This window comes from Pithys albifrons, chromosome 1 (assembly GCF_047495875.1).
Source record: "Pithys albifrons albifrons isolate INPA30051 chromosome 1, PitAlb_v1, whole genome shotgun sequence".
Classification (NCBI taxonomy): Eukaryota; Metazoa; Chordata; class Aves; order Passeriformes; family Thamnophilidae; genus Pithys; species Pithys albifrons.
Window position 1 is genome coordinate 76,428,623 of NC_092458.1, and position 135,937 is coordinate 76,564,559.

Sequence of the window (135,937 nt, forward strand, 5' to 3'; positions counted from 1 at the left end):
AATTATCAGTGATCTGTCTCAGAAACATATTTTTAATTTTACTTTTCCTTTTTAAAAAGCTACTAGCAACTGTTGATTGCAGATGGGAGCATTTATATCCATTATATCCATTTATATCCATAAAGCCTTTCTTTTCCATACTGCTGCAGCCTGGCTGGCTCCTCTTCAGCATTTGTTGGTTTGGAGTGGGTTTGTTACTTAATTTCATCCATGTTTTTTTCCATGATAGTTACTTCTTGCCAAGAATATCAAATCTGAGATCTGGAGCAAGTGTGTTGCAAGAAAATGGAGAGATGCCACAAGGCGCCTTGGTACGTGGGAATGCAAGGAGGGACTTGACAGAAGACCTGGAAGACATTTGGACTGCACTCAACTGGAGGCAGACACAGTGCAGAACTAGCAGACGCAGCAAGTTAAAGAAAAAAATAATAAAATGGTGAAATTAAGTGAAGGAAACAGATAAGGAGATTGGAAGGAGTGTGATCGATGAGCAGGAAAGATGAGCAGGGTAACAGACAGAAAGAAGTTCTTCGCACTCCTACAACATGGCTTAGCCAAAGTGATAACTCACTAAGTGAGACCAGATGGGCTCATTTGTTTGCTCTCGACAGCTCAGCAGCACTTGTTTCAGTTGCCCCAAAGGATGAGTTTCAGAGTCTCAGCACAGATTGTTGCTCTTTTGACAACCAGTTCAGGGACCTGTCAACAGGTTTTCCAAAGCACTGAGTGTCTGCAAGAAAATGCTGAGCAATGTCTGAGATTGCGGTCAGTTAAGAGGCATCTGAAAGGGATCTGGAAGCTTTTGAAGCCCTAATTTCTGTTCCAAAATGCTCAAAATCTGACACTCTGAAACATGAATCCTATGACTGGCATGGCTCTGGTTTTATCCTGACATTACACTGCTGGCTGTGGTGGAGTTATTCTTGGTCCTTGCTGCTGTAAATGGAGACCAAGATCAAGATGTTTCAAAATACTTGGAATTCCTTTTTTTTTAGTGAAATGTGTTTTCTAAGTAGAAATACAATAAACCAAAGAATTTTTTTTTTAATATCATGGACATCCTAAGAGTCAGCTACATCTTGTTTAGCCAAGTGCAGGAAATCCAGTGGGATGAGCTGTCCCCCTCACCTGCAGGGACAGTGAATAACTGAGTGTCTGAGAGTACCAGCTGCAAATCATGTGGCAAGCTGGGCTTAGGAGAGATGGATTGGTGCCGAATAGCACCATTATGGCCTAACCCAGCCGCTGCTCTTCCTAAGAAAAGAGATTTGTGAGCAAGTTGAAAACTCTCTGCAAGTTTTATTTGCTGATGCAGCAGAAACAGAGGAGGCATGGGGATAGCAGAGTGGGGGCGTGAAGGATGCAATGGGACCAGCACTGGATCTTCAGCTGAGCCAACCTCTGCCAGCAGCAAAGTGAGTCCAGGGCTTGGTTTGGTTTTTGTTTTGTTTTGTCTTGTTTTAGTTCAGCACTGAGTAGGACAGAATACAACTGTTTTTTTTAAAGTAACATCAAGGGGAATCAGAAAGTATGAAGATGCTCCCAAGCTTTCTCTTCTGGGAACTGGGAAACCGTTGATATCTACAGGCGTTGCCTGTTGTGCAAAACAACATGAATTGGCATTGGACACTAAGGCTAGAGAGAGCTTTGCTGTAACAACTAATGCCCATAAACCCAGCACTGCAGATGCAGCAGGAATGGCTGCTCCAGCTTATACCTTTCATCTCTCATATCCTTAGCCTCCAGTGTTTCCATGCTGGTATTATCATAGACACAGTTGTAGGGGAAAATGAGGAGGAAACGAGACACTCTTACAATTTGAGGTTATGTACTTGTCCATGGAGTCATTGCCAAGCAGAGTGCTGGTTCAGTGGGGGAAGGCATATAGGATGGGACTTGGAGCAATGGTTGCCTTCTTGCATTGCAATTTGGTTGCTGCTATTCCATGGTGCCATGTAAACAACACCCCCATCATTGGTTGCTTGTTCCTTGATGGAGTTTCTGCTTTTCATGGTCCTCTCCAACATTTTAGTTGTCTTTTAAGGCTGTTTTCAGGTTTACTAGGGTGGACGAGACTTTTGCATTTGCCAAGATTATGTTGAAATCTAACCCAGTCCTCTAAAACATTTGTAAGCAGCCCCTCACTCATCCTGGCGACTGCAATGTGGAATTTTACAAGTGTGCTCTACTTTTTATCATGAGGAAGCTCACAGATGGAGCCCAAGACATGAACTTCACCAGGACCTCTGTAGCTCCCCAGGAGCGTGACTGCATCACTGACACACATGAGGGAACATCAGAGGGAACAGTGCAGCTGCATTACCATATAAGCTTATGCCTTGGAGGTAGGAGTATCCATACAATGTAGGTCTCGTCCTAGGAGAGTCTCTGGGAATTGTTGGGTCACTCATTGATTTTGGTAGGGCAACACCACTGGCTTCACACCTCCTTGCAGGTTTACATTAATGCAGCATTCAAATGCAGTTCCAAGAGCTAGCTTTTCCCAAAAGGTAAAGGGATGATAAACTGAAATCCTCTCCTCCCATCTCTGACAAAGGGTTGAGACTACCTGTAAAACTTCTTGATTGCCCTCAAAAGCAAGGACTACATGATGGCTGTGTTGTGAAGGAGTTATGGTGTCTCCATATGGTAGAGCCGAAAGGGGAGCTTGGGGCCCTGGTGGGTGGTGATGGGTGTGTTCTTCACCTGAGGAGCAAGTGAGGGTGCCAATGGCAACTGGGTTACCTAGTGTCAGTAAGCCTACTAAATGCTTAGCAGGCTGTCTTGGTTTGAGGGGAAAAAACCCAAAATGTTTACCCACAAGCGGGGGAGGGGGCCTTCTCCACAACAATCACGCCACTCTTTATCAAATTTAAGAAAAAGGAATTTTAATATAAGAAGGATAACTGTTCTTAACTGCTATATATAAACAGACTAGTGCAAACCGCTTCCCCAACACCACAAGAGGAAAAAAAAAACAACAACAAAACCCAGCAGGTTTTCCTCTGGGAGGAAAGTTATACTTAAGCAGTGTCAATGTCACAGCCCGGCTGGCTGCGGAGTGAGTTTCCAGTCCCTCTCCAGCGAGACAGACGAGTGGTGAGCTTTCAGATGAACTCTGTCTCTTGTCCCAGATGAAGGAAAAAGAAAGCTGAAAGTGGGGAACCACCACGTGTCCTGCAAAAGCATCTGCACACCTCTCTCTCCCGAATCACTGCCCCAGCCGGGGCGGGCAGGCTGTGACAGTGCAGGCGGTGGTGAGACTGGAAAAGAGGCCGGGATCCCAGATGCAGGCACCAGGAGAAACAGCCGCGGTGAGGAGAAAAAACCCAGCTTCTCAGCCAGAAGCCCTAGCAGTAGCCAGCAGAGCAGCTTCCCTCCTCGGCAGCCACGCTCCAGCTTTCCGCTGAGCTAAGAATGGAATAATGTCCCCAAAAACAAAAGAGACAAACCTGCCCCCACCCAAGTGATCAACAGTTAACTACTTCTTTTTGTTAACTGCTGGCATGGGCAGTTAGTGGCAGGGGAGAGAATTTACATAATAATCCCAAACTACAACACAGGCACTGTAGGGCTGTTTGTTGATAGAGTCAGGTCAAAAATTTGGACCTCATGATAAGTGTATTGGAGAGCTCTGGACAGGGAGTCACTGTGGGCTGGAGTGGCTCTGCAGTCATTGTGGGTTGGTTTCTCTCTCTCTCCCTGCCTACCAGTACAGTGATACTGCAGAGAGATGGAAAGCACTCACAGCTCTGGAAAACCTCTTTGCACGTGTTCTGGGAGGCAGGAAAAAGGGCAGCAATGGTCATTTGGGTGCAGAATGAGAGCTTCAAATACTGCATCTCTGAGGAAGGTGGAGAGCTCCCCTCAGACATGCCACCTATGCTGTCCTCTGCTTTTGAGGAGTTTCATTTGGGGGAGCTAAGAAGCTCTCACAGGGATGGAGAGCTGAAGGCAACACCCAAAAAGGGGGATGTTAAAGGAGAAGTGCAGCTGTGCTCCTCATCCCAGAGACCTTTACTTCATTAAGACCTTTGAGTCATCACCTCAGCATCCAGAGAGACTGACCTAGACACTTCCCACAACACCCTGTACCATGGGGGACAAACACCAGTCCCTGGAGGACCTACGCTGAACCCTTGCAGCATGGGTAGCGTGATGGTGGGGAAACCCAGCCCACTGCAACCAGGTCTGTAGACTTTGCCTCCCCACCCATTGGCAGAACTCATTCTGTGACATTTTAACAAGTTCAAAGCTTCAGTATTTGAATTCCCCCAATTCCATGTGTTTGCTCTTCATTATGCCAACACTTTGTTTCTTTTCAAAGCATTTTCACCCAGGGCTACTGGCTGGGTGGCCATCAGCCAAAAGCTGGTCCTCACAAGGCTCCCAGGGGGCAGCTGGGAGAGAGAAAGCCCTTGTGAAAACACAGGTCACCCCCTTCTCAATGCCAGGCTCGTGAAAACACCTCAACATCCTCAACATTTTTTTCCTTTCTTTCAAGCATTCAGATCCCAAAGCCAAGCCTGTTAATTCTACCCCAGGTTGATGTAGAGATCACAGTGAAGACAAAACAACCTCACTTGTCTGTCAGGGCTATCTCTTGCAACAGCCGCTTTGTTGTCCCGGACCAGGGAGCTCTTCCACTTTGCAGGCTGAGACACTGCACGACGGGTCAAGGCAAGGCAGAGATCCCAAGAGAAAGAAATGAAAACAATCTCCTTTAATATAAACTACATGTTTCCTTGTCCATGCTCAATTTACACTCTGCATTTCTGACTCCTCTCTGGCAACCAGTGTTTATTTGGCAAAAGAGAGCTCTCATTATCAACGAAGGGCAACATCAGATTCTTCTGTGCCTTGTTTAAACTGTGTTTTTGCTCATGTTTTCCTTTTAAAGTGATTGAACAAATTACTCAAAAGCAGCAGCACCCTGTCCCCTTTCCACGTGCTTCCAACTATTTTAAAAGTTTGAGGAAAAATAAAACATTGAGTCAAGTAAAACATTTCAACTTACTGATTCAGAAGAGTCAAAGGAAACCCATCTCCAGAAGATGACAAGAAGCCAACTTTCAGCTTCTGCTGAAACTACTGGCTGGTATTTAATAAAAAAAAATTTCATGGTAACAGACTAATATTTTAATAATATTTAGAATAATCTCTGTTTACTCAGAAGTCATGTCTTATTTGAAGGTCACTTCTATTAATTTTGCATCTTTTTCAGGAATAGAACCCTCTTTCTTTGGAAAACCAAAAGAAAAGTGCAAAAGCTGTTATTTATACGTCTGACCCATTCTAGTAAGGCTGGCTGAGGGCTGGAGAGGCTGCAAGCAGGGCAATCACTGCCCCATTGCATTAACCCTTGCTCAGTGCTAAACCTTCCTTTTACCTCCACAGACCTAAGAAATGTTCTTTTTCCAACTCATTTCCTCTCCCTGCTTCCCTTTGATCACACTCTGGAACCAAGCATTCCACCCCATACCAGCTAATTAAAGGGAAGATTTACTGTATTGACTCTTGGAAATGATGAGCCATTTTGAAGCTAAAGGGGCTCCTGGCAACTCTGGCATTTCAATCAAGTATCACCATATCTGCCAGAGGTAGCCGTCTGCCCCCTCAGACCCTGTCCCACACCTCTCTGCCTGTAGGAGATGGCCCCATCTCAGCTCTTCCCCTCTGCTGGGATGCTCGGGCTCAGTATCCCCCATTGGGAAGCCACAGTCTTCCTCCCATACGGCCGTGGCCATACTCCATCTTGGGTTTCAACTCTAAGGACCTTGGTTCAGTCTTTTCAGACTTCAGGAGCTTGCACAACTCCTATTTTCGACCCTGCATTTCCAGAATCTCCTTGTTCATTCAGAGCACTGAAAAATGTTTAGTGAAAGTTCATCACCAGTATCATGTCAGCCAGCGAGCAAGAAAGCCCTCTCATGTTTACAAAGTGCTTAAATAATGGCTTGCCACCATTAACCAAAAGCTCTACAGCGATGCTCCTCCTCCATCTTCCTTCTCCTGCTCCCCTAGTGCCCTCTGTGTGGGCTGGGGTCTTGGCTTCTTTCAAAGCTCCAAACCCCCTTGGACTCCCACATCTCCCACCGCCAGTTGTTTGCACAGGTCCCATTGCAGTCCTGCTGCAGTCCCCACCTCCTCCACTTGTTGGATCATCTTAACAGCTCAGTCAGATGCTGATTTGGGGAGATGTGTCTTGAGCATGTATCTCCCAGGTCTTGTTCAGGATCTACTTCCCACCATATTTCCTGGCCAAGATGGTATGGCTGGACTAGTGCTATGGGATGGATGGATCCTTCCATTCCGCCTTAATAGGGATTCATTCCCAGGGACTGTTCTAGGCTAAGATGTGTGTCTGGGACACCGGGTAACAACTGTGTGACCCAGCAGGAGAGGGGCAGCTGCTGTGCATGCCCCTGCTCCCAGGCTTGCTCTCTCCCATACAGCCATATCCCCTCCACTCAGCTCTCGGCCCAGCTCTCCTCTACAGCATTCCTGGGGCTCACAGGCATTATCATGAGTTTGATGGGTGAGGTTTTTTTTTTATTTCATCACGGTTCCATCATAAAGTCAGGGTTGTGCCTTAGCTGGCTGGGTTGGGGTTTTCCTAGCACAAAGACAAGGAATTTGGGTGTTCAGGTGCCTACACGGGTGTTTGAGAGTGTATTGGGTTTGTGTGGCAAGGTTTTGTAGTGTGGAGGCTGCAAGGGTGGCTTTTGTGAGAAGCTGCTAGAACCTTCCACCACATCTGACAGAACCAATGCCAGCTGGCTCCCAGACAGACTTGCGGGCCAAGGCTGAGCCCATCAGCAAAGGTGTTTGCAACTCTGGGATATTGTATTCAAGAAGGAAAAAAATGTATTGCACAGAGGCAATTGCAGCCAGAGAAGAGAAGAGGGAGAATATGTGAGAGAAACAGCCCTGTAGACACCATGGTCAGTGGAGAAGGAGGAGGAGGAGGTGCTCCAGGTGCCAGAGCAGAGATTCCCCTGCAGAGCTGGCAGGATCTCACTGCTCCACAGAGGACCAACAGGCAAATAATTTTATGCAGTGGGCAACTGGAGGTCCAGAGTCTGAGTTTACAGTCTAGACCACCTTTTTTTTCAGGTGTAACATCCATGTAACATCCCAGGTGGGGCTGTTTCAGCGTTTGCACCCAGCTGGTGGCTGGGTAAATGCCTGCTCCTTTGGTGCAGAGGTACCTCCTGCTCCTGGTGTGGAGCTCTCAGTGGGACAGGATTCTTCAGGCTATGCTGGGCATGTGGTAGTGGGGTACACCAAAGGGTGATGTGGCTGAGAGTAACAAGGAGGGTCCAAACCCTGAGACCTCTCCAGGGCCTTCCAGCTCCTCTGCATGGATTTTTTTTTATTACTTTCTGGATGAAGAATGAAATATTTGTGATTTATGCACAGTCTCAGATACAAGCTGAAGAGCTGATCTCCACTGGTGCTTTGGGCAGTCTCAAGGACAACAAATGGGCTTGTTTCCAGCGTTATTGGCTGCTCCAAAGTGTATAGGTATAGTAGCAGAAACCAGGACCAATTTTGCACCTGCAGGGATTTCAGGATTGGGCTTTGACCACCTCACTCCCTGGAAGTGGCAGGAATTTGCCTCTTTAGGGTGCTGCAGGGCAAAGTGCCTTTGCTGTGGGGAAGTACTTGGTGATCCTTGAGTGGATTTCTGCTGTGAAAATATTAGATATCACGACACATTTCAATCCCTTTTTAGTTCTGCTGTTCCAGACAGCATATTGGATTTCCATGTTGCCCATAGCAACGTCCTCTGGTTGAAAATAAGCAACCTGTGACAAACGGATCAGTTTGCTGGTGGAGATGTAAGAATGGTTGATATTATTACCATTGTTATTATTACTGCTATTACTATTATCACTATCACTATTATTTATAGCTTTTGGGGCCTTGCAGCAACAGTTTTCAGTTAGGAATGCAGAGGTGAGCATTTCAAAACAACATCACCCAGGAGGCACCTCCACGGGCATCAGGGTGCAGTGGCCTGGGGCAAAGAGACCGAGGCCACAGCAGGTCTGATTCTCTCCTCTTGATTAAACAACTGCTTTTCTTGGCATGGAGCTAGTGGGAAGAGGCTTGCAGCATCAATAGGGAGTCTTTTTTCCCTGAAAAATTACATTTGTGTCTGTGTGCCCAGGGCAGATGAATAGTGCAGCATGTCACCCTTCTCATATTAAGTGATATGCTGCTGGCCTCCAGGGATGGTGCTACTTGGGAAGGTTCCTTCTCACCAGCTCACAGCCATTGCTGCATGACACAAGTCTGAGATTTTTGGCAGAACATATCTTTGGATGGGCTGAGCTGAGCAGAAGTGTCTCAAGGCTTTAGATGCCTTGGTTTCTGGTGACGTTGTTTGAGTTATTTTACTGTACTTTCACTTTTCACTGCTGTTTTGTGTTTCAGGGAGCTTGTGAAAGCCTGTGGCTCAGTGTTGCAGGTGTGTGGTGGTGGGAGAGGTATCTTCTTGTGAGCTCTGCGTCCAGGCTATGGTGAGCTGACAAATAACTATTAATAACTTGTTTTGGAAGAAGTTGTTTTTGAGGAACAGTGCCTAGGATTTGGAGGGTGGACTTTGACCTCATAAGCTTTCACTTCTGATTATTTTTCTGTTGATCTTTAAGCAATTTACTTTGCACTTCGAGGCTGAGATTACTCATGATTAAAAGAAGGCTGAGGCTCATACATGGCTGTCTCTCTCATCTCCCAAATGTTCAGCAGGCTCAGGTTTCCCGAGGTAGGTTAAGAAGTCATTACATCAATCTGCAGCTTTCTTGGGATTTCCTGGGTAGTGGCAAATTTTGCCCAAATTCCCCCAGAGCCTTCTGGAAGGAGTCTGGGAAAGCACCCTAGTGATCAGGGCATCATCTCCTGTTCCACTGCCCTGGTGCCTGTGCATCCACAGAGGGTGGAAACAAGCATCCCAAGGTGTGGTTGTTCAAGGTACTTTCATTTCAAAGTAGTAAGGAAAAAACAATTCCATTTAAACAGCCTTTTGGTGTTTTCCATCTGTTTAAGGCTGGTTTCCATTGATTCAGTTCCCCACCTTCAATCCAAGGTGCTTGGTTATTTACTGACAGGTCCCCTCAGAGCCTGGCAACATCCTGGCAGGATGGTTCCAGGAGGGAGAAAAGGTATTTACAGCTGGAAACACTGGGAGAAAATGTGTTCCCATTGTGTTTTCTCTAAGATCAGCAAATCTCAGAGGTTCCACTGGACTCTTCTTACTAGAAAAGAGGTGAAGATATGCTTAAATGAAATCCCAGTGGCTGCAGCAGGGGATGCTCCTGACGGATCTCTGTTGGAAAGCAGTGGCAGGCAAGCAGCTCCTGTCACCAGGAGTTCCTGAGCTGCTCAGAGCACCACACAGCCCAAGCATGGTGCATCCCCCAGAGCCATTGCAACAGCTTGGGCAGCTCAGCCACGCAAGAAGCTCAGCAGAAACCTTGGGGTCCAGTACAACGCAAGGGGGTAGCTGGGGGAATACTTCAAGCCCTTCTGATCTAATTTTTCACTTAGTTCAGCATCTCTGGGCTTTGGTTGCTGCTATGTAAGATATACATGACAAAATAAACTGGGGGACACACAGATGCTCTACTGAAGGGGACAGATCTATCCCTGAAGGAGGTTACTTCCAATTCTTCTGGAGTGGGCTGGGTTGGGAAATGGGATGCCAAAGGAAAGAACCACAGCTGCCAGGCCCCCATCCCAAGGGCAGTCTGGTAGTTAAGCATTTCTCCAATCTTCCCCAGTTCTACCCTGGCAGAGGGCAAGAGCATCTATCTGGTCTCTGCCCTGCAAGTTGGAAATGCCAAGCTGCCAGTTTCTCCTCTCTTTTAGGATGCTCTGCATCAATTCACTCACCCTGGGACGTGTCCAGATTTAGACTCATTTTCTCTCAAACATGGGTGGGTCATGTTCCCCTGTCTTCACGGCTGTCTTCTGAAAAAGCAGGTGGCTGCTCTTAAATGCCTGATACTCTTGTGAGGGTACTTGGATTTTCCAGGACACCACTGTGTCGATGGTTCAGCATCATCATCTCCCTTCAGCATTTGAAATGAAGGTATAGCAATGAATGAATGAATGAATGAATGAATGAATGAATGTATGTGTATATGTGTGTATATATATATGCCTATCTGCTAGGGCACATTGCCACTGTCCATGAATTCAGGCTTTTTGTCCTGTTAAACTTCATCCCATTTCTATTTCTGAGCAGTCCAGAGGTTTGCTCAGGTCTTCCAAAGTGACACATAAATCAGTTGGGGTTCTTTTGTCTGTTTGTTTGTTCGGGGGTTTTTTTTGGTGAAAACTATTAAATGCTTATGTTACCACAAGTCCATCAGCATATTATTTTTTGTGCCACTGGAACTGCTGGAAATACTAAATGGTCAAGACTGATCTTTGAGGATCACCAGGAGTTCTCTCTGCAGCCTGAGTGAACTCTTATTGAGACAGAGTACTTAGTCCCTTTGCTACCCATTTCAGTTTCTTCCCACCAGGTACTGTCTTATCCATTTTAAGTAACAATTTCACATGGGACACTAGAAAAGTGCTGAAGTCCAGAAAGATAAGACTGAATGCCTTGTTTTTGCCTAGAAAAATCGGTTTTTCAGGAAAGTTTGAAAGCAAGAATTCCATTTGGCAGGCCTGCTGCAGACAGGCAGAGCTGCAATTTTCCAGGGCATCTTTCTTGTCTTCCTTAAATTACTATTTTCCAGCACAGCTTCTAAACCACCATAGATTAATTTCAAATACTTGCTGCTGGACTTGCAATTTCAGGACCATTTCTTCTCTGGCTCTGGGGTGGAGCTGGTCCAGTTCCTCCAAACTGTGTGCACTGGGCTCTTTCAGCTTTCCTTTCTTCTTTAGATGTGGTTGTTTCCATATTCTGATGTCTATCCATCTTCAGTTTGGCCTGAGATTCAGCATCCTCATTCTTCCCAAGGCCTGACACAAAACAGCCACCTCATTTGAGGGACATAGTATTCAGTAGGGATGTCGTATCTTTAGCCTCTGCCACACCCTGGGCATGCAGAAGCCACATTTCATTCTTCTTTCTTTATAACTCAGGAACTTTTTGCTACTTGTAATTTCCTCTGCAAGATTTAACGCAGCTTGACTTTGACAACTCTCATGTTATCCCTGCGCTACCTGACCTTTAACATAAACCTCTCTCAACTGGTTAATCCCTTTTCCCATCCATTATAGGCTGGTGGTTATTCCTAATTGGCTGGGGCTAGGTTGGGAGGGTTGGGGTTTGGTTTGGTTTAGTTTTTTGTTGTTGTTGTTTTGTGTTTGATTTTGTTTGATTTTGTTTGTTTCTTTGGTTTTGTGGTAATTCATCCCCTGAGAGGTTTCTTCTCTTGCCTGGGATTGCATTCCAGGTTGTTGTAGGTTAGTTAATTTCCTAATTAATTCCTTTAATTTTTCAAAATTCCCTTTGTGAAGAAGTTAGCAGCAAGCTGAGAACTTATTTTTAACTTAAATTGAAATACCATGGCAGCATTCAATCCAAGATATTTTCTATGACAAATTCCTTTATAATGTCTTTAGTTCTTATCAAAGCCAGGCAAAAACTCCTTCCATCCTGTTGGATTAATCACACTTCAGCAAAGAACCCAGACTGTTGTAACCAGGACATTTCATCATTACTAGCAGTGTGATGGGAGGTTAAGGCCTTCATTAAAGACAGCAGTCCCATGCTTGACAGTCTCAAATCTATGACAACAGCAGAGAAATTCCTCTACACACCCACATCTGACCCTAATGACCATAGAATCAAAGAATAGTTTGGGTTGGTGAGGGTCTTTAAAGATCATAGAATCATTAGGTGGGAAAAGAGCTTTAAGATCATCAAGTCCAACAGTCAACCCCCCCCACCACCATATTCACCACTACATGACCTCAAGTATCATATCCACATGTTTTTTGAACACTTCTGGAGTGGTGACTCCACCACTTCCCTAGGAAGCCTGTTAGATTGTTTTCCAACCCTTTCTGTGAAGAAATTTTCCCTAATATCCAATCTAAACCTCCACTGGTGCGACTTCAAGGCAGTCAGCAATAGGACAAGGGGGCACGGGCTTAAGGTCTGCCAGGGTAAATTTAAGTTGGATATCAGAAAAAAATTCTTTCCAGAGAGAGTAATCAGGCATTGGAATGGGCTGCCCAGAGAGGTGGTGGATTCACCATCCCTGGAGATTTTTAAACTGAGATTGGACGTGGTACTGAGTGCCATGATCTGGTAAATGGACTGGAGTTGGACCAAGGGTTGGACTTGATGATCTCAGAGGTCTTTTCCAACCCAATCGATTCCATGATTCTGTGATTTCCTCTCATCCTGTCACTTGTTACCTGGGAGAAGAGACCGACCTCTACCTGGATACAAGTCTCTTTCGGGTAGTTGTAGGGAGTGATAAGGTTGGCTTTCTGGAGATAAGATCAGGTCCATACATCATCTCTTTCTCACACTTTTAAACCTACAGGAACCTGCTTCCACAGCAGTGGGGCTGATTCCCCTGTCCCTTTGCCCAAACACATGCTTCTCTTTACAGCTGCTAAGGGGCACACCACTAACTTGAGGCCCAAACAAGTATCAATATGACTGAAAACAATTTCCTTCACAAGTCTGGAAGGAAAGGTTTAGAAAAGACTGGAGGGGTCCCACAGAGATGTTTCACCATCACAAGTGGGCAAGGCTGCAGTGCTCATCCCAGGAATGTCCCATGCTGCCCAACAAACAATGTACAGTCTTACATTTTCCTTCCAGTTCTCCCTCTTTTTATGATGGTCTACTAAGCGAAAGCTTTGACAGATACAGCATCCAACAGGATAGTCTGAGCAAATGCCTTTGGTGATGTGTGGAGACTCCACAGTGCTTCCCTGATGGTCCCCCCCAGGGGACATATGGAGCCAGTGGGGTGAGGAGGAGATTGCCAAAGAGACTCCCAACAGCTGCAGTGCCCTTCCATGCCAGCTCTGCTGGGATCAGGAAGGACTATCAATGGGTCATGATTTTTGCACATGAGGATAACATAGCACTGCTGAGAGGCTCTGGGACCCCAGAGCATGTTCCACCAACAAATGCCCAATGCAGTGCAACTCTACAGCTGCTTCTGAGGAAGGCCTCAAAACAGTGTTCCCCTCTCCAGCAAGTTAGGGTAAGTTCCTGAGTTCAAAAAAGTTGCTTCTACTTACGACTTCAAGCGCATTTTTCACATGGGAAAAATTGTGCCACTGGTGAAAGATCCAAGAAGAAAGCCGACATGTGTTGGGTGAAGGCTGTCAAGTGCTGGGAAATGTTTGCTCTACAGAGGTGTATGAAATTACTCTCTAAAACCAAAATGAACTTGGTCTGTGATGGTTCTTTTTGGTCTGAAGAGTTTGACTGGATGATGATTCAAGGAGGACTTTCAAACCCGAGGGCTCTGTAATAAAATAAAGAGTTTTCAAGTGCAGCTCAGTTCCCACAAGCACACAATTCCATTTTCTCTGTGAAAACTCAAACCCATGTGTTTAGAATGGGCTTTTTACCTGGAAAGGCCTGTTTTGAACTGGTCTGGCCACTGTCAACAGACAATTTTCCCCTAGCACGAATGTGTAGTTCACCACAGAAACAAATTCTTCACACTCAAACTATTCTTTTGCCACTTGCATTGAACAAATTTCTTGTTCTTTTTTTGTTTTCTTGTTCCCTGTAATGAACCAATTTTTTTATTACAGGATCTTAGAATGGTTTGGGTTGCAACAGACCCTCAAAGGTCATCTAGTCCAACCCCTGTGCAATGAATGGAGAACATCTTCAACTAGGTCAGGTTCCTTCTGGTCTTAGTGTTATCCCTCTTGCTCTATCTTGTCCTCTACTATTGCTGTTGCTATAGTTACTATAACACAATTGGTATTAGGATCACCATTACAGGCTGGAGTCACCCTTCTGTGTGCTGGACCAGCACAAGATGTCCGTGACCCCCATTCCAGAGCCTTCCCAGTGTAAATGCCAGGGAAGATTAGGCAGGACAGGGCAGCAGGGTGAGTGGCTCCCACACTGTTCTGGCACACAGGCAGATACCTCACTGCCAGCTGGGCTTTGCCCAGGAACTGGGATGTGTACACTAGAGAATGGCTCTGGGGACCTGTTGGTGGTAGATGGCAACAGGGACTAGGAAGGCTGGTGGTGCAGCCTCAGCCAGGGTTGGGAGAGGCTTCAGGGCCCTGCAGGCAGAAGAGCCAGCACATGCAGATATCTGGGTAATATGATAAGGCACTCATGGCATCTGAAAATAAAGGCTCATCCATCTAAAAAAAGCTCTGACATGGGGACTAAGGCATTATTTAACACCTAAGTGAAAGGGCTCTGACTTGTGCACCAGATTTAGGCTTGGGGAACTTGTACAATGATTTCATTTTAAAAGCAGAGGTGCACCAAGCTGCTGTGCAGATAATAATCATAATAATCAACAAGCATCACTTACAGCTTAAGACAAGGATTTGGGGCCACCACACATAGCCCCACAGTGCAAGTTACTGTACAAATACCTAGATAAGGGCATCCCCTTCCTCCCAGCTGTTGAGTCTTAAAACTATACAGCAAAATGTGGAGAACCAGTGACTTTTGAGGACCAGATTGCCCTGGACTTTCCCAGCCTGTTTCTGGCAGGGTTAAGTTGGAAAAAGATATTGGAAGCAGAAGGGTGTGAGGGGGCCAGTAGGAAGGCAGAGTGGGATGTGTGCTGTGAGGATGCAAGCCACAGCTACAAGAGGGATGCTACAAGAAAGCCAAAGGTGAACTTTTTACAAGGATGTGTAGTGGTAGGACAAGGGGGAGTGGCTTTCAACTTAAAGAAGGCAGGTTTAGATCAGGTATAAGGAAGAAATTCTTTACTGTGAAAGTGTTGAGGCACTGGAACAGCTTGCACAGAGACATGGTGGATGCCTCATCCCTGGCAGTGTTCAAGGCCAGGTTGGGGGGGGGCCTTTGAGCAGCCTGGCCTGGTGGAAGGTGTCCATGACCATGGCAGGGAGATTGGAACTACAGGGAAACAGGGCATGGATAAGGATGCATTCCCACTTCATGCCCTGCTCACCCATGCTGCAGAGCTGGCAGGCTTACCACAGAATCAGGTTGGGGTTGGAAGACACCTTAAAAATCATGCAGTTCCAATACTGCTGCCCCTGGCATCATGCTCACCCCAGACATGGGTTTGTGCACGTGGTGCTTCAGTTCCCTAACTTGCTTCAGTCTCAAACCTGATTTGGGCCAAATCTGCACAACACAGGCTCCCTGCAGGTGTAGTGAGCATGACCCATACACAGACCCTTCTCCAGCCCCTGCGAGAGGTGGCTGGACCCACAGGCTGCCTCATCCCTGCATCCTGGTTCATCCAGCAGCAAGGAATGGAGGGGCTTCCCCATGACAGGGGTCTGAACCTGGATTTGGTACTTGGCCTGGCCATTTCTGGATGTGCTATGAATTCAGGTGGAATTCATGCAAGCAGCAATTTTTTTGTGCACCAAATTGCAGTGTGATTTTAAGAGCAAACCTACCAGAAAGGGTCATCTTAAAAATGCCCTGAATAACCTGCTGAGGAGCCCTTCATTTCCTCACTTTATAACATCTGTCTCCCTTCTGGAACTTCCTCCCAGCTACTTGGGCTGATCAAATCCCAAACCAGGGACTGGCAGAGGGATGTCAGCTGCCACCACAGTCCCTTGTCCTCATTCCAAGCCCAGCTGTCCTGTAGGAAGCTTTGCATGCCTGGACGGTCACTGGCTGCCCACCCTGCTTCTGCAGGGGCCCAAGGGCACTCCTGGGGCATGCAGGAACTGGGGGAGCTGTGAATGGTGAGTCAGAGGTCACCAAGCAGCCAGGAAAGCCACTGGTCAGGTGAGGGCATGACCTCCTGAGAGCTCCATTGCTGCCTCATCATGTGGTACCTGAGAAAACAGGACGCCATCCAGCACTGAGCTTTGCTGCAGGTCTTCAGCCCCTCAAAAGATGGGGGGCCAACATGGACTTGGGTCTCATCTCTTATTGCTGCCCTGCTTTGTGTCAAAGTGGAGGGCACTGGCACAGAACTAATGTCTGAGCTGGCTACAGCAGGGCCACGCAGGGTTACTCTGGAAAATATGCGCATTGATATTTTATTCATCTAAAGCTGAAGTGGTTGGTATGAAAGAAAATAGCTTGTGGTCTTCATACCTTGAGTCAATGAATTCCTGGGCCTTTTATAGCTCAGGAATGCTGGGCACTTGAGGTTGGTTTTACAAGGCTGTGAAACCATGGCATAAGGTCTGGACAAACATTAATCACAGTGGGACGATGACAGCTGCTCATGTTTTACCCATCTCTCAGGTGGTATTGCACTTTGCACATTGTGCCCTGTTTTCCCCATTTGCTTTGGTCAGCAGAGAGGGGCATTAGTACCTTCAGGCTTGTGGGGCCACTGCATCCACCAGTTTTAGTATTGACATTCAAAGGGGCGGTCCATGACCAGCACACTGGTGCAGTGCCAGCACCTGGCTCGGCACTGGCCTCAGGCACTTCCCTGCACTTTGCTTTCCCTCAAGGCTGCTGTTTGAACAACACTCTTGCACTCTGGGGAATAGGAGGAGTATTTCTCAAATTTTCATGATCTCTGTATAGTAAGAGCTACAGACCTTTAAGAAGAGGGGTTTGGGGTTCAAATGCAGTTGGCCTCTCAAGCCCCCATCATTGTAGGGCTGATGACAAGGAGGTTCAGCCCAGCACAGACCCCACCAGGTACCACTGATCTACTGCAGCTCTCTCATGCCCATGCTGTCCACTTTCTGTGTGAGCAGCTCCTATGCCACAGGGTAACCAAAAACCTAAGGGTGATCCAGGAACACAGTGGGGTGCTCAGACCCAGCCCAGTTTGTTGCGTTGCATCCAGACCCCAGACTGGGGATCCTGATGACCAGCAGACCCCTGGCAGAATCCCTCCTGCAGGAGATCTATGTCTGCTCTGTGCATATGTTTCACTGCAGTATACCCTAAGTCCTACTCCAGGAGGTATTTAGCTACGTGAGGAATCTTTCCCCAAGAATACACCGCACTGTTGTTTATACCTTTGCTCCTCTAAAACTTACAGAGGAGAAAGTTCGGAGCATGGTAATGAACCAGCACAGAAGAGACATTGCAGCTGCACAGTGCGCTGAATCCTGCAAAGATCTTGTCATTTTGGATGGGGCTTGATTTTTGAATACTTCTAAATGGCAATTTTGTTAAAATTTATTGGCTCTTCTGAGCTCTCTCCCTATACACACGGCAAGTAAAGAGATCCCTGTTCATTACTTACTTCTGGGATCATGGATTTTAATGTTTAAACAAACTGATTCTGGAAATTTACTTTTTGCATGTTTATGCCTGAGGTTAAAATGCAGTGTTACAGTGATATTCTCTCTATTTTTGGCTGGAGCATCTGTAGTGAAGGCACAATCCAAAAATGGAATAAGCCCCCTCTTTGCCATACCTGAATGCAGCTGGCCATGAGGCTTTTCCCACCCTTGTACTGATTTGGCCTCTGTTAGTTTCTTTTCTCCCATGACCTTGAAAAAAACAAGCTAAGCCCCAAATTCTACTGTCAAATCTCAACCATCACCAAATTTTTGTTCTTGGTAAAAAGCCAGGGCATGACAAATACTTTCAGCTGCCATGTCTTGAAGATGGAGGGATCAGATGGGTCAGGCTGACCTGTGCTTACGTGGGGAATATGAGGTGGTGGGATGTGGCTGAAGCAAAACCTCTGCTAAAGTTTCTGCAACCCCCCTGGATCTTTGCTGACAACATGTGAAAGGATTTGGGCAGAGAAGGCTGGGACAGGCAGAAAACTCATAGGAGAGAGATGCCCTTAGTGGCATTCATGCCTTTCATGCCTGCAGCTCCCTGGGACCTGATTCAGGAATTTTCTAATAGATACTTTCAAGAGCGTGTGAGAGCCTGTTGAGCAAACCTCCCTTACTCAACGCCAGACACTTGGGTAACTTTTCCACCCCTCCCCCCCATTTATTTCAGTTTCATAAACAAACATAGGAACAGTATTTCCACCAGGCTAGAGCACTTCTTTTGCCCACACAGCAACTTCAAATGGGATCTGATCTTTAGTCCTTACTGAAGACATTATAGTTACATAATTCAAGAATATCTAGATCTACAAGGTGCTTAGGTGACTCATGCATACTGACCCAACATCTGTCAAAAAAAGAAGCCCCAGACCCTCAAGAACAAACTGAAAAAATCAATGGGAGCTCTATGCTTAGGAGGAATGAAGGCATAAAGCATATTCCAATCTTCACCAAAATGCCTCGTTAAGCTTCCAGCCTCATTTCCATCAGGTGAAGATGATCTCAGTAAAATCCTGCTCTTATTGCTTGGCCAAGCTCCCAGTTTGATCGTCTTTGGAGACCCACTGATTTCATGCCCACATACACTCACTTGTGGCATCTGCTGTGGGGCCCTTCATAAACAACAGTAAAAAACACAGAAAACAAAGTAGATGCAACCTCAAAGTTCCTGAAGTATCCCCACTTAGTGTTAGCACTTTGTGTGCAAAGCTTAGAGAAGTGTTTCAAAAGTCCTTTCCTCTTTTGGGGTCTAAACATACTCACACTGGAAAAGTGAGAAAATAAACATGTTTATACATTTATTATATACAATAGTAAGGCACAAGTTCAAACAGCAAAGAATAAGAAATCTTTGGCTGACCAACAATATCAACATTTGCTGGGGGTGACACAAAACGTTCTCCACTTCCCCCCGTATGTACAAATAACCCTCCAGCTGTACAACACTGTACAACAAACTTCTCTATACAATCAACAACAATAAAAAATGACAGTATTTTACAACTAGTTACCAACGTCACCTGGAATGGCTACAGCACAGTTTCCCAAAAACACAAAACAGTTTAAAGAGCTGGGAAAACCAGCACAAACGGAGCTGCACCGCCCTGATGAGAGGGGCTGATGTATGGCAGTAGTACTCCACACAAGTCCTGCTGGTGCTCAGGCTGGGAGGAGACCCACTGGTCCTCCAGACATTCCCTCCAGTAAAACTAACATCTCGTGAGTTCAACACAATTGAGGAGAATGAACCTTTGGGTTTACTTGAGCTGTTGCCTACAACATGAGTTGCGTACACCATAGTATCTAACAGTTTTCTATATATGACCATGAATCTGAGGCAGCATCAACTGTAAACACAGCTTTGGAAACTGGAGGTATTGTGGACTCCACAAGCAGGAAGAATGCTGTACTCCAGCTGACTTGGAGAAGCCAAGCAGAACCACTACCAAACATAACTAAAAGCTGTATCACACATGCTGATCCAACAATGTTTCTGCTGGATGCCTCACTGTCTGACTGCACACGACTTACTGAACAGTTTTCATCAAAAGAAATAATACAGCTGGTAATAAATAGGGACTTACTTACAAGCCCCTGGGTATCCTTATTTCTTGGATAAAAAATGATGAAACGAAATATTCACCAACATTTTACTTGTATTCCCTTCCTTTGTCTTCCTCCTATCCCAGTCCTACCACAGACACTTGTGGAAGGGCCATGGAGGCGGGTCAGCAGTGATGTCACATGTGGGCCCAGCTTTTATGCAAACAATTACAACGTTTAAATTAATTTTAAGGAAAAAAATGAAATTATTTTACAAGGCATATATTAAGCTGCATAATATGTTCCAAGGGTTTCACAATGCAAAGCTGCTAACACTTAAAACACACAGTTTGCTTGCCTGCACAACCTACCTACCACTATTTTGTTTAACAAGTGCAAAAATCAGAAAGAGAGTGACAACAACATATGTCTAATTCTATGTACACGCAAAAATTAGTGCATAGCTTTAACATAGCAATTTTTTTCTTTAAAATGAATGGTATCAGCCAGGCAGTACTGACCACAAGGCTCTGACCCATGAAGGTTTTGAGTTCGCAAGGACTTCAGTTTTCAGCGAAAGCAGAGTTTAAAGAGCCTGGTGTTCTCATGCTCAAGGGCTCTGATTCAATACCTACAAGGAAGGGGTGACCTTGAGCCATCTCTGAGCACACAATTACTTCTAGCACCCATCACTTTTCCACTCTAGGCAGTCTCACATAAATCCCATCACCCTTTTTCCCCAAGCCAAGTTCTTAAAGTCATTACAGTGCACCACAAGGTTCAGGAACTGCAAAGCCAAGACAAAAATACCTCACAGAGGATAATTTCTCTAGAAGCATGTGCAATGCACAAAGCAAATGGTATGCCACAATTAACACAGATGGTGAGCTGGCTGCCTTACAGTCAGTCAGCACCTCTTAGTAAATTCAGAGACAAAGCTGAAAATGAGAAATATTCCATCATGGGTAAAATAATGTGAAAACAAACTGCAGCTCAGCACAGAAAACACATGATGCTCACATATTCCTTTGCAGTTAAACCTTTCCCAGCGTGATCCTACACCCCTTAATGCCCAATCCCACGTCAACTTGAACAGCAGGTTTGTATGCTCAAGCAAGGCAGGCATTGAAAATAAGGGAAAATCTTGTTCTCACCACAAGCACACTGATTCTTGCAATACTATGAACCAGTGCACATTAAGAGGCATCTTCTGATTTTACATGCAAAGCCAGCTTAACACCTCTGAAAACACACCCAATACAGTCCCCCTCTGAAGGAGCTCTGTTGTGCACAGGCCTTCAGGGAGCTGTTGGGATCCTCCCCCACATTTCCCTCTGAAACCTTCCTATGGTTACAAGAGATTGCTTCAACAGGGTCCCCCTCCCCCACTCTACATTTATCCTCCATGAGAATTCCAGCCAACAACTGCTCCTACCAAAAAAAGAAGTCTCAGCAAGCTCTGAGGTTGCAAGACATGAATATTTGCACTGTAAACCCAGCTCCAAGAGCAACACTTGTCCAGCCAGGAAAGAGGCACCTGACCTGCCTGCCCAGGAAAACCACACCACGCCACTTCACACAAATACTTACAAGAAGCCATCATGTACACCTAAAGACCAATTATTCACAAAAACTAAGCAGTGAAATTTTTGAGACTTTGAAACTTTTGAGAAATGCATTGATACTCAGGAAGATACAAGTTTTTCCTGGGTTACTTGGAAACTCCCTCTGGCCTCAAAAGAGACAGGATTTCACTCCCTGTTCTGGCAGCAGAGCAGCAGGAAAACAGAGCAGCAGTGTGCAACCAGTCTGTAACTTCACTACCTTCTCTTTATGCCAAAAATGCAGTTTCCTTTTTCCTCAACAATCCCCTTCTCACACCATCTTCCATTTTCAATGCCCCCTTCTGTTCGGAAAATCCCAGAGGTTCATTTCATTGCTCCTCTTCAGTGCTCTTGACTTCTCCGCCTGGTCCAAAGTCTACACTTATCACACTCAAGCTTCATTTTGCACACAAACTTTCTCTGTCTTCAAACTCGTAGGATTAGTTTTCAAGGCTGGCACACTGAGGACCATCTTGAACCTGGCTGTACACATATGAAACCCCAGGAGCACAGTCCTCTGCTCAGATGAGGACTTCCATCATGTCCGTGTCTGGAAACTCAGGCTTGTGGAGCAAGCTGCTCACTCTGCCTTTGCTGTCAGGCAGCTTCACGTGGCTGGAGTTCTCTGCAATGGAAAGAAGGGGAAGTTGGTCTTCAGCTCAAATTCAACAGCTGTGTATCAAGCCCTTTTTTGGGGAGTGAAGGTGGAGCATCACCTAACTGTTATGTCCTACATCTTGAAATCCAAATATGTTTAGGACACTGAGAACATGTAATGCTGAATTCCCTGCACAATGAGAACAGGTGTGTCAGTCTGCACAGACCCCAAGGGCAGGCACAAAGATGGTACTTAAGAGATACAGATCAAAGTACCTTGTAAGTAAAATCACAGAATGGTTTGGGTTCGAAGGGACCTTAAACACCATCTAGTTCAGTGACAGGCAGCCCTTTTAATGATACATGGCATTTTTTTAGAGGGAAAGCTGGCTTTTCAGAGATGAATGTGTAGGAAACAGGCTTTTTCAAAATAACATGCTTAAAATAAATGTCTACTTTGCTAGGGCTGTAAACTAGCAGTTTCCACCTTTCAAAAATAATTAAATTGTACTTCTTTATCCCCACTAAAAAACAGATCACCCCTTTCTCCATACTGTTCCCTCCCACTTTCCTTGAAAAACTAAGGAGAAAATGGTGCTTTCACTAACCATGGCTTCAGTTGAAAAAAAAAAAAGAGTCTGAGTATTTGAGCAGGTGTGGAGTGTTTTCAAGGTGTGAAACTCAGCAGTTTTATATCTGGCAGCATAAATGACTGCATTTGCTGCAAACCCTGCCTGCCACAGGTGAGTGGAGCTTTACATAAGCTGCCGAGCATGAAGCTCTGGAAAGCCAGACTGGGCAGCCTTGGAAAGTTCTCTCTCTACCATTTTATTTTCCCTGGAAAAACCTCCATTTCACCTTATAAATTGTGATAGCATCATGCATACACACATCTCCCTCCCCCATCAATACTGGGGTGTCTCTGGGGATCTGCTATCAACCCTGAAGGGGCTAACATTTTGCACTGACATAGGGATCTGGCAGAGCTCACCCAGTTTCTCGCTGGCCACTCGTGCCCCTGAGGGCCGTGGGGCTGGGCTGTGTGATGGGGTGGTGCCCAGCCGCCCACGGCCGGGGAAGGAGGCGGTGCCGGGCCAGAAGAGCTCGGAGGCTTTGTCCGTCTGGGTGCTGCTGTCTTTGCTGCCCGTCTTCGCGTGGGAGGCTGCCGGCACTGGGACGGGCATGCACGACAAAGAGGGCAGGGGGGGAGGCAGCGAGGGGCCTGGTGGGTGGTCGTGGTGCTCCTTCCCCAAGAGCAGCCCTGAAAACACACAGAGGTCAGTCACATGCTGGCTCAAATGCAAGGGCTGTCCCTCTGTCCTACACCACAGCTACAAAGTGCTGGTCTGTCTCCAGCCCCTCAGCTTGGCTTATTTTCCCCTTGATGCTACCTGTTGCTCTTTTGCTGACATCCATATGGTACTTCCCTACAAAACAGCTTTTCGAAAGCAGCTTCCCCTTCCTGCATTCCCTTCCGCACACTCATCCTGGTGGCACTTACTCCTGGCATATCCTTGCACACCTCCATGCGCTGATCCTACACAGCCCCAAACCACAGGCAGTGCTACACTCCTTTTTCCATTCAGATGCCACATCACATCATGCAGTCCTACCCACAGGTACGCTCACCCTCTTGATTAACTTTAACCAGGCTTTTTTTAGTAGCCCAAATTTGTTATTTACTCCCAAAAAGTTGTAAACATTATGTTCCTGTATCTGGGAGGATTTCTCTCAACTGTGGCTTTCTATAATCAGTGCAAAATGATTTAATGTGATTAAAAATATAATTAAGATACAACGCAAGGTTTAAAAATGACTGATTTTTGACTTAAGCACAAGGGAACACATTCTATCCACGGAAGGTTCTCTGTAAATGAGCTGCTGGGGCAATGTGTGCCAATGCACTTTTGCTAAGTTCAAGCAGAAGGATTAGGACGAAGTGACGGATGAGCCAAAACTTAAACAAAAGCTAAGCTCACCTATGCTCCCCTTCCAGAGCTTTTCTTCCTTCCTCTCCTCAGCTATCTGGTTGCTGGTGAGCGAGGTCTGGCGCGAATGCACCCCCGTAGAAGCAGCAATGGAGGGGACAGACCGAGCTGGTCGCAGGCTGGTACTGTCAGCTTTCCCAGCGTCCTTCCGTGACCGTTGCTGAAGGACCTTGATCATGGCATCCTTCTCAATTATTTTGGCATGCAGATTCTTTATTCTGCAAATATATGAATGCTCTGCTTACAGGAATGGAAAAAGCATTTATAAGAGCAAGTGTCCACACCCTGGGCCAGCAGGGAGGTCCCAAGGTACCTGCCCTGCTGCTCTGTCCCCTCTGGTTTTCAGCTACTTGGATAAGGCAGCTCTCAGCAGTCTCTCCAAGGATAACCATGCACTTCAAAACAGGGCTAGAAACTGGCCTTTGTAACTATTAAGCCAAACATTTTCTGCAAGGTTAACTGAACTCATCTATGCTGTGGCTTTATCAGCCCAGCAGGAGAAATGAGGGCAGTAGCCTGACTGGGATGCAGGTTGCTACCTTCACCACAGTTGTTGTCAGCTGGAGCAAAGACCTGCTGAACCAAGAGGAAAGGTTCCCTTTGCTTTCTCTTACAGCTGGGCTGGGCTCTTGCTTCTCCCTCACTGCTGCAGAAGCGATAAACAACAAGCAAAGCTTGCTACTTTGCTTATACAGACCCTAGAGACTCTCAAATCATGGGATTATCTGAGATTCTTCTCAGATAATTATTTTCTGGGAATAATTAACACCATACCCAAAGACTACAAAACTATATATATATATAAAAAAAAATTGTACACTATGACAGGGAGAGGAATATAGCTTGACTGTGCTGTTCAATATATAGTACAATGCGGATGCATTTTGTGAAGCTGTGAAAGCTAAAATGCCACACTGGAACATCTATATATACAAAGGTGATAGACAGAAACTTCATGTTGGCACTAGCTTTCATAATCAGATCTCTAATTTGCAATGAAAACACAAGATGCTAATCTCTCTTTAATTAAGTCAATGGCAGAACTCCAATACTTCCCTGGAACCAGGATTAGCTTGCATCTGTAAGTGGAAAACAGAAGTCAAAACCCAGGAAAAACAATAATTGATATTTTCCACAAGCAACAAATACACCTTTTTTATAAAAATGTCTGCAGACTTGTGTTTTTGTGGGGAAGCCAACACAGAAGAAAATACTTCAAATAGTGCTTCAGTAAAAACCTAGAGGAATACACACACTTTTTCAAGTGATTTTTACTCATCAAAAGGTCATTTTTTACTAGGAATGAAGTCTGGATTTAAAATACTGCCCAGGTCTAATGCTTGTTGAACAACATGGCCACATGTCCTCTTGTGTGCTGAAAATGGAGAAGTATCTGCAACACAGACCATTACTGTCGCTGACTGTGCCCAAAATAGTTTATTTTGTATATTATGCTGCTTGCAAAAGCATCTTTTTTAGTGGTGCTTATAGTGCTAACTTTTGAGGGATTGTTGTTAAATACCAGTGTGACAATCACACAACTTGAATGTGGAAAACTTAGTGTATCTAGAAAGAGCAATAAACAGGCAAGAAGCAAAGATCAAGGCAAAGGAATGCCCTCACATTGCTGATTATGTAGGATTGGGATTACAACTTCAGTTTTTGTGACCAGATGCTCCTGTTTCCAAGGGGGGATTTTCACAGATTAAACAAGCACTCAGCTTCCTTGCATGCCAGCCTACTTTTAATAGCGGCACAGCCTGTTTTGTAAAAATGTTGGGTTTGTCACAGATTTTTAACAGGAAGGTAGAAAGAAAGTTATCTAATGACAACAACCCTTTAACCCCTGTTTTATTGCTGAAAAGCAAAACTAAGTCTAAGTAAAGCTAAGCCCATCCTTTCCAGGAATGCAGGAAGGAGCAGAAAGGCATCCTGGTTTATCTGAACCCAGCCCTAACACCACAAGAAGCCGGTATGGCATGAGGTCCCCTTACGTGTACTCCATGTCCTGGCAGCGCCGGTTGGCTTGCACGATCTCCTCCTCCTCCTGCCAGCCCCGCACCTCCAGCGCTGTCTCACCATAGCTGCCATTGCGGGAGTGGCTCGGGGCTGAGGCATCCCTGGCAAAGAGGGTCACCACAGTGAGTCAGGCTCCTGAGACTGTGAGGGTGGCTTTTGTAAGTGATTGGCACTTGCAAAGAAAACCCCAAACCCACATTCAAAGAGCAAGCCAGCGACAGTTGCCTGCTAAGTGGATGGCTATCTGGCACTGGGTCATCCTGCTGCAGACTACTCTTGGCCTGGGTTTGGTCATTAATGCCATTATTTTAACAGAGAAGACACAGAGAGCATGCTGAAATAATGGGTGACCCACACAAGGCTAAGAACCATCCTGAAGGACAGGGTCAGACATCGGAGGGACTCACTTACCAGGTCCAAAGTCAACAAGACTACATCACCAAGAAGCAACAAAACTCTGTGCTTTGCAAGTTGAAAAAAAGCACAGGAATTGCTGCCTAGACCAGACTGTAAAAGGAAAGAACCATCCTGAGTCACGCACTCAAATGCATATCCAAGGGAAAATCCATTTAGAATTTTTCTGAGGATTTGGTTTCTAAGAAACTGGGGTGAGAAGTTAATTATCCCAGCCTCCTGATCACTGGAAAGTCTCACTGCATTTTGTGCTTTTGGGAACCATGCTTTGACACAGACAAACTGGAGACAGATAGTCCAGACAAATGCAAAGTGAATGGAAAAGCGTTTACACTAGAACATGTCAGGAATGGCTGAAGTAAGAAGAAACAACAGGGAATATCTGTCTTTCAATATTTAAAAGGCTGCTTGAACATCAACAGTGATCTGTTACTCATTGTGTACACTTGAGAAGGACAAGAATCAGTGGAGGTAATTCACAGTAAAGAAGTTTAGCTCAGCTATCAGGAAACCATTTTACTTTGAAGATTAATGAAGAGGTGATGCATAATTTAGCACCCTGAGGCTTTACTATTGAGGCTATTGCTTGAATCAGGTGCCTAGATCTGATAAACTTTTGGACCTGGTCAGAAAGATAAATCCTGTCTTAAACAACTATTGTATCTCATTGGCATGATAGGGTAGAGAGGTGGTAACCCTGGCGGTGTGGGTCAGCAGGGAAAGGCACGTAACATCCAGCCTTAAGAAAATACCCATTTTGTATTATTTCCCCACAGTTTCCATGGTGAAGAGTTGCCTGCTTGGAGCAAGGTCATCTTACCTCTCTGTTGCAGCTGTGGCTGCAGCATTCATGGCAAAGTGCCGGATTGTACTCTCCTCCAGGTACTTCTGCTCCCACTTGGTCATGTCAGCTTCCAGGGCCAGGATCCTCTCCTCCTTCTCTCGCACCAGCTCCATCAGGGCTGGGGCATTGTGCTCTGGGAGGCTGCTTGCCTGGTAGCTGCCCTGCCTCTGCCATTGGAAAGGACAACAGACATTCACCCTCTGCCAAGCATGGGAGCTGTTGACCCTTTTTTCCCCAATTCCCTGCAGCATGCAAAGACATCCCCGTGTCTTTTGACAGGGGCAGGTGGAAACCCCAGGCTAAACCCCTTAGCTCACAGGAGAACAGGCAAGTTGACCATATATGCAACTCCAGTACATACTTGCCTAGACCACACTGACAGAAGAGGGATTTGGCTGCTCCCTGGATGTGCAGGAGTTTAACGGAATACCCCAAGCCAAGGGAAAAGGTGGGAAAAAAAACTTGGAAAAAATCAGTGGGAAAAAGAAGCAAAAAAGCTTTAAAAGATATTTATCTTGCTGGGATTTCATCCCACGGCTGAGCAGTGCTCAGTGTGGACAGGCAGTTATTACCTATATATATAAGCTTAAAGAAAAGTGACATGCAATCCATTTAAAACAGCAGCTGGGAAAATACCCCAGACATGTATTTACACCTGTCTCTTCTGGCACATTAGTTCTCATGTGCCCTCAGGAGTTTCTTTCTGTGGGGTAGCAGCTGAATTTCTGACCAGAGGGGCAGAAGATCTTCACACACTTCAGGGTGGCTCCCATGGGATGCTGACAAGCAGCGATGGGTGGGTAACTCTTTGCATCTATGGTACAAGGAAAGTGCTTACCCAGGCAAGATTTATCCCACCCAGTTACAGCACTTAATTAAATCACCTAAGCAGCATGGGTAGCTGCCCGAGCTCCTCTCACTGCTGACAGAGAGTGGAGGCAGATGGAGATGAGTCCTTGGGCTCAGCAGAGGGATTTGAGAGCGTGCTGAGGAAAGAGGTGTGAAACTGTGAGAGAACTCAGTAGAAATAAATGAACTTTTAAATAAAAAATGCAAGAGATTTGTTACACCCCATGGCACACAGTACTGTGCTAGAGGGGAAATGGTGTCTCAGGAGCACTGGCTTCTCATCCATGCTACACCATGAATGTCCACAGGCGAAGCAGTACCATCACACCACAGTGAGGGCTGCAGCAACCATTTCCATTTTCCAAACTACATTTCCTCCTTCTAGACACTTATCTCCTCCTTACGGAAAACTAGAGATACCAGGGAAAGGCTGCAGCCTTTGCCTCTGGTGCAGTAACAATGTGTTTGGAAGCCTTCTAGAAATGCAATATGGAGTGGCTCTTGGGAGCAGTGACTGTGACTCTGCTCCTGCTAAAATACCATCAAATCTCTGGCAGGAAGGTAATATTTTGGAAGCATGGTCCTTGGTATCTCGGGTCATCACAGGTGTTTGTTGTCTTCTGAGTCAAAACCTCTGCCAGCCTGCAGTGCTAACTCAAAGGGATTGTTTTTTGGCCCCAACTCATGGATCAGCGATAATGAAGATTTGCCATTTGGACTCAGCTACCAGCAAGCCAGAGACAGATGAGATTCTGGCTCTCTGTCTCCTTGTGTGCTGCATCTCTTCTGCTGACCCCAGTAAAAATGAGAAAAAAAATCTCATTTTTTTCTCTGCAGTTGGAAAATGTCTCAGTAACTATAATTTTAATAACTCAGAGAAGACACTTCTGAAGCAAAAAGCTGGGATATTTTGATGCCACATGATTCATTGCAGCATTGTCGTTCATAAACAAAAAGTATAAATAACAATAGTAAAACATACCCCAATGTGTCCTCTCAAAACTGATAGATGAGACAAGAAATTAAGAGTATCTTTCATCTCAAAACTTACTAGGTGGAGTGGGTGCAGGTATTTGAGAACTATGTCAACCCAAAATCCAAATGCTAATTGTTAAAAAAAAATTAAAATTAAGCAATCTGTAAGTTACAGGGGAATTTTCTGCCAAAATGCACAGATGTAGCCTGAGCTTTCAAGACAAGGACTTCAGCAACAGTCCATCCCAGTTACTTTATATATCAACTTGTCCTTATATTCCAGCCATTCTTATTTCTAGTTTTATCTTCCCTTTAATTTTAATCTTATGTTTCTCAAGTGTCCTTTTATTTACACCAGCATTAGCATGTCATACCCCAGGTAATTCCTTTGTTAAACTGGAGGAAAGCTGGCTAAGGGGGAACAGAGAAGAGCCACTGGGGCAAGACTTGATCAACAAGACTTAACACACTTCTATGGAAGCAAGGAAGAGTTGAGATGAATGAGAAGGGACTCCAGAAATCAGCCTCAAGAGCGATACCATGGGAAAAGTTCTGGGGCACCTGGCCTGTCCTGGGGCTGCTGGAAAGAAGGGGATGCTCTCAGTACTGGCCATCTCATGATTCTGCAAACCACTGACACTGACCAGAGAGTTATCTCCCAATTGCATCCTGCTGGCAGGATCAGCCCTTCTGCTTTCTGGCAGCATAAGCTCCATGTAACAGATGCTTTAGTTTCCACTAATGCCTTATAAATAAGGAAAGGCTATAGTAGCAGATGCCTGCAATGACAGATATGAGTGAGCCCTTTAAGAATTACTAGAGCATCATGCTTTGCTTATGTTGCTGGTTCTTCCCCAAGCTGTAGTCTGATACATTTAGCACATCTGCTCACCCTCCTCTAGAGCCAATGCCCATGTATTTGGCACTTGGTATGGGCTGCAGCCCGAATATTCTCCCTGCAACCTCCTCATGCTTTTTTTTCCCTTTTCACAGATGACTGGACTTTGGAACTTAGGGATGTAGGATTTCTAACAAAGGAATGACTGTGCACAAGATAAAAGCATAACACTACCCCTCTAAGGACAGAGGGCTGCCAAAAACCAAGGGGACACACAGAGAAATGCAAATCTACACTTACAGCCCATTCTGGACTGGACTGATAAATACGTAATTTATTGTCTGAAGATGACACCATTTATCTCCAGATCTGTCAGGAGCTGAAGTTTCTGTGAACCACATACACCAAGCTTTGCACAGAACGAATATAGCCCAAGGTCCTCCTCCTACCAAATCCCACATCATCCCACCTTGCTTTTTCAATGAAAGATCAGCCAAAATCTGTGGGCTAAACCTCATGCCCACATATACCGCACCTCTTCTCCTTTTCTTCTATGTGGAGCTGATTTTGCACAATCTGTCACTGCTGGAGAGAAACCTGGAAGGATGTCTTCCCCTGGCAGGTTTAGGGGAACATGCAGGGGTAGAGCCCTGCCTGCCCTCAGGCCTGGCAGCCAGGACCTCCCAGCCCCGCACAGGCAGGGCTTGGCAGTGTCCAGCAGCCCCACAGTGGAGCTGCCCCATCCTCTGTTATCCTCAGGAATAAGAATCATAGAGTGGTTTGGGTTGGAAGGGACCCTCAAAGATCTTCTAAATCAAGTTCCTTCATCATGGGCAGAGAAAACTTCACAAGATCAAGTGTCTCAAAGCCCCATGCAACATGACCTTGAACACTTCCAATGATCCACAACCCCATCCAAAGGAACGGTTTGGGAGGAAAGCCCAACAGCCTGAACCCAAAAGTAAGGTGGCACCGGGCAGACTGCAAGTGACTGTCCCTCTTTAAAATCAACACCCACGGGCCCACACTGAGGTTCTGCACAGACCACCCCACTCTCACCTGCTGCATCCTCAGAGAGTCCAGCTCCCGCTCCAGACGTGTGCGCAGCCGCCGCTCCATCTGCTCCCTTTTCTCGCAGGCTGCCTGCAGCTGAGTCAGCGCCTGCTGCAGCTTTTCCACCTTCTCCACGTAGGCCTGCTTCCTGCGCAGCTGTGAGGTACAAGGGCTCAGCAGTGTTGCAGGGCACTGTACAGCCACCCTGGGCCACTGGGACCTCTGCACACTTGCAGGCACGCACTGGGCTCAGGCATGGCTTTGGCTGTTTGCTTCAGAGTTTCCCCAGGGGAAGGATGGTGTCTCTTTGATGGGCATGGAATGAGCACAGCAGCCATTGCTGGGGCAGCGCTACCTCTTTAGGAGGTACTGCTGCCCAGGTCTTCCACCCACGGGGGATCTGCTAACCATGAACCCATCTGGCCATTTCTGAGCAAGAGCCATCACATTGGTGCACACTCTTTGGGCAAACAGAGGACCCAGCTAAGAGAAATCTCTGTGGGTTTTATTGACTGGTGACACTTGGCACATTGCCTGTGCCCAAACAGAGGGGTTTTTTTCAGTCCTGTATATTCGTTCAACTCAGGTGGAACAAGCCAAGTGCCAGGAGCACTCCAGCTGCTCTACCCTGCTCACAGGCTTGTCCATGCTGATCTATAGATGTCCTGGCAGCTGAAACTGGGCCCTGGTTAAGATATATAATGCAATTACTGGAGGGGTAAACAAGACACAAGAATTTTCCAATACAGGGTTTTATAGCCAGAGACTACTCAAGAAGCATAACCCCAAAGGGGTATGAATTCCTTCTCTGCCACCCTAAATCCATCCATGTCACAGGTGAAGTGAAAAACAGGCTTGTTCATAGCAAAAGCAAAGCTTGGCCAAAACAAATCTCCCCAGCCAGAGCCAACAGCTGGCAGTATGACCTCTCTAGCTCTGCTGCAATCCAGGCTAATGCTTACAGCTCCATGGGCTTTCCATGAAAATTAATGAGATTATAATCCCCACTAGTCTCTGGCAGCAGCACGAAGGTGGCATTCCTGAGGAGCTCATAACTTGGCAAGACAGACACCACAGTGGCTTCCTGCTGAGTGTGCAATTTTGGCAGTAGGAAGGTGTTTCTGTCACCTCCTAGCCATACCACCAGGGATCAGAGAGGGTCAGGGAGCTCCCCAAGGGTCCCTCCTTGGCAGCAGGCCTCATCTGCTCTCCCATGTCCTGTCAGATGTTGCAAGGTCCATCTGTACCACAGCAGCAAAAATTTGGCTTTGGAGCAGCCCTCTAAGCCCCAGGGTTCACACACTCACACGTGAGTGCACCTCTGCCCATGTGGGTGAGGTGATGCTCATGTGCCCACTGCCTTCAAAAACAGTTTTATAGGAGATATGCTACACATTCATAAATTTATAGGGAGATTCTTGAGCCAATTCTTGACTTTTCTATCCTGTGTGTAGATTCATAAGCAAAAAAATCACCCTAGCATTAAAAAAATTAAGTATAAAACGTTGTAATTCAAATAAATGGGTTGTCAGTGAAGCGTGTATCTATAAGGTAGGGGGGACTACAATCAGAGATATGTGATTGTAAGCTCTAACCCCTCACAGACACACAGACTCCAATAAAAAAAACTGGATGGCACCTGGAGAGCTACCAGTCCATCTTCCTGCTGCAAGGTAGGATCAACTGTACCTAAAACATGGCACATCTGTATAATCTATTTACAAAGCCCCCCCAGGGGTAGGGACTTCACAGACTATCCCTGCAAACTATTTTACAGCTTTTTTCCCTTTACTGCCAGAAAACTTTTACCCTAATGCCTAATCTGGATTTCTCTTATGCAATTCAAGCAAATTACTTCTTGCTCTGTTTCCAAGCTATGATCTACCAGAGCAAGAAGCATTTAGTTAAACAATTCACTTATTCACAAGATCAGCAAACTTGCCTGAACAGGGCCCTTGTCCCAGGGATTAGAAAAATAAAGATGAAGAAGAGCTAAGCCTAAAAAGGGATGATCCAAGCCAATAAATCTGAGTAAAGATGAGTGGGTCTTGGAAAAATGCACACTAGAAATGTAACTCGTTTGAGCAATCAAATTCTACAGATACGAGATTTGAGTGAAAGACTCTTACAGAGATGGAGAACCCACTACCACCCTAAGTAGGTTGATTCACTGTTAATTACTCTAATTCTTTATTTCCAGCCTGATTTTCTCAGCTTCATCCCCCAAACACTGCATCTCATTATTTGCTCTTATGTCAAATAGCAATGTTTAATATGTCTGACAGCAATCCCTTCTTCACCCATCCCGAGATGGATGAAGGGAGAGCAATGGATATTGTCTACCCCAACTTCAGCAAGACCTTTAACACTGTCTCTCACAATATCCTCAGAGGTAAACTCAGAAAGTGTGGACTGGATGAGTGGGCAATGAGATAGATTGTGAACTGGCTGAAAGGCAGATCGCAGAGGGTCATAATCAGTGGCATATTATCTGTTTAGAGGCCTTTCACTAGTGGTGTACCCCAAGGTTCAATATTAGGCCAGTATTGTATAACTTGGACAAAGAGGCAGATGCCTCCTCAGCAAGTTCACTGATGGCACAAAGATGGGAGGAGTGGCTAGTACCCCAGAGAGATTTGCAGCCCTTCAGAGGGACCTTTGCAGATTGGAGAGATGGGCAGAGAAGAACCAACAGATTCAACAAAGGCAAATGCAGGAGCTCCCACCTGGGGAGGAATAACCCTCTGCACCAGTACAGGCTGGGGGCCAGCCTACGGGAAAGCAGCTCTGCAGAGAAGGACATGGGGATCCTAGTGGACAACAAGCTGCCCATGAGCCAGCAGTATGCCCAACAAAATCCTGGGATGCCCTGGGAAGAGCACTGCCAGCAGGCAGAGGGAGGTGACCCTGCCCCTCTACTCAGCCCTAGTGAGGCCACAACTGGAGTGTTGTGTCCAGTTCTGGGCTCCTCAGTACAAGAGAGACATGGAGCTCCTGGAGTGGGTCCAGTGGAGGGCTACAAAGATGGTTAAGAGACTGGAGCATCCCTTTTACAAGGATTGCCTGAGGGAGCTGGACCTGTTCAGCCTTCAGAAGAGATGACTGAAGGGGACCTCATCAATGCCTGTAAGTATCTGAAGGGAGGGTGTCAAAGGATGGAGCCAGGCTCTTTTTGGTGGTGCCAAGCAGTTGGACAAGAGGCAGTGGGCAGAAACTGCTGCACACGAAGTTCCCCTGAATATGTGGAAGAACTTCTTTACTCTCCGGGTCACTGTGCACTGGAACAGGTTGCCCAGAGACGTTGTGGAGTCTCCTCACTGGAGATATTCAAGACCCATCTGAAGGAAATCCTGTGCCATGTGCTCTGGGATGATTCTGCTTGAGGGAGGAGGTTGGACTAAATGACCCACTGTGGTCCCTTTTAACCTTACCCATGCTGTGATTCATGTTCAGGTACATGGACTGGAGCTCAGACACCTCTTCACTTTAATTGTTCACAGTAAAGAACAGTTTCTGCCCCCCAAATAAATTCTAGAGCTGTTTTCTGAACCCTCTCCGATTATTCAGTCTTCTATCCAAAGCATGGACCAGACACACAATTCCACCAGCCGTCTCCTAAATGACATGTGGTGGTAATACCACCTACGTATTTTTGAATTAAATCCTTCTACTAGCAGGCACTCAGGATAATGCAGATTTGCATAGTACACCCTCTTATCTTAATTCAACTTAGTAGCTACTGCTTATTTCTCAAGGCTTGATTTAAAAAGCTGTTAAACTTAATTACATTCTGCTGATAGAAAAAATCTGTGTGGATTTACAGAGCAGTGCATGAGCTAGAGCTCTGTTAACAATAACAGTCATTTTAATTTGAGTGATTTTGTGTTTCCTTCAATATACTCCCAATTATAGTAAAAATTCCTGGTTTAAGATGACTGCAACTACAGCGGCTCCACGTGTCAAATTAAGATCCAGAAATGTTGGAGGCTGTTGAAAAGGTGCTCTGATTTAGCCATGAAACAGGACAAAAACAAGGGAAAGGGAGTACAGGAGCTTGGACACATGCCAGCAGCCTTGGATTAACTGCACTTCACCTGAGCTGCCTGATGCTGACTTGAACAATTAAAACAATGGCAACTGGGCTAAAACTAATTTGGACTACCCCTAGAATGAAAAAAGCATTTAAAAACTACCAGGTCAACATGGGTTTGCCCGGGTTGAGGGCTCTGACAGATGAAGTCTGCCAAATACCATTGCATCACTTGCATATGTGTCACCTCTGAGATCTACCATGCCCCGGGCAGGAGGTTACCACCTCTGTAACACCTGCAGTGCCCCAGGCAGGAGGTTAGGTGCTCTCTAGAGAGGAACCTTTAATTTTCCTTAGCTCCACCAGTCCACAATCCAGGATTCAGCAGAGGTACATTTCTATTGGATGACTAGACTAAACCTTGGCTACCAACAAACTCTTAGAGGTAGAGCCTTCAGGCTGTAAACCTATTTACTACAATCCAGCAGGCACAAGGTAGCTTCTTGCACTACCTGCCTGGAAATCAGTATTTGTGCTTCTGCCTTCACTAGTGTGTACTCAGCAAGCCAATGTCACCTGCCAATACCAAATGACAGTCTGTGTGATGCCTGCATGATGCCAGGATTGTAGGAGCACGTGTTTCGATCCAGAAACACTCCTTTATTCAGCCACTTTGTAATGAAATGCAAATAGAAAACCTTGGGTTGCCTTTAAGACAAACTGTCAAGTGAATTATGTACAGATTAAAGGTATGCTGGCTCTTACAGCTGCTACAAGGGGACTGCCCCAAATACACCGGGACAGCAAGCAGACTTTAGTCTAACAAAGGAACAGTTAAACTCAATGTGATCCTCTTCTTGCTGCTGAATGTATCCACCAGAGGAAATGGAGTTTTTAAAACGTTTCTAAATAGGAAGACAGAATGGTCTAATGATCAGGTACAAAAGAGCAATGCCTTCCGCACTTACATATAGTACTATAAATCTTCCAGACTCTAATTAACCATTAGTTAGCCCAACAGGGGCTTTGTCTGCTGGATACTCTAATAGGAAACATTCAAATATCACAGAGCTCAATTCACCCTTCATCCTTCTAAGACAATGAACAGGACTTAAGTTACTTGCAGGTATTTCAGAAAAGTTTTCCCTGCTCCTCTCAAGACTTCTTGGGAGTTTTGCACTTCTTAGGTCTCAGGGTATGGCAGGTTCTCCTCAGTTCTCAAATAAAACCTGTAGCTCTCTGTATTTCTAAATCCTGGTCAGTCTGCATCCAGCCAGATCTTTAAAAATGTGAAGTTACCAAGGCCTGCACTGCTGTGTTGTGCACATCTCAAAAGCCTCCTGGTAGCCACTGGCGAGAAATGGGATGCACCAACATGACATGTCTGTATCACAGTCCCAGGCCAGTGAGTAGTCAGTTTTTAATGTGATTTTCCTGTTAAGCTGTACCAGTACCTCAGCCACCAGCTAGTTGAGTCTGGTCTTGCTCCTGGTTACATGTTGAAGGCTCTGCTCTGGAAACATCTATGGTTGTGGTCTCCTTTGCTTGCTTCTTTGTCTCAGCATTATATAACTAGACATGTTCTCAGTAAGAAGACCAGTACAAGGGAAACAGGAAGACCTACCACACTGTGGCTAGAAGAGAATCAGGACCTGGATAGAGAAAGGGCTAACTGTGAGCCACATATACCCTCAGAGCACAGAAATGTTGTCCGTGCCTCACCTCTTCTTCCAGTTTGATGACCTTGGCTTGTGCATTGTTTAGGGCCTGGTCAAGGATTTCGATGTGCCTCCGCTGGTCCTCATTGGCAGAACGCACAGCTGCCAGTTCCATCTCCAACTTTTCCTTCTCCTTCAAGTGCTCTTTGTCTGAAAGAAAGACAAGAACAAGAGCCGCTCCATGAGGACAGCTCACAGGCCCAAGGCCACACACCAGAGGTAGGCTGCCACCTCCTAGGAAAGCATAAACTATGTGAAGCAGCAGCGAGTGGGACCATTACAATACAGGGCTGAGACACAGTAGGCAAGGAGGTTCCACTGCCAGGGCTCAGCCCATCAGTGCCCAGCCTTACGTGAGCACCAGTAGCCGAAACAAGAGCAGCTGGGGCTGCATCTGCACTAGCACAGCTGGTGGACACAAGCACTGCCTAACAGCTTTCCATTCTGCTGAACTGCTAGCACATTCCCTACCAAAATTTTGGGTAATGAGCAAGAAAACTGAGACCCATGGATGTGGGCTGTGCTGTGCCTGGTCTTTTTTATTTGCAAGGATGGAGATCATGATACACACAAAATGCGAAGAAGCCAAATAATAAACACAAATCTGTGCTGGACAGCCTGAAGATGGAGAGAGGGGAAAGCATTAAGAAGGAGTAAGATAGAAGGCATCTGTATGGGCTTTCTCTGGGCATGCAGAGAAATGGAGGCTGTGGAAGATGTTTCAGTTCCATGGAGGCCCAAGGTAACTTTCCAGACCTGGATGACCTAAGGATCCAGACCAGTGCTCCCCTCCATTTAGGCACCTTAACACATCACAAGTAAGACTAAACCACGTAGATAACTTCTGTGCTGAAAAATAATTCCTTTTTTGGGTAAGATTTAAAACCACTTTAAAAACAACACAACTGGCTAAAATCAGTCAGCTTTGGTCATATCTTTTCCTTCAGCAACAAACTGCAGGCCCACCACTGACTTTGCTGGTAAGCTGCCTGGGGAAACGCTTGGCTCCATCTGCTTCTGCCCTGTCAGTGCTGAGAAACCATTTCAGGGAATGTGGGTGTCACAGGCCAATTGCTGGATCCCCAGTGTCAGAACACAAATAGTTAATGACTGGAGTGACCAAGGGATTGAGGTTTCATTCAGTGAAATCTGAGATTTCAAAATCTGGCCTTCGTTCTGAATGACAGCAAAAATAGAGAACTTGGAAATCCTCCAGGAAGGAAAATTTCCTTCAAGGATTAATTTGGCATCAATTAAATGTTGTTTTGACTTTTAAAACACAGCATTACAGAATTTATTATTTTTTAACTGAAGTGAAAAGTTTCTCCAAAAACACTGAAATGTGGAAAATCTGCCTCAAACATGCAGCGTATCCCACCCAAATGTGACCACTCAAGCTGGAAATCCCAGGCAGGGTCAGAAAATTTCCCATGGCCAAAGCTAGTCCCTTTCAGACCTGAATTACCTGCAGCAGGGCCACATTGTTCCTTAGGTGGGAAGAGAATAGATATAATTTCCCACACCATCAGTAGGTGTCTGTAGCACGGGGAGATGCATATGAGCTGAGCCATGTGGAACAAGGCAAAAGTGGATGAGGTGAGCCCAAACCCACCAGCTGTCTTCCCGTTTATCCTTAAAGGAGGCATTCAGCACCTCATAACAAGAAACCCTGGCAGCAACACTGGCATGCTGGTCCTTACAGAGCTCACAAGCAAAGCCCAGCGAGTGCTGCACACACTGCACCACTGACTGCCACCACAAGCTGCCTTGGTATGACCCAGCCTTAGGCTTCCCTTGTTGGCAAGAAACTTTTTATTGGACATGCAGATCTCTTCCTTCAATGCAAATACATTTACTTCAATCAGATTTACTAGAAAAACATTGATATCTATTGTACAGAAGTGTACCTGTGAGCAAATTACCAAGGAGCTAATGCCATTAGAGGGTGAAGAAGCTGGAAGATGAATGCTGTTTCAGCCCTGTGGCACTCCATCATCTCATGCTGGGACTACACGTGCTCTGCTCCACATCTGAAATCCATGCTTCACCTTACACATGGGGATAACACATAGCAAAACAGGACTTGGAATCTTCACTTTCAACTTCCGCTCAGGGAACTTGAAGCACTCAGCCCACCCTGCTGCATTATGCTTTCTATGACCCCAAGAGCACACAAATTATGCTGTTCACAAAATAATAACTACTAGAAAGTTGGCAAGAAAATTTCCTGAACAGCTCTCAACACTTCTCCAAGTCAGCTTCACCCTGCAAAATGCTCAAGGTACATATTATACTTTACTTGCATCAATTTTTAGTGAAGAAGGAACTTTGTTGAACATACCTTAAGTTCTCTTCAAGTGTCCTTGAAGTCTAAACACTGTTTTACTGCACTACCCTTGCATACACATTTTTAATTAAAGGACTCTTGTTAATAATTATTTCTGTGTTCTGGTGGATCACTGCCATATCCCAGTACAGAACAGTTCCCAAAAGGCTTCTCTGCAGCAGTTCACAGTTCTAATCTCCCAGCTTTCCACCCACTGCCTCTGCCTGTTGTACCGCCATACACTGCAGACATTATACCTATGCTCTGGGTAGGTAGAAGAAAGGAGATAAAGCAAGGAGCCTCCCTCAGTGCTTCTCAAACAGGCTTTCTGAGTTGTCAAGCTGGGTAGGTGCACTAAAAGTAGACAAGTCTTGATCCTGCTTTGTAGCAGAAACATTAGATAAAAAGATACACTCAATCTGTGTCATGTCTTCACTAAACTCAGATGTGACACCCAGCTTATCACACATTATATCTGGATATCAACTTATTTGACCAATTTAATGACCATCTCAATAGATGCCATGCTGCTTTTCTCTCTGCAGAGTGGCAACATGGACATACTTTAAAGACAGGCCTTATTCATACAAAATGACTGCTGCTGGCAGCAGAAAATATATCTAATTATGGCAGTCAGAGACTAATTTGGCTGCAGAAGACTTTGCTGCAAAAACAAGACTGGCTCCCATACCACCAACTCTTGTGGCACTTCCAATAATTTCTCTTATGTAGGTTTGCATTTCCCAGTGGTGGCTCTTCACTTAAGAGCTGCAAATTCCACAGATGCTTTCTGGTGATCATGTCTTTCCTCAGGTCGCCAGGTAGACATTGAGGTTTCCCTCCAGAGGAGCAGCAAAGCCACTGTCCATCTGTCCCTCTGCCCAATCCTCACTCAGCCCTCTGCAGCTGTGGTTTGATACTGAGTACGCTGAGCCAAGGGAGGCCTGGAGTGGCAATGCAGATTAATTTCTGATTATTTCCTGTCTGAATACCAAATGGCTCTTAGTTCGCCCAAAACCCTACTCTCAAAAACATCTGTTGTGGGCATTTTCTTTGGCTGGATACATTCAGTGGGAATATTTCTTCACCTTGGCTATTTGGGACAGAGTTATACGCACAGGTTCATAGCACATGAACTGAGCATTCCCACAAAGCATGAGGCTCTATTAACACACTGCCAAAAATGTCCAATAGGTGAAAAGCCACATAGATAGGCACAGACCTCGGTCTGTTTCAAACACCTGAAAAAATGGACCCTTGGAAGATCCCTGCTCCCACAGTCCAGAAATCCCAGAAAAACATACAACATTCTTAGCCTCCACCAAAACATTTTTCTCATGATGTGCTGTAGCATAAGCTTTCTTTCTGTCCTGTGTCCTTGAAACCACCCTCAATCTTCCTGCCTCTCCCTTCCCACAGCATATCTTAGCCTCCTCCTGCCTGTTTCTTCTCTTGCCTGTATGGGCACATATGCCTTCATCGGTTGCTGCTTCATGTCTTTCCTTCAAATAAACTTTTTCCCTGACAAAACATCCCATAATTACCACAAAACTAATATGGTGTGAGTTCTCTCCTACCCCGACATAACAGTAGCATTTGTCTTAGGCACAAATGCCTGGCACTTAATACTTTCAGGCATGTGACCTGGCTTTGCTTATTACTATTACAAAGAGTAAGATGTTTTTGTCACCTCTGGTCTCCATCTCAGAGCACACGACTGCTCTGCACTGTTGCACTGCTAAAAGAGAGCTCTGTGAGGAACTGAGAAATGATCCCGGCACATCCTGCCTTGCCAGACTTCTTTTCCAGGGAGTTTTTCCTACTACTAGAGTTTTACCACACAAAACTTTGTGTGCAGCATTACCAACCTCAAGAATTTTATTCTTCCTTCTTCAACTTATCATGAGAGTGGCTTAAAAATGGTAACTTTTAGAAACTTGCTGATGTTAGAGTCTTCTCATATAACTTTGTTGGGGATGTTAAGGGTCATATTTCCAAGCTGTTTCCCACAAACATAGGGACTAGAAATCTGCTTTTGCTTTTCTAATGAAAATTAAAATTGGCATTTATGAATCTGCCTTAGTAAGCTGCAACCCTTAGGAAAAAAAATAACAAATCAGTTTCACAACAATTTTTTTTTCTCTTTTTCTAAAAATAACTCTTTCAATCTCAGTAGACAAGTGTACATATGGCAGCTAAAACTCAATTTTCTGACTCTCAGTTTTCTGCCTGTGTATCCCATTAAAAGACATGAGGGTACAAACTGTGCTTGTAAAAACCCCCAGGTTGGCAATGAGGTGCAATCCAACCCTGGTCATGGTCGGCCCCTTGGGGAGACTCACAACCATCAGCATATAAATGCAGTCAGCAATAGAGGACTTCCAAGCAAAACCTTTTATGGACTCTCAGAGAGGTGTTTTAGACAGACACCCTGATATCAAGGTCATTGCTGTGCCTGTCCCAGCAGCCCAAAGAACATGACTGAAGAGGACCTGCTTTACACATGCCCATTTTTCTATTCTTGGAAGCACTTTGCATTGCATTACTAACATTTAGCTCTCTGGCCTAGCCAGGAGACACTCCAAGCATCCAGACCATCTTATGTGATAGGATCTGGAAAGCTATATTTGTTTAAGCTGTGATATGCGGTAATATGCAGAGTGCACAGCGCAAAGTTTCTCTGCTATTTATTTATCAGCAGAACCACAGAGCATGTTTGTGTGCTGCAAAATAACTCAAATTGAGTCCATCCTGGGGATTTAACTTCCCCTTGTAGCCAACAGTATATAGCAACACTACGCCAGGCTGTCTCTATATGAAGAGAGCAGATCCCAGTATCCAATTTCCACTATGTAGCTTATCCCATTTGAACTCTTCCTGAGGATGACAAGACTTACACAGCAACGCTATTTCCTTAACAGCAGTATCTACACACCCCTATGCCATCTGCTAACATGGCAAACCTAACATGCTATGGAAAGGATCACCAGAGTCTTTTCTGTTTTGTGCACACACACACCAAAATTAGCCGTGCTGGCATCACCACTGCTGGTGGGAGCCAGGAGAAGGCTCTCCAGCATTTGGAGCAGCTGGTGGATACTGCAGGGCTGCTGGTGAAGCATCTTGACTACTATCAAACACTGCACTGCTAATGGAGGTGCATGGTTCTCTATTGCAGTTGCAGCTCATCTTCCAAGGAAGCTCTTGATGTAACAAAAAATAAAACAGAAGGATACAGCAACATGACCTTCAACGGGACTTAAGCTTGCAGGGTACTGCACAGCTTTCAGGTGGTCAAGCCCTTCTGGAAGTGTGCTGAATATGCTTAAGATACAAAAGCAGTCACACACTGCTGCACGGTATCCCAACTGCTTGGGTTTTGGGTTGGATGATCACACACATATCAGTGCAATCTGCAGCACTGTGTCCAGTCATTACAGAGGCCTTTGTTGGGAATGGATGCTTTCTTAGCAGTAGAAGTAGTAAAATCTTTGTCTCTTCAGTCCTTTGTGAAAAGTATGGTTCAGCTCTGCTCTTTCTCCTGCTAGTCAAACCACAGCACTGACAACTAGTCAGCAGAGGTTGCTCTGGGCTTTTCCCAGCCAAGAGAAGAATCTGGCTTCTCTAAGCAGCATGTATCTCTAGAGATGATCCCTGCAAGCAACACTTCCCAAATTCAGATATATATTTACAAAAAATAAGCTGTGTTACCCTTAACTCCCACTACTTGGTACTAGTGCTCACTGAAAAACCTATCCTAAATAATCCAGTGTGCAGCTTAAGTAAGAGTATGTGATGAATTTGTTAAGCAAAACCAAGCCATAAGCACAATAACAATTAATATCTAAATATTTACCTCCACTCCACCATTTGTGTGTATATATACATACATACATACATACACACACAGACACACACACACACAGACACACACACACACAGACACACACACACACACAGACACACACACACACACAGACACACACACACACATGCACCTTCCAAACAGACAGGCACAGTACTCACTCTGAGTGGCATAAAGGCCCTCTGTTGCCTTATCCTCATGCCCATCGAAGTCTCTGCTGGCCAGCTGCCTATTGGCTGTCTCCAGTCGTTCTGCAAAAAACAGGAAATACTTTAAGTATAAATATATGTATATAAAATTGTAGGCCAACCAAGAAAATAAGATGCATGCCAGCAGAGCAGTATAAATAGACTCTCTGAAGGAGGACATTAAAATGGAGGCTGACACATACATAAAAGATGAGGCCTTTGACCTCTTCCATGAAGCTGTGTTGTTCAGATTTACAGAAACTGGGGGAAAAGCCTCTGCCATTCACAGCTGATGTGCCCAGGCAGTTCTTCTCTCACACTGTCCAAAATGCATGAGGCAACTGCAATCTGAATTACCCAGCTTTGGAAGGGGATAGGTGCTTTTCTGCAGTGAAGAGCTGCCCCTGATGCCCCCTGGGGGAAGGCAGCCCCCAGCCCAGTGACACCAATCCTTGGGAATGCCATAGGAAAAGAGTAGTTTTCTGCAGCCAGGGGCAGTTTCCTGGGAAGCTTGCAGTGAAGATCCTGCCTTCAGATACTTCCCTCCTCCAAAAAGACCATGTGACACACCTTGCACCATTGCAAAAAGTGTAAGTCAGCTTGAAGAAGGCATCTCACTGCATGAGCAGGTACCAAAGTACCCCCATCAGGAATCTGGATGGGCAATAGTTACCCAACATATGCTCCACTTCCTTTCTCAAAAGGGTACACCCTCGATTTTATGTCTTAAATACAAAAAAGAGATGGCCTTTGATACTCACTACTGGTCTGTGAAGGCATTGAACTTGAAGATTTATGGGGAGCACAGCACTCCTCTCCATTGCAATTTGCTCCTCACCTCATCAGATCTGGACAAGACACTGTGACTGGGGGCCTTGATGTCAAATCCATAGTTGCAAGTGCTGAACACAAAGGCACCATCAGGAGCTGACTCTTTGCCGGATTTTTTTGCAACATTTGTCTTATGCCAGTGGGCAGGGTGTTATTTCTCATGACATTTATCTAAATAGTGTGTGAAGCCACTCTTCTAAACCCTGCTGCCCTGGAGCTTGTAAGTGAAATACATGTCAACTAGAGGAAAAAAAAACACACAAGGAACTGTAACATACCACGGAGATCCCTGTTGAAGTCATGAAGTCTCCTAATTTCTCCTTCAAGTTTGTTTCTCATCGCTTTGTCCAGAGACTCCCTCTTAGTGGTGGTCTTGACCAAGCCCTCATAAGCTTCTGAAATCCTCTGAATCTCTATTTCAAACTGAAAGGAGAGAGAGCTCCTGTTAAAGCCCCACAGGAACAAGTCCTGTCCCAGTATTTGTCCAGCATGTTTCAATGAGATATGCGGGGTAAGGGCAATGCTCATACCAGGTGTCATGCCAGGCACCAACTCTACAATGACCCATCTCCCTGGCAGAGGATGGTGTGAAGTCCCAACAATGCTGGAGGCTCCTGCAGTGGGGACCCCTGCACATACCTTGTGGGGCAGCTCACCATGCCACAACACTCCACGACACCCCACTGGCAGCTCCAAAAAAAGCTTGAGGTGGGTTGGACTTGATGGAACTGCTTAGTTGCCTTTGCTCTGTGACCAAGGTGGCTGTTTTAGTGCCATCCAAGAGGAGAAACAAAGGAAATGGTGCATTGGTGTGGGCTGTATTCTCTCCTAGAAAGTGTTGTAGGAGGTAACATTTATTATTCTGCCAGGTCTCTGATCCAAAACTTACCTCTAAGCTCACATGCCACCAGAAGTATATTAAGCTCAGCTGGGACCTCATGTCAGTTTTAAACTATTGTGGTCTATACCTTTCCATCCTTGACTGAAGACTGGTCTATACAAGAAGAAACTCTCTGTAACAGACCAAACCAATTGTTTTGGTTTTTCAATCTTCTTAACTTCATCTTCTTTAAATCTGGCATACTGCAGGCAGTGTATGCACAAGAAGCCCTTAGCAGTGAACTTGCTTCTTAAGACCTAAGCCAAAAAGACTGACAGGAGAATAGTCCTGGGCAGAGTTTTGCTGGCCAGCTCAATCCATCCAACTCATTTTTAATAAGATCATATTAAGTGATATAGCTTTGGTAAAATCTTTGTTGAGGGAATGATCAACACTGATGTGGGAATCTGCTCCTGCATGCCTGACCCTTGTGTTTGTGAAGAAAAGCTTAATAATGTGCATAGGCTGGAAAACCACAAGATATATGTAGCCTCCCACATGCCTTTCTAAATCTGGTGCTTTTTTGGCCTCTGGAATCATGGGTAGGACAGATTTGTGATTTTAGAAGCCAGGGTGCAAGCTCACCTCCACTTGCTGTGGAGTTAGGTCTCTTTCATTAAGCTTTAGGTGTGATTTGCCAGGGACACTGCAGCTGTCACTCCACTGTCTGCATAGGAACCTGCAGCCAGGCCCCAGCAGCCTGGACCTGCACTTTCCATGATGCTGGGGCCACTCTGTCTTGACACAGCCCATGGTCAGGCAGCACCTCCAAACCACACACCAAGGAAATTCTGGCAGAGCTATGACAGTGAAACCTGGCTATCTTCCCCAAATTCTGCTTTTAGCTCAATTACAAGCACAAAAGCTGAAACAAGTGGGGAGGTTCACATTGGACATGAGGAAGTATTTCTTTGCTGAGATGGCAGACAAACCCTGGAACAGGCTGACTAGAGAGGCAGTCGATGATCCAAGCCTGAAAGTTTACAAGGCATTTGAACAATGCCTTTAACAACATGCTTTAACTTGGTTTGCCCTGACTCGGCCAGGCAGTTGGACTAGATGACCACGGTAGGTTCCTTCCAACTGAAATAGCCTATTCTAGTCTATCACTATGACCTTCAGTCAGAAATCTATCTCATGTTCATTTTCCAGAATCAAAGCACTTTCCTGAATCATTAACTACCTGATGCCAACCAGAGCCCATACTCAGTTGGGTGCCCTGACACCTACCAGTTCCCATGCCTCCCCTCTCCAAGGTGAGCCACTACATGCAGGGAAAGATGCCTGCTCCGGAGACCTCCTACCACAGCAAAACAGATTTGCCAGCACAGCAGTGGGTTTTCACAGCCCAGCATTCTGGCCAGTGCTGCTGGTTACCACAAGGGCTCTGCTGGTCCTCTATATGCTGTTATTTCCTAAAAGTCATCACCATGTAAGTCTCCTGCAGCCCTGGAGGCAAAAGCTTTTTATGCAAAGAACCTCCATCAGCACTGAACAAAATTAAAGGAGAGCAGAACAACAGCCATGAATTGTGTTGGCATTTCTCAACAGCTCTGGGATTTCCTTCTCCTTCTTTTATGAAGGAGAAAAACAGTTCAGCCTCTTCTCTGCCTGGTAGCTCCTGGAGCCAACCCACTCAAACAACCCACACATATGGCACAGGAAGAGCCAGCCCAGCCTGACAATTAAACCTCAGCAGACAAAACCGCTCAGAAAGGGAAAAAATAATGCTTTGGTTTGGGAAAAAAAAATCTCAAAATTAAATGTGCACAATTCTTCTTCCAACTCTTTTTAGGTAAGAAAACCAGGCAACTCGTCAAACAGCCAAGGATTCATCACCACCTTGTACCTCTCTGCAAAAAGTCTATTCACACACAACTGAGAATATGACAACCCTCAGGGCTGATCTGCTCGTACAAATGTCCAGGGAGCCCTACAAGTCAAACCGATTTTCTCTCATTTTTTCTCCTGTTCTGTAATGAATAAAACTGATGAGACAGTGGTCTTACCTAGAATAAAACTATTATGCACAGGCAAATAAGAACTCCTCCTGACACTTCCAATTCCAACAAGAGGAAAGGCTTTTCACATCCAAAGTATGAAATTTAACTCAATCACATTTTCAGAGGTGATATTCAGATGAAACTGTGGGAACAGCAGAGAGCCTGCCCTGTCCTTGTGTTCAAACACAGAAAAAAAGCAGCATGGGAGGGATACCATGGATTTGTTTCCTGAAGAAAGAATGCACTTGAGCACGTGTTTCACTTTAATACTCCACTTACATTCCCCCAGAGTCAATGGGACTCAAGTCCCTGCTCGGTTGACTGAAGTGAGACTTCAGCCTGTGGTCGAATACCTTTCTGCTGGTGTCTGATGCAATCGACTTGCAGGGCATCCAAAATACAGAGAGAGCCATTCCAAGAGTGAAAAAGAAAATTGTAGTATTTATAGGGAATTGCACTCAAATACCTTTTACTGAACAACGCAGCTTTTGAAAAATTAATAGCTGGTATATTTCTTTTTGCCTGCAAAGGCCACAGGGAAGTCAGCACTAAAGTCTTTGCAAATGTGTTCACAAATAGTTAATCTTGCTGCAAAAGTTTTTCAACTAAGTTTAGGAAATTCTGTGAATAAACTCAACTCATCTTGTCGCAGAGGAGAAGGCAGAAAAGACAGCAGCTACAAAACAAATAGTTTTTTTTCTACCTGTTTGACCAGACTTACAGATTTTTCCCCAGCCTGAAACTGGGACATGGTCTCTCAGAGGTGCCTCTTCTCCTGTGAAAGGTGTCTACAAGAACACCTTGATCTGCACAGCATAGAAAAAACCCGAGCTCCTATTTAGACTCCTAAATTCAGAGAGAAAAGACCTGCAGTCTGAGCTAATTTTTGTATAAGCAGTGAGAATACAGAAATAAAACAGCAGTGTAGGATCCTAATTAAGTTATTTGGTCTGAGCCCTTGGGACCCAAGGTCAGCAGGTCTGGGGAGCATCTCTGCTTCGCCTTCAGTCAGTCTGTTCTAAGCAACGTCAACTTTGTTTTATTTGACGCTTCATCTTCTCACCCCAGGCAGTGCTCAAGACATTGCCCTTCTCCACTGAGAAAACCTGCATGCCTACAGAAAAGAGGGTGCAGGATCTCTAGAAAAAGGGTTTTGAGCAAAATCTTTACCAAATGGCTCTTTCAGGTAAGGGGGCAGTGCTTTTAAAATTAGTATTTTCACAGATGGATGTCTAACTTCAGTTCTTAGAGACCCACAGAACGGTCAGTGAAAGCCTCTAACACAACCAAGTTAATGCATTTCCAAATAATGGGCAACCTTATTGACGGCTGTTACACTTCCAAAGAGGATGGACTACCACATGAGCTTATTGTGGTGGACAAGACTGCTTGGGAGAGATGTGGACATGGTCTTCAAATGGCTCTCTCCTGCAGCTCTAACATCTGTGCAGATGCTGTGGAATACAATGGTAAGAGGAACAGACTCTGCCCATGCAAGACATCCAGGGAAACTCCAGTGAGACCAGAATGGAAGAATGAAAGGGGAAAATACTCAGCTGACAGATATCTGATGGGCTGCTATGTTTTGCCCTAAAGTCAGGCGAGCCCATAATACACAGGATTATACTTTTGGGAGACCACAACGGAGAGGCAATGGTTAGAGATGGCCACTGATGCATCACCATTGCAGTGACACAATACGAAGAACAGCTTGGGGGACCTAAAGATATCAAGATGGTTGTCTTGCCCAGGCCCCATCCCCACCTCTCCACATACCTTCTGCAGCTTGTCTGCCTTCTCATAGTACCCCTCCAGCTCCTGACGCAGCACGTGGTTCTCCTCGGAGAGCATCTCTACCATCTGCTGTGCCCGCTCCACGATGGCAAAGGCGTCGGGCGTCAGCTGCTGGCCCGGCAGCGTCGGTGTCTGGGCAGCAGCAGGGGCCGGCAGCGGGGGCAAGGAGCCTGGGAGCAGAGGGCCGGCGGTGGCCTGTGAGGACATGGGGCTGTGCTGCTGGGCTGGTGGCGGCGGAAAGGGCGGCTGGCATTGTCGGCTGCTGGAAAACACACAGGGGAGGCGTAAGAGCAGCACGCTCTCAAAACACGCACAGGAGCTTTCACCTAATGACTGCACAGTTTATTAATAGTGTTATAACTGTATTGTCATGATTATGGTCCTCAGTCACTCCTAAATACCAACAATTGCAGCAGGGACTGGGTAAATTGTCTCCTCGCCTGCCCTTGGCAGTGATGTACACATCTGGTATGAACGTATAAAGGAAGCACTGACTTGAAAATGGCGTTTTTGCCTAGGTGCACAGCTAATACTTAACAGCAGCCAGCCTCTCCCTGCCTCCCCTTACCACAAACGCCACCACTGAGAAGCATAAGCCAGCAGCCTTGAAGGAAACACAAGGGATGCATTACTCACCCTTCAAACACTGCTCCTGCCCGGAGCAAGACCAGCTGATCCGCTGAGTTGGGAGGCAAAAGGAAGTGATGTGAGCAAAGCAGCATCCCTGAGTGGCTTTAGCAAGCGACAAAGGGAAGGGCTGCTGGGGAGCTGCTAGAGGCACAGCCCCAGTCAATCACGGTGAGCTACAAAAGCCATCTTCCAGTGGGAGACCTCATTGTGACACTGCCCGACTAAGAGCATGTATCACCCACCAGGCTCATATCAGGGAAGAATAAGAAGTGAGCTGGTGGTGGATCTGCTTGCGAATGAGGCTTGCTAGTGGAGGGGGGCCTCTTTAATCCAAGTGAGTCACAATTTGCAATTGCTGGAGGATAACCCAGGAGGATAGCTTAGTAGTGAGGGTAACCCTGCAGCTGGTGGCCAGGTGGCATACGAGCACCACCCTTCTGTCCTGCATTTCAGCCCTGTGAGCTCAAAAAGGGAGATGACTACTTTTTCAAAAGAAAATTTAGGCAGGGCACAGCTAAAAGCTTGTCTGCACAGACCCATCTCCATCCCTCCATCCACTCCACAGGCAGCCTCAGAGCCTCTGTCATGGTAAGCAGCCCCAAGTGGCCTCACTGCACACAGGCTGAGCCACTCCTCAGCCCAGATACCAAAGCTGTGAAATTTCTACACTGCACTTGTTTAAGAGACTCAATCCAGACCATGTGGGACCAGTGTGCAAGCCCAGTTTGGCTAGAAAATAAGCTGGCTGCTGGACCCCACGTGAAGTCTGCAATCAAGCCACTTCTGGAACTTGTATTTTAGCTCAACCACAAGCTACTAGGCTTGTTGTAGATATTGCTGCCTTTATTTCAGTAACCTACTCAAGGCACAAGACACACTGAATAGATGTATTTACCCCACTTGGCTTCAAAGACCCAGACAATTTTGTGCTATATTAATACACAGTAATTACAGTTTCCATTGTCTTCAGCACCTACACAGCTCTTCAAAACATGGTTTTCAAAAGCTCTGTGTTGACCTAGTTTTACTGACAATAACCCACCACTACCTTCAACTGCAGCACAACAAGCTGAAAAGTGAAGGCAATTTTGAAATCCTGCCCTAAGAGTGAACAGTGCTGCCCTAACAAACTCATCCCCACAGAGCCACACAATGGCACAGAAAGCCAGCAACACAGTCTTATCTTCTGTCCAAACTAGAGTGAAAGCACACAGGGTTCTGCAGACTCCCAGACATACAGAGCCACATGCTCGCAACACAGCTGTGCCCAGTGCATCACCTGCAGCACTGAAAGGTATTGAAATGGAGTAAAAACCAAACATGCACACTGCTAACCTGCCCCGAAGCACAGACCAGTGTCCTTGCAAAGAAGATCCCAGCCAAGCTTCGTGCAGCCAGCACTGAGGAAGCCTGTGCTGAGCTCATTCTGGCCTTGAAATGGCTTTCACCTGCACAGCATAGACATCCCCTAAGGCTGTGTCTCTCCTGGTAAATTAAACATCCATGGAGGCAGCTCAGGAGAAGGGGCCATTCCCCTTGGGCTATTCCCAGGGCCAGAAAGTCTTGCTCTCAGCCCCAGGCATGTCAGTCCTCTGGCAGAGGTGGAGGTTAATAACTAAGGAGATAAATGTCCACTAAAAGTGGATAAAACTTTCCAAAAGACAGGAAGTCAGAGAGGTGTTGTATGACACTTCACAACAAAGCACACAGTAATTCACAGGATCACAAAATGGTTTGGGTTGGAGGAGATCTTTAAAAACTGTCTAGTCCAATGTCCTGCTATGGGATGGGACATCTTCCACTAGACCAGGTTGTTCTAAGCCCCATCCAAGTGGGCATTGGACACTTCCCATGATAGGGCAACCACAACTTCTCTGGGCAACCTGTTCCAGTGCCTCATCACCCTCAGCATAAAAATCTCTTCCTTATATCTAACCTAAATCTACTCTCTCAGTTTTAAAACATTGTCCTTTGTCCTGTCACTAGAGGCCTTGGTAGAAAGACCCTCTCTAGCTTTCTTATAAGCCCCCATTAATTTTGGAAGGCTGCAGTGAGATCTTCCTGGACCCTTCTCTCCTCCAGGCTGAATAACCCCAACTCTCAGTCTTTCTTCACAGGAGACATGCTCCAGCCCTCTCATCATCTTGTGACCTCATCTAGACCTGCTCCAACAGGTCCATGTCTTGCACTGGGGACTCCAGACCTGGACACAGCACTCCAGATGTGCTCCCATGAGAGTAGAGTAGAGGGGGAGAGTCACCTCCCTCCACTTGCTGGTCATGCCAGGATACAACTCACTTTCTGAGCTGCAAGTACACATTGCTGGTTCCTGTCTGATTTTTAATCCCCAAGTCCCCTGCAGGGCTGCTCTTCCCTTCATTCCCAGGTCTGCTGATGCTGGGAGTTGCCCCATCTTGCACCTGGCCTTGTTGAACTTCATGAGGTTTCCACAGGCCCAGCACTGAAGCCTCTCCAGGTTCCTCTGGATGGCATCTCTTCCCTCTAGCAATTCAAGTGGCTGCAGAAAGCCTCCCCCTTCAAGGCTTTTGTCCCAAGGTAGCCCCAGAACTCTCAAACACCAGCACTGGATTAACATACTGCTTCCTGTTCACCTGCCTTTGGAGTTTACTGCTTCTCCAGCCTCATCACTTCTGCTTGCTGCTGAGACCTTGCAGCAGGATGCCCTGGGGGTCACACAGACCTGGAAGGTCTGTTTTACCTTCCTTAGACTGAAATCAGGTCTCCTGGCAGTGCCTGGTGACCTAAGGCCATGAGAGCCAGTAAGCCCAGGGAGCCTTGTGTCAAGCTGCTCTGCAAATCACCACGACAGCCCACCATGGACATAGGTCTTCCACCAGCCCCAGTACCCCTTTCCTTATGTTGCTTCAGTGTGTGAAACACAGCAAGGGACCTCACACCTGTTGTGGGGCTTGAATTGTTTTTTGCTCAAAATTCTAATAAATAACATCAGAAGTAAAGGATGTCACTCACAATGTAAAAGATGCTTCACAAGTGAATGTGAACACAGCCAAGCACGCGGCACCTCCTCAAGGCTGATGACAGCCAATCTGAGCCCAAATGTTTTACCACAGCAATTAATTCAGCTAAGCATGAGGTTTTTTGTCTTTACCAAAAAAAAAAAAAAGGACATGATTGATTGATTTTACGAAAGTAAAAGCTTGGCTGCCTGGACAGTTACACAAGATTTTCTCACATCTTTATGGGAATACTGTAGAGCAACAGAATTAAATTGAACTCTGAATCTAAACCAGTGGAGATACTGATTTTTCTTTTTTATTATGAAGCAGAGTATCTTTTGTTCATCAATACACCCTTTAGAGCCTTGCAGGAACTCTTGAACTGCACTTTTGGGAAATCTCAACCTTTCACCAATTTAACATTTTCTCATCACTTTGCTCTGTCTAGTTTTACACTACAAAGGAAGGAAAGATCCCAAGGATCTCCACTTTTTTGAACTGCAAGTGACTTCATGAGCTACTAAAGATTTACATCCTGTAGCAGCAACCAGCCACCAAAGCTTCAGCAGTCACAGCCACAGCAGAGATTCTCCAAAGAGTTTTCCAGCTTGGAAACTGAACAGGTACAATGGACTTTATGCCTTTTGCAGCATGGCTGTTCAACATAATTAACATGTTTCTTACTTTCCCGTTACTGGTTTAATCTGTCTCAATTTAGTTCTGACTTAGCCAACTGCAAAATCTCTGACTATATCTGCAGTAAAATCAACACAGCAACTCACATTAACAAATCAACATTTGTAAAAATAGGAGTGTTATACCATCAGCTTAGTTCCCATCCAACCTCTCATGTAAAGCTCCAAAGAAACGCAGCAATCAGGATTATCCTGAGCTCCTTCGGGCTTAGTAAAGAATGACATTCTCAAAATGCTTTTACTGTATTTTAAATGTTGATCTTACTCTGCATTAAAGCAGGTTCAAATATTTCAGCCAAACACATTCTTGTCAAAAATCAGCCTTCTTAAAAGCATGCAACTGAGGAATATTATGAGTTTTGGATACCTCTGCAACACTTCAGCTACATTTCTACTGAATAGATATATTTGTTGACATTATTGTAGTAGGGCCCCTATGCACTTCTGCAATGCAATGTAAAGAAGAAAAAAAATTAAAAAACCCCAAACAACTAGATTTTTGAAAAGGGAACTGCAGCAGGCAGTGAGGCTCTCAAGAGCTACTATGCTGAGGTCACCAGGCTCTCTTTTTCGTTTCAGAGATGCGTAGTCATGATTTATATATTATAGCTCACTACCCACACCTTGTCATACAGTGTCTCCAGCAAAATACTTCACCATGGACCCTACCTTCATAAGAAATCCCTCAGATTTTGGGACTACCCAAGTCCCCAAATTTAGGCACGGTCTTAATGCAACTCTTATACTAGAAAACCTGGGAGCAAGAATGAACAACACAGTGGAATTTGGGGAAAATTTGTACTGTATGTAGGAATCAGAAACCCCAAAAGGAAAATAAACTATAAAGTCCACTTGCAGTTGATGACCAGAAATCACAAATACAGACAACCTGTTGTTTGACAAAGCAGGGCAGTATTAAGAATAAAAAGAAAATGCCTGTAAATGTTCTGGAAATTCCACCTCTGCCCTGCTACAGGTACAATGAAGCTCTCCTCTCTGTAGGGAAGGAGAGAGATCAGTGGAGAAAGGACATTGTTTCCAACATACCATGGCATTTACATTCATAATTAAAATGCCCTTCTCTAACCTATTTAGCTCATCTTTCTCTGAATGCTCTGCCTTTCTTTGCCTCTAGGGCAGACTGGCCTATTTCATCTCTCAAAGACGCTCCCAAGGAACTTTATGTCCCAACTTCATGAATCTACTGGGGATGCTCTGGCTGAGTCAGCAAAAAGAAAGAGGTGTTTCTGGGGTGGTTTTTTGAAGCTGCCTTAGGCTTTTACCTTACAATGAGGGTAAAAAAGTGTGTGAGAGGTGCTTATTCCTGCCCATTGAGTGGAAGCGTTCAGTCTGGATCCCTGGATCCAGGTGTCTACCTGACTTCACTGTAATTCCTGCAGTCCAGCAGACTTCAAATGCTATTCCTTCTCACTGTGAAAAATATAGAGGATAAAGTGTTATCACCATGCAGAAAAAGCACAGGAAACTGGCAAAGCCAGTAAGCTCAGTCTGATGATCATGGTGCAAGCAAATACAGTTACAGACGCACCCTAAATGCTGATACAGCCAGAAACAGGAGAATATTTGCCATAACCCAGACATGGCTTTCACGGTATTCTCTGGCTTATGGAATCAGCAAAAGCTGGGTCACCTTGTAAACACAGAGCTTTATGTCAAAAACCATTTTGCAGACTTTGATTCACATCTCCTGAATTCACTGTTTTGTTAGTGACATTTGTTAGTGCTGGAAAGATGTGGCCCAGCTTCTTTGGGGTGATTACATAAAGATGTTCAGGGCAAAATTATCATCTGAAAAGACACTGTATTAAACATACCCTCCATAGTTAAGACAGGGACAGGATATTGCATTTCCTCACAGAGATTCACACCCAGAACAGATCCTCTTTCTAAACCCAGCTGATTTTCAGCAAAGGAAAAGGTGCCTTTCTCAAGCTCTGCAGTCCTAGAGGAAACAACTGGGATAATAACAGAGAAGGGTAAGGAGAAATGACATGGGCATCACCCAGGCTGTAGGAACAGCTTCATTTCTCTTTCATTTATTTCAATGTAAGGTATATCAGACCAGAAGGAGAGGACACAAAGCAAAGGTCTTCTGTGGGGCTGCCAGCACTTATATCAGCTGGAAGTGCACCTCCAACCCATGCTCATGCCTGGGCTATCCTCGCAGAGAAATGCCAGCACAAGTCAGCTTGGGTATGACATCCCTCAGCTCGGCCATGCTGCCAGCTCAGCCGCCTGCCTGGGATGTCTCAGAGAAGAAAGGAAGCTCCTTGTAGTCCTGTCAGCAGCCACAGACTTGTGGTTGAATCAGTAAATGTCAACAGGCTTTCTGAAAACAGCGGTAGTGTGTGTGTAGGGGGTAAATACACAAATAACCGGAGAAGCCGCAGACTGTTCCGGCAGTTAAATATAGGCTTCTACATCCCGGCAGGGTGGAATTTTATGAGGCACATAAAGAAATGGGATGCATTTAAAGACTGCACAGATTTATTCTTTTCACTGATTCTACACACAGTCTTTTAAAATGCATGGATTAAAACAGAATTAAAATCTGCCTGCATGATTGCTTTCTGCATGCAGCCACAAATGAAGCCCCCTCAGTAAGCAGTGGTGTTTCCCGTTCAAGGCTTCATTTGCATTATACACACTTTTTATTAATTAGTGCAGAGAAAGAAGTCATTCAGGATAAAAGACACCAGGATCTGGCAAGGGCCACTGGGATCAATGAAGAGGATTCAATGCATCAAGTGATCTGGATCGCTGCTTAAGCAGGACACAGAGAAACAATATGGACTTGAGCAGGCCAAGTTCATCTACCCAGGAACAAACACATCAAGCTACAGCAAAAGGATGGGAAATACTACCCTAGGCTGTGACAATCCTCACAGGCCTCACTGGGTAACAAGCTGTATGAGGAGATCCCGGGTGCCAACAGCACGTGTTAATGAGCTACGTAAACAAGGAACATTGAGTCGCATGGCAGAGGTGTTATTCTATCTGATCAGCCTCTGGTCCAGCTGGTACTGAAACAGTGTTCAGGTCAGCCCTCCGCAGTGAAAAAAGGGGTTTTGACAACAGTGAAATAAGTACAGTGCTTCAGGCTCCATCTGTTAAATGTATTAAAGGACTGATAGCACAGAGCTCCATGCTGTATCTGACAAAGATATTGCAAAATCCCTGGTAACTGGAAAATACAGGCTGAAACTAAGACGCAGACCAATGCCAGAGATGGCAATTAGCTAGTGGAACAAATCTGTAAAGGCTGTGATGGATTCTCCAGACATGGATTGTTATAACCAGCAGGACTGAATGTTTCACAAACTGGAATTAATTCATGGCATTGTGCAGACTAACTTAGATTAGTTCGAAGCCCATTTACCTAACAAGCTGTAACTTTCTGAACATGCACCTAAGCAAAGTTAGCAAAGACACCATTCAAGAATAGCTACACATCTAGGAACGGAAACGTTTTGAAAGGATTATTACACTTGGCCAGCTTGTAGCATCCAGAAGTTGTGAGTCAAGGCCCCAAGCATCAAGCAACTAGCTTAAAAATACTGGTATTTTTAAAAGGAAAAAATATTAGTTCATCTTTATTTTCCTTCTGGTTATTTTGTCTTTTGAGCTTCAAGGTTCAAGATCTGCTCTGAAATTGTGATGTCCATAAAACAGAAGTCACTAAATCTAATTTATATAAATGCTGAGATTACCACAGCATCGTATGACTCTGGGAATTCTTTACAATAAATGTCAAGATTTCACCCTGATGATTATAAAGGCAAAGTTCCCTTAAAACCAGTCATGTTAAAAAAAAAGCCAAACCAAAAAAGGAAGCTAAGCAGCAGCTACAGTTATTCAATCTCCTTCGACAGCTCCCTGAAAGTGTTTGTTGGTTTCCAACCACGTTTCCCTTGTCAAAGGATTGGACACAAGTGGGGGATCAGTGACCCTATAGGTCTTTTCCATCCCTGATGCCTGTGAATGCTTCTTTTGGATCAATGCAGCTCTGTGTTTCCCTCCTCTCTTTTCTGGAACACAGAAGCCTTTCGCATGGTCCCTGTCCAGCGGGTGTGAGGATGGATGGGCTGGGGAACCGATATGACCAGGAGAGCGCGATGGAGATGCTGGGATATATGAGATTCCCATTTGACCACAAGCAAAGCTTTTTCCATTAGCTTCTTTTCCAGGCCCTCCTAATGAGACGAAAGCTGGAATTTCTCACCTCGCTCCTCTAAAAGAAAAAAACAAACCCTACCCCTTCAGTTAACTTTATGGAACTAAGTAGTCCGCTACCTTGACCTTTTCTATTAAGGTTTTCCATCCCAGCCAAGTGGCTGGCAGTGAGCTTTCCCAGAGAACAGGTAAGGGGGGAAGCAGTGAGCATGGAAAGAGCCACAGGAAGGTTTTGTTTGGGAGCACCTAGCAAGATAACACAGTGCCCAGCCCTTCTCCAGCAAGTGCTCAGGACCTGCCACCCAGATAAGCCCTCTAGTAGAGACTGACGTCCCTGGCTGGGTAAGCTACCTTTATCCTCTCCAAAGTGGAATATTTGGAGCAGAGATCACTTTGTGAAATTGCATGTTAACCACTCAAGAGCTGGACAAGCCCATCCTGTGAGACAGCCTGAGATGTGTGTGGGGATGCACTGGAGCACAGCTGCTGCAGATGGAGAAATGACAAGTGATGTATCAGCAAACAGGGATTACAATCGCTTCCTAAAAGCTTTTGTCAGCCAAATCTTCCTGAGTAACAGGACCATAAGGGATCCTGCAGACTACTGGGCCAATTATAACCTAGGATAAGCACAGAAGAAACCAAACCAGCTTGTACTAATTAAAAACAAGTCCAGGTAATGCCAGCAAGGAATATTTCAGTCCACCAAAGAAAAAGGAGAGGCTCACATCCCTGTGCCAAAAAATATAGAAAGAAGCCTAAGATGAGGATGAAGACCACCACTTAGCTGCTGAGACCCAGAAGCCTGCTGTCTGACATCTGCACAGCCAAATTTTCCCCAGTCACCGACACTGTGCAAAGCAAGGGCACAAGATACAGTTTGCAAATGAGCAACCATCCTGCTTGTGCCTCACAGGCAGCCAGTAGGTACACAAAGGAAGGAAACATCCCCCAAAATCCAGGCACCATGTGAAAGGAGCCAAGAAGGACCTGAAAATATCCACTTGCACATCAGGACCCAAACTGCCTTAAAGAAAGTATAAGAGAGACTATACACCTTAGAGCAAACCTGGCTTTGGTGAAAAAAACCCAGCCATGCCAACCTCCTAACTTGCATCTGTAAAACCATGGTGGAGTAGCCAGCAGGGATACATGTAGACCGAGAGGTATTAAGACCCTTGCTGAGTTGCAAGAAAGGCATCACTGAAGACTATTAATGTCTGCAAAATTCAGAGGTTTTGCTCTGTCATGCTGCCAGTCCTCTGCTGCACAGCATATCCCCCTGCACCTGACAGGAGTGGTATTTGTCCACCATCATGCAAAGAAAACAGCATACAGAGGAAGCAGGCATTCCCTCTGCAGTGTGATTTGGGGGTTAAACTGTGCTGTCTTACTAGGAATGAGCAGTGACAACCATCACAAGATAGAGGGTTTCTCCCCACAGCTGCTGGGGTGATCTAGCAGGGCCGGGGTTAAGGCTGAGGACTGGCACAGAAATCTGCACTGAAATGCTGGTTTCTCAGCATTAACCTTGTTGATCAGGCAGCTGGGAAAGGCTCTGGAAGTGGCCCCAAAGGGTTTCCCACTTAACACCACCACCATTTCAAGTTAGCTGAAGCAATGCATATAGCACCTGAGTCTGCTTGATTACATGGACTCAGCAGAACAGACTCTGTGGGTATTGACCCAGCATTTCCCAAGAGTGATAAAAATACCCAAACCAGCTCATTTTCTGTGGGGATGAATCTGCTTGGTGCTGGAGATGCTTGCTAGCACTGCAAACAGCTCCAGGAAAGCATGGCCTCTGCTGCCCTCATATTTGTACAGTTCTTTCTTTGCATAAACAGACATTTTTGCTGAGGTCTTAAAAGGATCGTCTTGCTTTGAAAAAATTGCACAACCTCTGCACAGTAGGCTGGGAATCAAAACTTAAGTGCAGCTTGAGGAAGACCTGTGATGCTCAGCACAGAGACTCCACTGGGCACAGCCACCCTGCAACAATCACCACAGCCACACTGAGCTTCTCCCTGTCTGGACACAAAACCTGTCACTTCTGCAAACATGGCAAGGCAGAGCATTCCCCCCTGCATTTCATGCTTTACACACTTTAGACAGAAGACCCAAGTCAGCTGCACCACCTTTTCTCCATGCCTGTGTTGTGGTAAATTTAGTGTGTGCAACTTAGGGTGATGCCAACAAAATCATTGAGGATTCTGGTATCAGAAAGACCCAGTGAGGCAGCTTGCAACAGGAAAAACACTCACATTCACACCAAACAACTCCAGTCTTCCAAATCCAGCAAAGCAACTCTCTGGGAGGTCAAAGAGAATGTGATGAGACGGAGAAACTCTTGCATTCAGGTACAGCAAGGAAAAGGAGCCCTTAATGCACAGGCTCGCCTCTGAAGGCAGGACCTGCACTACTTGTGGGGATCAGTGCACTGCCAGCAAACACTCTGGATTATTTTTAATGCGCTCGGAATAAACCCATGCTCACGGAGGGGCCTGGCATGAGGGGCCCAGTACAGTGAAAGCCTCACGTGAGCTCTGTGGGAAGACTTGTATGGCCAAACTTCATGAACAAATATTTGGGCAGGCCTCTCCCCCCGTGGGTGTGCCCTTCCAGCCTGCGCAGGGGATTTTTAGGTGAGGCACAGCGTGCGCAGAACTGGCCCCACCGTTTCAGTCCTGAGGTCCATCTGCCACAGCCAAGTGAGCTTGGACAGTGACAGTGAAGTCCTCAGGACTGTCACAGCACCTGGTACTAAAAGGGGCTGACCCTGCTGAGCATCCGAGATCTGACGGGATGGGATGGCAGGGAGGCACTGAACTGCCAGGGAACGGTCCCACTGAGTCTCGAACTCAGGGCCTTGGGATTCAGAGTCCGGAGTGCTCTCCATTAAACCACGGGACCGCCCTTGTGGGAAGACTTAGAGTAAGGCGTAAGTGACATATAAGCTTTATAGAGCCTGCTGGGAGATGCAGGTGACTGCACCAGCCAGCCCTGCCATGGGATGTTACGTCCACAGGACGCAATGGCCGCACCATGTGGTCCCCCCCATGGCTGTGCTTACACAAGGTCTGAACGCCACAGACAAAGGCTCCTCCAGTGAGGGCAGGACCCGGTGCCCCTGCAGACCCCCCATGGCATTACCTGCTGACGCCGTACTCCGGGGGCGGCTGGTAGCGGACGAGGGCCAGCTCTGCACGGGCAGGCTGGGGGGCAGCATAGGTGGCCTTGAGGATGTCCTGTGCCGGCTGCTCTCCGTAGAAGAGCCCATGCTCCTGCGCCTTGCTGCCTGGCACTGCTGCCTTGCCTTTGTAGGGGTACTCAGGCGGTGGCCCCCGTGGGTCTGTGGCCTTGCCAGCTGCTGAGGCTGCCTTGAAGCCCTTCCCACCTCCTGGGGCCGGAGGGTGCTGCTTGGCCCCGTTCCTCTCCAACGAGAGCTGCATGATCCTCTCACTCAGTGAGCGGACATGGCCCTGCTTCAGTTCCTTCAGTGCCTCATCCTTATGAGCCTGCCCACTGTTGGCCCGGTTCACTGTTGGCCTCCCCTCTGTCCTGGACTTCTGGCTGGAGGAGCCATAAAAACCTGGTGCGGCATTGGTGGCCGTCGGCGGGGGCTGGCCACGGAAAAACTGGGACTGGGCCTTGGCCTCTTCATAGGTGGGGAGCTCCTCAGTGCCATGTGGGGGCTGAGGGGCGCGGGGCTGCTTCTCCATCGCAGCACCGTCCCCCTGGTGCTCCTGCCCCTGTGGTTCCTGCCGCCCTGATGGCTGGACCATTGGCAGGTCTTCGGGAGCAAGGTTTTCTGCGGAAGAGAGAGTGCTGGCAGTGCTGTTGGAGGGGCCGGCGCTGCCCGTCGCCTGGTGCTGTATGGCCAGCAGGTTCATGTTCTCACTGGGGCTGCCATACCTCAGCCGCTCCTGGATCAGGCGCTGCAGGACGGTGCCGGCTGCCACCTCCTCTGCCCCTCGCATCTCCGTCTCTGGGACCCGGCGGAAGCTGGGTGGGCGCAGGGTGCAAAGGGTCTCCTCGGCTGGGCAGGGAGAGAGAGGGTGCCATTAGCTCTGCTGCCCAGGAGGTCAAATACCTCCCCTCTTCCTTACCCCCTACATCCCCCAGCTGTGACCCTGTGCCCAGGATGCATCCCATGGGCAGTGCCTGGCCAGGGTCTCCCTGGAAGCAGAGGGGAGATGGCTGGAAGCCATCAAAGCAGGAAAGGCACTACTCCCTGCTCATTCCCCCAGTCCTAAACCTTAATTCTGTTTGCAGTGATTCCTAAAAACATATTCCAGTCAACACCATGGCCCTCTCCATCATAATACTCCATGCATTTCATACCCACTGTTCTGAATTCCCTTCCTAGTCAACAAGGGAACAGGCCATGTCCTAGGGAACTTTGTTTATTTTCTAAAGTGCATATGACTGGACAGGGACAGGACGGGATGGGACAGGACAGGATGGGATGGAAGGAGACAGGACAGGACAGGACAGGATAGTTGGATGTGACCTACAATGATCATCTCATCCCACTGCCGGACCAATTCAAGGCCGACCAAACATTAAGCATTTTATTAAGGGCATTTTCCAAATGTCTCTTTAAACTCTGACAGGCTTGGGGCATTGACTGCCTCTCTAGGAAGCCTGTTCTAGTTTGACCTTTCCCTGGAGATGTCTTGCATGGCTTACAGAGGCAGCCTGTATGCCAATACTAAATGAGATGCTGTACTTTTGATGGCCAGTCATAAGTATACTGCAATAAACTGTAAAATGTGCCACAGAAAAACAGTGAAATGGCACTGAAAATAAAAGGGTCCTAACAGTCCAAACACAAAATAATCTGTGCTTTGGCATCTTCCTCTAAAACTGCCATTTTCCTTCTGGCTGATAATGTTATTTCTAAGGGAGTCAATACTAACTGTTCTAATTTTGCTGGGTCCACACAAGGAAGCCATGGTCATAGATGTAAAACCAGCATTTTCAAAACAGCACAGACAGATTGGCTACACAACTCTAACACTGAATGACTGAAGTCACTCAGAGGTACTGTCTTTGCATTACATATGCAGTGGAGCTTGCCTGGAGCTAAGCACCTAGAACCATTTTCACAACACTCTCAGGCACACAGTGTGATTCTTGGGGTGTCCTGTGTAGGGACAGGAGTTGGCCTCGATGATCCTGCTGGGTCCTTTCCAACTCAGAATATTCTATGATTCTGTGATATAGCCATGGCTGAGAGGTTTGGAATTTCTCCCTCCTGGAGCCCTCCTTCCACTCTCATCCCAAAAGTGTTGTAAGATATCTGTCGGAACAGTGTCTGAACCCAGAGGGATGTTTCTAAAAGACTCCAATGTGGACAAAAGTGAGAATAAGCCCACAGCTCCAGAGTCCTCCAATGGGCCCTAGGCAAGAAAGAGGTGATGTTTCCAGCTCAGTTTTTCGAGATAATTCTTGGCAACTTTCTCTCTTCTGCTGTTTCTAATCCTCAGAGGAGTTCATCAGAAGGGCTTACATTTGCTTTTTGGCATTGGAAAGTAGTTAAAAAACAAACTTTCTCCTGAGGTCAGGTATTTCCCTGAGGTTTCATCAGTTACTGCACATGCTGTGGGATAACTTACATGCAACCAAGATTGCAGAAAGAAAAGCCTTTGAATCTTAACAATGAGAACAGGTAATTTCCACTAAAGATTCTGTGGCAAAGCCTTAAAGATGACTGTGGGGCTCAAGAGGGAGAGAAGGTTCCCAGACTGTTACATTTCACAGGTTCCCTACAAGACACACCCCTCTTGTTTTCTCTGAAGCATTATCCACCTGCCAGCCTGACTCATTGGGGTTGCAGCCTGGCCACCAGGGTCTGTCAGCTCCTTGGAACAGTGTTTGAGCCAGAAGATGCACAGACACACACATCTCCACCTACCTATCTGCTCAACAGCCAAGTATCCATTTGTTTTATATATCCCTGCAGTTACAGCTAACTCTTACTTCTATATTCACATTATCATAGAACACAGCAGCCTTGCCACACTGGACCCTTGTGCAGACAGGCAATTAATGTCTTCCTAACCTACCAGAAAGCTTAGTCTAGGTTGTTAGACAATGCCTGAGATAAGCCTGAGGAAAAGTGAATAAAGCCAATGTTACACAGTCAAGGCAGCTTTTTACAATATACCAGGATTTCCACCCCTATGTTAGTCATGTTAGCATCCTGGGAGATGTACTTTAATTGCCTATAACTGAGATCCAAAAGGATCGAACACAGAGAACTTTCCACAGGGTGAATGCAGTCCTGTTCCACCAGCAAAAGAGCCATGGACATTGGTCCAGTTGTGCTGTGAAGAGCAGTCACGTCCTGAAGGACCAGCATCCACCACAAGCACAGGTGACAAGTGATGATGGGTCATAACATCAAGGCAAAGGTAACTCCCCTTTGACTCTCCCAAGGATGAGAAGCTGGCCTTCAACTCCATAAATATTACTTGTAAATGGTCTAAACTGCTCAATTTATGCCTTGGGAAGTAAATGCAGTGGGTTCATATGGAAGTGTGGCCATGAACTTACCAGCTTTTTCTTTGGCACTGATCACTTCTGCTGCTAGCGGAGAAGTGTCATGCCTGCCAGCAAACAACTGGTGATCCTGGTAAAGAAAGGCAGTGTCTTCCAGTACCTGAACTGGGCTGGTAGGCTTGTAACAAACAGATGTGGAGCCTGTAAGAAAGACAAATGGGGTGTCAGTACAGAAATCACTTGAATAATAAATTATGAAGGCATGACTTAGACAGAAGTCCAAAAGAATTTTCTTGCATGTGGCTAGATGGTGAGAAACCTTCTGAGGACACTGAGCAAACCACCTCTTCTGTCCTCAGCTCCCAGATAACACATCAGCTCTGAGAATCATGAGGCAAACACCAATTCATCAGTGCTGTTTCATGCACCAACCCAGTCTGGCCTTCAAGGTACAAAGCATGGCTTATGGCAAATCACAAGCTCACAAATCAAGGCATGCCCCCAGGACATGAAGCCAGGAGAGCCAGAGTAAAACTGGAAGAGGGAGTGGGTAAAAAGAAGGAAAGGTGAGGACACAGGCACTCATGCAATAGGGCTAAAGTCTGGGAAAGGCTTTACCACAAAATCTGCTCATGAGTAATAGTTTAGCAATACAGAAAATTGCCAAGACATAAAATACAACTAGTGCTATCAAGGGAGAGAGTTTATAAATCACTTTGTCCAGATGTTCTTAATATGGTAAGCAGTGGATGTAGCTGGAGGGCCATGGGAATGTGTCTGGCAGATCAACTGCACAGGAGCTGCATGCTGCAGCTCCAGCATCCCACAGACACTGATGGCTGGACCATGCTGGTTTTGATTGCAATAGAGTTAATTTTTGTTTCAGTAGCTAGTGTGGGCCTGTGTTTTGGATTTGTGCTGGAAACAGTGCTGATAACACAGGGATGTTTTATTTACTGCTGAGCAGTGCTTACTCAGTGTCAAGGCCTTTTCTGCTCCTCACTCCACCCCACCAGGGAGGAGGCCGGGGGTGCACAAGGAGTTGGGAGGGGACAGAGTCAGGACAGCTGACCCCAGGGATATTCTAGACCACATGGTGTCATGTTCAGCAACCAAAGCTGGGGGAAGGGGAAGAAAGTTTCAGAGTGATGGTATTTGTCTTCCCAAGTCACTGTTATGCATATGGAGCCCTCCTGTCTTGGGGATGGCCTAAGACCTGCCTGCCCACAGAAAGCCATGAAGGAACTCCTTGTTTAGCTTTGTTTGTGCATGTGACTTTTGCTTTACCTATTAGACTACCTTTATCTCAACCCACAAGTTTTATTACTTTTACCCTTCCAATTTTATTCCACATCCCACCAGGATGGATTGAGCAAGTGGCTGCATGGGGCTTGGTTGCTGGCTGAGGTTAAATCACTACAGTTCCACAGCCCCTTCACAATCAGTGAAGAACAAGCTCACCTGGCAAGGAAAGACACTCATCCTAAATTGCTGCTCAGGGATGGCTCTCCAGTGTGCTTGTTTTAACAAGCTGATACAAAATGTATTACAGCAGTGTTAAGCCAGGAATGACATGGGCTTGACCCCAAGAATTCAAGCCACGAATGACATTGGCACAACCCTATAATTCAAGAAAGACACAGACAGACTGGACAGAGTCCAAAGGTGAGCCACAGAGTGGGCTGTAGAGCCTGCCCTGTGAGGAAAGGCTGAAGGATTTAGGTCCTTCCTCCCTGGAGGGGAGCCCTCATCACAGTGTTTCAGTATTTAAAGGGAGGCTACAGAGAGGGCAGGGGTTCTCTATTCACAAACAGCCACACGGAGAAGATAAGAGGCCACAGTACAAATCGCACTATGAGATGTTTTATCTTGACATAAGAATGAAATTCTTTACAGTGAAAACAATCATTCACTGAACAACCTCCCCAGCGATACGGCAGACTCTCCATCACTGGAGGTTTCCCAGATGCGACGACATTGTCCTAGATAATCTTGTCTATGTTGCCCTCTTCCCTTAAAAGGGTAGATCAGAAGATCTGCTGAGGTCCCTTACAATATAGGCTGTTCTACGATTCTATGATCTTTTACTTTCATCTTACTTTTTCTGAGCATTCCCTCATTTTTGTAAAGAGAAGGTTCTTTGAGGTTCAAACCTTGGAGATGAGCATCTCCTGGCCCCAAGTGCCCTGGCACAGCTGGGACACAGCAGAATCACTCTCCACTTATGCCCTGGTTGTCACAGGTTTAGACTAAGGGAATGACCATTGCCATCTGGCATAGCCCCTGCCAATGGACTTGCCTGAGCAGGAGGTGGAGTGCTCAAAGTTGCACCATCAAAGCATCCATCTGTCCCAGTGGCGCATCCATTCATCCCTGTGGGGCAGGAAGCCCACAAACACAGGGACCTGCAGCACTCTGCTCTTCAAGAAAAGCAATCGGCCACAAATGACCTGGATTTATTAATCCTGACTGCTTGGTTTGTGCTCAGCTAACTGCATGCTCACTGGTATACATTATATACTGAAGTTGCTTTGCTTTTCTCTTTACATACAGGTCATGGCTAACTCCTTGCAACTGCATGGAGCAAGGCAGCAGTGGGGTAATGGGCAAGGGGTAGGATCCAGCCTGTCTTTTCTACAGGCATGAAGATACTATTTTCTTCTGTGCCCAGAGGAGAAGAATTAGGCATTTCTGCAAAATGTTAATGAATTCATCACTTTACCATTCATATTATGCATGAATGTGTATGGCAGTTATCTATATTTAGAGAGCAGGAGGAAAAGACTGCTCGCTTGAGTAGATCTGTTTGTGAAAACAAGCATGGTAGACTGATCTGCAAATTGTGCTCATGCTGACACAGACCCAAGAAAAATCTCAAGGACCCTAATTTCCAAAATTATTGGCCTATTCTGGTAGGGAATAGGATTAAAGACACCCTTCTTTGCTTCTACACACACACAGTCCTGCCTTGGAATTTGAAATCCTGTATGAAACAAGTGACTTTTGAGTCCTAGCATGTTTTATGAATAAAAAGTAGATTGGGGTGAAACAGAAAATCTGTGGAAGATGAGCAGCTTCAAGTATTACAGACAACCTGAACAGCCAGCAGCTACCAGCTTGGCCTCACCACTCACCAAACAGAATTCAAAAGAAATAAACTATTAGTAAAACTGTATGCTCATCTTCTGTATATCCAGGCTGCAGGCACCCTTGAGTCAAGGCTTCAAATTTTCTGAGACGGAGAAAAAAGACATGTTGTTCTCTATAATAAGAGCAGAAATTCTCACCTAAACTTGTCTTTGGTTGTTGTGGCAAAGTCACATTCTACTAAAAGCAGGACTGGTAAATTCCAGCATTTGCCAAACTGATCAGTTTCTAATCTCTATTACATCAGAGTCGCAATCAAGTAGCTTGAACCCAGCCAGAAAACACTTTGCTGTACCTATGCTGATGTTTTATCATCACAAAACAATGTTATGATGTTTTATGATGTTAAAAATGATGTAACAATATTTTATGTTCATTCACAGTAGGTTTTAATAAAATGTCAGCTGTAACTGGCATAGAAAGCCAGTTTTTGTGTAACACAGAAAACAGTTGCCAAAAGATCAGCGCTTGGCACACAGCCACAATCCAGATCATGAGCAATAAGTTTAGGGAAGCCTCATGAGCCATCTGGAGTATGACACAAACCTTTTTTCTTCCCCCCACCTTACTGTCACTGAAGCCTCCCAAATCCCAGCTCCCCTCTTTGAAGGGAAAGGCTTTGCTACACCCAAATCTGATGGGATGCAAGGTGACTGTGCATGCTCAGGCACTTGTTCCCCTCCCCAAACCTCCTCATTCCTCTACAGTGCTCACCAAAAGAGCAATTTGCATCCCTGTAACTGATTCCTGGTGCCAGATCACTGTTGCACAGCAGGTGGTTGCAGGCAACCTAGGATGAAGACCACCACCTCTCGGAGGATGCATTCCTGGGGAACGTCTTTCCACCAGTATCTAGCCCAAACATCCTAAGCCACAAACCACAGCTGCTGCCCCATGGTTTGTGACTGTCACTGCCAAGAAGAACCTACCTCACCGTGTTTGTATGTGCCTGCAGGCAGCTGCCAGGTGCACTGTGTCCTCTCCTCTCCCCCTCCAAAAGCCAGCCCAGCCTCCCCAGCCCCAGCATGCCAAGATGCAGCCCAGTCCACAGACATCACGTCTTCAATGGCCATATATCCAGTGTCTCTTATAGCCAGCTCTGTAAGACATGACCACATCTCTGGCCCACTTCAGTCCTTGCTAAATTGGGTAGCTGCTTCAGGCCTTCACTTCTGCATCCCTACTGACTCTCCTACATCTAAATGACTGCCTGACACCAATTCACTTGTTTTCTTTTCCTTTTTCTTTTATTAAAGTATGCATTATGCCCTTCAGAAGCAGACATATTATCCCAGAGGTTACTGCAGAACAGCACAATTCATTTGAACGTTCAGAACTATTTAAATTAATCTGTCACTAAGATTAACACCAGACAGTGAATCAGGACCCAGAGACAGAGGAGCACCACTTAAACATTTCCTGTTTCTGGTGTGGTTTCAGTCTGGTTTTGAAAAGGATCTAAAACAAAACCTCATAAGAAGCTCATTGCTGTGACATTAGAGGAAAGCCATAACAGCGTCCCCAAGAAACAAATTTACAAAAACAGTCAGAGAAGATGGTTTTCTTACAGCCAAGCTCTTGTCTTCAATAAAACACCAAAGGATACCCGTTGTGCAAAGACAGTTTGCAGCTCTTTAGAGGCAACACCTCAAGGCAAAGCCCAGGTAATGAGTTTCTGCACACCACCCAGTGCCCACCCAGGTACCTCACTGTGGCTGCCTGGGGCACAGTCCGTGCTGATGGCATGTATGACTCCTCCTCTGCCACTCAAAAGCCATCCAGCCAAACAAAACCGCAGAGCTGTCCTCCAAAAATTCCTCTCTCAGTTTGTACCCTACTGACCGAGCAGTTCAAAAGAGACAGAAGTATTTCAAATACCATCCAAAGAAATCATCTGAAATCAAAAAGTGAGGCAGCTTTGCACTTTCCTATAAACTCTGCCACAGTTTGTAAGAGAAGTCCAAAAATGACAGAACAAAAAAATTATATCGTTTCCAAGCCCACATCTGTCTCTCTGTCTCACAGCCAAGCCAAAAAGGAGTATAACTACCTTATTCCACATTTAAAATATTTTCCCTGCCCTGTTGCTGCATAAAAATCTCAGGTCAACAAAAGCAGAGAATTATTTAAGGAAAATAAAAAAGGACAGTCAAAGCACTTCATGAAGGCTGTGCCATGACTTGGCCAGGATGGACCTATCAGTCCCTCCAGTGGGTCACAGGGACCCTGTTGAGCTGGATATCCCTCCTGACCCATGAATCTAACTCCTAAGCATTGGCCCAGTCTTGAGAGCAGGGATTGTCATACCCCAACCGCACAGCTGTGCCACTGGGACTGGGACTCCTTTGCAGCCCCAGTTCCGATGAAGTGCAGAGACTCAGGCAGCCCCTGGTGATAGTTTTGCATCAGCAGCTCCCCAGTCGATGCCCAAGTTTTCTAGGTCACTGCTGGGGTTGCTGATGGTCACTTCTGGGGTGGCTGACTCATCCTCACACCCCATAATTCTGCTTGGGAACCTCGCATCCGCTGCCAGGGCTCCCAAGCCCTGCAAGGACTAAAAAGCATCACAAATATTATTTTCACAGAAGCAGAGCAACATCTTACAAGACAGAAATCCAATGCACATAATGCACACCAGATGTGAGCAAACAGCACCTCTCATTCCCCACATGAAAGCTGGGAGAAGCCACACCCTCGTGCCTGGCAGGATTCACCAGACCAAGCTCACCCTCCACAGCTCACCACCCTGGGGAAAGAAATCTTCATCCCAGCATCAGCTCCAGAATCCACACTGTGCTATTCCCTTGCTCAAGAAAAACTCCCGGAGTCTCCCATCCTGGGTACTGCCATTTCACTCTTCAGAAAGTGTATCGCTCCAGAAAGCACTAGAAAAACCACTGAGAACAGGCAGTGGAGGCAGCCAAGCCCCATCTCTCCCAAGGAATCGTGCTAACTCATCCAAATTTAACTGCCTACAAGGATGAACACTTTTCATGAAGCTTCAGCCTTACATGCTTATTTTCATATGTGTTTTCCTCAGAAAAACCAAAGCAGATGAGAAAAGAGACTATGAGAGAAACAAAGGAAACATGCCTTGAAAGTGGCTCCCAAACCTGGCATGAGATCAGATGGATATAGGAAAGCTCAGAGCCAAACCCTCCTGCCCAGGAGATCCCCTTGGATGCCCACACTTCTCCACCCTCCTGATGGAAATCAGGTGCGCGGACGTGTGGAGGCAAACAGTGCCCGTCACCGCCCTTTCATCTCGGATGGTTACAGGGATTATAATGTCAGAACAACCCGCTGCTTTTTTCCCCCCATCCCAGGCTCACCCCTGAGGAGAGGCAGGATGCTGCCAGAGCATTATCACCATACTTCCAGACTCTGAGCAGTCATCTGGGCATTAACCTGACGGAGGTAGGGATGCATATTCCTTAGGCAGCTGTGCTAGGCTTTGCACAAATATGTGCATTTTTAAGGTCTCTATGTATTATAAGCTATAAATTTGCCTTTCCAGCTACAACACTGAGTCTCCAATATGCAGCCAGCTTAAATTTATTCAAATAATTGAATCAATAATTGAAACTTCTGCTTTGATCAAAGTGCCTCAGTGGCACAAGGATGACTCCTGTCAGCATTGCTGCTCTGAGATAAAAGGGTAAGTACTATTCAGAGCTGAAAGTAAGGGAAGAAACTCTCAGTAAAAGAGTGAAATACAAAGGCTGACATGGAGCTCACGAGTGAGACAACACTTCTGCTACAGCCGCGCCGCTTGTCAGCACAACGACTGTCTGCAGACATTTTCACTACACCATAAATTCTGATCTCCAAGCAATAAAAAATCTCCAAGATAAAAATTCATCACGTAAATTCTTAGGGAAGGAATTTTTTCTTCCACTGGGAGGAAAAAATCGTCAATCAGCTACAACATACAGACAAGACACTTGCAGAGAAGGAGTTTAAGCTATTTAACTTTGCTGTACTTACTGCCTTGAAAAATGATCACATTACAGAAAAGCACTGGCATGATCCGTGTCACTTGGATATTTAAGCCCTTCCATTAATTAACCAGCAGTGAAACAGGACCTAGGACTGCAGATCATTCAGTCGAGTTCCTCATTACTTCGAGCAACCACACTATAAAACTTCCCATTTGAATTGAATAAACAGCATCTTGAAGAAGAGGATTTTTTTTTCAGCCCATTGGAGGAGGTTTCAGAATTTCTCTTCCTCAGATACACTCAAATATTCTTCTTGCTTCCCACTCACAGTCACTGACATGGCTCTTTATCCATCTATTTTTTTTTGCCAGTGGTGTCCTTTAGGTTAAATAGCTTTCTCCCTGAGTCATTCCCACAAACTTGCAATGTACAAAGGAGCCTGGGATAAGGATAGAACAAAAATAGTACAAAGACTGTACAGTACTCTCTAACTGAAAAGGCAGGCATTGAACTTTGTCTTAAGGATCTTCAGATTTCTAGAGCTCTTCCACTTTTTTAACATAAGCAACAAACCACCAGCTAAGAATCCACAGTTCTTCATTTAATTCGTGTGAAGAACCGCTTGTGATAACGCTACACTGAGCCGAGTCTCTGCACTATTCTTGTGTCATAACTTAAAGCAAAAAGAAATTAGACCTTCTTCCCACCAGAATATGTATTACAATTATGAGCCTTCCATTATTAAGTCATTACACGTTGTTGATATTCAGCCACTTTTAAAATGCAGAAATTTAATAAAGTTATTATATGTAGAAGTGCTAACAAGATAATTGCCTTTAGTTTTTGCTCCCAGATGGTTCAGGTCATATTTAAAACAAGGAAAATCACAGAAACGGCTGATGGAATGGAGCCATCATCTCAAAAACAGCCCAAGTGCACTGTCACAGGCAGGGTGACACATCCCAGGGAATAGGACATGTCACTGGCAAGGACACTCTGTCCGTTCCAGGAGCCATCTCCAGGAGGAATGCCCCATGAGAGGTGCCTCCCTGCTCCTGCGGCATGTAGGAGCTCACATCAAGACCCAGAGGAAATCCAGATGCCTCCTGCGCTCCAGGAAGTTTGGGATCATGTCATACCGCAGCCCAGCAGGGACTTTTTTGAAATATCTGCTCACAACATAAACAATGAAGAGGGAGAACAGAGAAATAACAGCTTTTTAATTACTGGTTTAGGTCTTAAATAGAGACTGAATTTCGGTCAAAGGACTTTAATTCATTAAACTATTAATTAAATTAAATTAACAATGTCATTATTTTGCAGCCTGAGACTTGATCACTGGAGTTACTGTTGTCTAAAGCACATTTATATGTGTGCTAGCCAATATGGTCACAGCAGATAAACCCAAATAGTGCTCAATTATTTAATCTCACACTATGTTTTCCTGAGATGTGGCATCCCTCTGTAGAACATCCTGCTTCTCAGCAGGTGCTACATTGCCAAATGCTGGCCATCACTGCCTGGCTCACATGACGATGACACACTACAACTTCAAGATGAGGTACACACATGCGTCAGGAAAGGCACGGCCACACACCGTGGTGAGACACATCCGAGCCAGACAAGGCTACTGACAGGCAGCAAATGCTGCAGGACCTCCTGGGTCACAGGATACAGCTTACTATGTGGCAAAATTCTATTCTCACATGTGCTGATACAAATTTGGAGCAATTTCACCAGCTTCTACAGATTTACTCCAGATTTACACCTGCAGCAGCACCTCATCTACTGAAAAAGTCACTAGAAGAACCAAAACCAGAACACATGCACTTCCTAAATGCAACATTTTAACAGAAAAGTTGCCCTAAGATTTTTTTAATAGAGAGATGATGTTGTTCTTGTTACTATTACTTTTGTTTTCTATCTACTTCCATCTATTTCTACTTTTGCCCTGAGTGGAAGGCAGGCTGCTCCATTTAAAAATTCAGGACACAAATGGGAATCAGATTACATCTATCCCAAAGCTGCCAAAAAGCAATTGCTGTATGAAACCAAAAATCCTCCTGGGATTTTGCTCAAATCCACAAAATATTCCTGAACACTAAAGTTTCCACTGGGACTATTATATCAGCAGATAGTCTGTGTGTGAAAACCCAAGTATGCAGCCGTCCTGCTAATGGTTTCCAGGAGAAGGAGGCTGTGCAAGGCACACACTCCCACCTTAGCACCAAGTAACATTTATACCAGATCTGGCCTTTAAAGTAAGTTACATGCCTATCATTGAAAAAGGAAGGCACTGTGGATTCAGATTTTTGTTTCCTGAAGAGCCCTTCCTGTTACTGCTGCAGTGGTCAGCACTAACATCTCCACATAATCCTGAAACTCCATATGCATACAGAGCCCAGCTGTGCCTGACTTCCTGGGGCTCCTGCTGGGATCCCTACAAACCCCTTCCAGTGTTTCTTCGCTGGAGAAATGCAAAGCTTTAGCTTTGTGCTGTTGTTTCCTCACAGAGGAGCTCTTGCAAGGAGCATCAGAGTTGTATGAGTGCATCCATCCATCCATCCATCCATCCATCCATCCATCCATCCATCCAGGATGCTAATGTGCAAAAGGTTTAGTCCAGATCACTGTGGGAGCAGCCAGGACTTAAGAACTGCCTCCATGCTTGTTCAGGTGGAAATGAAAAGTAAATGAGAGCAACCATCAATCTCTGGATATTTGGGTTTTGGAAAGACAACATATGCCCCTCTGGGATGAAGCTGCTCTGCTCTAGCAGCCGAATGTTTTCCAAAAGAAGAGGGAACACAAAGTTCCCCTTGCCAAATGCTGGCAGGGAGCAAAGGAGAGCATGGACATCAGGATTGAGGAGGATGGACATGCAGGTGATCAGTGGCAGGGGGTGTCCCACTGGCCCCACACCACTTGGGAAAACCAGGGGGCCCAGCTCCAGCAACACTGTGAGCATGTATCTCCCCACTTAGCTACCCCAAAACCCCAAATTCAGCCCTCACACCACTACTCCAGTCAGGGCTGGAGAGGAGGAAGGCCTGGGCAGGGTACAGCCCCTCCATGTACACCCTGGCAGGCATCCAGCACAGCCTTGAAGAGGGTTTTACTGTGGGCTCTTGCCCACTCAATATTCCTGACCTCACCACTCTGACATTTCTCAATAAGGTATTTATAGGACCCTTTGAAGAGCTTTTATGGCCATTAGCAGTGACTACAAATATATGCAAAAATATATATTGTATATAAATACATATAAAAATAGAAATAAACTTAATGTATATATGTGGTCTATTTTTATTTATATCTATGTAGCCATATATGTCTCTATATGTGTAAATATAAAAAATACATAAACATATATCTACATACATTTTTATCTCTATATAAATATATGTATTTAAGATACATGTAACTATGTATCTTCATGCACACTTGTAAGCAGGAATGGTGCTGCCAGCTAGGTGTACTCAGGAAAAACCATGGGACTCATGTTCACAGCCACTTTTCTCTCAGGAAGTTTTTATGCTTATTTTTGTAAATAAAAAGACAAAACCTGTGTTCAGTGGATGCCTGAGAAGGGCTTTGCAGACCCCCAGCCACCAGGTCCCGGTCTCAGGCAGCAGCTGCCCTCAGCTCCTGGGATGCTCACACAGCACCAGGAAAGAGAAAAAAAAACCTTTTTCCATCAAAAGAGGAAAAAGCCCAACCAGCGACCTTCCTGTACTTAAAAGTATGAATCACAAAACCTGGCAGGAGGATTCAGGCTAAATTAACGTGTGCGGGTTTTTTTTTTCCTTTCTAAGTTCCTTTTTTTTTAAGCGAAGTTTAGCTTTGTTCCCTGCATGGGAGGAAGATTAAATATAAAAAAGTTCCCTCTCACCATCCCCCTACAACAACGTGGGAAAGCGCTCCCCCGGCGTGGGAAGCCCCTCCTGTGTGACTCCTGTGGCCGGCGCTGCCTCCTCGCGCTCCGCAACCTCGTCTCGGGCAGTGGGACGGGACAGGACGGGACGGGACGGGACGGTGCCCGTCTGCCCGCACGGTGCTTCCTGGCTGGGCTGGGCGGTGACAGCCCGGCACTGGGGACCGCCGGGGACGCTGTGATCGCTGCTCCAGGAACAGCGGCGCCCGCTCCGGTGCCGCTGGAAACATTCCCCGCGGTCCCGACCGGCGCTTCGCCCTTCCCGGGAGCGCCAGGGCGGCGGATCCGCGGCGCGGTCCTGCTTCAGGATACTCTACAGACACCCCTCTCTGACCGGGGCTATTCGCCCCGGCTCGCCCCGCGCTGCTCTGCCTTCCCGGAGGAGGGAAAATTCGCGGGAGTGTCCAGGGAGGACTGCGGGAGCGGAGGAGCAGGAGAAGCCGCGGCGGCCGGGATGGCGGCTCGGCCCCGACGGGACGGGCAAGGACGGGCTCGGCCCCGCTGTCGCACGCGTGGAGTTTCCACGCAGCCCGGGGGCAGCGAGGAGCCCTGGGTCCAGGAGCCGGCTCCGGCTGCCCAGGCCTTCCCACATCCTACCGGGGGAACGACGGGGCACGGCACCACGCACGGGTGAGTGTGAGAAAGGACATCCCGCACCGGCACTCCCGCACCCCCGGGGCGCTCCCCGGCACACACGTGGACACGGGCACACGCGCCCCTGCGAGCCCGGGAGCGCACGGACACGCTCTCGTGCCGCGACACACGGACACACACGCACACAGACATAGACACGCACATGGACATGGACACGGACATGGACACCGCCGCCCTTCCCCAACGTTACCTCCGGCTCCGCGCCCCGCCGTCCCCGGCAGAACCGCGGCCATCCGCGCCGCTCCCCGCCGCCCCCGGGCGCGCTCCGCCGGCCGCCGCGGGCCGGGCCGGGGCGGGGACAGCCGGGGCGGGCTCAGCCGAGGGGGAGGGTTCGGGGGCGGGCGGGTCCCGCCCGGCGCGGGGCGGCCGCTGATAGACGCTCGGGCAGCGACTGCTGCCGCCGGCGCTGCCGTCCGGCATGGTCAACCGGCGCGGTCGGAGAGAGCTCCGGCACTCAGGCTGGAGCCTCGCAGCCCCAGACGAAGCCACTGAAGACACCTGGGTGCGCCCGGGGTGAGCCTGTGTGGCAGCACAGCCGCCTCGCCTCATGCCTGGGGATGCTCGGAACCTAAATCCCGTCCTAGGTACCGGGACAGGCTCCCCGGTCCCTCGCGGGACACTTGACGGGGGTTGCCCCAGACTCGTGAATTAACCTCGTCTCCAGCTGTTCCCTGTGCCTGGAGGAGCCAGCGGCTGTTCGGGGAGTGACTGGGCCATGTAACACTGAGGCAGTTCCCCCTTCCTGAACGCAGCCCCTTCCCCTACTGCCCACCTGCTCCATCACACATGTTCACATGAGCGGCGGATGCATATCTTCTTTAATATCAAAGGGTTTACAGCTGACAGCAAACACAATCGTTCTGGTAATGGGGACACGGGACATTTGACAGTTCAGGCTGTCTTTGTGGTTTGCCACACCCATTCCACGGGATGAGTGTTCATTAGGGCTGCAGTGAGCCACTGCTTAGTCTCCTCAGACCACTCCAGCCCTGCTGCCGAGGGTCTGATGCAGGGAACACAGCGGGAGAGCTCCTTGGGTGTTCTCACCACAGTTCGTTCCCATTCCTGCAGCTGTGTGGGCACAGACTGAGTTGGGCAGTCCTGCCACACCCTTTCCTCAGAACTGCCCCACAGGTTAGGCATCTTTTTGGACAACTGGCCCTGCCAGGACACTGCTTTGGGTTTTTCCGTATGTCAGTGCTTCAACCTCCTTCAGTCCAGCAAGCTGCATAGTGATGCCAGAATTATCCATTCAATTTGTACTCCTTTCTCCCAGGGACTGATGGTGGCTTCTGCCCCCTAAACACTGTGCCAAAGGGATAAAAGCAGGTAGGAAGAAGTGCAGCAACAGGCTGAAGGGGAACACACCAAGTGTCACTACAGCCCCATGAAGAGGTACAGCAAGACAGGAGCTGGCCTAGTGCCATCATCACAGGACTGGTGGATGCAGAGAGGACTTCTGACAGCACCAGGCACTGTGAGAGTGCTCTGAATCACAGCAGTCTGAGGCATTGTTGTTTTGAAACTCAAAACCCTGCTTTGCTCAAAGCTTGGGTTTTGCTTAGGTGCAAGACCTGAGGAAACCGTCATACATGGGAAACAGGTAAAGGAGGAAAAAATATTGGTGGTGAAATCAGGTTTCTCAGTTTCCACATTGGCACACCTCCCATTGTAGCAGTTAGCCCAGTACAATGTTTCCAGTGGGAGCTGCACATCCTCAGAGGTGGCCTTTCCTCCATGCTGGTATGCAAACTGAGGTGCCAGTCAGGTACTGCCCCTGTGGGTGTCTCTCTGAAGCTTTGAAACTAAGGCATCTATTATCTGTCTCCCTGAGGTCACGTAATACAGTCTGGGGTTACAGTCAAGCAGGGCAGCAGTGAATTGCAAATATGGTGCTGTTTGAGGTGGAGGACAAGGGGCATCATTGCATCCCTCACCACTTCAGGAGAAAAACTACAGGCTAGTCCTTAGAGTACTAGACTTGGATAAGAGAGAGGAGATGTTTGTTCCCTTGTCACCCGCAGATGACTTGAGTATTTGGGAGCAAATTAAGACCAAAATCAGGTTTTTGAATGCCTAAATCCTCTGCAAAGATGTGGAGGAACTTGTTGATAGTTAGACACATGGTTCCCTGGAGGAATTTGCCTTGGATTTTTCAGATTGTATAGCTGACCTCTCCTACTTTCCCCAGAGGTTGGCCTTGCTTATAGACACAGATGAACCATGAACCAGCTCGGCTGTAAATGAAGGTGAAATATTTTCCCTTGGCTTGTCAGGTGCCTTTTCACAGTGTTGGGTGAAATGGAATGAGGGCACTGCTGTCTGAGCCCTGTTCAAAGTGGCAATTCAAGTGCTGCTTATTGTCATGTTCCAACTGTATCACTTGGTTAGGCAAAATTGGAAACATTCTTTTGATTGTTCTGCTTCCCAGTCTGTGTCGTGGGGGACTGGGGTCAATCTTGCTGTATTCCCTTTGGCCAAGGGGATCCAGCCTGTTCCAGGGCTTATTTTGTTTCTCATTCTGGCCTCGGAGTCTGTGTTCCCCTTTCACCTACCACTGCATGGTAATGATTTCAGTGCTAGAGAAACGAATATATCAAGAAAAAGGATTATCTGCTGACTTGTCTTTCAGTAGCATTGCAGGGACCTGGTGTACCATGCTGTTAATGTTTCCAAGGAAAAGATCCTTTTTAACTCCTGAAATAAAAGTGTCATTTAAATTTTCTCCCACATTATTCACTTTCTGTTGTGTATTTCCACATGATTTTCAAGATCTTTTTTCCTGTTCAACTCCATTTTGATTTGATAAACTGGTAATTGACCACAAAAGGCAGCAGGTTGGAGAGGGTGTTCTCTAATCTCTCATGGTTTGATACACCTGAAAACCTCGGGAGAGCTGTGTCTGCCTAGGAGGCCAAGGCAACTGCCACTCAAGCTTCTCCCCTTTGCAGCTCCACTATTTTAATATATTTTATATGTATTTATTAATTTGCTTATTTATTTCTATATTAGAATATATTTGGGGATAGTTCCACTATTTTAATATTTGTTTGTTTGTTTGTTTTGTCTAGTTCTTCTAATGAATTTGAAGAAGGAAAGAAATTAATTCTTCCACCCCTTTTGGTTTTAACCTGCTCAGCCAGGGCCAAGTGCCACCACAACTCCAGCTGTCAGCTCAGCAGAATGGAGCTGACAGTGCCATCTTTATTCACTGCCTCCCTCCTGTTTCTCCCTGGTAGCTATGGGTCCAGGAGACACGCATTATCTACACATCCCATGTCTTTTATACTCTCCATGGAAAATAAACCCCTCTCATGGATTTCCCAAGCATTTTGTTGAGCTGCATGGGAAGGGAGAAGTATTTCCAGGCGCTGCCATGGCTCAGCCATTAGCAACCCCATGGATCACTCACTATCCCTGCACCATCCCAAACACATGCCAGTTGGGGATGTCTCAGTAGTTGCTAGTGACAAACCCAGGGCCAGATCCCTGAGGCCCTGCAGAAGGGATGTGGTCATCCCAAACCACAAGTGCACTCGGGTATTGATGCTCGTTACATTAGCAGCCAACCATGCATGTAATCCCACAGATTCCTAATGCTGCAAGCAAACAAATAGTTGTCCCACTCTGCCTGACACTGCAGCAATCCCAAATGCCTGCACACAATTCCACTTCTTGCTGTCATTGCTGTTTTTAATGATGGCTGATGGGCAGCCAGAGAATTACAGCCCTGTTAACACCAGCACTGGGGAAGGCATGAATAACCACTCTGTGATGCTGAGATTGCAGCAAGGGCTGAATCAAGAAATACACTGCATATAAACTTTCACCCAAGTAAATTTAATAAATAAAAGCCATAAAACCTTTGACATGAAAGATGCCTTTACTATTCTCTCAGGTGAAGAATATCTCTTCTTGATAGTCACAGGCTTCACCTGCCCAGCAGAGACACATCTCCCCATTCTCACTAACCTCAAAGCATCTCTAACTACTGAGCAGAGGTAAATCCTCTTGCAGAACTGGAGCAGCACTTTCTAAACATCTGCAGGACATTTTTAAGTAATCTTGCAACCTAGCAGCCAGAGAACTCAGTGGTTCAGGAAGCCCCAAAGAAAGCCATCCTACTAAATTATTAGCCACTGTTAAGGTTTCTAAAATAACAACTGTGCATATTTATCAGATTGCCTCTGATACACACTTCACAGGCAATAATGTATTTCAAAACAGCAGAAATATCTCTGCACATCTGTTTTTACAGTTCTGCCAAAGAGCTTTCATTTTCCCTAATAACTTGACCTCTTTGGTTTCTGGCAGAAGACAGTTAAGCAGAACACTCACTCTCTGGATTTGCTCCAGTATGGGATGAGGTCAGAACAACAAAGAAAAAGAAACAGCTGGATGGCTACAAAGCAGTGGGAACAAACAGGGCAGGAACCAGGGCTTTCTCTTTCCTTCCCTTTTTATTTATCCAATGGGATTTTGTTTCTGGGCATATTCATTCCCCAAGCAGACAGTATCACCAAAGCAGTTTCCTACAAGCTGCTGTTGTGGGGACGCCTCTCCAGCAGCTCACTGTACCCAAGGTGCACATATAAATAGCACAGCCAGCTAATCCCTTCTCTGGTTGGCTGTCGGGAAATGTGAGGCACAGGTCCTAGGGAGTTCCACTGAGATATTGCATCTCCTACACAGACATTTTCATCTTGATTTTGGCAAGGTGAAGTTCATACCCCCCACTCCCACTTCATTTTTCCATTTTGTCACGTTCTTATTACTCTGCCCAAAGCTTTCTGGTCTGTGGGCTTTCACCTTGCATGCATTTTTCAATCAGTTTTCTTTCTTTTTTTCTGGTATTCAGTTAAATCATCCTAAAACAGCAAGCAGAAAAATTGCCAGTGAGGTGGAAAGATGGTGGAAAAAAGCAGAGGGATGAGGGAATGGAACACAGAGAGAAGACATGCCAAGCACGGGAAAGAGACAGAAAAGCAGTCTGCACATGTTCCCCTGTGGGAAGAGTTTTTCTCTCCCTGATCTCACTTTCTCCACAGCCAGAAATTCCACCTCAGGATTTGCCAGGGAAACAATGCAGCATTTCTCTGCTGGGCCACAAAGCAAGTGTGAAATGTTCTGTTTTAATAATTTACAGAAAAAGGGAACATAACAGTCACCATCTGACTCATATCTTCTGAAATCCAGCAGCTAAAGCTGTGAGAAAGGAGAGACAGATGAAGAAAGGAAAGGAAGAGAAGATGTGGGTTTGTATTGTTTTTTTTCTTCTTGTAGGCCACTGTGGACCTAAGACAAGAAGGACTACACTGGATTATTGCAAAGCTTAAGAGCTCCTAGTATCTTCTGTCTGATGTGGCTTCCAGCATACGACTACAGAGAAAATACAAGGAAAATTACAAGTGCTGTTTCCTCTAGTACATGATTCCATTTCCTTTCCTGAGCCAGGGGTTTTAGCCACATATCCAGTCTGAGAGCCCTTCCTGGACCTTTAATCTATGATGTTTTCTATTTTTTTGAGCCCATTCATACTTCTGGCACCCTGGACGTTCTGTGGCAGCGAGCTGCACAGTGGAGTTGTTCACTGCATGAAGACGTACTTCCTTTGGGAAGTACTTTCTTATTTCACAGATTCTCTCACCAGTTCAGGTCAGAAGGGGCCTCTGGAGATCATCTGGTCTAACCCCCCTGCTCAAGCAGAGCCATCTAGAGACCATTTCCCAGGACTGTGTCCAGACAGCTTTGGATTGTCTCCAAGAATAGAAAGTCCACAACCTCCTTCGTCAACCTGTGCCAGTGCTTGGTCACCCTCACAGTAAAAAAGCATTTCCTGATGTTCAGAGGGAGCATTCTGTGTTTCTGTTTGTGCCACTTGCCTATGGTCCTGGCACTGAACACCACAGAAGAGTCTGACTCCAATCTCTTTACAATCTCCCTACAATTATTTATAGACATTGATGAAACCCCCCAGAGCGATCCCTTCTCTATGCTGATGAGACCCAGTTCTTCCAGCCTTTTCTAACCGTAAAGGTGTGCCAGTCCCTTCACTATCCTTGTGGCCCTTCACTAGACTATCTCCACTATGTCCATGTCTCTCTTGCACTTATTTACTTCTATGCCATTCATAATTCTTGTACTTCTACTGTGTTTTCCTTCAAGCATCTCCTTTCCACATCATCCAGTTGTAATTTATTCAGAGTCTGCTTTTGTAGAAGCTGCTCTCTCCCTCGGTCCCCTTTGTCTTCCTTGCCTGCTACTTCTCCGGGTAACCTCAGAAATGTGCTCACTGCTCGAGGTACAGGTGAGCCATGCACTGACTTACACAGGAGCAGATCACAGAGAGGTTTCCAAAGGTTTGGCATGGAAAGCAAAGCACCAATCTTTAAGACAAGGACAGAAAAAGAGTTAGAAAGTGATTTCTCAGTCATTGTTAATTCCATCATAGGAAGCTTCAGAATTACCAAAATTTTTGCAAACTTGTAGGAAAGGAAAATATTAGTAACATCCAGCACAGATTCAGCAAGAAGAGAGCCAGTCAGACTCATTTGGATTTTCTGCAATGAATTAATAAACCTTACTGATGAGGAAGATGGTGCAGATGCTGTAGGTGTGGATGTGTAAGTAAGGCTTGTGATACTGTGTCATATGGTATCACTATAAAGATGAGAAGAACACCTGTACTACAAAAAAAAATGAAAAGATGGACGTATGACTAGTCAAAACTTTTCTAAGAGGTTAGTTACTCATGGTATGATGTGAGGCAAAAACCCTCTCATGAATCTGGCCTTGATCAGCATTTCCACAAATGACACAAAATCCAAGCCCAACTTTTTACATTTGCAGGTGACAGCAAGCTGGGTCAAGCTGCCAAAAAGCTGGACACAGGACTGGAAGTCAAGGGAGACACAACAAGCAGGAAAAAAGGATACAATTCACTGGCCCTCCACTGGGCCCTTTTTCAGCCCCTGTAGAGTGGGCAAGAAACCCTCAGTCTGACCTGTGGAAGGCCTTTTCCCTGCTTATGCCTACCTTCGACTTAAATTACAGAAATCTAGACACCAAGGAAACCCTTCCAGTGCAGTGAAGCGTGGGGGTGGGTTGCCTGGGAAGGCTGCTAGGACAGGTTGGTCTTACACACAGGGTGGTGGGTGACCAAGAGGCACTAGCTCTGCCTTCAAGTGGGAGAGGGGTGTAGCTGTCTTCCCGAGGTCCCTCTCAGACCTGCCTTTCTGTGATTTTTATCCTGATAATGCTTTGTTACAATATTGATGTTTAGTCTCAGGATGTTGTTGTTATAATACTGCTTTACTCTCTGCTTTTCTACTAATAACTCATGCTGTTCAGGTGGCTAGTTTGACCAGGGGTGAGTATTTTTGACCTGGTATACTTTGATTACAGAATCACTTCAACACAGCATAAATCCAAGCTGCTACTAGGATGGTCTTGTCCTCTCCCACCCCAAAATATGCTTGCTCTTACAGCCTGACTTGACTGGCACCACAGAGCAGTCAGCTGTGCCTGACTTGGGTCAGGAGAGTGATCCATCTGAAAACTCACCAGCTGGGAGGGACGTAAGAGAAGAGATCGGTTTTCCATTACTTTTTCTGCTATCTCACATCCTTTGTCTGTCTTTCTACCTTGGATGGAGTAATCACATCTTGTGCTATGTTTGGAAAGCAGAGTGGAAATGTAAGGTGATATAAGCAGTAGTTTGAATAATCTTTTCCAGACTGAGTGATGTCTGAACTGCTGTGTAGAGGAAAGTGGTGTCTGAGGAGCTCCTCCTGCCCCTCAGATGGGAGCAGGGCTGTACAGAAACCCTGGGAGATGTCAACCACCACTTCAGGAGGCAATGGATCATACTGGATGGCACAGGCTGTTTTCCTGTTAACAGGAGGAGGATGCCAGCAAGCCAGTTGTGCCATGTGTCAGGCTTGATCCCTGGCCCTCTCAGGTCCTGCCCCTTGACCAGGGCTCACCTCATTTTGTGTATCTAAATCATCTGTCTAGCTGCTATTACACTGATTTTCTACTCAACTAAAATCAATCAAATCCTATTATTTGGGAGATGGAGCTTTTTTTGTCAATAAATACGTTTGCTAAGATGTCAAGAGTTTGCCAAGGTTAGGGGAAATGTCACTGAGGAAAGGCACTGTTCAAGGGATAACACAAGAAAGATCAAGAGGAAAAAATGAGCTGGTGTAAGTTCTGACACAGAAAATGCATTTTAAAGTTACTTGACTTGTTTTAACCACAGTCGGGTAATGAATGAGGTAGCCAAGGGAAGGCTCTTGGCTTTAATCCCATATCCTGTTAAGACACTCCTCTGGGTGAATGCATGTCAGAGCAGTCTCTATCCTGACACCAAGTGGACAGAGCTCACACAGACTCCTTTAAAATCAGACCAAGTGTATGGAATCACCAGTGAGGACAACACTGGATGTGCCCCCAATTCTAGCACCAGCAAGGCATCATACAGTTTTTAAGCACTTTTGCATTTACAGAATGTTTTTTTCAAGAACCTGTCTCCTAGTAGCAGAAATATACATTGAAGACAGTTATACATGATAAAAATCACTCTCTGGGCTCCTGTAGTTTTACCCTCCTATCCCAGGTTTCCACCAGTGTCATATGTTGTGAGTATCCCAGTGGATGTATATGGATCATCTTTACTAGGGACAAAGTCGGTTTCAAAAGTGGCAGGGAAGTCACAGAGTAACAGACAGGTTTTGGTTAGCATGGACCTCTGGAGTTCATCTCTCTCCAACCCTTTGCTCAGGCAGGGTCACCTAGACTCCATTTCCCAGGTCCATATCTAGACAGCTTTTGAATACCTCCAAGTATGGAGAATTCATCATCCTGAAAGTGAAGAGGAGAGTGTCTTTTTCTTGGGAGGAAGGACCAGTGCTTGGTCATGTTATGGTCATGGACGTGTTATGGTGATGGACACTGAGGTGTGCTGGAGTGGTCCCACCATGCTGTCAAGGAGCAAAGCAGGGCACCAGGCCCTCAGACAAGCATTTCTCCCAGCACAGCAGATTCACACTGAAAAGTGTGAAGGCTCCATCTCCAGCCTTCACTAATTTTCTCAGGAGGGCTTAGAAGCTTGTCTATTACTGGACTCCTCAGTACAAGAGAGACATGGAGCTTCTGAATAAGGTCCAGAGGAGGGCCATGAAGAGGATTAAGGATCTAGGGCTTCTCTCTTACCAGGATTGGCTGAAGGAGCTGGGCTGGTTCAGCCTGGAGAAGAGATTACTGAGGGGGCACCTCATCAATGTCTGTAAGTATCTGAAGAGAGGGTGTTAAAAAGGTGGAGCCAGGCTCTTATCGGTGATTTCAAGCAGTAGCAGAAGAGGCAGTGGGCAGAAATGATGCACAGGAAGTTCAACCTGAACACAAGAAAGATCCTTTTTGCTGTGCTGGTGACTGAGCACTGGAATGGATTTCCCAGAGAGGTTATGGAATCTTCCTTACTGGAGATATGCCATACCACCTGGATACAATCCTGTGCAATTGATTGTGCTTGAGCAGGGAGGTTGGACCAGATGACCCCACTGTGGTCCCATCCAACCTTACCAATTCTGTGATTCTGTGATTTCCCCTTTTCCTTGCATGACAGACTTCCGGGTTGGGTGGCCAGAAGACCTCGTTCAGAAGCTTCCCATCCCACAGCTCAAATCCTCACCCCCACCTCCTTACCTCAAGCACCTCTAACACATCCTGAGAAACACATCTCTTTTGACCTTGGCCCTGGGATTAAGGGGTGATCACTGCCGGATGGGGTTCTACCATGGATTCAGCTTCTGAAGTCTTTGGCTTCCCTTGCCTGTTTGAGGTTGTTTTCTCTCCAGGTGTCTTACTCTTCAGTATTACTTTATACACCTCTAGTTCTGCCTTTTGGGGAAAAAAAATCCCTTGTCATTTTGCAAGGTGCCAGAAAGTCACAGAAGTTCCAGTGCCAGCCACAGGCTAAGCATGAAATCCCCAGACAAGAAGCAGCACCATCCCATAGTGCTCTGCACCAGAAAGGTGACAGCTTCTTTCCCAGGGGAAAAAGCCTTGCATCAATTTAACATTGAAAGGTATTAAACACATCTAGAGTTGAGCTGTTCCATCCTTCTGATGGATGGCATTCAAAAGCAACACAGAAAGGAGGCACCAGTGCTGATAAATTTATGGAGTGAAAAGCATTCAGCAGCTGCCCTGTTTAAGTCATCTCCTAATTACTCAACATAGAAAAAACAGGGAGAGGAAGATGCATCATGCATGGACTTACCTAGCTGATCCAGAGCAAAGTAGGCTGGGGCACCTTCAGAGAGCTCATTGTCTGAGGGAAGAAGAACAAATGCTCAGAAAGGTCAGCTGAAGAGGTAGATGGGGAGAGTCGGGATGACATTGCGGTTTTAATTATGCTATAAGCTCCTACTCAGTCTGCTTCCAGTTCACCCTGACAGCTTTCATGTGTGTGTTGTGGGTTTTCTTTTAATTCAGCTGTTATTGAAAAACCTCAGAATCAGCTCAAGACAGAGATTTGTCAGAATGAACCCTTATCCACTTTCCAGCATCACTGAAGAGCAAGAGCTCCCCTGCCCCTCTCTGCCCTCACTGGGATTCCCTTTTGGACATGCCACAGATCTCTGCTCCCTTTCCCCAGTTTGTCCAGCAGTCAGGGCATGGCCAGGAGCATCTTGTCCACAGCAAACCCTTCCTGCATGCTACAGTCTCCTCCAACAATGGCAGCTGGGGTAGGTTTTACCAGTGGGAGCAGGAAAATGCCCTGGCCAGAATTTTTCAGAGGCTGAGCAAACCCTTGAGTCACCTGATAAGAGCACTGCTGTAACTCAGTGCCTGTGTCAGGTTAGACCATGGGCTCTGGAAATTCCTGAGGTGGTGACATTTCTCACAAAAAGTTCTTGTAGGAGATTATTTTGGGTCCACAAACCAATCCCGTATTAATCCCACCCATTCTTGTCTGCTCTCAGCTGCAGATCACAGCACATATGGATCTCTCACTGTCAGAAAGATCTGCAGCCACACAGGAACGTGGGTTGAATGCCATTTGTGCCTTGGAGTTGGTAGGGATTTTGTAATTTTCAAACATTTCTTTCAATGTCAAAACTTCTGCTAACTTGCAAAAACTCAATGCAAATTAAAATTTTTTAAAAAATTACAGAAGGTGGGTTTTTTTCCTTTTGGTTTTTGAGGGATCTGGTGTTTTGGTGTTTTACTCCTTTATGGTTCATGACATTTTTTCAATGTACGGGCCAGACTTGAAAATCTTTTGGCCTGGAATCTGTGGACCCCTTTGTTCCTAGAAGTTCCAGGAGGATGTTTGAGAATGGAAGGTGCATGATGGCATACAGCAATCCATACCTGTGGCATTTCTAAGAGGTCTTTCCCCATGCTATAAAATGCTCTTAGGCCCACCATTAGAAAAAGCTGTAAGCCACTTGAGGATAACAATGGACTGCACACAAAACTAAAAGCCAGTGTATATCCACATTCTATTGTTTCAGATTTTCATAAACTCATGGCAGCAACTCTGCTATCCTCTGCCTTTGCACACACAGGCATAGTGCAATCCTGAACTACACAGGCATTTGACCACTACAGCTATAAACACTAACACAGACCATGCACATAGCAAAGATTTTAAAAGAATAACAAATGCAGAGATTGTTCTAATGACAAAAAGGGGTGGACTGCAGCAAGCATCCCTGTGCTGGGTACCTGCAGAAGCAGAAGATGTGCTATGTAAGGTTACTGCCCAGTGATACTTGCCTGAGGAGATTGAACTCAGAGCTCAAAAGCATAAATCCACTTATGAGTTCAAAAACAAAAAGCTACTTATCTAATTCAGCTCTCACAGAAAACGATGCTATGCCACATCTTGAACTTTCCCTTTCCCCTTCCCCCAGCATCTGTGCTATCAGTGGGAAGCCAAGGGAAACAGATGGAGATAAGTTAACACTTTACCAAAGCAAAGCGTTTCCGTTCCCAAGATGCTGCCAATCTGGAAGGTTGTGAGTTTATTTTGGTTTTAGTCTGGGGCACAGCACGTCCCAGACAAAGAAGGATCTTTGCCCATGGAGGGGCAGCTTGTCCTGGCCCAGGGAATAGGGACCTCTGGTGACAAAAATGAGCTGGGGCTGAGCAGGGAGCACTTCTGGCTGTTCCTGTCAAATGTTCAAGTGAGGATTAAAGAGTAAATAAAAGGATCTGGCTGGAAATTAGGTAGAAATTAATCAATAGAGGAAATAGGTCTGCTGGCTACTTCCCCAGCAGAACCTTGAGTAGAGAGGTTTTGTGTCATGCCACGGTGGGCTGAAACCTTGAATGGTTCTGCACAGGAAGCCCCAGTTGGGGCAGGCTCCAGCTGCCCTGTCACTGCTGGGACAGCGTGTATCCCTGTAGCCATCCTAAACTGTCCCTCACAAATATGATTGAAGAGAGAAGAGAATGTTTTACCAGCTCTTCTGTCACTCTTCTGCAATCACAGTCATCTACAGAGTCCTGCTTGTGAAAAGTGAAGCAGTTACATCCAGTACAAGTGGCATATTAACTTTCCAAAAGGTGAGGGATGGGGCCTTTTTTTTCTTCCCATAAATGGACATTCCAGAGAAGGAAAACAAGCCATAGTTCAAGTGCCTATGTCAATGTGACTCTTTGGGCCAGACCTTTCCCACTTTCATACTAAGTACTGCCTTTCTCTGGATAAGCCCAGCAAAATCCCTGGGACCACTGCAAGCACAGTGAAGGGTAGCAGCACACTGGGAAGGCTCTCGGCACTTTCACTGGGTGGATTAAAAACTAGCAATCATACCCTACCTCCTTTCACACTGGAAAAGGGGTGGATCCCACCATGAGACAACCAATTTGTTTCATCCAGCTTCCAGTTTTCACCAGGGTCCATCTCTGGTCCACAACATCAAAGATCTGCTTGCAATGCCTCCTGCTGCTCTCTCTGAGGAATAACCAGAAGATACTCTGAGTGTCTGTTGTGCTGCTAAATCACAGTCAGCTGCTGAGAAGCTTACCTCAATAGGAGAAAATGTTGATATTCCAGGAAAAAAAGAAAAATAATTTAAAAAAAAAGAGAGGGAGAAAAAACTCACGTGTCTTCAAGGGAACTCTTGGACCAAGGAGTAGCCAACCCTACCAAGCCTCAACTTATCACATTGGCAAGTCTCCCTGCTGTGTCAAAAGGCCACCAACAATTGGACCTCTTCCATTTTCTGTTGTCAGTCTGACCAACACTTAGACATTCCTAATCCATCATTACACTTGCAGGGGTGGGGGTTTCTCTTTGAGTGGGATGATGTTTCAAGTGGGCATCCACCAGGGATGTGTGGCTCGGCTTTACATGCCCAGCCGTCATGTTCTGACCTGTGAGGGGAGTGAAGCTGGCCCTTGTTCCCAGCCCCTCCATGGGCAGGAGTTGCAGGCTGGGAGTTCTGACCAATTACACATCACAAGTCAATGCTACCATTGGCCACTTGGCTCTTGCAGCTGCCCCAGCTCTGGAGTGGTGGCTGTGAGCCACCGGGGAAGGAGAGAGATTACTGAGCAGTTAAAGCTGAAACTAAAAAGTTCCTTTCTGGTGTAGACACTGAGTTGTTTTCCTAACTACCAGTCATTCAGTGCAACCTACAAGTTTGCTGCACTTGGAAATTCACATGGAGACATTTTCCTTCTTTTGACTCCTTGGACCTGTGCATCTGAGCAATCCCAGACATGACTATAGACTGGGAGAATAATTCATTGAGAACAGCACTATGGAGAAGGACTTGGGGGCTCTCATGGATGAAAAGCTGGACATGAGCCAACTGGAAATGTGTGCTTGTAGCCCAGCAAGCCAACCCATCCTGGGCTGCTTCAGAAGCAGCACAGCAAGTCAAGGGAGGTGATTCTCCCCCTCTATGCTACCCTCATGAGACGCACAGCCCCTATTCCCCCCCACCGCACCCCAAGTGCTGTATTCTCTTCTGGGGCCCTCAGCACAAGGAATACATGGATCTATTGGAGCTGTTCACACTGGAGCATCTCCTTTATGAAGGCAGGCTGAAAGAGTTGGGGTTCTTCAGCCTGGAGAAAAGAAGGCTCTCAGGACACTTCATTGCAGCCTTCCAGTACCAAAAAGTGGCTGATAAAAGAGAGGGTGAGTGACTTTTTACATGGGCTGATATTAATAGGACAAGACAAAATGGTTTTAAACTAAAAAAGAAAACATTTAGATTGGGTGTAAGGAAGAAATTCTTTTATCAGAGGGTAATGACGCACTGGCACAGTTTGCGCAGAGAAGCTGTGGCTGACCCTTCCCTGGAAGTGTTCAAGGTCAGGCTGGATGGGGCCCTGAGCAGTCTGACCTAGTGAGTGGCATCCCTGCCCATGTCAGTGGAATTGCAACTGGATGATCTTTATATCCTTTCCAAGCCAAGCCATTCTATGATTCTATGGTTTTATGATCCCTGTTGGGGTTAGCACACAGGGGCATTTAATGCAATCCTGGGTCTTCAGGATTACATAGATTTGGGAGGTAAGACTCCTTCTAGCATCAGCAACCTCTCCCCTACCAGGAAAGAACACAACAGTGCTGGGATGCAACAAATTACTGTAAAGTTTTTCTGCGTCTGTGGGAAGATGCTGAAAAGGAAGTGACAAGAAGGACTTCCCCTAGCTGTGTCTAAAGCAAACCAAGACCCCAAATAGCACCAATGGAGCTGGATTCATGGTAAGGTGAGCCCCATGAGATGCATCACAGTGGCAGCTGGTCATCTCTACTCAGCCTGATTTTCTTCATCACCTTTGATAGGAATTATTTTGTAACTTAATACTGTCACCCTAATTCAGGGCATGCCTGAGAGGGACAGGCAGATAGTGATGGAGGGACACAAGCACCATCTCCTTAGGAAATGAGGCAAAGAAAGAGATGGATGGGGCCCGGTCTCCACAGGGAAGCAAAGTATGGCTGAGCCATACCACTGCACTTTCCAAGCACTGATACCTCCTAGCTACCATCTTTTCGGAGGGGAGATGGTGCAGCTGATGGGGTGGGTGGAAGGGCCTGCAGAAAGGGGCAGCAGCCCCACACTGATGTATTGTCCCAGTGGCTCCCAGCACAGCACAGCCCAAGCCCCTGCCTCAGCCCATTGCCAAGTCTCATCAGCATGAACCATGACTGTGCCAGTGTTTCCCTGGTTGGCCAGGCCTGCAAGAGGTCATTTCACACAGTCTCTTGCTCAACACCTTAATTAAGCAGAATTAAATACTTGTCTGTATGTGTTTGCTGAGCAGCAAGCAGGACAGGTCACTGCATGTGCAGGCAGAGCTGGACTTGAGGTTTTTTGATGTAGTAAATTCACCTCAAGTGCAATTAAGAGGTACTAAGACTCCAGGCAAATTTGAGTTGGATATGTAATTAATTTTAGCTGAAAGAGAAGAAAAAGAGTTCTGAAAAGAGCAGCAAGGCTCCATTTTGATATTCTTAAAATGGAACTTTTTTGTTGTTCTTTCAAATGCTGGTTTTGGTTTGAAAGTGACCTACTTTGCTTTTTCTCTTCTTTTTTTCTTCTATTTTTTTAAGTTATGAAAAGCAGTAAATAATCTCAAGCCAGAATGTCTCATGCAATGCATATGAAAAGAAATCAAAGAAGAAAAGAAACATTTTCCTTTAGGAGGTGACGCAAACAAAAAGTATTTTCAATTTTTCCCTTCAGCCACTGAAATGAAAAACCTATTATTTGTACAGCTACACTACTGAAAGGCATGTCATCAATGTGTACTGCTGGCAATTTCTTCTTTCTACCTGCCAAGGGAGGGGTTTGTCTGAGAGTTCAATCAAAGTATAAGAGAGAAAGAAGGAAAGGCCAATTTAGCAATGTAGCATAGAAAATAAAATGGCTTTTCCATATTTACTCATTTCCTTGAAAGAAGGAAAAAGGAAACCTCCAGACCTCAGCTCTTTGCCAGCTGTCCCACTCTACTCAGAATCATATAGACATGAAATCATATAGATGTATCTCAAGTTCCCATCACACAGAAAATTAATTGCAAATGTAAACTTTCTGACTTCATTGACACATAAGGTCCAACCAATAATAGACAAAGCAAAGATCAAAACTTATTTAGAGCAATAACACCAGCAATGAAAAAGACCTAAAAAAGACCATGAAACTCAGTCCTTGCTGTAGCATTGGGGCACATCCATCACTTCCCTTCACAGCAGAGCCTGGTCCCAGCGTAGGCTGATGGGGTCAGGTCTTCATGGCTGGTATCACAGGACCAGGGATGGGTTTGTGGTTCCTGTCTCACCACAGAGTATCCATCATGCCTACCCTCACCTGGGGCTGCCCAACAGGATGGGATGGGAGGGAAAGGGATGGGTTCAAGCACAGGACAGGGCCACTATTGCACTGATATTCGTGCAACAGACCTCTCAGTAAAATGCAGAACTGAAGCAGAAGGCATTGCAGCTCAACCTGGTGTCTTACAAGGGCTGAGCCACAAGCAGCTCCAGCTACTTGAAGAGTTCAGCATTGCTGCAGTCAATAATCAACACCTCTGTGTTTCAAGAAGATGACAAATCAAATGTGAGATTTTTCCAAAGAACCTGCACTAAGGTCCTCAGTCTTCACCTAGGTCAAGAGGGGCTCATTTTACATACCTACAGCTTCTACCAGTCCTCTGTGGTAAAAAAAAGGTGAGAAAAGACTCATATTCCCACTATATGTCATATATACACAGTATGAAAATAAAAGAAGGGGCTGAATGAATTAAGACCCCTTTCACTGCACAGCTTTTACTATACCTCAATAACATCCATGCAGATCATAAAGCACCGCCTATTTTGGCCTAACCTGCAAATCTCTTCCAAACCTCAGAAAAAAACCTGCATAATATTGTAATGACCACTTCAGCAAAGTTTTACAACCCTCCTAATCTGTCAGAAGTGGCTGTTGGAGCACAAGCCACAGTTAAGCTTCTCTTCTGGAGCATTTCCAGTTCAAGACAATCTGTCACACAGCCTCTCTGGGCAGTCAATAGCTGTACGGGGCTCATTTTTTTTTTAGTACCATAAACTACAGAATTCACATGGCCAGAACAGCAGGAAAATAAAAGTTAATGGCCTGAGACTAACCCAGAGAGACAAGAAACTAAAGTGTCAAAGCCTAAATGCTACAGCATGCAGGGGCTTGATCTGGAGGACAAGTAAAGGCTGGCAGTGTTTGCCCAGGCGCTGCCCTCAAAATTGGCTCCATCAACGTGGCTCACCAAAATCAGGTGCTGCTGAGTGGAGCTGCAGATTCTGTACAAAGCATCTCACATTTCTTTGAGCTACCACATCACCTTGTATATAGTTCCACTTCAGAGCTCTAACTGCATCCACCTGCTTGACTGGTGGCATCTTCCAGAAGACACAGACTCAGCTATTTCTCCTCTTCTCCTTGAGGAACAAAGAAGGGCACAGTTTTGTAAGATACTCAGTCTAATCTGATCAGGCATTGCTAGAGCTGGTGACACTGACCCTAACCTGTGCCTCCAACAAATTTGTGGGGTCTGGAATGGATATTCACCACACCAAAGGAACGAAGTGCACAGCTGAGGCAGGAGTGAGGCTGAGACAAGAAGCAGGGACTGAAGAAAAGAGCTCGGTCCAGCTGGAGAAGAGGCAGAGAGCTTGGCCACTCTGCGGGAGAAGGAGTCAGGCATCAGCCTTGTAGCAGCCACACATGGAATCAAATGCTACCAGTCAGATCTCTTTTCCTGAGGTGTTTCCTGTAAAAATATAGGAATAGCAACACAGCCTTCCTCTCTCTGGGCACAAGCTGGGAATGTCCAGCTCCACGCTCACCAGTGATTTAGATGTCCTTATAGTGCCTACATCATAACTCGCATTCTTCCCACTTACAGTGAATCCAGAGAGGTTAAAGCATCCCCTGACTTATAGTTTTGCTCAGAGTAAAACCTCTGTGTCAAAAAGGCCATGTATGCCAAATGTGGGAGCAGTGTTGAGAGGAAGTTGTGTCATTTGGGCAAGCAGCAGAGGCTCTTGGGCAGGTATTGCCACCTCAGGAAGGCACTGCCTTCCTGCAGCTGCTCATCTACCTGAGGGCAATGTGGGCAGGAATGAGAAGGTCTGGTGAGCCTTACAGAGTTGAGCAAGGCAGGATCGGGCCTTTGAGGGGGGTATTACAAATTTGGTTAACCTGGAGCATGATGGGTACAGCAAAAGACACAAGGCGATAAACTGCTTCCCCCATACCCTAGACCTCTGCCTGATGGCTGCCTTTATTCACCCACAGCTATTCTTTAAGCATTGGATGTGCTCTCCTTTAATTAGTCCAAAAGGTGACTAATGAGCTATTTGTTAACGTCATCAATCAAAAAGCTCTATCTGTAGTTGGTCTGAAAGAGCTTTTCTTAAAAGCATCGAGTTTCAGCCAGCTGGCACAGAGCATGATCACAAGCTAATTACATGATCTCATGGCAGTTATCTCAAACTAATACATCATTAATCTGATCTTACAACTGCTAAAGGAGAGGCCCAGAGCCAAGAAGCACTTGAATGCTCCACAGTCCCGAGGACAGGAGCCCTTTTTATAAAAGCTGCAGGTTTACACACAGTAGGCACATGTCAGGGCAAGCAGTAAGTTGTATTGTTCCCCTTGCCCTGACAAACAAAAACATTTAGAAGCTGGTAAACACATGAGCTCCTCCAAAGGAAGTTTTCCCCCAAGCACAGTCACTGTCCCCCTGCCTTGATTCAGGGCTGCAAAGATAACCAGAGTGAGAAGGGGCTCAGGGTCAGGATCCCAGCATTTCTTAGGAACCCCAAGGTATTTTATATAAGATTTCTGTATGACAAAGCCCTTTTGAAGGAGCTGTCCCAGTCTACTCTCAGTTTCAGGTCACCTGCACTGATGGTTATGGACACTATAAGCTCCTCTTTATTCTCTATATCTCTTTGGATATAAAGGTAGGAGGCAAATCAATAAAAACATTCCTGTTTACATGTCATGATTTCCTTTGGATAGCTCATTGCTAGCTAGGAACAACCATCTACACACAACCAGAAGCCAGACAAAATCTTGAAAACCTTTCAAAATACTATCTTCAATTTCAGCAAAGTTCTTACTCTAACTCCTGAGCAACGATATCCCCCAAAATGGTTCCAAGGGAGCTCACAAATGTGTCCCAGCCATCCCACAGGTACAGCACGAAGCCAGGATCCACCTCACAGTTCTCCAGGACCACTGCTCTGATTACAAAGTACAGGAGGTGCTGGGTGTGCCTATCAACACAGATTTAGGGTGGGTTTGAGATCTGTAAGGTCCTCCAAGTCACCATGTGGAATAAAATTTCTCTTTCTTACTTCTCTGGTTTTCTTCCAAAATCAGTGAATTGAATTGCAACTCAACAAATAAAGCACTTGAAGCAAAGCATGTGTCTCTCTTCATGTCTCTTGCAGAGCTGTCTGTACTAAACTAACAGCTCCACACCTCAGCTCTGCTAGTTATCTTCACAGGCAATTAGATGCCAGGTTATTTTAGCCATAACAATCACTCATCTACTTAAGAGAGGATAATTTCTCTGTGCTGTGCCTGTGACCTCTTAGAAAACACACAACTGCCTTTATTTTGCAGTCATAGGAGAAAAGGTTCTTGTTCCAGCTTCAGATTAGAGAATATCTTTTAAAAAATGGTAAATTAGAAATGGTAAATCTTACCTGACAAAACACCCGTGATTTCTCTGGTGACAAGAATTGTCTGTGCCTTGGTGCTGCAAGACCAAAAGCTTTCCTGGGAAATGTTTGTCCTGTATTGGGTAAGAGCTCCGCAAAAACTATGTAGCCATTGCCTGGACTTGCTTTGGTTTGTGTAGGTAAGTTACGGGAATTCAGCTGCTCCTGTGTGTTCAAAGAACTTCAAAATGCTCTACACCACCTATCGCATTATGGTTCCCACAAGTATGTAAGGTATGTGTCTGTCTTCCTGAGTCATGTAATTATCTCTGGGAAAGTATCCCACGGAAGCACGGTAGAGGATAAAAAACCCAGCTGGCTATATAAATCCCTCAATGGTCAGCAGTAGCCCTACAAGGAGACCTCTTCAAACAGAGGCTTTGCTGATCCCTATGTCTCAAATGCCAAAGTCAGCGGAGATGCTGGGCTGTCCACTTCCTGCCTTCCTCAGCAGTCTGTAGCACCACATGCAGGAAGTATAAAGGAGAAGGAGCAACACAGTCTCAAAAGCAGCCACAGCACTGGAAGAGCCGACCTGAAGCTCATTGTGTTGTACAGGTTATGGGGTGGCCTCTAGCCAAGAGGAAATGTAGGGTGAAATAGTCCCTGATGACTGCTGTTAATGAAGGCTGAGTCATCAGTGATGTGGACTGAAAAAATTATGTGATGCAGCAGTGTCTGGGCTAGTTACATCTTGAAAAGGATGGTGGGTGTCTTCCTGGGTTTTCCGTTGACTCAGAAGAACCTGGGGAAAGTGATATCAGGAAGAGAATATCTGCCATGATCAAATGCCACCTCAGGCAGTCTCAGAACAGGAATAAATAACATGAGAGAATGGAATACCACAGAGGTGAGCTTTCCAGAGAAGTCCCTTGTACTAAGCATAAGGAAGGAAGGCCAAAAATGAAGAGCAAACAATGAAGGGGGCCTTGATTACACCACCTTCTCACAAGGAAAAATATGGTCTTATCATGGTGAGACTGGCTGCAACAGATGTTCACACTCTGCAAGGTTTTTTCAGAGTTGCCAGTTTTCTCAGATGATTTACAGCAAGGACATCTCAGAAGTGAAGCTCCCAATCCTACATGACAGCAGCAAGCTCACTTGAGCGCAGGCAGCCATGCACCTCCAGCAGATGTGAGCAGATCTTGGTTTTTGCTCCATCTACTGAAAGACCATCTGCATTTGTCACCTTTCTTGATGTTTTATGGTACTCAGGAGATTATTTCAAAATTTTGAGCTCAGCTGTTAAATACTTCCAGCTACCAGGTTAGACAGAAAACTCACATCTGGGAGGCAAATAGTTCCCATTCCTAGGGCCAGGAGGGCTTCAAGCACCTATGTGCACTGAATGACAAAGAGAAATATGTTGTATATCATTTCAGCCAACTCTGGGGCTTGGTTTTATCACCCCATTCCAGCTTTGGCCAGCATTGACGAATGCCCTGTCAGTACCTGGCTGTGTTTGGCACCTTTGTGCAGTGAGAGCAGGTTGGAATGCTGCCAGGTGTGAGGTGAGTTACAGACTGCCTGTGTATTCAGGAAGCCAACAGGTCCAGCTGGGAAACAAAGACTGTCACATACTCTACATTCTCTTACCTTCTCCAAGAGCATATCTCAGCTCTGGCCTCAAAGGAAAAGCATCCAAAGTCTTACTAAGAGGCATTTTGGGGACTGCTAGCATGCCGTGTCAACAGCTGGTGTATGGAGCAGTGGAAGATTCTGGCTGTGACACCATCTGTACACAGGTGAGGAGCTGAGAGGAACCCTGACTGTTCTGGTATATATGCCCAAGTCCATGCTCACCCCCAGACTCACTCACCAGAACTGCAAAGCAGGAGGAGAAGCCCTGGCAGTGTCAAAGCTCTCTCACCAAGCCTCTGAGGTGATGGTTCGCCAGGATGTATCCTGAGGATAGGGATGCCACAGGGCTTCAACTCTGTAGTGGGAGAAACTTGGAGAAACCTCCCTGCTTGGACAGAATTCAACTGATGGACATTTGTGTAATGGAGACTTTGGGTTAGGCTGCTTTTTTTCCCCAAAAAAATCCTACATAGTAGGCTTGTAATTACAGCAACATCAAGTCCTGATGGCTTCTCCAGCCCTGCTGACTTGGGGCACACTCTTACCTGCCTCCCAGCATGTCTGTGTGGGGCTATGGTTGCCCCACTATGGCACAGGCTCATTTGCTCCGGCACAAATGTCCCGGGGAGCCAAAACCGCCTTCAGAAAGGTGAGCAGCTGTCACCGCGTTATTCATGGCCCTTCGCGGCTCTTATGCTGTGAGTCATGAGCTTCCCAGCAGATTTACAGCCAGAGGCACTGATCTGCCTCAAAGACAAATGGAGCGGATATTTTCAGCCCAAGCTGAGATGCCAGGTGAGTCGGGGCGAACATGAGCAGTCATTGTGCAGTGTTGCATCTGCTTCAGAAGGGTTTACCCGCAAAGGGGGTGTCTTTCCTCTTTTCCCATCCTACGCTGAGGACAGGGGATAGTGCTGGATATCACCAGCCTTCTGTCCTTTTTCCAGCCACATCACCTGAGCTTTGCGCTCAGGTTCCCGTGTAAAAACTCCCATCCCTAACACCTTGTCCTGCTCACCAGTTCTTCTGAATTGGTGGGGAAAAGATCTTTGCATCTGGACCTGTCTTCTGACACACATCTGCCCAGATGCAAACACTGCACCCCCCAAAAAGAGTGGAACAAAAAGAGACAGATGATCATACCAGGATGAGAGAGGCCATCACACTGTTATTGGCAAATTCTGTCTGAAAACAGACACTTTCTCGCAGGAAAACCTTTCTGGGCTTCACCTCACTCAGGGATGAGGCTGGGTGGGAGAATTTCCATATTTTGAATTCTACTGGGCTCCTGCACTGCTTCTTCTTGAGTAGCAACAGAGTGTCATGGCTGAGGGCTAGTTTGCCCCCTGTCCCCATCCCCAGACCATGCCATGTGTATAATGCTATTTCGTTCAGAAACACTGCTGGGCTAGCTTTGTCAAGACAGGAAGAAAGGGAAGGATGACTCGTGGGAGGAAGGAGAGAAGTCCCAGGACAGTCACAGGTAGCAGGGAGACTCAGGTTACTTGTGGGGTGGGCAGAGACAGGCAGCACTTGGGTTACTCAGTAGTGGGAGTCAGAGAGGAGTTCTATTTCATTGTTACCCTGACAGATACCACAGCCATTATCTTTGTAATTTTCTCCCTAGTGAAAGATGGGGCAGGTTGAGGAGACTTCTTTGCTCCAAAACCCAAGTACATCCTTCAATGCAATTGAGGCTCAGGCAGAATCTCTGCTGGCAGGTGGGAGACACTAACTTTTTGTTTAAGCTTCAGTATTCCAGTATTTTTCAGAAGACTGAGTTAGATATAAAATATTTTCAGGTCTCTCTTCAGAGAAAGCTGCTTTGGGGAATGCCATTCTGTGCTAAACAAAATCAGAGTTTTGAAAGGAAATATATAGAGGGAATCCAACCAGCCTCAAAAGAACTTCTTCCCCAGGATCAGACAAGAGCAGAAAAGGGGTTGGTAAGATGGTAGTGATATTGGTGATTACAGAAGAAATTAATGGCAAAACCAAACCTCAGTGGCCTGTGGAGAGTATGCTTTATCCTTCCTTCCTTATCTGAGTTTTTATGAGACTTTTAGCATCCCACACCTGGTCAGACTCCTAAATTTTCCTCATTCAGTTCAGGGCTGACCCACCACCTTTGCTTCCTGCAGCTTACCCATGCGCAGCCCTGATCTCCCCTAGCCCCATATTTTTCCATCCAAGGGCAAGCCCACATCCACTTCCAGCTCATCCAGCACCTGGTACACCTCTCCTGGGCTGCAGGAGCCCAGTGCTGGACACACCAACACCAGCTCTGCTAGTGAAAGATGCTGGCTCTTGGGAGATGTTGGTGTGGGGGCTTTGGGTCCCAGACAATTCCTTGGCTGGCCTCATGGCATGCTTTTTGGGACACACAGTTGGGTGTTCACTGATAGTTTCACATAGGTGGGAGAAGGAAGATCAAGTCTTGCTTTGGTAGGCTGGAACATTTAAAAAACAGATCAAATATGACTTGAGCTAGCAGTAAGCTGCAACCTTGCTCAGGTCTACCAAATAAAATTGAATGTTAAAGTCCAGCTGTGGTGGTGGAGAGAAGAGAAACAAATCTCTTTTGCCTCCTTACACAATAATCTGGTGCTGATTTATGATGGTGTGATCTCTGACTCAGGGATCAGTCATGGCACAGAAACCTAAAGTCTTCTACTGGGATCAAAGAAATGCAGCCATCAGCTGCTTTCTCCTGATTTTCTCCTGGCTGCCTGCCCTTCCCTGCAAAACTGTGCAGTGGGATACTGTGGTCAACTCCCACACCGCATCCTCTGCAGGTCCCTCCTCTACTTGCAGGAAGGCCTGGATGCATCCAGGCCTCAGCCCTACCTGATTCAGGGTTCCCTCTGCCCACTGGCACAGGTGAGTCGGGGCTGCTCACTGGGCATGAGAATGGCACAATTATAACCTCCACCACTAATTACACTGAGCAAGGTTTTGAACACCAGTCTTAGATATGGCGTGGTGATGGGTGAGTTCTTGTCCCCAAGTCCCTGCCTCATTCTCTTTGGTTCTCAGGAAAAACCAGAGAAGACCTTGGGTTTTCTCCACATCAGAACAAACCCAAAAGCTGAAACTTCTAAATATCTCACAAAAGAGAAATGCCATTTTCCAGCCAAGTCTACTTGCTTCTTGAGAAAAAAACCCTCTTACCACCAAAAAACCAGCAGCATTGCAGTGGCATTTGTTCCAGCTGTCATCTCCTCTCCTTTCACGTTACCACTTGAGTATTCTTTAGAATTGCGTTTTGTAGCAACAAGGGGGTTTTGATTTGTGTATGTTATTTAAACTCTCAGCAAGGAACCAAAGTAACAATTATTCACCCCACGGTCTGGTGATTCACTAGAGACTTCGATGAGCACACTGATGTCATGTAACCAGTGTGAGCTATCTGTGAGAAACAACTATAAAAAATGTCTGCTTAGGGCAATTATGGAAGAATAGTGTCTAACAGGATGTGTCCAGCTGCATCCTGGAGACGAGACACCAGGTGACCTAATCATCCCATGAGATAGTGTTACTTTCACATGCACATTACTGAAAAATTCATCAGCAATCCAACATTGGTGGTAGCACTTCTCAAATGGAAACAGCTTCAGGTGTGGGGCAAAGAGAGACCTTGTCAGGTTGGTGATGTTCTCCTTGTTGACTTCAAGAGGTGATGGGCCAGAGACCCCCCAGTTGCAAAAAATTAAGGGGACGGGAATACCTCTTTCTTTTTACCATATACTACACAATAACTGCCCTACACTTCTTAATAGCCAAGAAGACAGTTCCATGAATATTGGCATGTATGTGATGCTGTAAATAAACAAAGAAACCTTCCTGTGGCTTTACCAGGCACTTCACTGTAACAGTAAGTCCTACCCATGCTGGTCACTATGGTTCTCTAATTAGAAATATTGTAGAAATGAACTCTTTTCAGGGGGTTGTTTAGGGTGGGGTTTTTTTGTGTTTTGTTGGGGGTTCTTTTGTTGTTTGGGTTTTTTTGTTACCACTCATGAATGTGAATAAAGAATAAGCATGAAATTCTATCAGAGACATTAAATTTTGCCTGACTCCCTCTCCACCAAAGAAAGCAACTGCTCTCAAACCTTTTTCTGTTCTTTCTGCAACCCATATGCTAGAAGCATTCTTGGTAGGTCTGAGAAAATTGAAGGCACCTTCTTCTAGGGTATGGAGTAATTCTATAGCTCTTCTCCAAAAGATGGTGTGACAGAGGCTGCCCTTTCCCTTTTTCTTCCTTCTGGTAGCCACTCAACCCAAGCTACCACCCAAGAAATTACCATATCTCAGCCTCATCTCTCCTCGACAAGTAGACACAGTCCCTTACAAGCCCATTTTCTCCTCCCCATGGGGATACTGAACCACATTGAATGTACAGCTTGGGTTATCTGCAATACCAAGAATTAGGCTTTTCTTTCAAGATTTTTTCATGAAGGATGAAACTTTACATATATGCTGCAGATGGGGACAGAAGGAAACCAAAACTACCTGGTTTCCCCCATGACAAGCTGTAACAGCTCATTCTTGGCTGCCTGTGGCTTGGGCTGTGCCAGTGGGGTTTCCAGGGCTGTATTTTATCCAGGCACTGCCCACCGGTCTCTGACGTTTTTCCAAAGGGCTGTCATTTGCGTCTACAGTGGCCAGCACACACAGAGGCCCTAGGGATGCCCCCTGCCCATGGAAGAGCCTCGTACACCCAACACTTGCACAAATGGGGGTCACTAGCAGCTCCTGCCATTTCTATGCCCACACCACTGCCTCCCAGTTACGGGAGGAATCAACATTTCCCTGGAAAATATCAACTAATCTTTTTTTTTGTTTTGTTTTCTCCTTCTTCCTCGTTTCAGGAATGTACTACTTTCAACAAAACTTCGGCCTGGAAAAGTTTCTTAGGCTGGAATTTTTGGTCCACTGTGGAAAAACCACCTGGGAGGCAGCAGCAATCAGCAGTTGGGGCAGGGCAATGTGGGACCTCAGCTGTTTCAAGTGTGGATCTCAGATCTGAGCTTCCTTCATCCTTAACCCTTTGGTTGTGATCTTGTGGTCTAAGTCTTTTCCCAGCAAAATTAATAAATCAAAAAATATAAAGATGAGATTTGGTCCTCCTGTAAAGTTGGAGGGAGGGAAAACTTTCATAAAGCTAGAGAAGTGTTTTTTCCCAGCCATAGGTCAGACTGTTTTACTCCTGGGGCAAGTTCTCCACACTTTTACCATGATGCTGCATGTCCTGAGCCAAGATCACACCATCCAAGCTCTCTGCTGCTCAGCCCTGGGAGATGAGAAGGACTACAGGCTCCAGCGGGAGCTAAACAGCCTGTGTCCAGACTGAAATGCAGAGGTGATGGATGTTCTGTGCTATCTTGGTTCAGCCCTTCTGCTCACGCACATCCTGCCCAGGCAGCAAAACACCACTCATGACTGTGACTGCTTTTCCCTACTAGCACAGAATGAATCCACCCTCACAAATGTAAATGTCCCACTGGAACACCTTCGTGACAAAACTGCTGTTCCCCACACAACATCCTGCTCACCATTTCTTCTAAACTGGTAGGGGAAAGGTCTTCTGCTAAACATCTGCCCAGCTGCAAACACTAATCTTCTTCTCCCAAAAAGTTAACAAATTGGAGAAAGAGGGTTGCACCAGGCAATAGGATGAAAAAGGTCAGTCCACTGTGGTTGGCAAATTCTACCTGAAAACAGACACCTTTTCCTAGCAAAGCCTTTCTGGGCTTCACTTGGGGCAGCTCAGGGAGGAGATGGATGGAAGCTAGTCCTTATCTAGGACAGTGATGAGGTGCTGCACCACTGCCTCTTGAGGACGAGAAGGAGAGGGTGGGATGGAAAGCTGGGGGGAGAGGGGAGAGGGCTGCCACCCTTCCAGTATTTTTGTGAAACAAGCCCTTTGTTTCCCTTATTCTCCTTTACCTGGCATCCAAAACTGAAACAGTCACCTCCAGCACAAAACAACATTTTGTTTTGAACAGAACTTTCTGATCTTTACTTTGTCATTTTACTGACTAAACCACCACCAACAAAAGGTAACATCGATTTGATGTTTAAGTTTTGGGGTTGTCTTTTAATGGAAAACCTCCAAAAATGAGATATTGGAGTCTTGCCCAGAAGAAAACACAGCGAGAAGAGCACCAAGTGCGCTGCCCCTGCCCATGCCCTGCTGCAGGCAGCACAGGGAGCGCTGTGGCTACCGCTCCCCAGCCAGGGACCGCGGGGAGGTGGCAGTGTCCGACAGTCCCATTGCCCACCCGTTGTGCCCCCTTCCTCCCTGCAGGACCGTGGCTTGGTGATCTCGGGCAGAGCCGAAAACGAGGGCAAAGTGATTTCATTGCTCCCTGATGCCCGATCCCGTCAGATCTCGGAAGCTCAGCAGGGTCAGCCCCAGTTAGTACTTGGATGGGAGACCTCCTGGGACTACTGGGGGCTGTAGGTTCTAGTACTGAGAACTTCACTGTCACTGTCCAACCTTGCTTGGCCGTGGCAAAATGGACCTTAGGACTTAAACCGTGGGGGCAGTTCTGCACACGCTGTGCCTCACCTAAGAAATCCACTGCTCAGCCTCGAAGGGCACACCCACGTGGGGAGAGCCCTTCCCAAATCTTTGTTCGCGAAGCCGAGCCACACATACAGACCGTGTGGAGAAAGGCAGTTTGATTTCAGCATAGTTCTGCTAAGGGCTTAGATTGTTCAGCCTCTTTTAAACAGGTCCAACTAGGATCACACTTTGTTACAACAGTAGTGGGAGAGGTTAGTTGTGTTCTGGGGATTGCTTGGGATCTACATACTCCTGACAGACCTCAGGCAAGTGGCAAAGTTGAACACTGTACCCTCAAAAGACAAATAAGCAAAATTTGTCAAGAGGCTTCCAGGGCTTGCCTATAGCCTTAAGGAAAGTCCACATACAACCTAGTCAGAGAGACAACATAAGTCCCTATGGCAGGCTGTATCAGATCCCTCATCTTCCCGGAGAAATTCACCTGAGGGGGAAAATTGACTTACAGAAATATTTAATGGACCTAAATTCTACTTTGCAGGAACTCCACAAATTCATCATGTTGTCCAAACCCATGGGATTGGACACTCCTGCTCATGTATTCCAGCCTGGACACTAGGTCTATATTAAACGGTGGGACAAAGATCCCCTACAAGCTAAGTGGAGAGGGCCATTTCAGGTTCTGCTAACCACCCTCACCACAGTCAAGGTTGCAGGCAAAGGACAATGGATTCACTGCTCTGGAGTTAAGAAGGCCTCTGATCCTAGAACAACTGCAAAAACAGACTGATACAGACAAAGATGATGTGGTTTAGACTGTTCTTTCTGTGTTTGTTACTTACACAGCTAGTAATCATGATTCAGGTATGGAGCCAAAATTTGCATGTGGCTCCAGTCCAAATGTATCCAATATCCTTCCCAAAAATGACTGCTGGATTTGTACTCAAATGCCAAAAATTGATGAGGGTAACAACTGGCCTTTAATTGGTGTCTTAATGAACAAAACAAACATTAATAAGGACCCTAAATGCAATGATCACTCAAGTGTTTTAGCATCTGGAAGTTGGACACAAGTCACTAAGGTCTACATGTTTATAGCCCTAAGCAGCTTAATTCCTGACCACAAAAGTTATGCAGTACCCTGTGTGATTGTTTATGCCATAGGAAAGATCATTCTCCCTCTGTATTGTCATAAAACTGAATCTAAAATAAGGCTAACACCAAAAATGGCAATTAGATTGGCATAGACACCCTGGAGAATGATTCACCCTCAGAGTTCAGGATGGTATTGGATACGTAAAAATGAAGCATGGAAAGTTTTGCCTCAATAAGGATCGGGCTTGTGCTCTTGGGGCTGTAATCCCAAACATAACAGCATTTGATCAAATTGAAAAACAAAATGGATGGATAAGAACTTATGTAAGAAGAATAAAAAGTTCCAGCAACCCTCTTACTGAACATCCTATGACTTTTCCCAGCATGATTAGGACTCTTAGTCCTAGGAGTAATTGAATTGGAGAAAGCAATTATTAACATTTTAGCTTTTATTGAACACACCGAAAATCATATTTCAGATGTAATCATAGCCTTACAAGAAGAAGTTCATGGTTTGTCTTGTGTGGTTTTGCAAAACAGAATGGCTCTTGATTTTTTATTAGCCTCACAAGGAGGCGTGTGTACCATCATTAACTCCAGTCGTTGTTCTTACATAGATCAGAGCAGAAGCATTTCAAAGGATTTGGCTGAAATTTGGAAACAGACTCAAAGTCTACATCAGGTAATTCTCAAATATGTCTTATTGGGCTTTGGAGATATCTTCCATAAACTTACCTTGTGGTTACCAAACTGGACCTGGATAAAACAACTTTTTATATTAATTCTATTTAACAGTAGTTTTTACACAAAGCATCAAGCTTGCTGCATGATTCGATGCTATAGTTGTCACTCATCTTTATGCTATAATGTTAAGAATAAGTGGCAAAGACCAGACAAGACAGAATTTTTTTGTCAAGTCTCTAAGAGGGTAATGATGCCTTAGGATTTTTATTTATTTGTAGACTTTTAAATAGCTGTATAGTTTCTCACACTCAAGGAAGCAGCTAACAGTTTCTAGCAGTTTCTCACAATTTGTGCCACATTCCTGAATTTTGTTTAACTGTCTTTTCAATGGACAAGATAGCAGCAAGGACATCGTGTTGGGCACACATGCACCTGGACTGGAATGAGACAAAACAAGATAAAAGGCCCAGAACCCTTGGAGGCACTCCAGCAGGGCAGTTCTGAGGGTAGTACCAGGGTGGTACCAGTGGCAAAAGGTTCTCAGGTTGGATAAACCCACTAGATACAATAATTAAGTAGTGTTATTAATTTATAAGAACCCTATACTGTGCATGCACCTATATACTCCATACACCTGAAAGCTTTCATTAAAGAACTGCTCTCTACCTATACTAATATTGTCTCAAATGGTTTTTTTCTCAATGTTAGGCAACAGATTTAGATACACACCGGAGTCTGCTTTCCTCCTCCAGCCAGCAGCCAAACGAAACACAGCCATCCTCATGCCTGCTCTCTGGCCACCACTGGTTCAATAAATAACAGCACTCCACTTCCAGCTTACCTCGAGAGGTCTCTCCTTGTGCTGCCAGCTGTATCCAGCTCTCCTGCTATGAGTTTTCCCAGCCCCAGCATCTGCTTCCCCCTAGCGGTGGGGCTGATCCATCTACACAGCAAAGGTTCAGGAGTCTCTGTTACAAAACTGGGCATTGGGTGCTATCTCTTGGGACAGGATTCAAATCTACGTACTGGTGGAGTTATTCCTGGCTCACGTCGGAGTGTGTGGGCACAGGACTCTGTGCAGGGAGCTAAAATGAGCCTTTGACATCACTGGTTAAATTTAGGGAATTAGCACAGTCCTAAAATAGTCTGGAGGAGAGCTACTGCCGCGCTGACAGGAGAGAGACAACACCCTGCAGCCAGCTCTGACCCAAGCACAGGGCAGGGAATGGAGCCAGGACTTTATCCACCACCTCCACTGCCATGCTGCATCACCCCTTCAAAAATAACCCCTCATCAAGGTGCTTTGTGCTTTGCTGCAGCACAGAAGCAGGCAGCCTCGCCAGGCCTGCCCATGACATGGCCAAAGGGACCAGTCGTGAAATCCCACAGCCCCATGGAGTTGCTGGTCCTTGCTCTGCTGGTCCTGGTAGAAGGTTGTGGGGTGTCAGAGGTGCCCCGTACAGGTGATTATCTGGAGGGGCAGATATCTCTGAGCAAGTCCCATGTCACAGACTCCCTCAACAGCCTTGTGCAGCTGCCACGTTCCCTCCCCAGGAGATGCTGCAGCTCTCACTGACCAGACCAGCCCAGGCAGGAAAGTACCTCCAAAGAAGAAAAATGGGAACCCACAAAAGAGGCAGCTCCTCCCAAAAGATTAAGAGAAAACTCTAAAATCCAAGAGGAATCTCTGAACCTCCAGGTCTGTCTGAAGTTTGTAGAGGTGGGTGGGCGATGTAGCTTGTAATTGCAATGCAGGTTGGTTTTGGCAACCTCAGTCCTTATACAGGATGATTTCTGCAGTTTATGATGCATTTTGTGGACACTCTATTTTTCTCTTGATTCTTTGCTGATTCTTGCAAAGCCCTCTCTAATCTTTGTGTGAAGAACATCCCAGAAAAGTTGTTACAATAATACCTTTGAATTTTTACATGCCTTATATGTATTGATCCAGAGACACTCAAGTTTGACATGACCAGAAGCAGCGACTCTCTGTTTCTGAGTGTACCACCTTGCAGGAACAACCACCTGGTTTTGCTGCACTCCTGTGGCACCTGAATAATGAACACTGGGGTATTTTGTGTGTGAGGAAAGAACCATCTCTTTGCTTTGCTGAAGGAGTAGCTTTGCAGTCACCAAACAGCTAGTGAAACAGCAGTCACAGGAAGCACTTAATTCCAAGACACACCGTGAGAAAAAAGAGAACCCTTAATTGGTTTCTCAGTACTTGTCACTAACATGTGCTAATAGCAAAAGGCAGTGGAGCCGAGCAGGCTGATGGCCCTCAAGTCCAGCCTCTTGTTTCTGACATTAATTATCCCTAAGAGTACACTAATATAATCTGTAGAGCTTACTGTTAGTGTAATGAAATTTTCTCCAGCTCTTAATCAAATTCATTTGGTATGTGGAAGGCTGCTGATGACATTTCCAAATTTCTCTGTCTTGAGGAATGTCATCACCATAGCTTCAGCCTATGTAGCCGCTCCATGCCCATGAGATGTGCGAGGTTCAAGCCCAGGGTGTTCTCTCCTCAGCAGATCCCACACAGGCCCTTATTAGCATGCACAGAGGAATACTGTGCTCACTGCATCGGGGAGTGACTTTTATCTCATAATTCTGAAATGATTGTCATTGCAAAATTCAAATATTTTTCAAAGTAAATATTTACTGTTGGCATACAAGCATCTGATTTCTTCAAGGATCGGGTACCATCACTTTAATTTTCTTTCCACCGTTCCACTTGTGCATCTAGATATTATGTTACCTGTTTTGCAACCACCTTTCACTGTGTGTCATCCCTCAGGCTTTCAAAGTCTGCAACTGTCAAGGACATTTGCTGCAATTTGACTCTCTAGCAAACAAGAAAGACACAGTGTTGTTCTTAGATCAGTCATTCTTCTGCCCTCTTCTGTTCCCCTTTGATTAATGTGTCCTCTTTGATGCTGCTCTGGGACACATTACAAGCACCTTCATCTTCTCACCTCCCACCAGTCACTGAAGGTCATCAGCCATTTCCACTAGCCCAATTAGCTCTGCTAAAGGGCATCTGATTCTACCTCACAACTTTCATGTCAAAGTACTTGAACATAATGAGCTCAGTGGTGATTACTCTGCATCCAAGCATGACTTGTAAAGAACCGTAGTGGTTATTTACATAAGAAGTACTCATTATGTTATACTAGAACCAGAAGATGGTGGAGCAGAGCTCCTGGATCATCATACTCCATTGCTTTCTGCCACAAGGAATCACATCATGAGATTGTGCTAACCCACTGAGGTACATGTCACAGCTAGTTTCATTTTCTATATCCGTTTTCACTCTTAGAAGGATGTTTTCACCTTCTGATGGTTAAGGACATTATTCTAATTGCCAACCTAAATACATTCGTGGGCAGTTTATATCCATTTGTTCTTAAGCTTATGTTCTCTTTCAGTTTCAATAGTTTGGTTCCATACCTTTTTCTAACCCAGGAATCTATTTTTAAAAAAGAAATTTTAACCAGTATATACAGCACTGAGCTGTTTTATACATTTTGGCTGGTCTATCCAAGCTCCCTAAGGCTCTATCATGCAAACATTCATCTGCTTGATTTTACTTTAGCATTATTAGGCCTATTAAAATTAAAGAGACTACTCAGAAATAAATGAAACATAACTTTGCAAGGAAGTTGTATAATTAGCTGCATCTATATGTATTCTGCATCTTAAAAATGTTCTTTTCAAAAGTATCATAATATGTATTTTCTGTAAGTAGAAATGAGTATCCTTTAATTTGTCTTCTTTCCTTATGAAATTACAGAGCGCTATGACAAATTAATGCAATTACTTAGGTTTAAAAGACATCACAAGCATATCTGATGCTGTAGTACTGTCTCAGTAATATTGTGTTAAAAGTAATAGAAAAGCAAACCCAGAACACTTCATCCAGCTAAACTCATCATCCAACAAGATACCAAAGACAACAAAGGATCTGCAACTTTTTTTTCTCTTTGCTATTTATGGATTTTGCATGCAATTTAATAATGAAAAGCTAGGAAAACTTTGGCTAAGTTAACACCACATCACCCATTACACCATTTTTACCTATATGTGGGTTAGCATGTGGCTAACAAAAATGCATTTATGGAGTGACAGGGCAACCAACACCTCCCAACAGCTTCACCTACACAGTACCTAGACACAAAACTGAATTATGATGCCACATTCCAATGAACTGATACAGAAATACCTATTTCAGATAAAACTGCTCTGCTGTTCTTACAAATATAAATTCCTAAATCTGGAGTGCACAAGCACACACTCAGCCTGCAGTAACTGGAAACATGAATTACACATAGTGCTGCACAGCAGCTTCTCCTCCCATCCACCAGCCCAGGGGTTTCAAAGGAGAAATTTAGTTTCTCTTGTGCAACCATACCGAGCTCTTTGCTCTTCTAACCTGTATGCCAGAGCATAGTGAGCATCAGTAGATCCCTCCATGCTGGTCCATTTGAATTCTCTCTGTGTTTTTGTATATACAAAAATGTCACTCATTCTCTCTCCTTGCTCCAGGAGCTTACCAGCTCATAGGTAGACACCTCAGCTCAGGTGTCAGCCCTGTGAAGCTGCATCCAACATCCACTGCTGCACAAATACCATGACTGAACACTGTTTGAAGTCCCATGCCCAGAGACTACTCTGGGAGTGATGCTCATTACTTTTTCCAAGATCAAAAACTTGTGGGATTTTCTTTGCTTGGCACATGTATAAGTCAGCTTTAGGTTCACCTCCCCTGCACTTCTGTCCGGTGCTTTCAGCAGTGCAACTGCAACTACCTAATCAGCCCCAGGCTTTCCACCTGCTAACAAACCCCTACATTTCTAGCTCATAAAATAGTCTCTGTATCCCCAAAAGACCTTTTAGGTTTTGTTCTTATTTTAAAGCAGTTTTTGTTGGCAGTGATCTGCCTTATCAGAAGGCACAAGGATTTCCAGAGGATGATTCAGCCAACCAGCCTACTAGCTTTCCTAAAACATGACTCTCCCACGAGAGATGCCCATTCTCCTTCACCAATTACAAAGAAACCCTGAAGCAATGACTTCATACTTGGATATCTGATTTCTGAATGTCCTAAAGAGAGGAATCGATTCCCACCAAAAATGGATTTACAACTGCATACTGCTTTCAAAACTTTCTAATCAGGAAGTGATATACAGATGGGATTGGCTTCACCTGTTGCAAACTCTACAATTCATCCCATGAGAGTGGAGGAGCATGCTCTCAGGGTGAGATTAATGACACCAAGTTCCTGACAGGATGGTTTGATTCACACTCAGAAGCCACACCCCTCTCTCACCTCACTGACACCAGGACTCCGATGGCCAGCTGAGATGAGCCATAGCTGGGAGAAGGTGGCCACTCCCTGCAGTCTCTGTGTTCCAGGAAGGCTGGAGCTGGGGCACCTGTGGTCGGCTTTGGCTTGTATTTCTTGTGTTTAAAGGTAGTGATCTTCTAAATGCTTTCCATATTTTAAACTTTAGGTAAATTTCCATCCCAATGCCCAGTGACATACTTGAAAAGCTGAATTAGGCATGCACATGACCCTCCTGTGTCTGCTAGTCGAGGCATACTGATGAGCTATGAAGGTTTTTCCAGGAAGAGATGGTGTTCTGCAAACTGTGATTTCTCCTGACATTTTTAGATGCTCTGTGGTTTCCCTCTGGGTATTTTCTCAGTCTGTTTCTGCTGATGGTGTGTTCAGGCAGATTGATGTGTCAGTGAGCATAACACAGGGTTGCTCCATGAGGTAGCTGGATCTACACAAGGCAGAAGCCAGCTCCAGAGAAATGCTTCCCTACAGACTGGTGTGAGAGAAAAATTATATTCCTTTGCCTACCATTAAACCAAAATATCACATTTCAGTTGAGTCATCCACAAACCTCCAGGGAAGCAAGTAGAAGACTGTGGCTGCTCTCTGGGCTGCAGTTAGAAGATGATTTTAATAAACCTGAAGTCATCAAATCATAGAATCACAGAATGGTTTGAATTCAAAAGGACCTTATGGACCAGATTTCTCTGCTCCAGAGTTGATTTTGGACATTACTGTTTTTTTCTGAGCTTTGGAGCTTCATAAAGCGTTTCTTTGAACACAGGAGCTGCAGCTTTGTAGCTCATCTGGAAAAGATGACCTCCTCCAGAGAAACTGTGTGGGTGAGTGCCCTGCTTTGAGCACAGCCTCCTGGATCTGCAGCTGGGACCTGCAGGCACGTGTTCTCGGCTGCTTGAACCAAAATAGGTCAAATTACCAAAGTTTTACTATTTGACCCACAAATTATATGACAGTCACTCTTGTCAGAGGTATGCACATCCGGGGTTGTGCTACTTTAATTAAACCAGTGTAATGTTGCATGTTTAAGCAGATAGCTCTTTCAGTTTAGTATTGAGCATTTGACATGCCATAGCTGGATCCATACTCAGTTTGACAGAGTCAAACCCAGACTACTCTTGTAAAATTTGGTGTAAATATCATGGGTCTTGCTCTTTTCTGTTTTACTTTGGTAGTTATATCACATTAGTGACTCCATTAACTTCAGTCATGCTTCTAAACATGAAGAGGAAGGGAGGAGGACTCATACATGCTTTGTTTTTCTATCTGGTTGAAGTTACAATTGTGAAAGCAAAATTGGTTTGTGTTTGGATTTCCCAGAACTCATAAAAACAAAGCAGACAGCTGAGATTGGTGTGATGAGTTGGAGAGGCAAATCATTCAAGAATGGTGCTGAACATAAAGAGCAATTTTGTATTATTATGATATGCATTGCTTTCTGGAGAATCTGAGATGGAAACCTGAAGAAATCAGTTTGAATTCTTCTACCATGCTGCTTGATAGAGGAAACATTCATACTGACTAGAAATGGGCATGAAGAAATTATTTTTTATCTAGTGTCTGTACGCTTGCTGCTTTTGAAAATAGAAAGCATTTTACCTTAAGCATTCATATGTGCAAAAATCCGCGAGCACAAAGCCAACACACCATGTTCTAATACAAAATGAAATATGACCTTTTAAGGAAACAAACTTCTGGAGGATAAATGTTAAATCTATATATAATTCAAAGTATATTGGCTAAATTAGATGCTGAATTCAAACCTGTCCTGAATAAAACCTTTCCCAGTTTCATTTTTTGGCTCTATTTATGGTTAACAAAAAGGCTTTTGAAATTTTACTGTTATTAACCAATTTGCTGCATGAGGAAATCTGCTGTCAGAAGCAGAGTGGCTGTTGTGCCCGTGCCCACATGCAGCTCCGACAGCCAAAGTGCTCAAGGGCTCGATCCACGCAGGAGTGGGGATCCACAGAAGTTAGATGCTTGTAGACCCAGCCCTTGTCATGGAACTGCCAGAGCAGAGTCTGGATCAGATCATGGATAAAATGCAAGGTAAGATACTGCAAGATATTTCCTGGTCCCCAACACCTCTGCTAGTGAGCTGTTTGCTCTAAGTTATTTCAATAAAAATGTAAAGTATTGCCAACTGATCCATGAAGATCCCACAGCTTTCCTTGACCCGCAAATTATTCTGCTGCAATGTTATCAGGGAATGAAAACATTGAACAAACCCCAGTTTTATGCTGTTAAAACTCCCACTCTTATTTTGAAATTAATTTACTTATTTGAAAAGAATTTGAAAAGTGCAAGTATTGCCTTTGCAGAAAGTGTATGTGTTTAATAACCCCTTCACACTGATTTAAAGAAAGTCTGATCCAACTGGCCATGGCAAGAAACAAGAACTGAACTAAATTTCAGTATTGGGACATCTCTTATTGATAAATCAATAATGACAGGTACACCTTGGCCTTGACAGTTCTCCCTGCCCTCAAATAAACTCATGCAATCCCTTCCCCTTCACTCCTTGGAAATAATTTCCAGAAAGTTTTCTTACTGTTTAAGGGCATATCAGATGTTCATGTGCCAGCATTTAAACTTACAGTCCCATGTGGCTCAGTTTTCCTGTAAGCACCTAGTGGATAATAAGTGGGGAAAGATCTTGGACCAGCATGTGGGCAAAACAAAGTGAGAATGACAAATACAGGAAACAGTGAGAATGACAAATACAGCAGAGGTAGACAAATACTGGATGCCAGTATCAGCCAAACCATCTGTAAATGAAATGACCAACTTGTTAACTTTCTAATATTTGAAATATGAACAGGAAATGCACAAAATACTGCCACTTGAAATGTGTGACATGCTCTTTTTACCTCCTTGGATTCACCACCTGAATAGCAATGCTCTTAGTACAGAAAATCCAAACCACAATAGGAGTGTTATTCAGTGCCACATTTGCACAGCCCTTTAAAGGCTGTGCTTTACCTGGGGAAATAGTTTGGATGAACACTCACTGGTGTCCATAGAGGCAGGAATGGAAATGTATAAACTTCCTGCAAAAAAGGCTTAGTCCCAGTTTATCATTACAAATTATGTGTTTTGGGAGCCAAATCTGCACAGCAGGCACTGCCTGAGGACAGCCCTTCTTCAGGTCCCTGTGGCAGGGACACAGCAAGAATATAATGACTCTTGAGTTGCTCAGACTGAGACCAGCCCATATGTCAGTGGGTGTTAACAAGTTCATCTGTTCCTACATTGCACTACATCAAGAACAGGGTTCATTTTCCAAAACATCTGTGCCAGTGCCTGTTTCCTTACCCAGGTTACCTCCGTATTCAGATTAACAATAGAATGAGTTTAAAAGGAGTTTCAACATAATATACTTACAAAATTTGATGTTCATATTATGTATCAAAAATACTCCTATGATGCAGTGAAACTTTATTTCTTAAGAACTGTTTGAAATCTCTTGTAAAGAGGCAATAATTCAATTCTGAAAATAAAGAAGCAACCTTGAAAAGGAAGCCATAAGTCAAATGTATGTGCCTGCAGAGTAAGACAGGTCTCAGGGCATTAGTGAGGGGTTTGCGCCTGGACACCAGAATGTAAATTTAAATGTCATAATTCCTGATGCTGTGCTACCCTGGGCATATGAAGTCTTCAGCTGTCCTTAATTCAGAGAACAGATTACTCCTCATTTTAAATATAAAACCAGATGTTTTCCCCTCACTAATGTGAGAAAGATTTGGAGCAAGAGCGTATTGGCAGCCTTGAGATTCCAAGGAGATTTCTGAAAATAGCCTTTTCAGTATGAGTTTATTCCCTTCACTAGGCAGAGAAGCCTGTCAGGCAGTTCCAGGCTTGGCTCTCCGGGGCTGCTCTTTCTCCCCGTTCATGGGTATGGAGTGTTCACAGGCTAACCAGACTTTATGGAAGGAACATTCAAGAAAAGTAAATGGTCAGTTTTTATCTGCACCACTGCCGCTGCTTCTTTTTTTTTTCCTGTACACAGTGCTGTCACAAAATTGCATTCCCCGTTGCAGGTGAGCATAGGCCACCCAAGGTCGCATTCTGCATGTTCTGTCAGAGGATCAATTTCACAAAGAAAACTGTATTTTTTTCAGACATGATTTATATAATTGGTGGAAGGAAAGCCATTTTTATAGTTTGTGGGCTAAACATGCATAAAGCTTCCTGAAAATCATCTGAGAAGCAGGCATGACACCTTCAGAATTCCTCTTTCCACGAGCACAATTGGGTCCTCTCAGAGGCTGCCTGAACCTTTCCTCATCACACCCAGGCTAACCTGATGGGTGATAAGTCAACTGTGCTTCTTGTGTCTGCCTGTGAAAAAGCTCTGCCTTTCTCATCCATCTACCACCATGGGGCTCAAAAGCAGGGCTGGCAGCAAAGCCCCACCCTGTTGTGGTTCCTGCTGTGATGTCCTGGTGAGGCAATGTGGAGTGATGCCTGGTGACATGCCTGCTCCCATGCCTGCTGTGCTCCTGGGATTCTGCCTGGTGGGATGGCTGCTGTGATGTTCAATGAGGCGCCATGGTTGGATGGCTGCTGTGATGCCTTCTACATTTAATGATATTTGAAGAGAAGTGAGACCAAGCATTTAAATATTTGTAGTTTTTTTCTTTCACCAGACTGCCTGAGTATGTGTGCTGTGTGCAGATATGCAAATGTATTTAAATTTTTTGTTTTTACAGGCTCTGTCTTTTTTCTGGAAGGAAAAGTTCCAGATGACCCAGGCTTCAAAGCCATGCTTCCAGCCAAGCCCTCACCAAACCTTTCAGTCTCCCCTGAACACTAGCAGAGAAAGAGAAGCTATTAGCTTAGGTCTTCTTTTGCAAATACTGATGATGCTCTTCACAGCCCTTCACAGGCACAGTAACAACAGGTTCAGACCACAGGCACATTCCACATACCGCAGTTTTTCAGCAGTTGCAGGCTTTCAGGGAAGATTTTGCAGCGCTTGGCAACAACCCCCTTCCCTGTGCCCACTGCCAGCCAGGGCAGAGCAACCTATCCCATATCTTAAATGAATCCTCCAATTCACCAGGTACTGCACAGAAGAAGCTGCATCTTGCTCAGCTATCCCAAGGCTCTCCTGGATCCCTTGGACACCAGCAAGGAGCTTCTGCTCAGGTAGCACTTGATTGTGCCCACTGAGCCTGCACTGCAGAAGGTGGAGGGGCATTTTGTGCACATAAGCATGAAATTGCTCAGACTCAGAGGCTGCACATGCAGTGAAGGGTCACAGTGTCACACACACAGAGTGCCTCTGTCTCTGCTGTTGGCTCCATGTTCCCCTCCCCTGTCTCCTGGCTCGTAGCTCAGACACCTCTATGAGGTGTGTGTCAACCCTCTTGTGTGTATTCTAGGAAAGTCTTCTTCTCCAGGGTACCTTCATTTCTAATTTTGAATGTTATGAAATATCTAAATGCACACTTCTTCCATGCATAATTTCACAATGTATTACCTACTGCAATACAGTTTCTTGGCCATTAAAGTTATTATTATGCTTAACTCTCAAATTGTACTGACAGCAATGCAGAACTGCTCTGAGAAACTGTGCAATCAGATTTATGTGAATTACTGTCAGAGAAATTCTGCAGTTATATTTTTCTACTCCAGGAGGAACGTGTATTAGAAACTGCCTTTAAAATCTAAGACTAAATGTGTGAAATTGTCCTATATGCAATGTCTTCTATTTTTAATGAACTGTGGTTGTCATAAAGCAATAAAAAGGTGAATATGAATTGCTATGCACCCTTTGCAATGCAATTAATGACTTTGTCAGCAAGATTCACATTGGAATTTGAATTTATAATTATAGTTTTAAAAATATGAGAATTTCTGTAAAATAATTAGAGCAAGTTTTATGAGATAAAGAAGTGCTAAAACAGTCATGTACTGCTTCATTCAGTCCAGGTATTTGGTCTGGTTTTGAATTTAATATTTTCTTGAAATGCTGAGTGATGGCAGATACCCACTGAACCAGTTACTCCCCTTTAGCTTGGCTCTCTGCACTGGGCTGTATGTAGATGCCAAACATTTGCTCACTGCAGTGTAAATCTTTCCTTGCCATTCAAGGTGCATACAAGGAACCAAGAGATGCATTTCTCCTAGACCACAGCATTTTGGGTCTTGAAAGAACAGAAAAAAGCAAAAGCACACATAATCAGGCATGTACATATATTTCCTAAATATAAGTGAATTTAAGCTCAGGCTTATCTCACATGCACTTGAAGTAGCTAAGTCCTAGGATCCTGTCCTGCCCTAGGATCTCTATGGGGCCACTGCATGTGCTGATCATCATTGATGGGATCAGTCCCTATACGGTCTGGTTTCCTTTCTGGAGCTCTGAGGCCTTCTTCACTGTTAACAGTGTAGCCTACAGCAACCACACAACTCATATAGGTAGTTCATATCTGTCAAATAAATATATTTGATTTAAAGATGGCTCATAGCAGAGGACTGATCCTAACCCATGGCATTTTTTTTCCAAAAATCAAATATCAACATTATTTATTAGTCATTATTAATAACCTTTCTCCTGAATCCATCTAACTTTTACTTCAGTTGCTGGATTTTGCTGTAATTTTATCTCACACAGTGGACACTCCACAATCCAATTTATTCCTCAAATAAATAGTGACAGGGATCAAAGCTGATTCTCTCTTCATTAAGATAAGTAGATGAGCTCGTTAAGAATCTCACAACAAAGGCATTTTCCCCAATATTTCATTAAATCTGTGACTAACCCATAAACTGTCCCAGTGTTAGATGGATACTGAAACCATCATACCCAAGAATCACCACAACACTGCCAAATGAGGAGGTGTTCATCTAGCCCTACTTGATATTTTCCTGTGTTCCTGCATTTCCCCTGGTAACATTAGGCTTTTCCATAATATAAGAGGAACATTCAAGCTGAAAAGGTCCTCAGGAGATCATCTCCAAGATCAGTTCCAGGTACTTAGATCTTCACTCAGTTGGATCTTGAAAGCTTCCAAGCAGGAAGACTGCAGAGCCTCTCTGGGAGTCAGGGTGGGTTTCCTTATAGGGAAAGATTTCTCCTTATGCCCATCCAAACCTCTCATATTTTAGCTTTTGCCCATTGCCTGTCGTTCTCCTGCCTTGCACTACCATGTAGAGCCCAGCTTGGGCTCCTCTATGCCTTTTGTGCAGGCTCGGAGGCCGCCTTTGGCTCCCTCTCAAAGCCACACACTTTCAGGCAGGACCAAAGCCCCAAGCTGTATAACCAGGATGACCAGATGAATCACCAGCTTCTGCTCTTCAATGAGAATCTGGCCATGGCTGGAGGTAATCTGAGCATCTGCAGGTTGTGCTCCTTTTTACCCATTCCTGAAGTTTGGATCAGGAGTGTTACAGTAAGAATTTTGCCATCTTCCAGTTCAGTGATGATCTGATTTGTCTGAGGCAGTCCAAGGAGAAATTAAGCCTCAGACTGCCCTAATAGGAAGGCAGACATGGCAATAATAGCAGTAGTGTTAGCAAAGCCTTACCTCATGATGTTGGAATTAGGGTGGGCCACCAAGCCCATTACCCAGCCTTCTGTGCTGGTGGGGTCTTTACCAGCATTAATCAACAGGGGAGATATGAAATGTGAAATAACATTTTAAAATTTGGAGTGATTTAGTGATAAAATGGTTTTGATGGGCTGCTAATGCATTATTACATTTTCTATATTAAGATTTTTATGCCTGATGCCACTTCCTGCACTTTGCACAATCTCTGAGTTCTGATAGAGGTTCTGAAGGAAATAATTTGGCTTATGGCTATAACTGAAATGGAAATCTTGCCAGTACTGGAGCTGGCTCCTGACATCCCCAGGCACAGAAATCAAACCAAATGGGCAGATTTCTATAAGGCCAACACAGAGTGATGGGTCACTTCAAATCAAAGATGTGACCCAATTATACTGGTGTACGCACTTCTGCAATGCTGACAAACCTTTTTGAAATAATTAATATGGGGGAGAGAAACAGTAAAGAAAGATAGATTTCCTGTTCATATGTCAATAACATAGGGGCAAACTTTTCCTGTTACTAACACATCGATAATATGTACAATACTGTCTAAATAATTGTCTAATTGTTCAACTAAACCATCTGCTTATTTTCGAAAATGAAGAAACACTTTGATGTAGGGCTAATCAACCCTCAAATGACCATGTAGAAAAGGAGATAGAATTAACTTCTGATCCATTGGTAAAGGCAAAAAGCTAATTAGTTTTATGGTATTCTCTTATGTCAGCTACTTTACATGACCTGACTGAAACACCCCAAATATGACTCCTGACTTCAAGTTCTTCAGTGCCAGCAGGACACATGGTGATCCCATGGAACAGGCACCTGGCTTTGGCACCACACCAAGGTCAAGACTGCCTTTTGAAACCTCCTCCATCTTGAAGAAAATGCTAAAATATTTCCAGCATCCAGTTTGCAGTGGGAGAGGTTGGCTCTAACTTCGTCTTCCTACTTACATGGGAGGACAATGTCCCTGGCCAGGCAGTCCTGGGAGCAGCACTGCCTGCTCTCTGCTCTTGCCCCTGCCACATGTCTCTTCCTACCTATTTACACTGACAGTCTTAGGTGCCTTTGTGTTTATTATTCAAGCCATATTATAATTAAATCTGGATATAAATTTCACAGAACCCATGTCCTTCCTCAATAGAAATTGAGGTGGTGGTGCAGTGCTCCACTTCCACACATCTCCTTATGGTGAGATTTTTCTGCTATTTTAAACATGTACACAGCAGTACTTATGAAATGGGAAGGATTTATGAATTCTGACTGATCTGGTTATCCTGCAAATTTCTTTTTCATACAAGATGACAGCTGGAAAATAAGATCCATATAGCAGTGCTGAAGATATCTGCCCAAACTGACCATGCTGAATAAACCGGTGACTCAGCTCCAGACCAAATCCTGTCAAGATCAAACAACCTGAAGCAGTGAAGAGAAGACCTGGGTGATTGCAACGCTTCCAGGCCAGGGAGCAAATGCAGCATGCTCACTTTAATCCTGTTCTGGGCAAAAATAAAGCAAATATACTTCATTAGAAGTGCAGTAGGACATAGTGTCCCTGTAACTGCTGCCCCTGCACCTCCTGCACTGACGTCCTGCTCTGTCCTCAGCCTCTTCACTTCTACCCTCAAATATAAAGAAATGATTGCACTGTGCACAAGTATGCCTTACATAGCTTTCAATCAGCTACCCCCAAACCAGTCACAGGTCAGCCATGAGAGCAAACCTCCTGTACAGGTTGCAGGGCAGAACATAGCTCCCCGTCCCTTGCAGTCATGCTGGTACCAGCATCCAAAATAACTGCTCTAAGGTTTCCAATCTCTGCACTGTCAACACTCACTTCCCTCTCTGTCTCTCCTCCCTAAGGCCCAGAAGTCAGGCTGCATTTTCTTCAAATGCAAAAAAATGGGTGCCTGAGTAAACAAAAGGCAGTAACCCCAGCTGTGCAACAAATTCGAGTGCTGCTGCCTTGCCCACAGGAATGCCACCCTGTGCTCTTGTAATCTGAACAAAATCACATGCAGTAAACACATCCAGCCATGCACTGACTTTGCAAATATCAGTGTGCTGCTCATCCTCCAAGATGAGGACCAGTGTGATACCACATCTACCAAGTATAATTCTCAGAAACCTCCGGGTTTTGTGGTTGCTTTTGGGTTTTTTGTAAAATATGAAATTTAGGGGTAATTAGTTCAATTGCTTCCAAAATGAGTCTATAAAGGATGCTGCAGGAATACCTGCATGCTGTAGCATGTACAAAGCAGCTTCTTGAGGTGGCAGCAGTCACTTTGTCCACCGTGACCCTGGAAAATGAATCTCTGCAGACACACATGCCTCGTTCAAACATGTATGTGCAGGAGTGAGTTCAGAGGAGGGAATACCTCTGCTGTGAGGACAGGCTGAAAGAGCCGGGGTTGTTCAGTCTGGAGAAGAGAAGGTTCTGAGGATACCTTACACCACCCTCCACTACCTGAAGGCAGCTTACAAGAGAGCCTGAGAGGGACTTTCCTCAAGGATATGCAGTGATAGGACAAGGTGGAACAGTTCAGATTAGATTTTAGGCAGAAATTCCTCACAGTGAGGGCAGTGAGGCATTGGCACAGGCTGTCTAGAGAAGTTGTGGGTGCCCTATTCCTGGAAGTGTTCAAGGCCAGGTTGGATGGAGCTTTGGGCAACCTGATCTAGCAGAAAGGATCCCTGCCTATGGTGAGGGGGTTGGAACTAGATGATCTTTAGGGAACCTTTGAATCAAAACCATTCTGTGATTCTATGGTCAAAAGCAGTTACCCCAAGCAAGCCCAGGTCTAGCAGGAGCTGAACCTAGAAAACATGGTTATAACAAGCACCAGCAAAGCAGAGAGATGCCAGTGCAGCAGCTGTGGGTGCAGGACCTGTGCAAGCACCCATCCAGCACTGTCTCCATGGTTAGGTCTCTGCAGCTGGGACAGTAAGAAGCTCTGCACCCAGACCTGCCATCTCGGCTCTCCTCTGCTCACGGCTGTAATTTTTCAAGGAAACTGAGGTGTCATGGAGCTGTGTAAAATCCATGGGGCAGTTCACAGAGCCACTCACAGTCATCCAGCAGAAGGTGGACCTGCAGTCAGCACTGAACTTCCCATCAGTTTCACTGCCAAGGGATACCCATCTCTGCACCCATCTCCCACCCAGCAGGAGCTAATGGTATGTTCAGAGAGGGGTAGGCAAGTGAATCGTGGAGCAAAGATTTACATTATACCTCCAGCTCAAAAGATCCAGATCTTAAACATGGCAATTCAAGGAAAACATGTTTCAAGAGAACTCCTGTATTCTCTGAGGACAGGAAGCTCATAGCTGGTACAAAACCAGCTCTCCAACTGGCACACTTTAATTCTGATGGTGGCATAGACGCAGTGCCAGATGCTGGCAGAGGCTGGCTTGGAGATTTAACCGGGTCCACCACACTCCAGCAACTCTTCCAGCAGAGCACTTCATTGGAGACCATCTCCAGTGCACATAAAGCCATGAGCTGGATTGGGAAACTCAAGAGCAGTGTCAGCTCATTTTCTTTTCTTGTTTAATTTCTTTTCCCCTTTTATTTGTTTTCCTATTTCAAAACATGTGGTAGGAGCTTGGGATGCTGAAAGAAAGAGAAGGCATTCAGGACCAGTCACGTTTCACTCCTTCTCAAGTCAGCTCTGGATGAGCTCTGTGATGAGGGTATGGGGCATAAAGAAGCTCATCTGCAGCTGCTGACACCGTTGTTTTGTCATTTAAAGCATGCACACAGGCCAGAGACATCCCTGGGAGGCAGCAGTGCTCAGATCACCTGATTTGGGACAAGGAAAACATTTATCCATGGGAAATGGGGCTATGCTGTGCAGTTTGCCCTCAGAGGCAGGGAGAACCTTGGCTCATTTTCATCTATTAGCCCTTGTGCAGCCCCACTGGCATCCTTAGAGCCCAGAAGAATTGTTTCACAAAAACAGCTTTTCCTATTTCATTATCAGAAGATAAAACAGATTGAGAAAGTTGGCTCTGCCCTACTGCCTAATGGTGCCACTCATTCACCTCTTCACACTTTCACAATTAGCAGTTTTTCTTCACTCACAGCCAAGGCACCACATTACAAAGTGTGTGACACACCATACTGCAGGGTGATCACTTGCTTGTCTACTCTCAGGTGAGACATTCTGCACCTTAAAAACTATAGTTAACTTTGTCTTAGAGTTTGTAATTCACTGCTGTGATTACATAGGGAGTTTGAGATGCAGCAGACAATGCAGGACTGAACTGCTACCATTACTGATCCTGCTGTTGCCCATACATTTGACTCCGGTTCTTGTCCGCATGTGTGTCATCCAACCCGATACTTGGAGCTGCAGAGAATGCTGATGTGAGTGCCGATGCTTGACAACTCACAGCTCAGCCCTGCAAAGGGCATATATAGACCTTGCACTGCTTTGGTGGGCAGACAGGCAGTCATGAAGCTGCAGCACCTACCTCTGCCTCCACAGCACCTCTAGCCCAGCAGGAACTGTCCCAAACAGCTTGAAACCTAACACAGCTCTGGGCTCATGAAGGCAGAAATCTCAGCAGTCCAGGGGAAGACAGTGGAAGAGGAAGAAGTGCCCCACACCAGCTATTGGAGGCTGCTACTCATCTGTTATGGAAATGCAGTCCAATACAGTAGGAGGAAGAATCTTCAGAGATAAGATCTAAATTAAGAGAAGACTGGTCCCTTTTTTTGCCCATATGGGCTGGGACTGCTGCTCGCTCACTCACTCAGGAGCACACCAAAAGTAAACACAGCACTGGAGAGAGAAATGCAGGATGAGAGAAGAAGCTGCCTTCATTTGTTATTAAAATTTTGTGGTCATCTTTTTTAATTTAAAAGAATGTGAAAGGTCTTTACATGCTTATGGACTAAATAGGAACATGAATTCAAGTACTATTACCTTGGCTGTGACAAAGCACTGAGACTGGTCAACTCTACTAAGCAAATTGAGACACCTCTGAGAAACCTCACACATTGGGATATTTCATATGAAAAATCCCACTGCTCTCTTGGCTCCTTTCAGACTATTTTAGACAGTTCTACAAGCTTTGCTCTTCTGCAGAAATGCAACAGCAGCCAACTGCCTCAAAGATGCACTTCACTGCCCTTTAATAGGTCACCAGAACTAACTTAGCAAAGGTTAAGAAAAAGCATCAAAACTACCACTACACACACACACACACACACAAACAAAACAAAACAAAACAAAAAAAACCCAAAACCAAAACACCTTATCACAAGGAGATCTTCATCAACAATCTCCTCCAGAAGAAAACATGAATTCTCATTCCTGAGACCTGCTGTACCTTGATCAAGAGGGAATGCAGCATCATTCCCTACAGACCAGCAGTTCAAGCAGCTCCTGCAGCCAAGGAACTTCTATTCATGGAAACACTCTGCAGATACAAACTGTGTAACATTAAATACCAATACCCTACGTGTGTTCAAAGACCTTTTTTTTTTTATTTCATGACTGAGACAAGGGCGTAGCTGGCCTTTCTCCTATAGCAGGCTTTGCTCTCTGGGGTTTGAAACCCCAGGTGTGTTATAATAAGGAACACTTGATGGAGAGTCCCTGACTGTTGAGACACACAGAAAAAGATCATTTATGGAGAAAATTTGGTTTGGGAACTTATTCTCTGCTCTTCTATTAAGATTTATCATCTGCAAGAGCTTGGTCAGTCAAAGAAACTTGACACACAAGCTGCAAGGTCAGATATAAACAAGCCTCTGTTTCTGCAAAAGAATTTTGTTTGATATAAAAGACAAGAATTAAGGGCACACTAACATAATTGAGAAATAGCTACCAAATAAGCAAACTTCAGTTTTCAAAGAGTGAAGTTGTAGTTCACACTATTACTTGAGAAAAGCAGCCCAATACTGACTGATAAGATTGGGTGGCATCTGCCAAAATAACATGACCCCTCCAAAGACTGTCTTAGGATATTATCTTACCAGTTGGACCCTTCAGAGTGCAGATCAGGCAATAGGAGGTAGCTGAGAATTACAGTGCTATAACACCACCTAGGGGCCTGAACCACGGCTCAGCTCATGGAGAGGCATGAGCAGCTGGCAGTCCAGTGCTAGGTAAGGGCACTGCTTTTAAATAAACAATCACTTTCAGCTCCCCACTTTCAGCCCCCCACTTTTCCTGCCTTTTCCATATGACTGATTTGTCACACAGCTCCTAAACCCTATTTTACCTTCACTACATGTGTCACACTCCTTTATTTTTTTTCAGTTTTCATTTAATTTTACCACTTGTGCTACTCTAGTCTTCACTTAGCCTGCTTGGTGCCCCCAATAAGTACTGATTATATATAAACCTAAGTATGCGCTCTACCAGATCAAATACTTTATGAGGGATTAAACTGTTTAAACAGGATTGAAACAAACATTATTTTTAAAAAGACTGTAAACCCATGAATGCAGAACAATTTGCTACAACAAGAAAAGGCAAAATCAAACCTGAGTTTGGAAAAGAAACATTCAGCTTCTGTTCAAGATTAGCACTGAGGAGCACAGTGCATCTTCCTATTCCTTCTGTTCGTCCTAGACTTTACTGAGTGTTATTCCAGACAATGTCCTTAGTTTTAGATGCATGGGCACTGTGGATCTCACTGTTTCTGAAAAAGGTAGAATTATGGAATAGTTTCTGTTGGAAGGGGCACTCAGACCCAGGAAGTGTAATATTTAAGGTACTCACAAAGCAAATAGACAATATTTTTTTTCTTGCCAAACATGCATGAAAAATTTCATGCTATTTATCTCCCTCAGCAGGGTTAGGAGCTTCTGGCTTTTGTGACAGTAAAAGAGCAACACCACCAGCTGCTCCAGCTTACCCATGAAATTCTTCAAGGCTGTAAAGCCAAGAAAGTAGCAGGCACTTCAAAACAAATTTTGAGTCTATCATTACATGGTATTGATACAATTGCAGCCTCCTTGGTAAACCTTGAATATAGAGGCTTACGTTTGCTTTCCCTTCAATTCCACTACAGAAGTCAGTTTTAAATGAAAACAAAACAAAACAAAACAATTGTTTTAAGACATTGTTGGTAGAAATACCTTAGTTCTTATTGATTTGTGAGAACAGTATCTTCTCTGATGAGGCATAAGAAAATTTAAGAAGCCTGAGTTGAGAATAAAACAATTATTTTCCCACTATCAATATGTAGTACCTCACAGAAATTATAATGACAGCAAAAATAAGGGAAGAATAAAAAATTTAAACCTACAATTAAATATGGTCCTACAATTAAATATGGTAATTGACACTGAGTTAACATTTAGGGGTCTTTTGAAGAACTGTGGAAACAAGACTCAGAATTAAGAACAAACGGCACTGAAAGCAAACCCAAAGAGCCCTGCAAATCTGTCATAGGAGGCAGATACCTGTAAAACACTTACTGTCATGTTGTTAAACTGTAACAGAGAGTTTGGGCTCAACAGAAATGCTCAACACGGAACCCAAATTCCCCCTGACACACCCTGTAACAAGCACACATCATTACTCTGCATGGATCTTTCATGGCTCCAGACAGAGTGGGTTTGCTGCAATGTAACAGTATATTTTGAGTAAAAATACTACTTTGCATTTCAGCATTATACTACAGCAAATCACTCACTTAGCAGTGGATTACATCAACCAATGCCCCCCAGGAAGCACAATGCCATAATCCTCAGAAGGATTAGGAGAGGCGCAGAAGGGCCATCCCATCCAAACAATGCCCACTGGAAAGTCAGCAACAGAGCACAGCCTGATGTGCTTCCTTACAGGATCCCATTGCACCCCACTGTGCCTTTTAGCGCTATCTCTCTGCAGAGATCCAAAATGTCCTTCAGCTAACCGCTGATGGGAACAATGGACCCTGTATTTTCCTTCTGCACACTGACAGTATGAAAAAAACCCCAATCATAGTCTTTCTAAAGATTACCAAATAATTTGAGCAGATTTAAAGCCCATTACAAGAGACAAACAAAAGAATGTTCATAGTGAACAGAAGACAGGGAATAAACAGCAGCAAGCATTGCTTTAAGGGAGCAAAGAATGTACTAACAGCGTAGGTGTTCCTGAGGAACTTGGGAGGTGCTTGGCTTTTGCCAGGGAAAGGAGGATGACACACGGGATCAATCACCTTCACGCTGTGTGTCTGAGTAATGCTGGCATCTCATTCTCATTCTGAGCAATGCTAGGAGACGGCCAAGATGACATGCAGCTGTCAATGTAAATTAAAAAACATATATTTAAATTTGTATTTAAAACCTGTATTTAAAAAAATACAAATGATATTAAAAAAGGAGAAGAAAAAGAAAGTCATATCTACTACTTTTTAAGCAGGCTTTTGCCCTTGTTAGACTTAGTAATACTTTTAATTAAAAAACCTGCAAATGGTTGACACAACTGCCTTGCTAGGAAAGAGCTGAAACATGGAAAGAAAACTGAGTTGTTGAAAACCAGACATCTCAAAATATTCTCTTGGCAGAGGGAAACTCCTACACATGTTCTGAACACCCTCTCAGAGGTAATGACTACTTACAACCAGAGATGGGAACTTTACACAAGGCGGCCTTTGTGTTTTCAAGTGCTGATTCAAAGCTTCAGCCTTATGAGCCACTAACAGCAAAAACTCTGAGGTCCCCTCCTTCCAGCACTCAGCCACTGACCAAACCCCATCCCACAAGTGGGGGGTAATGCAATAAAAAAGTCATTATTCTACCTGGTTTATGATCTCTGACATCTGATACTGCCTTTGTGATATTTATTTCTCAGTCATGAGCCTTCCTCCCCCTCTCTGCCATTATGAATCCCCTCTCTCCTGCAGCATGGAAGAAGTGCATGGAGAAAATGCAAATATGAAGGAAAACCTAAAATGATTCTTTTCTAATGGGTCCGATGGGACTGATGAAGCCTAATTGCAGCTAGTATTACTGTCTTCTGTTTCTTCTGGGTTTGCAAAATGAATAGCAAATCCAAAGGTTCGTTATAGCTAATTGGTTTTCATTTGCCCAGCAGAGTACTCAGCATCAGAATGCAAAATTAATCTTACTAAATGTGTCCCAATCAGTTTAATGACTAGTATGACCTTAAAATCTATTAATTCTTTTTTCAGAAATGCAAAAGCTAAGTTATTTTACAAAACACTACAAACTTAGACAAAATATTAGACAATAATAAATTATGTTATAAACAAAGGTAAATTATTTAAAACAAAGAGTATTTCATTTTATGCACATTAAAATTAATTTATTTAAAGTGTTCTGTGCCTAAGGCTCATAAATACAGCATTATTATATTATTGTCTCTACTATGACAGTATAGGAATAAAAGAGAACAAGATAGAGAACAAAAGTGATGTTCCCTGCCCTAATGAGCTTATATTGTTGTTCACAGTTCATTTGTTTAGACAGAGCAGGGCAGCTGGTTGCGCAGTCTCATTCTGGTGCCAGGTTTAATGCTCCCCTGTGGGCAGCCCAGGTGAAAGCTCCTTTCTCAAGCTGCGTATCTTGAGCAGTCACTGGTTCGGCACAGCTGCAGGGATCTTGCAGGATGCTGTTAATTCACTGGTTCAGCACAGCTACAGGGATCTTGAAGGATGATGTTAATCCATCTGTGAAACCACAAGCAACAATTGGGCCACATCTGTGCTGTACAACCCACAGCCTTCTGCCAGCACCATCCCACCATGCTGCACCTCGTGTTTCCCCCTTGTGAGCTCCTCCAGGATGCAGCCTTGCTGCAGACTCCCCTTCCTCATCCCAGCTCTGACCAGGTCCATAGAGGAATGTCTGCTGGGGCTGCAGACACCTCACCTCTGCAATGGTTTCCAAGAGTCCAGAGGGATGGAAACAAGTGCGCCAAGCAACTTAAGTTTACGTCAACCCAGATGTCTAAAACAGGTCAGAAGAGAGCCTGAGAAACAGTCTCCTCTGCTGAGGGTGGGAAGGCTCACTGCTGGCAAGATAATGGGCAGGGAGAGCCCTGACACCTCCACACCACCCACTTCAGACAAGAGATGCCAAAGCACCCACCTCAGCAAACCATGACTCTGGTGATCTTTGGGTGGGTTACTTTATCCCCTACATTTTTTTATGCCCTCCAGATCATCTTTACCTATATAAAATAAATTTTGCACTTAGTTTTGGCATAACAGATCTTATGCCTGGTTTCCATACAGCTTTTTCTATCCAAATTGTGAAACTGAATTAAACAAAAGTAGTACAACAAAAAGGGTTACAAAAGACACCTGCATCTGAGACAGTAATTCTAGACTGCTTTTATAATCACTGGGCAGAAACAGGCCATGGTTCACCTCATCCTTAAAATAACTGGCTGGAGAGGCATGGAAAAATTCGGCTAAAGGATGACAAATATCCATTCTTCATATACATTTTTGTGCAGCATAGAAACCCCACAGTATTTATTGTATATTCAGCATAGTAATGTTTTTCAAGAGTTACAAGAAAAGTGAGTCTTCCACAGATTAATCAGCTATTTTCATTTTTTTTGTAGTTAGAGGAATGTAGAGTAGACCTTTTCATTATGTCAGCGTCTAAAGAGAGAATGAATTAGGACTGTTGATTTTATGTATTTACACCATCCTAATTCACATAGTCCTTGATATATCTATCTGGATCTGGCTTTTGCTGTAGCAGGGAGAAGCAGGGGACCAGAGCTGGCTCTGCTGTCACCTTCTGCTAATACACTGAGCATTGATTCCATCTTCCCATCCAGAGTCCCACACTCTAGTTATACAAACACTAAAGAAGCAATGCACAAGACAACCATCAAAGCCCAACTTTACCTTGTTCTTCACTGAAAGCTTCAACACCCCAAAGCCAAGACAATGCAAAAGCACTGCCATGAAAGAGGCAGTGAAACAGATGTTCAATATAAAACACTTCAGCTAAACCAGCAAGCCAAAGAGGGGAAATCTATAAGAAGAGCAAAGAAGTTAAAACCACTTCTCCTGCCTGTCCTCAGCTGTGTACAGACAGGACAGACAGAAATAATCACTACCTGCAGAATGGCAAGCTGTTGCACTCTCCCTTCTGCACTTGCCTGTTTAACCCAATGCCCTTATACAGTACCATCTACTTCTTGTACCCAGGACACCACAGGCTTCTCTATGAGTAGCAGTCTTAGCATCCTTCTACCTGCAGCCTGGTGACTTTCCCTCCACAGGGTCCTCCAGATACGCTTGTAGGCACACAGGACACCAGGCTGGATCATAGGAATTTGTAGCATCATTGTGCTGCACAAACCCCCAGATTCCTTACTTTCTACTTACGGTGTGCAGATTAGGGGATGGACTTTGGGCTGTTTTGTACTGAATCTGAAATGCCTGATATCTGAGGTCTCTGAGCCATCTTGGTAGAGCTACACAGGGAACATGCTCCTGTAGGTGATCTGGCAGGTGGCAAGTGGATTTTGCAATCTGACATTGGAAATGATTTCCTTACCTTCCAAAACCAAAATGAATCAAATCTTATAACATCCACAGCCTGCTGCTGTGCTCATCTCTCTTGTTGGGCTTTTAAGGACAACTGAACAAGCTGAGCTCAGTAATGAAATGCTGATGTAATTATGATTTTTTTTTCTTATTTTAGATTTCATAAAGTCTGGGTGGTTTCTTTTTTGACAGATGCAATCCTCTGTTTTTAACAGAAGTGGAGACACAGGCAGTTCTAGATGAATCCTTCACTCATTTTATAACTCTTAAAGCACAAATAACACAGAGGATAGCTTGTCTTGGTTTCAGTTGGAATAGAGCTAATTTTCTTCCTTGTAGCTGGTACAGTGCTGTGTTTTGGATTTAGGATGAGGATAATGTTGAGGATAATGTTGATAATAATGTTGACAACACACTGGTGTTTTAGTTGTTGCTAAGTAGTGCTTACTCTAAGTCAAGGACTCCAGCTGCTCACACTACCCTGTCAGCAAGGAGGCTGGAGGTGCACAGGAAGATGGGAGGGGATACAGCCAGGACAGCTGACCCCAACTGGCCAAAGGGATTTTCCATACCATGTGGCATCATGTTGAACAATAAAATTGGGGAAAGTGGTCAGGAGGGCACTGGCCAGTGAGTGGTGAGCAACTGCGGTGAGCATCACTTGTTTTGAATATTTTTTTATCATTATTGCTATTGTTGTTGCTGCTGTTGTTGTTGTTATTGTTCTTGTGGTGGGGTGGGGTTTTTTTTGGGGGGTGGAAGGAGTGATAAGAGGGGCGTTTCCCTCCTTCCTTTTCTGTCTTATTAAACTCTTTTTATCTCAACCCAATAGTTTTACCTTCTTTCCAGTTCTCTCTCCACTGTGGGGGAGTGAGCAAACAGCTGGGAAGTATTTAGTGCCTGCCAGGCTGAACCACAGCACAGCTACACTACTAGAGAACTGATAAGCAAGTGAAGTGCATTTATTGATATACACAGAAAAGGGAAGCCATATCTTTTCACTTTTAATAGAGACCATTCTGTTTTCAAGAACAAACACACTCCAGTTGTCTTCACTGGTGTAGCAGTGAGAGGAAAAATAATTCTGCTGCTAGTACACAACAAAAGTGTTTTCCAAAGGAAATCAGTATTTCTGTGTCTCTATCCATGGGCATACATCCTATTTAAACATTAATGCAGTTAACTGCACATATGGCTGCTTCCATTTAGGAGCTTAGCACTTTAATTACACTGAAATACTGGAGGCTACATTTGGCAAAGAAAAGGCCTCCACTGCCAAACCTTTTGATCTCAGTCTCTTTGTGCATGCTCTGAGGAAAACAGGTTATCAGTAAACAGTGGTCTTATTATTATTTGCCCCTTGTCAAGGAAGGGCAGTGGAACAAAGGATTCAGTGTTCAGGTGAGTCCTGCCTTTGAGTGGGAGCTACCTGGCAATGCCTCAGCAAGGACTGAGATAACCCTACCTCATTTCTGGAAAGGAACTAGAAGCAAAAATGACAAGTTATATCCATGTAACTGACTGATGGGACTCAACTGCCATTTGTCATACAAGTACATAACAAAACTGAAGTATTGCAATAGCCTGACCTGCTCCTGGAGAAGGAGGCGTGCTCAGTGTACCTAGGCATTTTTCCAACCATGCCTTTTTCTATGCAGGCTTTGTCTCAGCAATCTGCACTTATCTTACTTATTGCAACAGAAGGCAATACACAGCCAGGCCAGAAAAATTGCTCTCAGGCCAAAGGTATGAAAACCTGGTCAACTATCTAGGGTGGTAACAAAACTTTTCCCAAGGTGATCCCATGGGGCTGAATTTCACTTTGGAAATTGAATTACATCTGTGTCTTTGACCCCTCTGTCCTTGGAGACAGTGAACATTTCAAATCATGGATAAAATTCAAGACATCAATTTTTACTCAAAGCATCCAGAATGGTCTTTGGGACCTGGCATGGGCTACCAAAGAGCCTGTGATTCTTCTTGTTCAATGCTGTCTTATTTAAAATTGGTAGTAGCTTTTGAACTAGAAGGCCACTCTTCCTATAAAAAAAGGACATTGCCAGCAGTGAGCTCCATTAGCTAGTACATGAATTACTCTTCAGGGCACTTTTATCTCCAAAGGAGGGGTGAGGATCAAGGCAAGCTTTTTTCTTTGGAGATCATGTTTCTTCTATCTACTTTAGCCCATTATTTTCAGTTTCTCCTCTGGATACCATGCATACGAAAGCCAATTAGTTTTCTATTAACCTTTGAAGAGATTATGGAACACCATCATCAAAGATGAAGAAAATCACTTCATTTTACCCAAAATATGTAGTAGTGTGGCCAGGGATGGATATCAATGGCTGCCACCATCATCATTGCTGTTTGCTCCAAGAGGCAATGGCCACTGTTCTGATACAGCACCATCTCTTCCCTATGACCCCCAAGATTTTACATCATGTGCAGACACAAACACATTCCCCATTGCCAGTGTGTGTCCCCAGGGTGGCAAGTGAAATGTAGCAGATGATGGGTAGAGCATCAGGTCACTGAAAATCAAAACATGAGACATGACCAACTGACACTTCTTCTTCATAGTAAAGAAGTTTACTTAAGTGGTGAGGAATAGAAACCTATCTTTTGCTCTAAGTCTACGGGATTCTCTGACACTTTGAGCTTTTTTGCTTCATTGGTTTGAAGGAAAAATCCCTAAAATTTTTCTAAGATTGTACACTGACATATAGAATCACAGAATCCTAGAATGGTTTGGGGTGAAAGGGATCTTAAAAATCATCTAGTTCCACCCTCCCTGCCATGAGCAGGGGCACCATCCAGCAAACCAGACTGCTCAAGGCACTATCTATATATTGCTCCTGTTAATAATCAGCTGAGATACTGAAGAAAAGTTTGCCTTTTAAAGGCAGAACAAAGCTTATTTTATAGCATAGAATCCTGCAACATTGCATATAGGATGCTAAGTACTTTGACTACATTTCTCAACTGATTAAAAGTTTACCTAAAACACCTTGCCACAAGTCCTTTGTAGGACATTCCACCAAAAAATAGCAGACAGTGGTTTTACTGTTTTCGTCCTGTGGTACGTTTTTCTCAACACTGTCAAGGTTCTTATATTGTAGACCCATCTGAAATGCAACCCATGAGGTTGTGCTCACTGCAAACAAAGGCACAAAACACACTATTATTTCTTGCAGACCCTGTTCTGTTTGTGCTGTTGTTTGTGAGATTGCAAATATCAGAGATGGAAAGCACCAGGGGTACAAAAACATATTACTAGATTAATACAACGCAAACAGTGCACATGGAAAGAACAGTTTGGCCTTATTTCACTTTCTGCTGCTTCCAGAACAAACATCACATCATTGTGGGCACTGATGGATGTTGGAGCAGTCCTTTTGCTGTGTTCCCTGTGATAATTTCTGTGGCCATGTAGACAAAGCCAGCACTTAAACATAGGGTGATACACCCAGAAGGTCCCTGAAGAGATTTCTCTTGTGCTTTGGTGAGACATGGGTGAATAAATACCTTTAACTGAACCAGGTTAAGCTTATGGGGAAGCAGTAGCATGATGGAGATCTTTCCATCTCTATCATGCTACAATGTTCCCCTCAAACACAAAATACAGGGTATGGGGATAGTGGCACTTCGCTGACAGGGCAGAAGTCACAGCTCCAGCAAGACCTCTGCTGAGCAAAGAAGCATGTGGCTTATCCTAGAAGAGATCACAGATCCAGGCTGCTTTAATACAGCAGACCTTTCATCTTATTGACTACCATGCACTTCTTTAGCCTCTAGCATCAGCTCCTTCACACCACTGTGGCAGCTTTTTCTTTGTGGATCAAAAACTATTATAGGGGAAAAATATCTTACAATCCCCCTTGGAAGTAAGGTTACTCTTATGTGCATTTACAAACAGAGGGATTTTTGTAGCTTGCTACAATCAAAGTGAGAAGAAAATAAGAACAAGGAATGGTGGGGGCAGGTTCTGTCTTACCTCACTGTGGTGTTTCTAGGGTGAAGAATCAGGCTGTGTCCCAAACACAGTCCAGTAGCACCCCACCATCATTAATTACTACAAAGTCTGAGCTCAGGTAAGAGCTGATCATGAGATACATCTATCTTTTCCAAGCACGGATTTGTGTGAGGGACAGTTGTAAGCATGCACACTGATCTGAAGGGTAAGGCTGAGTGGAGATCCTCACCACTAAAACTCACACACAGGGTCACCGACTGAGGAGGAGGCAAGTGCAGGGAAGGTATTATCCTAGAAACTAGCACTGCTGTCTACAGGAAAGTCAGACAAGAATGACTTTCAATGAATTAGGAATATGTAAGATTTCACAAAAGGATGAAATCTACCTGTGCCTCCTGGACTACCTCTTACAGGAGACTCTCTTTAAAAAAGAATATAGAATCATAGAATATCTAGAATATGGTCCTAAGAGTCAAGATCAGAAAAGATGCCATGGCTGGCCACAGGACTTAGAACCCCTCAGATACCTCTCTCTTTTTTTATATCAGACTTTGTGGAGGCTGAAGCAAAGATAAATTTCTGTGACATTTCCATTAAAGACAGACATTCTTTTAGTTTAACTTTAATACTGAGTTTTCATCATATAAACGAAGTAACCTGAGATGTAATTGAAATTCTTTTCTGTAAGCAGAATGCAGAAGTACCTGTAAAATTTTCAGCCCTGGAAATTAAATAGAGTAGACTGTCTCACTGATGTCTCTTGTCCTGCTCTTGTAAAACCAGACAGGTGAGATACCACAGGAACAAATGGATACCTTTTCTTTGATGCAGCAGCATTTCAGAAGGATCAATATAGAAGGCTTTAATGTGCTGTAAACACCATGAGAAACAAGATGAATCAAAGAGGCACTGCGTGGTCAGACCCCTCTGAGAACAAAGGTGATATTTCCTTGTGGTCATCCTGGGTCAGATTCAGGCTCAGACAACCAAACAGATACTTTTTGTTCTTTTGCTCACCTGTCAGTCACCCAGGCCATATTCCTTCAGCATTTACATGTGCACAGGTTTATCTAGCTTGCACGTCCAAGAGAGGACTTCAGTATTCCTGACAATACCCTGGTGAATGCAGTAGGGATGCATGGAGAAAAGACTTGAAGCAGATGCTTCTATTCTAAATACAGATTCCTACATATGTGAAAAACAAGTTTAATTTCAGTATCAAGTGAAATGTCCAAGTCGTTCTGCGTCCAAGCCTTTAATAGTATAGCAGTCTGCTTTGCCTGTGGGATCCTTGATGCTGAAGCATCTTGCAGCAAACATAGATCTGTAAAATGCAGTAATTATATTCATGTTATTCTTTTATAACAAACTTCAAACTAAAGTCTGTAGTTAAGCCATAAGGAATCAATATATGCACCGTGTGACACATTAAAACTGAAAATAAATAAGCATTGTTTAGGATCTCTGGTTTCACATGAAGAACAGCAAAAATGAACTTGCAAGCACAAAACTTCATAACCTCATCAGAGATGGACCTGCCTGACAATCTAAGAAGTGATGACCAGTAATGGGCAATCATAGGGTAACGATGAAATTTGATGTTCACCTCGCACCCGTATTCTGTTAAGACAGCCCTGCCTTAGCATACAGGCTCTCATCCAGTTTGTCTTGAAGCTGAAAAGGTCAAATTGAGAATTCTAAGTGGAAGTGACAATAGACTCACTTGAGCACAAGACAGCAAGTTCCCAATCCCAAAGCTGTCTTTTATTTTTGTAACTTTAGATAAACCATTTGAAATTATCCTCTTCATTTGCAAGTTTTAACCTAATGGGGCGGTTTCAACTGAACTGATGAAATCTGTTCTATTTGTTTGCTCATTTGCACATATTTTTGTGGCAGCATTAAAGCTGCTGGACCATGTCAGATACGCAAAAGCAGCAGAGCATGGTACACCAGAGCAATAATTGTACTCTTCCACCACAATTTAAAACACAGATCCTGTTTTAATAACTGCTGCATTAGTAGAAATAGAAATTACTAAACTGCACAGAGTGCAAAAAACATTCCTCACCACAGATACTGTAACATACAAAGTAGTCAATATGGGTTTTTCTCATTAATGATTTTTGTTAATTTGCTTTCTCAGAGCCTGAACTCAGGACAAATCCACAGGCACACTAAATGAAGTCTCTGTTTTCATAGTCCATGTCTGTGGTTCTGTGATTCTGAGATAAGCAGATGGACTATTTGCTGAGATAATACAGCAGTGGGACTATTTGGGGGAAGATAATAATCTTCACCACTAAAAGAAAACCCATAGCATAAAGTCTCAGCCATAACATATAATGAGATACTTCACTCCAGGCTGGGGTCTCCAATGAGATACGGCCATAAAAGATGCTTCTCTCTTTTATATTCGGCCTCTACTGCTTGCTTGCATTTACCCCAGGACTCTGGCAAAGTACAACCAAAATTCTCAGCAAACATCCATATATTAATTTATCTCTTCTTAGCTCTGCTTCTCCAAAGGGAGGAGCCATCAAAGCCACATGTCTGTGCACATTTAAGGAACAACATGTGAATGAAAAAGAAGGGAAATTAGCAATAGGTCGAGCAAAATGTAGGTTTGGGACTGGAAGAAAACGTTCAGAGCTCTGCTGTAATTTCAGGGGGCCATGCCTACTCAGAAATAGATGCAAACATGAGCACAAGCACAACTCTGAACCTATGTTATCTGGTTTTAATTGAGGCTAGAGACAGCATTTCCAAGAAAATTCCCTTTGTTTGTTCCCAGTGAACAATTTAAAATGTCTATCCATGCTTTCCTGCAATTGCATGCCTTTTTAATATAATTTTGGTATCATTTTTCCATTTTAAATCCAACTTTGCCATCAGGACAATTATTTTGCTGTATTTCATGTAGTCCTTTTGTGTTTGCTTCAGATAAATCAATCATCTTTACTACAACATTATGA

General features: G+C 45.1%; 1 protein-coding gene across 5 annotated transcripts; it reads right to left on the reverse strand.

Annotated features, from left to right (window-relative positions):
* Positions 1–18,676: 18,676 nt before the first annotated feature.
* Positions 18,677–94,738, reverse strand: AMOTL1 (angiomotin like 1). 5 transcript variants are annotated; one of them, XM_071555518.1, is made up of 15 exons: positions 94,675–94,729; positions 87,777–87,912; positions 85,225–85,275; positions 63,318–63,464; positions 59,910–60,795; positions 48,242–48,518; positions 43,861–44,005; positions 42,725–42,814; positions 36,377–36,522; positions 30,631–30,780; positions 26,886–27,076; positions 25,627–25,752; positions 23,624–23,850; positions 22,636–22,905; positions 18,677–21,672 (listed from the first exon to the last, which is right to left on the reverse strand). In XM_071555518.1, the coding sequence occupies exons 2-15, from the start codon at positions 87,859–87,861 to the stop codon at positions 21,569–21,571; spliced, it is 2,895 nt and encodes a 964-aa protein (XP_071411619.1). In that variant the 5' UTR covers positions 87,862–87,912; positions 94,675–94,729; the 3' UTR covers positions 18,677–21,568. The 5 variants fall into 5 exon arrangements, with proteins under 5 accessions (XP_071411619.1, XP_071411609.1, XP_071411641.1 ...); XM_071555508.1 differs by having other exon boundaries at positions 48,242–48,521; positions 94,675–94,728; XM_071555540.1 differs by lacking the exon at positions 87,777–87,912 and having other exon boundaries at positions 48,242–48,521; positions 94,675–94,712.
* Positions 94,739–135,937: the final 41,199 nt, after the last annotated feature.

What these genes read in the sequence shown, in the direction of transcription:
- AMOTL1 (XM_071555508.1), bottom strand. Translation starts at nt 87,861, where the DNA reads ATGGACCCTGGTGAAAACTGGAAGCTGGATGAAACAAATTGGTTGTCT. An exon ending in TCATCAAACTGGAAGAAGAG is followed by an intron (nt 30,781 to 36,376) that starts GTGAGGCACGGA and finishes TGTACCTCACAG; the next exon opens with CTGCGCAGGAAGCAGGCCTA. An exon ending in TGCCAGGACATGGAGTACAC is followed by an intron (nt 23,851 to 25,626) that starts GTAAGGGGACCT and finishes ATATATTTGCAG; the next exon opens with AATAAAGAATCTGCATGCCA.